The 144,179-nt window shown below is 40.3% G+C and overlaps 1 protein-coding gene across 6 annotated transcripts; it reads left to right on the top strand.

Moving 5' to 3' along the window:
- The first annotated feature begins 34,019 nt into the window (after positions 1 to 34,019).
- On the top strand, positions 34,020 to 103,209 carry SEPTIN11 (septin 11). Of its 6 annotated transcripts, none has more exons than XM_075204112.1 (11): positions 34,020 to 34,166; positions 67,569 to 67,689; positions 76,190 to 76,385; positions 80,314 to 80,500; positions 85,001 to 85,162; positions 85,989 to 86,085; positions 86,386 to 86,554; positions 89,032 to 89,164; positions 89,448 to 89,635; positions 97,482 to 97,548; positions 102,384 to 103,209. In XM_075204112.1, exons 1-10 carry the CDS (start codon positions 34,140 to 34,142, stop codon positions 97,501 to 97,503), a joined length of 1,302 nt encoding a protein of 433 aa, XP_075060213.1. In that variant the 5' UTR covers positions 34,020 to 34,139; the 3' UTR covers positions 97,504 to 97,548; positions 102,384 to 103,209. The 6 variants fall into 6 exon arrangements, with proteins under 6 accessions (XP_075060213.1, XP_075060198.1, XP_075060228.1 ...); XM_075204097.1 differs by having other exon boundaries at positions 97,479 to 97,548; XM_075204127.1 differs by lacking the exon at positions 97,482 to 97,548.
- Positions 103,210 to 144,179: the final 40,970 nt, after the last annotated feature.

Below are 144,179 nucleotides of genomic sequence, written 5' to 3'. Positions count from 1 at the left end.
ACATGATCGCAGGGGCGGAGCAATGATTCCCATTGCGATCATGATTGGCAGCTGCCTGGCTGTCACAGGAAGATCACATCATCGCAGGGGAATGATTCATCCACCCCTGCGATCGCATTCTGGTGCCTGACAGCCAGGCTGAAGACATCAGCGCAGAGTAGCGGAGACCAGCGGACTGCAAGACAGCGGGCCCCCAGGTAAGTTTGTGTTGTGCTGTTGTACCGGGCCCCCTGGTGAGCCCGGGCCCAGTACAACAGTACCCCCTGTACCCTCCTGATGGCGGCCCTGCTCACTATTGCAAATTCAGGTATCCCATTATGAACTAGAGCTATTCACTGACCCCCATGTTTTGGTTGTGGATCTGGATTAACTTCGTGTTTTGGTTTTGGTTCTGGCAAAACCGCCCTTGCGTGCTTTGGTTTTGGTTTTGGATCTGTATGTTTTAGAAAAAATAACTAAAATATGCTAAAATCACATAATGTTTCTTATCTGTTCCTACATTATTATTAACCTCAATAGCACTAATTTCCAGTCATTTCCAGTCAATTTTGAACAATATTATTTGCATCCAGTTTCAGACAAGGACTGCAGTAAGCTGGCTGCATGCTAAGCGAAAGAGCAACAACACAAACACAGGGCAGTTCATAGCACATCTAAGAAACATTGCCACACAGTAGTGGCATAAAAGAAAAGCGGTGCAAGATGGAACTGTCCTTGGGCCCTCCCACCAGTGTTCCCTCTAAGCTGAGCAATCTGGAAATGATAGAGTTAAACCTGTATCTTACTAGGAAACATCCTGCAGATTGTGAATGCAAACCTTTCGGGTGGAGCCCTCATTAGAGTGACTTTTTAACTCTTTCCTTTCCAGATTGCTCAGTTTAGAGAGAACACTGCCTCCCACCTACCCTTATGTAAGACATTGAAAAGGACATGTACAGTTTAACAAAGCAAGTGCTCTAGTGACAAGCAGTGCAACCTTTATTGCTGATGTGCTTGGTTTGTTAGGGCCCCCACAAAACAAGCTAACAATGGGCTTAAGGCACCTAAGCAAACAGTGCCGTTAATGAACTCTACAGTGGCAAGTCATGCACCAGTGGAAGCAGTTCTTGCCAGTAATAAGAAAAAGGCCATTGTCATGCCTGGGCATAAGACCAAAAAAATCCACCCTTTTATGTGTGAAATTATTTTTACACAAATCCTGACAACACTTGTCTAGCCATTTGTAGCATTGTAAAGCCACAGTCAGTAGAGGTAGGGACCTTAACCATCTTGGAAGTTGGAACCTCATCCATGTTACGCCATTTAAAGCGAGTTCATGGAAAGCTTTTGTGAAAATCAGAAACTTATGCTAAAAAATAACAACAAGCAGTCCAGCATCAGCTAGGTCCCTTCTCTCAGCTAGATCCCAGCACCTGCAATCTACACCCACAACACCTTCATTATCTATATATCCGCCAAAGGGATCAGAGTTAGTCCTGCATCCAAGTTGCTAAGGGGAGATGACTCCTCCCCTCTCCAGGACTCCTCAAAAGAATCCTTGAGCGGTAGGCCCACTGTTGCTGCTCCTGCTGTTGGGGGTGGATCTTCAACCAAGAAGCAGACCAAGAAGAAGGCTACTAGTAGTTTACAACAATTAACTGTTAAACAATCCTTTACAAGAGGAAGCAAGTATGGCAACTGTCCCTCAGTCACACAGCGGATCACAGGCGCCATGGCGGCTATACTAGTATTAGATCTGTGACCAATATCCACCATTAATAAAGCAGGAATAAGACAGTTAATTGAGGTTCTGTGTCCCCGTTACCAAATTCCATCTCAACACCATTTTACTAGACAAGCAATTCCTCAACTGTACCAGGAGGTTACAAAAAATAAATTATTATTAGGCTACAAAATGCCATTCTACCCACTGTACACTTAGCCACAGATATGGGGACAAGCGTAACTGGGAAAACTAAAGATTATATGACTGTGACAGTCCACTGGGTTGGTAAATCCTCTTGAGCAGCAGGAACAGCAGCAGCATCTAACAAACAACACCAGGGGGTAAATGTATCAACGTCCAGATTCTTCAACTCCGGCGAGATCGGCATCTTCAGCGCTTAAATTTAAAGCGGCGCTGCCTTGTAAAGGGAAACTTCCCTTTATAAGGCAGCGCCGCTTTAAATTTAAGCGCTGAAGACGCCGCTCTCGCTGGAGTTGAAGAATCCGGACATTGATACATTTACCCCCAGATCTTTCAGAGGTAGGCTACTCTGTGTATCATCTGTTTCAATAAGAGGCATACCGCTGACAACCTGTTTGAAAAACTAAGGGATATCATTGCAACATGGCTTATTCTGCTTGGACTCTCCTGAGGATATGTGATTTCTGATAATGCCACCAATATTGTTAGAGCATTACAGCAGTGGGAATTCCATCACATTCCCTGTTTTGCTCACTCAAACAACTTGGTGGTACAGAGCTTTTTAAAAAATGACAGTGACATGCAAGAGATGCTGTCTGTCCGAAATATTTAGGGTCATTTTTGGGATTCTGCAACAGCATGTAGGAGAATGCAGCAGCTGCAAGAAGAATAGAATTTAGTGGGAATGTACTTTTGTCCAGCACAGTGGAGAATACTTCCTGTGTTGTGCAAGGTTCTGAAACCATTCGAAGTAGTCTCCTGTGAAGAGAATGCAGACACTGTTAGCTTGAGTCAAGTGATTCACCTAATTAGACTTTTTGAAAAGCAGCTAGTGAAATTTAAGGAGGAAATGAGACAAAGCAATTCCGCTAACTATGTTGGACTTGTAGATTAAGTACTTTATTCACTTCGCCAGGATCCAAGAGTTATCAACATCTTGAAATCGGACCATTAGATTTTGGCAACTGTGCTTGATCCTAGGTTTAAGAGCTATGTCTTTTCTTTCTTTCCAACTGACCCAGATATCAAGAGATGCATTGAGCTCCTGGTCAGCAAGCTGATAGCTCAAGTGGTACATGGCACAACAACGTCTCCTCCTGAAGTTTCTCTGGCAACTGCTGCTAGGAAAAAAATTAGCTTTCCCAAGACACCCAGTGGTGATGCAGATGAGTCAGCACAACATTTTGACATTTGGTCTGGTCTAAAAGAATTGCCCTAAAATCGTGACAGCTCTGCCATAAAATGTACTACAAATTCCATGAGGAAGGCCATTACCAGCAATTACATCAAAGTACACAGACTTCTGTGATGGTGGATTGTTTGAGGATGATGTACACACTGATGAGGGTGAATATGATGACAGTGTAGATTGCAGGTACTGAGTTCTAGCTGAGAGAAGGAAGCTGGCTGATGGTGGTATGCTTGGTAATATTTTGGGTAGAATGGCGTGTTGGCAATGTTATATTTTTCTACAGTAAACTTTCACCTTTATTAGAGAGGTGTTTTTTCTTTAAAAAGGTACATGCTTTTTATTTACATTTTTGCTTCCCTGACTTAAAACCACTAAGCACTTGAATATAGGCTTTAGCACTTGAGTTAGACGGATTAGCACCATCATGACTGAGACTGGAGACTGACAAGAATAATGTGACTGAAGACTGGAGAATGATGAGGACACTGCCACCCCTCTTGTTTCTGTATGAGTTATGGCACAGTAGAATGTCCCTGGAGATGTTACAATTTCTGTTTCAGCACTGAACCCTGCCAGCTCTCCTGTTTCTGGCAGAGCTATGGCACAGGAAAAGGTGACTGGAGACTTTTAATAACACTGCCATCCCTATTATTTGAATTTCTGTTTCAGTACTAAACACTGCCATCTCTCCTATTTCTGGGTGAGCTACGGCACAGTACAATGTGCTTGCTGATTTAGAACAAGACTGCCAGCCCTATTATTTCTATTTCAGCAATAACAATTAGCAATGGAGCTCTCCTGTTTATGTGTTAGCCATATAACACAGTACAATATGACTGCAGATTTAGAACAAGACTACCAGCCCTATTATTTCTATTTCAGCAATGACAATTAGCAATGGAGCATTGGAGCTCTCCTGTTTGTGTGTGAGCTATAACTCAGTAGAATGTCACTGGAGACTTTGAAGGACACTGCTATCCCTCCTTTCTTTTCTAGCGATGACGCTGCCCAACTGCACTAAAGACTGTCAAGAACCGTGCTACCCCTTCTGTGTCTCTCTGTGAAATGGCGCTGGATCGCCGTGGAGGGCAGTACTTATAGAATCTAAAACTTGTGAGATCCGACTACTAAAGTGATAGCTGTCCCAGCTAATCAATTTCAATCAAATGCTATGTTAATTAATTTGTTATCATTGCGATAAGAAATGAAAATTGACATGAGCATTTTGCGATTGTTCATAAATAGACCCGAGTCTTATAAAACCTAGAACCCCTCCTTCTTTTAGGTAAACTCCACTCATAACATCAAAGAGGCTCCTGTCTATTCTGCAATGAAATCTAACAGCACCTCATACAGCAATGTAAAAAGAGATCTTGACCATGATTACTGTTACAATTGCCTGTCAACCTGCCACATGCAGTTCTTGTTATTAAAATTTGAATTGCATTATGAAACAGAGCATTTGATTTACACATGTAAGAGTAGTCACACTGATGAGGTATAACTGCTAGCTGCCTAATAACATTGGTTGTAATAATGGGGGAATTCTATTGGTAGAAATAAAAATGTCCCACTGTCCAGTCTGTACTGCTCCTTGCTCGATGCTGACATTAACCAGTTAGATGTATGAACTTTTTTCATATAGAGATACATTTAACACCCAAATCTCTCCTAATCAGTTTGACAGGATTATAGGATCACTAATCTTTGCTGTTGTAGCACTCTCCTCCTTCCACTCATTCTTAGACTCCCTTCCAATCCCTTTGTCATTTCTGGCTCTCGCCTACCAACACCGCAACTTATAAAAGCAACAGCATGTTTTCTGCCGGGAAAATAGATAATAATGTTTCAGTGTCATCCCCTGCCTTATAGCTCTTCCTGAAAGTGGTGCATATTCAATGCAGACAATGGGAGACAGAACTGCCTCCACAGCTACTACTGTTTTATCAGCCAAAACTGGATCCCCACATATCACAGCAGGTGCTTCTTCTGGTATAGGGGTTGATGCTGCAGCTAACACCAGATCTAATGGTGCAGACTTACCAGAAGTGAGCAGGCACTATGCAATTGGGGCTATGTTTAGCTGATTTGAATTTTGAGATGAATAGGCACATATATTTTGTTAGAATTTTTATACAAACTCCACAGCCATAGTTGAACTTTTGGTAAACCGAAACCATCTCTAATTGAGTAATCAATTGAAGGAGAGACTAAATGTTTGGTTTAATTAAACACTCTTCCTCTTCCTAATTTTCTCTTTTCTTTCCTCTGGTAATTGCCCCTTATGGCAGCCCGGTGTTATGATTTTGCTGCTCTGCGTTATGTTTTTTCTGCTCTGTTGTCACAGAAATCCATTCCAGATTTGGCTGAATATCAGACTTGTGTTTCTGTTGCTGAGCAACCATACTCATCACTGCTTACTACCTAGCAGCTGAACAGTGAACACTTTCAGTTCACATGACTTCTACCTAGCAGTCGATCAGTCAACACTTTCTGCTCAGATGATTTCTACCCAGCAGCTGATTGGCAAGGGCCTTCATAAATACACTCATTGCCATAACTGCCTTGCTGGTGTTAGGTTTCCCTAGGCTAGTTCCTGCATCTTTATCCTATAGATATTCAGGGCCGGTGCTAGGGTCCATGGCACCCTAGGCATTTTTACAAAATTGGCGCCCCCCCCCTGCAAAAATCGGCACCCTCCTCCCCCCTCACCCCGTCTTTCCTTACCTTGTCTCACCACCGCCGCCTCTCTGCTCCATCTCCTCCCCTCCACTCACTGACAGTGAGTGGAGGGGAGGAGACGGAGCAGAGAGGCGGCGATGGTGAGCAATAGCCTCTTCCCCCCTCCCCCTGCATCTGAATGCTGTGCGGCGGCCGTGACAGGTATGGTCAGCGGTCGCCGCACAGTTTTAAAGTCATTTACCATTCTGTGGCGCCCTCCAGGCGCCCTCCAGAGCCCGGCGCCCTAGGCAAGTGCCTAACCTTGCCTAATGGGAGCGCCGGGCCTGTAGATATTGCTATATCTTCTGGTACTGAATTCAGTGTGTTTGACCTTGGCTTTGTTTACTGGACTTTTCTGTTGGATCTCTGCCTGCCCTTGAACTCTTTGCCTGTTTATTGACCTTGTGTACCTCTCCTGCCCTCTGACCCAGCTTGTCAATTGAACATCCTCTTTTGTGACCTGTTTGTCTTGTTTTGTCTATGTGTTGCTCCATAGCTGCAAGTTTCCCTGACTCTGCCTCACTGATAACAACTATACATTACTGGGATCAAGTCCACGGGGCATCTGCGAACAAGTGAACAGTGTAGTTCCAAGAAAGGCAGCTGATAATGGAGAAAAAAACAAAACACATTCCACACAATAGGGTTATCAATCGCTGATTATAGGGTTCATAACACACTATATTTGAAGCAGGGAAAAAATATCTGACCAAACTCTGAACATTTCGATTTTAAGTGTTTCTTTTTTAGAAATGAAGGGGTCTAAACCAGCATCTTGCTTACAGCCCTATGGCATATTAATAAGGCTTTGGGATAAATCACCATAGTGAGATAGGTAATTTACCCCAATTATAAGTTATCTGTATTAAATGTTAGAACTATACTATTACAGAGAAATTGGACCACAAAATATATTCAATCATAATTCATTGTCATTCTCCTGTAAGTTAAAGTTTAGACAATATCTGTCATCTGTTAACATTAGTTAGTAATTAGACATCATTTTGATGTCAAAATCTGTTTAACAAGAATACGAAAACTGTGCAGTATTCTTCCTTCAGTTAGGTGGCAATAAAGAGCTTTATAGTCAACTGTGTATGCATAGTACGTGCTGTTTATGTTGTGCTCCATGGTAAAGGTCATGAACAAAAAAAACAGCAAACATCTAATCCATTAGTAAATATAATGTAAGTATGCACTATACAAAAATGTCTCTCATCCTGAAAGTGAGTTTCATAACTGTAACACTACTTTATAATGCAAAATTAGAATGTAGATAATTCTCAGACCTGTCAATTAAAATATGTAAACAGAAATAATACTGTAAGTCACATTTATTGTAATATCTAAAGAATTGTAATTTTAGTACTTAGTAGACACTGAGAATTTACGCACTATATATACATAACACACTTTGAGGCTCATGTAGAGTGGCACTCACACTAGTTTGTGCATTGTATTTTATATCTATGTCCATATGCAAACATGAGCAATTCTGACACTTATTTCAGCCTGCGCTCAGAAAGGCAGGATGGGGGAGGGCAGGGGTGTTCTAACGTTGGCCGAGTACAGTAAATGCGAGTTCACGCAAATGTGGCTCATGCAGACATGAAGAAACATGCATGTACGCCTGTTAGGAGGTGTTTTTTATCTTTTGGACTTGCTATAGGGCATATGCAAATACTTACTGATGATGATGACCTGCCATAAACTAGGTGCATATGTTGTTGATGCAGAGGCAGATGCATCTCAAGATGTGCACGGCTCTACATACATGCTCTTTTTTTTAAGAATAATTTACTCCCATTTTGCAGGCAACTCTGCATCAGCATCTTTGCGCTCATTAGTTCTCCTTTAGAATGTACGTTCTTGAGAACTGGGCCTGCCCATCTTCTGTTTTAATGTAATTATTATTATTATTTTTATTAATTTATATATTTACATATAGAGAGAGAAAGATTTCAGGTGAGGCGGCACTCAAGGATTTAAAACAAATTGCAAATTGTAGTTTGTATCAAAAGGATGTATTTAATCCACTCCAACATTTCAGTATATTACTTTCCTCGGGGACATATATATATATATATTATATATATAATATAATTACCTTATGCCTGACCTTTTGTCTGTTCCTGGATAGTCTCTGTCCCTTCTTGACCCATGGCTTGTTTTTGGACTATCCCTGCTTTCTGCCTGCCCCGACGTTTTAGTTTGTCTGGGGTCATCCCTGCTTGTTGCTGCCCTCGACCGTTTGCATTTTTACCAGTGTGCCTCCCGTATAACACCTTATATGTTTTATTATTGGTGTACTATATTCCCAATCTCTATACCTCATCGCTGCCTGGAACCTAAGATATACTTTTACTACACTGTGTAACTCTCCGGTCCCACAGATAGTACCTGTCTCGTTACCTGCAGTCCGTTCATCTGGAAACTGCCATGTCCCAGCATCAGACATTCTCCAGTTCATTCATTCAGCTATTTTCAGATCTGTGCAGGTGCAACCCTATTGCACTTCAGGACCTCCTCCCTCTTTTTCATTGGCTAAGCACTTCTGGCTCACTATTTAAACCTCCTGGATTCACCTGTCTGATGCCTGTTCTTCAAGCTCACTTCCTGCAGCCTGTGGTTCTGGTTCCTGTTCTCCTCGTGGTTTTCTTGTGTTCCAGTCTGTTCTCAGATCGTGGTCTGTGCTAAACCATCGCTGTTCCAGTACCTCTCTTACCATCTCCAGTGTACTTCATCGTGACAGATCCAGTTCTCTTATCGCTACCACTCAGAGCCACTATTACACCTGTGACTCCTCAGCTGCTATCATGAGTTACCTCCGCTACTCCAGCCTGCTCTCAGTCTCTGGTCGTGTTGAACCTTCGCTGCTCCAGTACCTCACTTACCATCTCCAGTGTACTTCATTGTGACAGCTCCGCTTCTCTCATCGCTACCACTCAGAGCCGCTACTACATCTGTGACTCATCAGCTGTTACCACGGGTTACCTCCACTACTCCAGCCTGCTCTCAGTCTCTGGCCGTGTTGAACTATCGCTGCTCCAGTACCTCTATTACCATCTCCAGTGTACTGCATCGTGACAGCTTCAGTTCTCTCATCAGTACCACTCAGAGCCGCTACTACATCTGTGACTCATCAGCTGTTACCACGGGTTACCTCCGTTACTCCAGTCTGCTCTCAGTCTCTGGCCGTGTTGAACTATCGCTGCTCCAGTACCTCTATTACCATCTCCAGTGTACTTCATTGTGACAGCTTCAGTTCTCTCATGGCTACCGCTCAGAGTCGCTACTCTCTCTGTGACTCATCAGCTGTTACTACGAGTTATCTCCACATTTCCAGTTTGCTCTCAGCCTGCAGCCGTGTTGAACTATCGCTGTTCCAGTACCTCTATTACCATCTCCAGTGTACTTCATCGTGACAGCTTCAGTTCTCATATCACTACCGTTCAGAGCTGCTATTTCATCTGGGACTCATCAGCTGTTACTACGAGTTACCTCCACCACTCCAGTCAGCCTTGAGCCTCTGTCTGTGTTGAACTATTGCTGCTCCAGTACTTCCATTACCATCTCCAGAGTACTTCATAGTGACAGCCTCTGTCCTCTCGTTGTATAACACAGAACACCTATTCTCCTAGTGACTCATTGGCTGCTGACCATCAGCCTATATTATTGTTGTGCCTGTATTTATACCACTCATCTGTGGACTCCATCGTCTCCATCCACTTCACCTGGCTCCCCCACATCGTTCTGCTGTACACTCACTCACGGGACCGCAACCTGCAGACTTGGTGCAGCTAAGACCATACCTCCTTGCGGGGGTTCCTGGTGAAAACCACCTGTCTGTTAGACTCCGCACCCGTGGGTGGGCTTAGCCATGTTCAGCAGAGCCTAGGGATCAATTTCCTGTAAGCCAACCGTGACACACTGAGTTTAAGTCCTGGGGCATCTGAGTACCTGTGAGAACATCACTCTCTCTGGGAAAGGTGGTTTGCTACAGGTTAAGATCTCATGTCTTGTTCTAAAAGTTCATCTAGGTTTCTAGCGGGAGCCGTAACATCTGTATTGTAAGGTGGTAACTAGGATGTTCTCTACAATCATGGCCAAAAGTTTTGAGAATGACACAAATATTATTTTTCACAAAGTCTGCTGCCTGTTTTTATAACTGCAATTTGCATATACTCCAGAATGTTATCAGATGAATTGCAACCTTTTTCAAAGCCCCTCTTTGCCGTGACAATGAACTTTATCCAAAAACAACATTTCTACTGTATTTTCAGCCCTGCCACAAAAAGATCAGTTAGTGATTCTCTCATTACCACAGGTGAGAACGTTGATGAGGACAAGGCTGGAGATCACTCTGTCCTGCTGACTGAGTTAGAATAACAGATGGAAGCTATAAAAGGAGGGTGGTGCCTGAAATCATTGTTCTTCCTCTGTTAACCATGGTTATCTGCAAGGAAACACATGCAGTCATCATTGCTTTGCACAAAAGGGCTTCACAGGCAAGGAAATTGCTACTAGTAAGATTGGATCTAAATCAACCATTTATCGAATCATCAAGAACTTCAAGGCGAGAGGTTCAATAGTTGCAAAGAAGGATTCAGGGTGCCCAAGAACGTCTAACAAGCTCCAGGACCGTGTCCTAAAGTTGATTCAGCTGCAGAATCGGGGCAGCACCAGTGCAGAGCTTGGTAAGGAATGGCAGCAGGCAGGTGTGAGTGCATCTGCATGCACAGTGAGGCAAATAATTTTGAAGGATGGTCTGGTGTCAAGAAGGTCAGCAAAGAAGCCACTTCTCTCCAGGAAAAACATCAGTGACAGACTGATATTCTGCAAAAGGTACAGGGATTGCACTCCTGAGGACTGGGGAAAAGTAATTTTCTCTGATGAATCCCCTTTCAGATTGTTTGGAAAAAAAAAGCATGTCCAGGGAAGGAAAGGTGAGCGTTACCATCAGTCGTGTGTCATGCCAACTGTGACGATTATGTAGTATATCTAATGACAGAATGAGCAAAGGTGGGAAATCAGGTTGTGTGAACATTCCGATCTAAGGACATCTCTAGCTCACTTCGAAAGCCCTGTGACATTTGGGAGATCAATCTGTCCTTATTGACAGCTAAACTCCAAAGGTGGGGGGTGGAAGCTATATGAAAAAAAGTTTAATATCTTCTGCCTTAGACAATAGCGTGTGCATTTTCATGAGGGGGTCTATCAAGACTGAAATGTCCCATTTTCTTAACCACCAGGTCTTAACCAGTAAGTAGTAATCCTATTTTGTTTCCTTTATATTTTCTGAAACTTATTTGTGCAAAATATATTGTATCTTGTTATTCATTTTTGTAACTAAGCCTTGGAAACATTTCTCAGATTAAATAAATTTAATCTAGTGTATTCTCCGTGATTCTCTGTGAATTTATGAAGCCCAGTGAGGCTCATGCTACATGTGTATGTGATTTAAGTGTGAAACATTAAGTGGTTCTGGTGAACGTAAGGACACCATAATAAATTGCTTGTGTTGGCAGAAAAGGTGTATTCATTGCTAAATGACTAAGGTGACACCCTTCACGGCCAGCTGTTTAGATTGCTGTATCTGGGACCGGCTGGACGTTCGTGACACTACCAGTAAAGCACCCTGAGACCATTCATGTGTGGGGTTGCTTCTCAGCCAAGGGCATGGGCTCACTCACAATTTTGCCTTGGAACACAGCCATGAATAAAGAGTGGTACCAAAACATTCTCCAATAGTAACTTCTCCCAACCATCCATGAACAGTTTGGTGACGAACAATGCCATTTCCCGCATGATGGAGCACCTTGCCATAAGGCAAAAGTGATAACTAAGTGGTTGGGGGATCCAAACATTGAAATTTTGGGTCCATGGCCAGGAAACTCCCCAGACCTTAATCCCATTGAGAACTTGTGGTCAATCCTCAAGAGGAGGGTGGACAAACAAAAAACCCACAAATTCTGACAAACTCCAAGGATTGATTAGGCAAGAATAGGCGGCCATCAGTCAGTATGTGGCCCAGAAGTTGATTGACGGCATGCCAGGGGGAATTGCAGAGGTCTTTAAAAAGAAGGGCCAACACTGCAAATATTGACTCTTTGCATAAACTTAATGTAATTGTCAATAAAAGCCACTTATGTCACTTATGTTACTTCGATGTCAGCCGTGGCACACTACAGCAACGCAAAATCTTCAGAAACTTTCCTGTAATGCAGAACATTACTGGCGTAATTCTCGCACCTCTAATGACTTTTTCACATATATTTCTATCTACCGCTCCTATTGAAATGCTCTGGACACTGCAAAACAAATATATTTCCAATCATTTATCTATGCTCAGGCTTCTAACCCCAAACGTCTTTTTAACACATTTAAATCTATTCTCAATCCTCCCACCCCAAATCCTCCCTCTACTATCAGTGCCCAGGAACTTGCCTCCTACTTCAAGGACAAGATTGATAAGATCAGACTAGAAATGGTATCCTCTTCCTCGACAAGCAATCAGCTCAATTCCTTCCCACTACCCTCTGACACCCTCTCTTCATTTGACCCCACAAATGAAGAGGAAATTTCTACTCTCTTCTTATCTTCCTACTCTACTTCCTGTCCTCTTGATCCTATTCCCTCGCAAATTGGTAGATCCCTGTCTCCGGTGCTCATTTCACCTCTAACTAAAATCTGTAATATCTCGCTCTCTACTGGCATCTTACCATCACTATACAAGCATGCAGTGGTTACTCCTATTCTAAATAAAACAAGATTCGGACCCAAACTCTCTCTCAAATTACCATACCATCTCTCAGCTCCCGTGCCCCTCGAAGCTTCTAGAGAGACTTGCCTACACTCGCCTCACACGCTTCCATTCCGCAAACAACCTTTTGGTTCAGTCTGGCTTTTGTTCTCAACACTCCACAGAGACTGCATTGACTAAGGTTGTCAATGATCTGATCACTGCTAAAACTAAACGCCAATACTCTCTTCTAATTCTCCTGGATCTCTCGGCAGCATTTGACACCGTTGACCACTCTCTTCTCATACAAACGCTGCAATCCCTAGGTCTTCAAGACACTGTTCTATACTGGTTCTCATACTACCTTTTTGTAATCGCTCTTTCACTGTTAATTTCTCTGGGGCCACCTCTGCTCCGCTTCCTTTATCAGTTGGAGTACCGCAAGGCTCAGTGCTAGGTCCTCTGCTGTTCTCTATCTATACTGCTTCTCTTGGAAATGTAATAAGTTCCTTTTGGATTTCAGTATCATCTCTATGTGGATGATACCCAAATTTATCTATCCTCTCCTGATCTCTCGACATCTGTGTTGTCCCGTGTAACTGACTGTCTTTCTGCCATTTCATCTTGGATGTCCTCTCCCCAACTCAAACTTAATCTTTCTAAAACAAAGTTAATATTCCCACCCACCAATAAGAGCATACCTGACATTTCTATCTCTGTTGATAACATGACCATAAATCCCACCACACAAGCTCGCTGCCTAGGTGTAATCCTTGACTCACACCTATCCTTCATTCCCCACATTGACTCTATATCTAAATCATGTTACATACATCTAAAATACATTTCCAGAATTCGCACATATCTCACGCAAGACACTGCAAAAACCTTAATTCATGCACTTATCTCCAGCATGGACTATTGCAATTCCCTCCTTACTGGTCTTCCCCAAAACAGACTCAAACCCCTACAATCTATTTTGCACGCTGCAGCAAGATTAATTTTCCTTGCAAATCGTTATTCCTCTTTTGAATCATTCTGTATGTCTCTACACTGGTTGCCTGTTTTCTACCGAATCCAATATAAAATACTTTTACTAACCTACAAGGCTATCAACAAGGCTGCTCCAACATATATCTCCTCTCTTGTCTCAAAAAATCTCCCAACTCGGCAACTCTGTTCTGCACAAGATCTGCGTCTCTCTTCCACACTCATTACATCCTCCCATTCCCAGTTACAGGACTTTTCTCGGGCTGCACCCACTCTATGGAATTCTCTCCCTCGCACAATAAGACTGTCACGGGCACTAGGAGTTTCTACCCAGGTTCCACCAGATGGTAATGCTGCCAGAGGGGCGGAGGTACACAACACCACGAACCTCTGAGCAGTGAGGTGAATGGTTGGAGTGTAAGGGACAGGAAGTAGATAGGAGATGAGTGAGGAAGTCAGCGACTTGCAGCTATAGATGGGATAAGTCAGTGACTTGCAGCTATAGATGTGACGAGTCAGTGACTTGCAGCTATAGATGAGATGAGTCAGTGACTTGCAGCTATAGATGTGATGAGTCAGTGACTTGCAGCTATAGATGTGATGAGTCAGTGACTTGCAGCTATAGATGTGATGAGTCAGTGACTTGCAGCTATAGATGAGATGAGTCAGTGACTTGGAAAGCAAGTTGTACCACTGTAGTCATGAGGAGACTTGTACTGGTGCTGGTAGGTAGCGGGGTAGTCGGTGGTCTGCGTGTAGCAAGTTGTACCACCGCTGTGGTGAGAAGGCTTGTCCAACACAGATATGCAGGCACAACGAATAGTCTGTAGCAACAATGTGTAACTCGAGAAAGCAGAGCAGGTAATCAGCTGGAGAACTGAAGACACGAGCTGGAGAGTATTCAGTCTGTAGCGGTATGGGAACCGTTTGAGGAGTAGAGCAGGGACTCAGCTGGAACTGAAGACATGAGCTAAACACAGGAACACCTTCAGAGACTCACAGGGAGTGAGAATCAAGATCAGGCAATGAACCTAAGGCCACAGGTGCCTTAAGTAGGGTGAGGTGATTGATCCACCAATTAGGTTTAAAAGCAAGGTGTTAGTAGTTCAGGGATCCTGCACATGCGCAATGCGACAGGATGGCGGGTGGCCGCGGTTCAGCACAGGTGCTGGCAGGAATGACAGGGAACCACGCACCAGAGCAGAGGCACTCACGGTCCGGTGAGTGACAGTACCCCCCCTTTTAAAGGTGGGCACAGAACACTTGGAACCGGGTTTGCCCGGAAATTTGGAATAGAATCTTTTTATCAGGGCTGGAGCGTTGAGGTCATCTGCACGGATCCAAGAACGCTCCTCTGGACCAAAGCCCTTCCAATGTATGAGGAAGCGAAGAATTCCTCGCAAAATTTTGGCATCTAGGATGTGGGTAATTTCAAACTTCTCCTCCTGATGAACCTGTACTGGTCGAGGTACTGAAGGAGGAACAGAGAAGCGGTTGAAAATAAGAGGTTTGAGCAATGAGACGTGTAAGGCATTGGAGATACGAAGGTTCTTCGGTAAAAGTAATTTGAAGCATACCGGATTTATCACCTGAGTGATCTTGTATGGACCGATGAAGCGTGGTGCGAACTTCATGGACGGAACCTTCAGGCGAATATTTTTGGTAGAAAGCCATACACGGTCTCCAATCTTGAGTGGTGGAATGGCTCGCCTTTTTTTGTCCGCAAAAAATTGGTATCTGGCAGATGCCTTTTTCAGGGAGGACTTCACCTGAGACCAGATGGTTTTGAAATTTTGACATAATCTCTCCACCGCAGGGACTTGGGTGGGGGGGAGGGCAGGAAACTCTGGGAGGGACGGATGATGACCGTATACCACGAAAAAAGGAGTCTTTGAAGAAGACTCGAGATACATATTATTGTGGGCAAACTCAGCCCACGGGAGTAAATCTACCCAGTTATCTTGGTTGGCTGAGGAGAACATTCTTATGAAGGTCTCAAGGTCTTGATTGACTCTCTCGGTCTGTCCGTTTGATTGAGGATGGTATGAGGATGATAGAGACAGTCGAATACCCAAGGTCTTGCAAAGGGCTCGCCAGAATCTGGAGACGAACTGCACTCCTCTATCAGACACAATCTCGGAAGGACAGCCATGAATCCGAAAGATCTCCTTGATAAAATGGTCAGCCAAAGTAGATGAAGAAGGTAATCCAGTTAAAGGAACGAAGTGAGCAATCTTGGAAAATCTATCCACCACTACCCAAATGGTATTGTGCATCTCTTGCTAGGAGGAAGTTCGGTGACAAAGTCCATACTAATATGGGTCCATGGTTTGGTAGGAATAGGTAGTGGTTGGAGTAATCCCGCCGGTGTTCTGCAGGGCGATTTGAATTGAGAGCAAATCTCACATGCGGCCACAAACTCTTTGACATCCTTTCTAATAGAGGGCCACCAGTAACTCCGAGAAAGGATCTCAAATGTCTTTCGTTCACCAGAATGTCCAGAAAAACGGGAAGAATGGTACCATGATAATATTTTCCTACGTAGAGATGGCGGAACAAGAGTTTTCCCAAAAGGTAGCGCGTTGGTGGAAGAAGTGGCCAGAGCCACACATTTGGGATCCAGTATGGGATGATCGGAACAATCCACAATGTCAGAGGGGGCCGCAAACGCCCGAGATAAGGCGTCTGCTTTTCTGTTCTTTGCAGCTGGTTTGAAGGTTATTATAAGCTCAAATCGGGAAAAGAAAAGTGACCATCTTGCCTGTCGAGGGTTTAAGCATTGAGCAGATTGCAGGTAGAGAAGATTCTTATGGTCGGTGAAGATGGTTACAGGGTGACGAGCCCCTTCCAGTAGATATCTCCATTCCTCCAATGCCACTTTTATAGCCAACAGTTCCTGGTCTCCGATGGTATAGTTTCTCTCAGCGGGTAGAAGACCACGGGAGTAGAAGGCACAAGGATGAAACTTCTGTTGTTCAGATCTTTGGGAAAGAATGGCCCCTAGTCCGACATTAGAGGCATCTACTTCGAGGAAGAAAGGAAGGTTCACGTCAGGCTGTTGAAGAACAGGAGCGGTAGAAAATGCTTCTTTCAGGGACTGAAAGGCTTGAAGAGTCTTGGAAGACCAATGTTTGGTATTAGCGCCCTTCTGGGTCAGGGCCACAATGGGAGAGGCAATAGAGGAAAAGTTTAAAATGAAACGTCTGTAATAATTTGCGAAGCCAAAAAAGCGTTGTATTGCCCTAAGGGTAGTTGGCTGGGGCCAAAGTAGCACGGCATTGACTTTTTCAGGATCCATCTCCAGGCCTACTCCGGACACGATATATCCCAAGAATGGAATTTGGAAAAGCTCAAAGGAGCACTTTTCTAACTTACAAAACAGTAAGTTTCTCCGGAGTCTGGAAAGGACTTCTGCCACATGTTGATGGTGAGAGGAGAGATCTGAGAGAATATTAAAATATCGTCCAGGTAGACAACGACACAGACGTACAATAGGTCCCGGAAGATCTCATTCACAAATCCCTGGAAGACAGCAGGGGCGTTACACAATCCGAAAGGCATAACTAGATATTCATAGTGACCATTCCTGGTATTAAATGCTGTCTTCCATTCGTCACCGGACTTGATTTGGATTAAGTTGTACGCGCCACGGAGATCAAGTTTGGTAAATATCCGGGCACCTTTAATACGGTCAAAGAGTTCGGCAATAAGCGGAATAGGGTACCGGTTTTTAACGGTTATGGCATTGAGCCCCCGATAGTCTATGCATGGTCTGAGAGAACCATCTTTCTTTTTCACGAAAGGGGGAGCTGGATGGTCGGATAAATCCGCGATGGAGATTCTCCTTGATATACTCAGACATTGCCTGAGTCTCTGGTAGTGAGAGGGGGTATACACGGCCCCTAGGGGGGTTCTTGCCAGGTTGTAGGTCTATGGGACAATCCCATGCCCGGTGGGGCGGCAGGCGTTCAGATTGGGCTTTATCGAACACATCTGCAAAGGAGGCATACTGAGGAGGAAGACCCGGTGGACAGGATGCTATAGAAGACTTGTTGATTTTGAGTGGAACCACTTGAGTCAGACATCTATGATGACAATCCAGACCCCAGGATGTGACTTGGGGAGTATTCCAGTCAATTTGTGGAGAATGAAGTTGAAGCCATGGGAGGCCAAGTACGATGGGACTAGTGGTAACAGGAAGAACCAACAAAGAAATTTGCTCTTGATGTAAGGCTCCAATTTGGAGGGTTAAAGGAGTCGTACATTGAGTGATAAGTCCATTAATTATTCGGGAGCCGTCTATAGCGGTGACAGCGATAGCTGTTCTTAAAGGGATCACTGGTAGGGACCACTGATTCACTAAAGAGCTAGAAATAAAATTTCCAGCAGCACCGGAGTCCAGAAGTGCTTGAGTCATAAAAGATTTGGTAGAGGTGAAAACAGTAACATCAAAAGCACAAACTTTAGAATCCATAGAAGATGGAGAGGATTCCAGAGACCTAACCTTACCTCTCCAGAACTGGTTAGGGTCTGGCATTTCCCGACTTTTTTGGGACATGAGTTCAACATATGAGTAGAGTCAGCGCAATAGATACAGAGTCTATTTCTTATTCATCGATCCCTCTCTTCAGATCTTAGTTTTGAGCGTCCTACCTCCATGGGTTCTACTGGAGGTGGAGGATGACGAAATTGAGGTGTTGGGCGAATGAACCCTTTTGAAGAGCTTGTTCTTTCGCACTCCCTCTCACGGAATCTCATGTCTACTCTGTGGCATAGAGAAATCAGATCGTCCAAGGAGGAGGGTGACTCAGTGCGTCTTTGATCTTGTCCGCCAGACCCTGCCAGAAGGCAGCTATCAGGGCCTCTGTGTTCCACTGAAGTTCAGAGGAGAGTATCCGAAATTGGATGACGTACTGCACCACAGAGCGTGATCCTTGGCGTAGTCGGAGAATACTAGAAGCCGCAGAAATGACACGGCCAGGTTCGTCAAAGATTTTTCGAAACGTAGAGATGAACAGGGCACTATCCTCCAACAGGGGGTCATTTCTTTTCCACAGAGGGGAGGCCCACGCAAGAGCCTGTCCGGAAAACAAAGAGATGAGATAGGCCACTTTGGAACGAGGAGTAGAAAAGTTGTGGGGTTGGAGCTCGAAATGGAGAGAGCACTGATTAAGGAAGCCCCTACAAGTTTTCGGGTCTCCGTCATATTTTGAGGGAGTAGGCAGGTGTAGCGTGGAAGCAGTAGACACCTGGGATGGCACTGGGGAAGAAGAAGATACTGGAGGTTCAACAGTAGCTGACACATTTTGCGCTGAGTCTCCTCGGGCGGCTAGAGTCTGAAGACACTGAAACAATTGTTGCTGCCGAACATCCTGTTGTTCCACCCGAGTGACCAGATGCTGCAGCATCTCCCTAGCTCTTGGTTCCAATCCTGGGTCTGTCATGGCCTGATCTTACTGTCACGGGCACTAGGAGTTTCTACCCAGGTTCCACCAGATGGTAATGCTGCCAGAGGGGCGGAGGTACACAACACCACGAACCTCTGAGCAGTGAGGTGAATGGTTGGAGTGTAAGGGACAGGAAGTAGATAGGAGATGAGTGAGGAAGTCAGCGACTTGCAGCTATAGATGGGATAAGTCAGTGACTTGCAGCTATAGATGTGATGAGTCAGTGACTTGCAGCTATAGATGAGATGAGTCAGTGACTTGCAGCTATAGATGTGATGAGTCAGTGACTTGCAGCTATAGATGTGATGAGTCAGTGACTTGCAGCTATAGATGTGATGAGTCAGTGACTTGCAGCTATAGATGAGATGAGTCAGTGACTTGGAAAGCAAGTTGTACCACTGTAGTCATGAGGAGACTTGTACTGGTGCTGGTAGGTAGCGGGGTAGCCGGTGGTCTGCGTGTAGCAAGTTGTACCACCGCTGTGGTGAGAAGGCTTGTCCAACACAGATATGCAGGCACAACGAATAGTCTGTAGCAACAATGTGTAACTCGAGAAAGCAGAGCAGGTAATCAGCTGGAGAACTGAAGACACGAGCTGGAGAGTATTCAGTCTGTAGCGGTATGGGAACCGTTTGAGGAGTAGAGCAGGGACTCAGCTGGAACTGAAGACATGAGCTAAACACAGGAACACCTTCAGAGACTCACAGGGAGTGAGAATCAAGATCAGGCAATGAACCTAAGGCCACAGGTGCCTTAAGTAGGGTGAGGTGATTGATCCACCAATTAGGTTTAAAAGCAAGGTGTTAGTAGTTCAGGGATCCTGCACATGCGCAATGCGACAGGATGGCGGGCGGCCGCGGTTCAGCACAGGTGCTGGCAGGAATGACAGGGAACCACGCACCAGAGCAGAGGCACTCACGGTCCGGTGAGTGACAGTACCCCCCCTTTTAAAGGTGGGCACAGAACACTTGGAACCGGGTTTGCCCGGAAATTTGGAATAGAATCTTTTTATCAGGGCTGGAGCGTTGAGGTCATCTGCACGGATCCAAGAACGCTCCTCTGGACCAAAGCCCTTCCAATGTATGAGGAAGCGAAGAATTCCTCGCGAAATTTTGGCATCTAGGATGTGGGTAATTTCAAACTCCTCCTCCTGATGAACCTGTACTGGTCGAGGTACTGAAGGAGGAACAGAGAAGCGGTTGAAAATAAGAGGTTTGAGCAATGAGACGTGTAAGGCATTGGAGAGACGAAGGTTCTTCGGTAAAAGTAATTTGAAGCATACCGGATTTATCACCTGAGTGATCTTGTATGGACCGATGAAGCGTGGTGCGAACTTCATGGACGGAACCTTCAGGCGAATATTTTTGGTAGAAAGCCATACACGGTCTCCAATCTTGAGTGGTGGAATGGCTCGCCTCTTTTTGTCCGCAAAAAATTGGTATCTGGCAGATGCCTTTTTCAGGGAGGACTTCACCTGAGACCAGATGGTTTTGAAATTTTGACATAATCTCTCCACCGCAGGGACTTGGGTGGGGGGGAGGGCAGGAAACTCTGGGAGGGACGGATGATGACCGTATACCACGAAAAAAGGAGTCTTTGAAGAAGACTCGAGATATATATTATTGTGGGCAAACTCAGCCCACGGGAGTAAATCTACCCAGTTATCTTGGTTGGCTGAGGAGAACATTCTTATGAAGGTCTCAAGGTCTTGATTGACTCTCTCGGTCTGTCCGTTTGATTGAGGATGGTATGAGGATGATAGAGACAGTCGAATACCCAAGGTCTTGCAAAGGGCTCGCCAGAATCTGGAGACGAACTGCACTCCTCTATCAGACACAATCTCGGAAGGACAGCCATGAATCCGAAAGATCTCCTTGATAAAATGGTCAGCCAAAGTAGATGAAGAAGGTAATCCAGTTAAAGGAACGAAGTGAGCAATCTTGGAAAATCTATCCACCACTACCCAAATGGTATTGTGCATCTCTTGCTAGGAGGAAGTTCGGTGACAAAGTCCATACTAATATGGGTCCATGGTTTGGTAGGAATAGGTAGTGGTTGGAGTAATCCCGCCGGTGTTCTGCAGGGCGATTTGAATTGAGAGCAAATCTCACATGCGGCCACAAACTCTTTGACATCCTTTCTAATAGAGGGCCACCAGTAACTCCGAGAAAGGATCTCAAATGTCTTTCGTTCACCAGAATGTCCAGAAAAACGGGAAGAATGGTACCATGATAATATTTTCCTACGTAGAGATGGCGGAACAAGAGTTTTCCCAAAAGGTAGCGCGTTGGTGGAAGAAGTGGCCAGAGCCACACATTTGGGATCCAGTATGGGATGATCGGAACAATCCACAATGTCAGAGGGGGCCGCAAACGCCCGAGATAAGGCGTCTGCTTTTCTGTTCTTTGCAGCTGGTTTGAAGGTTATTATAAGCTCAAATCGGGAAAAGAAAAGTGACCATCTTGCCTGTCGAGGGTTTAAGCATTGAGCAGATTGCAGGTAGAGAAGATTCTTATGGTCGGTGAAGATGGTTACAGGGTGACGAGCCCCTTCCAGTAGATATCTCCATTCCTCCAATGCCACTTTTATAGCCAACAGTTCCCTGTCTCCGATGGTATAGTTTCTCTCAGCGGGTAGAAGACCACGGGAGTAGAAGGCACAAGGATGAAACTTCTGTTGTTCAGATCTTTGGGAAAGAATGGCCCCTAGTCCGACATTAGAGGCATCTACTTCGAGGAAGAAAGGAAGGTTCACGTCAGGCTGTTGAAGAACAGGAGCGGTAGAAAATGCTTCTTTCAGGGACTGAAAGGCTTGAAGAGTCTTGGAAGACCAATGTTTGGTATTAGCGCCCTTCTGGGTCAGGGCCACAATGGGAGAGGCAATAGAGGAAAAGTTTAAAATGAAACGTCTGTAATAATTTGCGAAGCCAAAAAAGCGTTGTATTGCCCTAAGGGTAGATGGCTGGGGCCAAAGTAGCACGGCATTGACTTTTTCAGGATCCATCTCCAGGCCTACTCCGGACACGATATATCCCAAGAATGGAATTTGGAAAAGCTCAAAGGAGCACTTTTCTAACTTACAAAACAGTAAGTTTCTCCGGAGTCTGGAAAGGACTTCTGCCACATGTTGATGGTGAGAGGAGAGATCTGAGAGAATATTAAAATATCGTCCAGGTAGACAACGACACAGACGTACAATAGGTCCCGGAAGATCTCATTCACAAATCCCTGGAAGACAGCAGGGGCGTTACACAATCCGAAAGGCATAACTAGATATTCATAGTGACCATTCCTGGTATTAAATGCTGTCTTCCATTCGTCACCGGACTTGATTTGGATTAAGTTGTACGCGCCACGGAGATCAAGTTTGGTAAATATCCGGGCACCTTTAATACGGTCAAAGAGTTCGGCAATAAGCGGAATAGGGTACCGGTTTTTAACGGTTATGGCATTGAGCCCCCGATAGTCTATGCATGGTCTGAGAGAACCATCTTTCTTTTTCACGAAAGGGAGAGCTGGATGGTCGGATAAATCCGCGATGGAGATTCTCCTTGATATACTCAGACATTGCCTGAGTCTCTGGTAGTGAGAGGGGGTATACACGGCCCCTAGGGGGGTTCTTGCCAGGTTGTAGGTCTATGGGACAATCCCATGCCCGGTGGGGCGGCAGGCGTTCAGATTGGGCTTTATCGAACACATCTGCAAAGGAGGCATACTGAGGAGGAAGACCCGGTGGACAGGATGCTATAGAAGACTTGTTGATTTTGAGTGGAACCACTTGAGTCAGACATCTATGATGACAATCCAGACCCCAGGATGTGACTTGGGGAGTATTCCAGTCAATTTGTGGAGAATGAAGTTGAAGCCATGGGAGGCCAAGTACGATGGGACTAGTGGTAACAGGAAGAACCAACAAAGAAATTTGCTCTTGATGTAAGGCTCCAATTTGGAGGGTTAAAGGAGTCGTACATTGAGTGATAAGTCCATTAATTATTCGGGAGCCGTCTATAGCGGTGACAGCGATAGCTGTTCTTAAAGGGATCACTGGTAGGGACCACTGATTCACTAAAGAGCTAGAAATAAAATTTCCAGCAGCACCGGAGTCCAGAAGTGCTTGAGTCATAAAAGATTTGGTAGAGGTGAAAACAGTAACATCAAAAGCACAAACTTTAGAATCCATAGAAGATGGAGAGGATTCCAGAGACCTAACCTTACCTCTCCAGAACTGGTTAGGGTCTGGCATTTCCCGACTTTTTTGGGACATGAGTTCAACATATGAGTAGAGTCAGCGCAATAGATACAGAGTCTATTTCTTATTCATCGATCCCTCTCTTCAGATGTTAGTTTTGAGCGTCCTACCTCCATGGGTTCTACTGGAGGTGGAGGATGACGAAATTGAGGTGTTGGGCGAATGAACCCTTTTGAAGAGCTTGTTCTTTCGCACTCCCTCTCACGGAATCTCATGTCTACTCTGTGGCATAGAGAAATCAGATCGTCCAAGGAGGAGGGTGACTCAGTGCGTCTTTGATCTTGTCCGCCAGACCCTGCCAGAAGGCAGCTATCAGGGCCTCTGTGTTCCACTGAAGTTCAGAGGAGAGTATCCGAAATTGGATGACGTACTGCACCACAGAGCGTGATCCTTGGCGTAGTCGGAGAATACTAGAAGCCGCAGAAATGACACGGCCAGGTTCGTCAAAGATTTTTCGAAACGTAGAGATGAACAGGGCACTATCCTCCAACAGGGGGTCATTTCTTTCCCACAGAGGGGAGGCCCACGCAAGAGCCTGTCCGGAAAACAAAGAGATGAGATAGGCCACTTTGGAACGAGGAGTAGAAAAGTTGTGGGGTTGGAGCTCGAAATGGAGAGAGCACTGATTAAGGAAGCCCCTACAAGTTTTCGGGTCTCCATCATATTTTGAGGGAGTAGGCAGGTGTAGCGTGGAAGCAGTAGACACCTGGGATGGCACTGGGGAAGAAGAAGATACTGGAGGTTCAACAGTAGCTGACACATTTTGCGCTGAGTCTCCTCGGGCGGCTAGAGTCTGAAGACACTGGAACAATTGTTGCTGCCGAACATCCTGTTGTTCCACCCGAGTGACCAGATGCTGCAGCATCTCCCTAGCTGTTGGTTCCAATCCTGGGTCTGTCATGGCCTGATCTTACTGTCACGGGCACTAGGAGTTTCTACCTAGGTTCCACCAGATGGTAATGCTGCCAGAGGGGCGGAGGTACACCACGAACCTCTGAGCAGTGAGGTGAATGGTTGGAGTGTAAGGGACAGCAAGTAGATAGGAGATGAGTGAGGAAGACAGCGACTTGCAGCTATAGATGGGATGAGTCAGTGACTTGCAGCTATAGATGTGATGAGTCAGTGACTTGCAGCTATAGATGTGATGAGTCAGTGACTTGCAGCTATAGATGTGATGAGTCAGTGACTTGCAGCTATAGATGAGATGAGTCAGTGACTTGGAAAGCAAGTTGTACCACTGTAGTAATGAGGAGACTTGTACTGGTGCTGGTAGGTAGCGGGGTAGTCGGTGGTCTGCGTGTAGCAAGTTGTACCACCGCTGTGGTGAGAAGGCTTGACCAACACAGATATGCAGGCACAACGAATAGTCTGTAGCAACAATGTGTAACTCGAGAAAGCAGAGCAGGTAATCAGCTGGAGAACTGAAGACACGAGCTGGAGAGTATTCAGTCTGTAGCGGTATGGGAACCGTTTGAGGAGTAGAGCAGGGAATCAGCTGGAACTGAAGACATGAGCTAAACACAGGAACACCTTCAGAGACTCACAGGGAGTGAGAATCAAGATCAGACAATGAACCTAAGGCCACAGGTGCCTTAAGTAGGGTGAGGTGATTGATCCACCAATTAGGTTTAAAAGCAAGGTGTTAGTAGTTCAGGGATCCTGCACATGCGCAATGCGACAGGATGGCGGGCGGCCGCGGTTCAGCACAGGTGCTGGCAGGAATGACAGGGAACCACGCACCAGAGCAGAGGCACTCACGGTCTGGTGAGTGACAAAGACTCTCCTCTGGTCTACAAACTTTCAAGCGTTCTCGGAAAACCACCTCTTCAGACAAGCTTATAATATTCCTCAACCACCCTCTTAACCTCACTACATTACCCAACCCGTTACACAATTTCACACAAGACAACTACCCCTTGACCAACATTGTTGTGTGACAGGATCATTTAACTTATGAGTCACTTTTACCTTTGCAGTCTGGTTAGGGCAAAATGTAGACTTAACCTCATGTGTCAAACTCCCATTGTCCCATAGATTGTAAGCTTGCGAGCAGGGCCTTCTTGCCTCTTTGTATCTTTTACCCAGTTTGTTTATTAGTTTACTATGTTTGTCCCCAATTGTAAAGCACTACGGAATATGTTGGCGCTATATAAATAAATGATGATGATGATGCTTGTAATTTTACTTCAGTATACCATAGCAACATCTGACAAAAAGGTCTAAAAACACTGAAGCAGCAAACTTTGTGAAAACCATTACTTGTGTCATTCTCAAAACTTTTGTCCATGACTGTACATTATATATCAGCCACTAGGATGCTCTCTGTATTGTATATCGGTCAATAAAATGCTCTCTGTATTATATGGCGGTAACTAGGATGCTTTCTATTTTGCATATGGGTTACAAGGATGCTATCTGTATTGTACATTGGTCACTAGAATACTCTCTGCATTGTATACCGGTCACTAGGGTGCTCTCTGTATTGTATAGTGGGCACGAGGATACATTCTGTATTGCAAACTGGTCACTGGTATGACCTCTGTATTGTATATTGGGCATTAGTATGATCTCTGTATTGTATGGTGGTCACTAGGATGCTCTTTATATTGTATATAGTTCACTAAGATGCTCTCTGTATTGTTTGTCACTATGATCCTCTCTGTATTGAATATTGGTCACTAGTACTGGGCAAATTATTATGCATATAAGAATAATATTTTCTTTGTCAAAAATATGCAACACTGGGTTTACAGGCAGCGGAAAGTCAGAAAGCAGGAGTTCTGTGAGAAGTAACAGAAATATTCCTCCTAGGAGATATTGCAAAGAATTCCCCAATATAGCTTTCTGTGAACCACAGAATATCCAGGAAGCAAAATCAAGTAATGCTTGGAAAGAGTGGAAATCAGCAATAGATACAGAGCTGGAAGCTCTAAATGACATCCATACATGGACTGTAGTTGACAGGCCAAGTGACTGTAAAAGTGAATTGTTCATCATAGAGGTATATGGGGATGATCTATAATTTGAAAAACAAATTAAAAATGTAAAGGATCTGTTGCAGAACAAGTTCAAATTAAAAGATCTAGGCCCTGCAAATAAATTGTTAGGCATGAGGATTATACAAAATCTGAAAGCAGTTACAGTCGATCAACAGGCCTACATTGAGGCAATACTTGCAAAATTTGATATGTCTGATGAGAAACCAGTGAAATACTCCCATAAACAAAAGCTTAAAAATTACAAAAGAAATGTCACCAACAAACAGCGAGGAGAAGGAGGAGATGGAACAGGTCCCCTACCAAAGAGCTGTTGGCAGTTTAAAGTATGCTAGTGTTGGAATTCGTCCTGACATCACGCATGCTCTGAGTCGTGTGAGTCAGTGTGCTATAAATCCTGGGAGACCACACTGGATTGCAGCTAAAAGAACCCTGAGATTCCTGAAGGGCACAAGCCATTTAAAGTTGAAATTTACAAAATCTAAAAATTTTAACTTTAGAGACTTTCTGTGATGCTGATTAGGGATCAGATGAGGAGGACCGTCGTTCATACACGGGAAATCTGTTTGTACTGGCAGCTGCAGTCGTCAGCTGGACAACTAGAAAGCAACCCACTGTTGCCCTATCCAGCACCGAGGTAGATTACATGGCAGTTGCGGAAACAGCAAAGGCAGCATTATAGCTAAAAGAGACGTTATGTAAGTTAAGTCTTCTTTGTCAAGATGAGACAATCAACATAAAGTGTGATAATAGAGGGGCAATTGATCTGTCCTCCAGCACAAAGCACCATGGTCGTTCAAAACATATTGCCATAAGACATCACTTTATTTGTGAATTAGTGGAGAGAAAGTACATCAGTGTGAGTTACATGGCAAGCGAGGATAAAACTGCTGAAATGCTAACAAAAAGACTGGAATTACATTTGTTAAACGTGTTCCTGTCGAAATGTGGACTGGAATGTATAATTGATTATTGTTGATATATCTCGCTGATTACATGTTTTGCATAGCTAACCCACTTCTCTTGTTACAGGTTGGAGACTTTATTAGAAAATGTGTTTGGTAAAGTATTTGGTTTTTTTCTTGCAGCAGGAGACATTACTAGGCGAATACGGGGGATGTTAATGGGGAACACTACGCTCCGTCTCCTACTGTTGTGTAATTATCCCCCATTTATATACATAAACTGTATTACTGACTAACTGTTGTTCATATTAACATCTCTGAATACAGCTATTAGTATCTGTTACTACTGTTTATAATAAATCAAGAAATTTGGTTATGTTTAAAAGCGTCTTGTGGCTTAACATCACCACCAACGCCACTGACACCTATCACAGATATCAGCCAAAGGGCTCTGTTTATAGGTAGTTTCACCAACAGTTAGGAGGTATTTGTCACTCTTCACTTTCCTTAAATGCTTTGTGAACTATGCCCTCCATAATGCTAGCCACGCCCCCTCTGGCGGCACAGTGCTGCTCACAATAGGCCCTTCATAATTTTCAGCTCCAGTCCCATGTGGCCCTTAATCTGGCCCTGTGTATGGCACTAAGATCCTCTCTGTATTGTATAGTGAGGTTACATGGATGTTTTTTGTATTGTTTTGGGAGTCAAAAGGATGTTTTCTGCATTGTATAGTGTTTACTTGTATGCTCTCTGTATTGTATGGTGGTCGCAAGGGTGATCTCAGTATTGTATGCCAGTCACAAGCATGCTCTTTGTATTGTATGACAGTCACTATAATGCACTCTTTATTGTAAGGAGGTCACTAAGATGCTCTGACAATTACAAAACAAACAGAAGTGCCACAAATAGTGTAAAATGTTTCACAATAGGAAAGTGAACTTCACGTGGATGAGTGAATGGCCTCGTATCAAAAATATATAAATCAGAAGCTTATCTGTAAAAATGATGGAACTCCTCCACAGCGAGGAGTTTGTTAACTGTTTGTTATACAGCAGCAAGACAATCCAGAGGAGTACTGCAAACTCAGAATACAGGAAATCCCATAGTGTAATATGTTTAGACCAAACATAGCAAAGGACAGAACAGAAACATCAAAAAGTTTGTATTTAATATGTAAAAGACAATAAAATACCGTACATAGAGCACAATAATAAACAGCTTATCTGGTTTTGTATTTCTCAGGTTATTCATCTGCAAATAGATGATATAAGACGTGAAGCTCCCTACTGTATGTGTTTATTATTTTACATTGCGTATACTTTTTGTTCACTTTTGTCACCTTAGCGCCAATGTCTTCTTCACGTATTGTATATCTATTAATACTGACCAAATTAACATGCAAAACAGTATAATACCTGCTTTGTCTTATTTGCAATACAGTTTCCATGGGGCATTCATGGAGTATTTTTCATTTAATTTGAACAAAAAAAATCATCTTGTTTATGCTAGTGTTTCCAAGTAGTCACAGTTAATTTAAAAGTATGTGTCACGAAAGTGTTACCAGCGTCCCTGACTTGGAATGTTTACTGTATGGGTTACACACAATTCCAGCATTCAGTGTTTTACTCACCTATCATACAGGTTATAGATTTGCTGACTCGCCCCCAAACAGTGCTCTCACACCCATATACATGGATGATCTGCCACCACCTATTGAATCAGGGCAATACGACCCCAAATACTGTCACGCAAACCTACTGGCTGGTACACACTATGCTCTTTCTTATACACGGGTTTGCAATACACACAAAAGCAATCAATAAAAATGTTAACACACTGTTACACAAATGTACACGCTGGCACACACTAGTCTCGTTAGGCAAATGAATTAATAATTCACACACCGGCATTTAAAGGGTTAACATGATTAAGTAATATTCTTTCGTAAAAGGATAATGGATTCGTTAGAGTATCAAGGACAAAATTTGTTACATTTTAATTTAATATACAAAGGTACAGGACATTTGGATATAATAAAAAAGAACATATAATAAATGACATACAAAAATAAATATACTACAGTTATAAAAACAAACTGGATGAAATGACATAGAATAAAAGCTTACTTATCATAATCTGTATGACTGGGACAAGGCAGAATGAAGTGGACAGTCCGTCAACTAGATTAAGCCCCCAAGAGCTGACAATTTGTCCTCTCAAACACAGGGTGTTTAAGCAGGTTTCACTTGGAGGGCACTCAGAAGGCAGTGTGTATGCTAATGTCTGGAAGGAAATGTCCCCTGGATGTCAATTATAGTTTGTCCAAAAATAGGCCAAAATATTTGACCTTACATAATTTTTTTTAGACATATCACCAGGGCCGGATTAAGGGAATTGAGGCCCCTGGGCTAAGGGGGCCTCCATTACCCCGTGAGGGCCCCCCCCCCCCCCCCCGTGATCCGAGCGAGTGAGACTCACGAGATCTCCTCAGTAAGGAGACTACAGAGCGCGCCGGAAAAGGACCGCAGTGAAAGTGCTCAGCAGCACTGACCCCGACCGATCAATACTGCTGCTGAGCACTTTCAAGGGACCCCTGGATGCCATAGGCCCCTGGGATGTAGCCCAGTTAGCCCTATGGTTAATCCGGCCCTGCATATCACAGAGACATAACTCCCCCTTCACTACATTGGTCATAACCTCCCACACATTTACATGTAAAATATGATGGAATTACAACATTATCGAATATTATTCCAAATACACTACACAAACTTTGAATGTTTTTTGTCCCTAAGTACAGAGTGGCACACTGATATCCCAAAACATGAAATTTGAAGTTAATATTTTCAATAATGTGTACTGGCCTAAAAGGTTCTCTGGCTACCTAGCATATGGTTTTCCCTAACTTACACCTTTACAATGCCTTAATTACGCAGTCTACTCTAATACCCCTTTCACATAGAATCATGGACACGGAAATAACCCAGGTCGTGTGTCGGTGTGAATGGGTGTGACCCTTGCCTTGACCAGGGTTATTCCCAGGTTGGAGACGGATACGCTGCGGTCTGAAAGGTGTACCCGGGTTATTTGACCCTGGTTCAGATAAAAGCAGCTCATTGCAGGGGCTCAACGTAAAAATGCAGGGTAGACAAGGGTCCAGTATGAAAGGTGGAATTCCCGATTATACCAAAGTGCGGTGTGAAGGGTTGCAACATGGGTTGAAACCGTGTTCATTATCTCGTGTCAGACCTAGGATTTTGGTGAGAAAGGGGTATTAGTAGTAAATTACATGAATGATCAAAGGGAATCCATGGCTGTGATCTGCATATGTTAAGGGAGTTTCCTGAAAGAATGTCTGGGCTTTATGAGCTTAACCTAATTACCACACCCCCACCCCACCATGGGCTGACTGACAAAACATTTAAATACTTTTGTCTGAGGGGAAATCATGTACATTAATATTAATTAATTAATTGAATGTTCTATTTGGGCCTTCACATTGACAGTATGAGGTTTCTTTTTTAACTTTGAAAGCCACCCCTGCCAAAACAAAGAGGTACAGAGAGAATTGTGGAACCTCTTCTTGGGGGAGTAAGGGCATACCCAACACCATGGTTGGGACACCCTAATGTTTTGGGAACAGCTAGGCAGAAGTAATATGATGTATGTTCTTCTTTTATACTGCTAGGGAGACTTTAGAACCAGTGGTTGAGATTAACAGTGGGCGACACCCCAGTATCAGATGGTGGCCGGGCTTCATGCAACAGCTAGTACTTCCTAGACTCAACTATGTTTCTTCTATTTTTAACCATTTTTTTCAGTGTTATAAGCAAGTGCAACTGAAAGCTCTAGCATGGATAGGCATATCCCTGGATACTGTGAATTAAGTTTTAATGCTCCTGGCGATTATTGCCGGGCAGCCGAGTATCACAATGGTGCCCTGGCAATATTATTTTTTATAAATTATGGCATATAGGAGGTTTTCTATAGCTGTTATAAGCTGCAATAAAAGACCAGCTTATTGTTAATAAATAGGCCCTCTATTGTACCTCCATTTAATGAATTCAACAGCAAAATGACATGTAATGTCTGGCAAAGTCTCAAGAGTGTGTGCTTGTATGTATATATGTATTATATGTAGTGTGTGTGTATAAGGATCTTGGGGCGCACTAGACATCCCCCTCATCATCATCATCATTTATTTATATAGCGCCAGCAAATTTTGTAGTGCTTTACAATTGGGAACTAACATTAATAAAACAATACTGGGTAATACATACAGACAGAGAGGTAAGAGAACCCTGCTCGCAAGCTTACAATCTAAGGGACAATGGGAGTTTGAAAGACAAGGGCACGTGCTATATCATATTGCACAATGGACCAGCTAGAATCCAAAGGTAAAAGTATTGAGTGGGCTGTGTGATGAGTCACACAGCAATGTTGGTCCGAGGCTTGATGTCTTGTGTTAGCTGTGTAGAGTATATATATATAAAATCACTTTTTCTTTTTTTTACACACACATGCACACACACATATATAAAATCACTTTTTTTTTACACACACACACACACATATATATATATATATATATATATATATATATATATATATATATATATTTATATGTGTGTGTAAAAAAAGTTTAATATACATATATATATATATATATATATATATATATATAAAAAATAATATATATATAAAAATGTGTGTGTGTGGGAGGGAATATATATATATAATGTATACTGTGCGAGTAATGGGTGGATGTGATGAGAGTGAAATAGAGACGCAGATCTTGTGCAGAACGGAGATGTCGAGTTGGGAGATATTTTGAGATAAGTGAGGAGATGTATGTCGGTGCAATTTTTTTTGATGGCCTTGTATGTTAGTAGAAGAATTTTATAATGGATTTGTTGAAAAACAGGCAACCAATGTAGAGACTGACAGAGTGGCTCAGCAGAGGAAGAACGGTTTGCAAGGAAAATTAATCTATCTGCTGTGTGCAAAATAGATTGTAGGGGTTCAAGTCTGATTTTGGGAAGACCAGTAAAGAGGGAATTGCAATAGTAGATGTGGGAGATGACGAGTGCATGAATTAAGGTTTTTGCAGTGTCTTGTGTGAGATATGTCCGTATTCTGGAAATGTTCTTTAGCTATAATGTAACATGATTTAGATATAGAGTCGATGTGTGGAACAAAGGATATTTGTGAGTCAAGGATTACACCTAAGCAGCAAGCTTGTGGGGTGGGAATTATGGTCATGTTATCAGAAATAGAAATGTCAGGCAGGAAGTTTCTGTTTTTGGGTGGGAATATTATTAATTCAGTTTATGAAAGATTGAGTTTAGTTGGCGAGAAGACATCCAAGATGAAATGGCAAAAAGACAGTCAATAACGCGAGACAACACAGATGGTAAAAGATCAGGAGAGGATAGATAGATGTGTGTATCATCCGCATAGAGATGATACTGAAATCCAAAGGAGCTTATTAGTTTTCAAAGAGAAGTTATTATTCCTGCGGATGTGAGGTGGCTTGGAAGAGTTTGACATGGGATGGTGAAGAACTGGGGGTGAGCAAGTACCTAAGGTGATGATCTGATAGGGGGAAATGTGGGTTAAGGAAATGAGAAACTGAGCATAGTCTAGAGAAAACAAGATCAAGACAGTGGCCATCCTGATGAGTAGCGGCTTCAATCCACTGGGAGAGGTCAAGTGAGGAGGTTAGAGAGAGTAGTTTGGAAGCAGCATTGGAATGTGGATTAGCAATATGGATGTTGAAATTACCCATGAGGTTAAGAAATGAGGGAGCCATGCAGAGAAGTGTTCAAGAAATTGTTGGTGTGGTCCAGGGGGGTGATAGATGACAGCAACACTCAGAGAATGGGTTAAAAATCCTAACAGTATGTACTTCAAAAGATGTGAACGTAAGTGATTGGACATTTGCTAGAACTGTGAATGTGCACTGTGGGGAGAGAAGTAGTCCAAGCCCACCTCCTTGTCTGCATCCAGGTCTAGGTATGTGAGTGAAAGGGCTGCAGGTGAGGCAGTGTCTGATTTTGCTGCCATCTGCGGGTCCTCCCTGTCAGTGAGACACTGGTGAAATCACACTACAGTGACACATTGAAATCCTAGCATTGACAGCATCATAGCACCATGTAGTTAGCGCACAGAGGGCGCTCAATTTAATTTAAATCCCGAGGGCCACTTGGGTCAATGTGGTGGTGCCTCAAGAAAAATATGATGTCACACATTCAGTGTATTAATAAAGTGCCATTAAAATGTTGGCGCAATCTAGGTGTCTGCTTAAGTTCACCTACTGATAACGTTGGCTGCAAGAGTGTATGTGTGCGTGTGTGTGGTATTTTTCATACCACTATATCTACCTACGTACGTGTACGTGTACGTGTGTGTGTTAGATATATATATATATATATATATATATATATGTATATATGTATATATGTGTGTGTGTGTATATATATATATATATATATATATATATATATATATATATATATATATATATATATATATATGTGTATATATAATTAAATTACTGCATAGTTCTTCCTGTCTGTTGTAAACAACAAAATAGCCCTGTGCTAGAATGAACTAATAAAGACAAACCTACTCTCCAAACTACTCTTCAAGCACACGGCCTGTACCATTTTGTAAAGCGGGGGGATTGTGTACACAACCTATTAGTAGAACACTCAGTTAACATCATAGTCTATCAAACGTCCGGAAACGATCGGGATTAATGTTATTGCTTTAAACCTCACCTACTGAAGTGAATGTGTGGCTGTTTTTAGTCGCCGTGTGTTTTCCTGTATAGGATCCCCCCCCCTTCCCGAGTTGCAGGCACCCTCCCCTGTGGTGGCCATGTTCCTCCAGCGCTGGATGAGCAGCAGTCAGTGAGGCTGTGTGCAGCATCTGGCAGGGTCGCATGCTCTCTCAGCATTCTCCTACACTCACACCCCTAGGACAGCAGGATGGCAGTCGCAGTGGGCAGGCAGACTGTAAGTTAGCGCTCATGGTATTATTTGCATGAAATGTTTCTGTTTGGAGACTTTTGCAGCAATGTGGTGTAAGGTCTCATTGTATCAGACCTCGTGGACCTGAACAGGTCCATCTTCATGCTGAGAAAATGAGACTGAATTTGGCGATGCTACTCTGAAAGCTTCTAACCCCCAGCACTACAAAATTCCCCTCCATCAGGTCCCTCTTTACCTACCTTCCCTAATGCTTTCTGTGCTGGAAACCGCTAGGATCAGAGGATGATCAAATCATCTTTCCAAAAAAAAATAAAAAAGAGAAAAGCGTAGGAGGGGGTTATATAAGCAAAGTAACGGATCCATTCTAGCCAGCGCTGGGAGCAGCTGCCCAGAGTACACCTAGACAGGCAGGAGGACTAAGTGCTCCTGGACTTTTGTTTGCTGCTAAGATCCGTACAATAACATCCATGTATTTTTAGCCTTGCTCGTTTCTCCCTGCCATGAAAGACTGCCAGCAGCCAGCTTGATTTACACACTCTATGGCTTTTCCTGTGAAAATTGTGCGTGGGTTTTATGTATGTGGGTGAGGGAAAATGTGTTACGAGTTAATAGAGTTGCGCACAGGCGCTAAAGTGACGTATGGCTGAGCCCATGAGCTAGCAATCATTGTGCTTTTTGCTGTTCAATGTTTTGAATGAACTATCAAAATCTAATATTATTCTTGAAAGGGGTTAGAGATGAAGACATACGTTTATGCAGGCTAATCCTGACAAAGAAACCTGTTTTGGATAACAAAGCAACAAAGTTTTTGTGCAGTTTTGCAATGTTACTCGACATTTTAAATACACTATTGCAGAATAATAATGATTTAATAAAAATGAAATACAAATCATGCTGGTTTTATAGTAGTTTTCAGTGTGTGAGATATATATATATATATATATATATATATATATATATATATATATATATTTTAATTCATTTTTAAAGTTTAAAGTATTTATATGTAAGTGGGGTTTATAATGGGTTATATGCAATTAAATTGACAAGAAGAACTTGACTTCCAAATCACATAATTTGTGACCTGTTAAATATTTGTTCAACTATTCTGAGTTGACCTGACTTCATTGTGTATTGTAGGGGTTAATGATGTGATCAAATCCAGATTGTCTGCTCTACATTCTCTGGCTTCACAAAAGAAGCAGAGTACTTCATAATTTAAATATAAGGGCGTGGTTCTGTCTCCTATTCTCTGGTCCATTTCTTTACAAAGCTTTGGATTCTGCCTTGGGTTCCAGTAAGATAAGAAGCCAAGGCAACAAGGGGGCTCTTGTGTTTTTGGCATGTGTTAACCCACTTGCATGCTTCTAGTATTACAGGCAGAGGAGGTGTTAGAGGTTACAATATGAGATCTGAAGGCATCTCTTTGTTGGCTGCAATGGCCGGATGGAGAGGCCTCACCCCATCCCGCTCTCAGCTTCCCCCCTCATCCAGTCCTTGGACAAACAGTTATCATTTCCTCTCTGAATAAAGTCTGGCTATCTGCTGTGCGTGTATACCTTGTGTATAAAGCCAGCGTACTCTCCAGATGTTTTTGTGTTGTGATTTTATCAATGCATTACTTAATCTAAAATACTATTTATTAAAATGCCCCCGTCTACTGAATGTCTATTCAATCAAACAAGCATCTTCTGTCACTGTACTAGAGTGTGTAAAATCTCACAATCCTAAAAAAAAATAAACTATTTTCCTTGCTGAATCTTGTTATACATATTGTATGAGTCTTATACATATTGTTTCACCCATCTGGATTTTAATTGTACTGATGTGTGTTTTATTTCTCATGGTTGGGACAGTGTTACATGTAAGTCATCTGCTTTGTATAGTAGCTACAGGTAAAGTAGTTTACATAGCAAATTATCAGGGTAATCTGTGTTTCCTTGCTCTGAGACCAGTTTCCCACACTCTAATAATGCACAGCTGTTATTGGTACATTTCACTTTGAGAAATTACTTGTCAGCTTAATGTGGGAATGTAAAAAAAAAAAAAGCCATATTCTGATATCCTGTATAATTTGCTTCTATTGACTTTGATTTTACATTGTTGCTGCATAAAAACCAGGTTCAGCTTTAATATTCTCAATGTATGTGTAACTTTTAAACAAAGGTAAATGTGTGATCAATAATTGGTTTACCAGTCATGTGTTTAGGTTTTTCTAATGTGCACTTGTATGTGTGTTACAAGCATAAATGTAAAAAATGAAAGATGATGACATTATGGTAGTTTTTTTTTAATGTTTTGGCTACACCTTTTTTCCATGGTTGGTGAATGCTGTTTATAGCCTACCAACTACTGTGTACGGTGGCGTACATGCAGTAAGATGACAAAGCCAGATATTATTAAGAATTGTATATTTTTTTTGTAGTGGCAGGAAGAGGGACATAGGGCATGACTAGGATGTCACTACTGATGTCATGGGACACACCCGCAAACATTTATTTTTCCTTCCTTTTAAGGAATGGTAAATTTAAGCAGTTGGAATGTGTGCAGTGGTTTTATTGTTTTTTTGTATATTACTTCAGTGATTATCACATTGAGCGAATTACTAGAGCTGGGTTTATTAAACTGTGGATCAAAACAGTTAATTAGGTTTACACTATTCTGTTTTAGAGGGGCTGTATATTGCAGAACACCAAGCCTGCCTGTTTAGCTAGTGCTCATCCCCTTTAGCAAATTTTACTGGATCCCTTTCCTGAATCTCCCACTGTTTGCAAGTACGGTATTTGGCCAGAAGACAAATGTCCATACTGGAGTAACAGCGCCATCCTTGGAATTTACACTGCTTTGGACTTTGGGTGTGTAGTGAACAAGGCATCTGATTAAACGGAGGCAGCACCTGCCCAAACAGATGCCACATTCACTTACACATTCTTAATTAATATTTGAATTACCCACCCTGTCCTCTTCATAGATGTGAGTTGCCATAACCAGAGCTTATATTTTACATGACATCTTTCAGTCCTTCAGGGTGATGTTTAGCCCAGTCTTGCAAATTGCACTGGCTGGTGCCAACTATAAGAGGCTGGTATATTACATACAACAGCCACAATCTATAGTCTACAGTACCTTTTTTTTAAAAAAAAAATTTTTTTCTAAAATATGTAATTTCCTTTACATTTTAATATTCTCTTTAGCTTTTATTTTAACAAAAATGTTTTAACGTATGTGTATGCACATAGGTAGCCATGAGCAGTCCTCCATGGTCCCATCTCCCCACATAACCCCCACCACCCTTTCATTTAAATGGACATCTAATTAGAAATCAAAATACATTGACCTATACTTTGGAAGGGAAAAGTGCAGAAATAGGCGGGTACTTTTCTTGACTCACACGAACTCATACACACGGTAAGGTTTTTAATTTGGAAAGATGAAGAACCAATTGTGTTTAGATTGGCAGTCTAAATGTCTGTAGCAGGTATGGTCACAGAAAGTCTTACAAATGTTTATATAAATGTATTTAATTTTTTAAGACCTAGCAATACTTCTCACTTTTTGACAGTTAATCTTACTCCAAAAACTGGTATAGTTGCTAATCTCCCAATAATTAGTCAAATTAGATCATTAAGTTAATATATTCTGATAAGAACCTTTAGATGTTTGAATACAAATTAGTTCTGGGAATGAGTTTGCACATGAACACATGAATACATCTCAAGTGACCCACTTGTAGACCCCTCCTGTTCCCAAGTGACCCCCGCTTTGATCTTTTCTGTAAATGTTTATGCATGCTCCCCTCCACTGGCTCTTGGAAGCCTGTGACGTCTAGATCATGCATAATCTTTCCTATGCTACATAGTGTTTAGCTTGGTGCTTTGCCATGGTTGTAAGGATGCAACTGGTATTGTAAGGCTATAGCTTGAATTCTAAACTTTGTATCAGTGAGGATCTGTGGATTCACTTTGGTGTTCAGAATGTACAAGTTAGAATGGGTGCTCAACTCCGATCCTCAAGTACCTCCAACCAGTCATGTTTCCAGGAATTCTGTTTACAGAATCAGGGAGGGTAATTACTGACTCTGCAAAATAGATTAACTCACCTGTGCATAATTTAAGAAGTCCTGAAAACATGACCTATTGGTGGTACTTAAGGACTGGAGTTGAGCATATCTGGATTAGAAGCCAGCAGACTTATTTAGGAGCTAGCTGAAATGTGCTTCTTGTTAATTGATCCTTAAAGTATCCAAACCCAGGTTGATCCTGCCTCTCTGCTTCAAGCTTCATTTGGACCTTTCCTTGCAGTCTGACTGCATACATTTAAGCTAATACCAGTCATCTTCAATCTGCATTTAACAAAAATGTTCAATAATGATTTTAGTGATGGGAAAATTATTGGGCAACATGCTGACTTTGGGGTTACACACACCAATATCGCACATCAGAAACTGTGACTTGGTCCTTTTTATAAAATTTAGGTGGTTATTGAACTAGAATTGCTAATTTCTACTTGGCAACAAAAATAGTGAGATTTCATGGTAAGTGCATGCCCTGAACTTCTTTTTTTGTTCGTAATGCAGTTCTCTATGTAGCAAGCTATGACAGGTCAACAGTGAACTTCTAGATAGTATTCTTGGCTACATATAGATTCAAATCTGCAGAACATTCCTGAGAGATGACATCTCAGTGTAATCAAGATGTTGATAAATTCTACTACTTTATTTTGCATTTCATAGTTCTGTACCCTCAGCTGTACTTTATTGATGTATACATATTTAAACCAAGGGAATCCATTCACTAGGACCTCTGCAGACAACCATTTTCTCACCCCTGGCACAGTTCACTTGGTCTTGTCTTTGTGTAGCTACGTGGTGAGAATTACAACAATGAATGGGCTTGTAAAGGTTGTTAAGAAACTGCTGCGTGATCAGATTGAGTGGAGCTGCAGTGTCGGCCCAATGAACCCTTCTCCATCCAAGTAGAACAACAGCCAGCATCCCTGAGGTTCAGAAGGGGATTCCCTTCACCAGCTCATCTCATGATTCCGGAGATGATCAAATACAAACTGCTCACTGCAGGGCTGTCGATTGGACGTTAATTGATGGCTCCATCTTGTCCAATAAGCTTCCAACTAGTCCTTTTTACCGTTCCCTCTGGACTCAAACTATGTCTTGCTTATCTTAACTTCTCTATTCCATAATGCTTTTTATCTCTTCCCAAAGCTCTTCTGTCAGTCTTGAGTTGTAATAATTAGAGATGTTCAGGCTCGGTTCCCCGAGAACCGAACACACCCGAACTTAGCAGATCCGAGTACCGAGCCGACCTTGGAATTGAAAATGAGGCAAAACGTCATTGTTACATCGTTGGATCTTGTGAGCTTTGATCCTATAAGTACCGCCCTCCGCGGCGATCCAGCGCCATTTCGCAGAGGGACACAGAAGGGGTAGCACAGTTCTTGGCAGTCTCTAGAGCAGTTGGGCAGCGTCATAGCTAGAAAAGAAAGATGGGGTAGCAGTGTTCTTCAAAGTCTCCGGTGACATTCAGGAGAGCTCCATTGCTAATTGTTATTGCTGAAATAGAAATAATAAGTCTGGCAGGCTTGGTCTTCTAAATCTGCAGTCTTTTTTTGAAAGTGTATGAAAATAATATTGTGACCTGTGAGGTGGTCAAAATTGACTGCAAATGACTGGAAATTAGTGTTATTGAGGTTAATAATAATGTAGGGGGAACAAAAGCAAAAATGTGATTTTTAGCAAAAATTGGGATTTTAGAAAAAAATTGGGTACCCAAACACGCAAGGGTGGTTGTACCAAATTACGAAGATAATCCAGATCCAAATCCAGAACATGGGGGTCAGTGAACATCTCCAGTAATAATGCTTTTGCAATACAACAGGTTAGGAACATTGTTTACTGGCATTGGACATGTGTAAAAGCACTGGGGACAAGGTATGGAGTCATTGGGACGTGATTGGGTCCAGAAGTGTTCTTCCTCTGTGCAGGCTTGGCTTGGCATGTACATTTCCCTGTGCTAGTTTAATGCATCACAGACCATTTCTAAGGTTTAATGTTCCCTTTAATGTAGAGAGATGCACACAGCTGACTGGAAGCAGATGATCTTTGTGCAAATAGCAAGCCTGTAATTTGGATCTAAACAGGAAGCGTTTATTTAACCCTGGTGCTATCACATGTAGAATCGACATTGGAGCCTATCCCACAGTAAGAAGGCCACAGTCAGCACTTACTCCCAAAGCTTTCTTAGCTGTGGGCCTTAGCCATTGACTGGCATGTAAATGGCAATAAAGTGTCCTGGGAATCCAATCACTACTTGTACAAAATAGGTAAAGAGCACCAATAAAAATCACTATTTCATGCATTCTGATAGTGCCCCAGGGACAGGCAGGATATAAGTGATGTGATTGTCATAACCAAACATATGATTTTGCATGTTAATATATTCTTTACTAGGTAAAACTTGAGTTTAAGGACTTAATATAGAAAATTAAGAAATACTTACCTTGTATATGACATTTACAGGATCTCTGTACTCTGATCTCCTTTAATGTTCAACCTGTTTCAAGCTGGCCAAATGAGTGTCTGTGCTACTGCCCTAAATATTCATTTTGTAGTTTAACTCATGTTCTTTTATGCCACATCAAGCTTTTACAGATGCCCCTGCTATATGAATGTATACAATTTAAGCCAGAAAGAAACTCCAAAGACATTTATTTTAATTGTATTTTAATCAGCACAATTGTGCTTATTCCCAGTCTTAGCTATGATTTATTTCCACTTTTAATCAAGCTGGATGTAAACATGTTCTACAGAAATTCTAACTACAAGCATGTGTTCTCTTTAGCATCCTACGTTATTTAATTACATGTTTCCAGGAAGTCTGTTTATTAATGGTGAGATGCGCGATTATCAAAATACACTTCCCACGCATCTCATAATATTTAAGATTGCCAAAAAGGGACACTTAGTATATTTTTTAAGTCTAGATACAAATTCTCCTGATACAGCTATATACACTACTATACACAGGGACAAGTAATGAACCCATTTTTCTGAAGCCTTAAATTTGTACTCCCATGTCTCACAAATTGTTCTCACTATATAAATAACATCACATGCTTCATTTTTGCCAAATGTGGTTAAAGGGTCATATGTGTCTTTTCCCACTAATTGTTAATCCAGATACATCAGGAGTGTGGATTCTAGGGAAATAAACATTCTGTATTAAAACTCTACAACATAGTTGTGACCTGAATATCTGATTAAGTTTCCTTTTACATCTGTATGTCATCAAATTTTTAAAAAAAAGTGTTTGGAGAATGAAAATATGTTTCTGCTTTTTATGCTGCATTTTTTAGTTTTTATACATATGCATGTGAATTTTTTTTTTTAAAATATACGTAAATTTGTGTTTGTTTGCCACAATGTCCTGTCTGCATCCTAGACTCCTTCCCTTATTTTTTGAAAATGGCATTCCTTATTAGCAACTTCTGATACCGATAGTGGATAGTGCAATCATATAGATAGTGGATAGTATTAGGCTCTATTCCCATGACCGCAGTTATGTGAAATGTCCCTGCCTATGATATGTATGGGCACTGTCAGGGGATATATCTATAGAGCAGAGAAGGTGGAGGCGTCTAAGCAAAAATGTCAACGCGTGTTTTGCTCCTATAGCTTTCTCAAGGCAAAGTTTCTGTACAATGTTACTTAATAGAAAATGTTATTAAATTTTATGAATTCTTGCTTTGTCTTTTTAAGCACCTCTATTTAAATGTTTAAGAGTGTGATCATATCTAGATTAAGTTGTGTATCTAACATAAATTGCTTTGATAGCTGTAACAAGACAAATGGGGTTATTTTTGTTCTTTCGGGCTCATGCTGTTATTAATGGTTTACAGTTTGTTAAACATAGTGGTTACCATGTCAGCCACAGTCACATGATGCAGTGAGTCTGCAACATTCATAGCAGAAAGCACTGCTCTGCTTCCTTTCTATACCTTCACAGGACCACTGAGGAGCGTGTGTGTGTATGGGTATATATATATATGTGTGTGTGTGTGTGTGTATATGTATATGTATATGTGTATATATATATATATACATGTATATGTGTGTGTGTATATGTATGTATGTATGTGTATATATGTATATATATATGTGTGTGTGTATGTATATACGTATATATATATATATATATATATATATATATATATATATATATATATATATATATATATATATATATATATATATATATATATATATATTATGGATTGCACAGCTAAGTAGGCTTTATTTTAATCTATTTTTCTAGAAATAATGTACTACCATTCTCCTTTCTCTCTTTTATTAGAGCACATGATAGGGATCTGCTATTTTGCTAGCTTGACCAAGGTAAATGGTAAAGTATCAGCCAAAGATTTCTATGGAACAGTATTTTTTTTTTTTTATGTATATTTGTAGAATTCTGGCTTTCTTTACTTTACCATCAACTTTTGAAAAAAAACTTAATGAAATAAGGGAGAGCGACAAGAAAAGCTTTACAAACATGCTGGCTCAGGATTTATCTTCATGTGGATCAGTTGGCTGGTTGCATCTATTGTCTTCCTCCTTTTCCACATGACCATATTGAGTTTGCCTATTCCCAGACGGGTACAGCATTAAGGGGTTTAAATGAAAGCTTATGAGCAACTACATTGTTTGGGTTTTGCAGTTAAGAAACATGATTGTGTCTTACAACGTATTTCAAGCCTAGAAAAGTTTTACCTTCTGTTAAAATACACAAATATTGTGAAAGGGTTAAACACAGCTGTTTGGTTACCCAATCATCTGGCATTGGAGATGCCCAAATAGAAATACTTTGATTTCAAAATAGAAGCAAGTGCCTCCTATGAAATTTGGTAGGTATAGTATGTGCACTGTTCCCCTTTATGCGTCAATTTATCCCCCTTGCTCTGTTCTCAACTGTAGTGGTTTTCAAAGACATGTTTTCCTGTTTAGAAAAGTTCAGGGAAATGGGGAAGTGGCCTGTTGTGGGAATGCATCTGGATGCCCTTTCCTGACAAACACTGACATTTTACTGTGCAAATATACACATTATGCAGACTTGGACTACAAGCTAGGATTTTTTGTTTTGTTTTAATTTTCTTAGGCGTTAGTGGATGAAGTTGTCTCATTTCCAATTAGTTATGTGTTCCTTTGGATTACACAACAGACTGAGTATTTAGAAGATGTCAAGGTATATTGCAAAATGTGCTAACAAAAAACTCTATTTTTTTATTTTTTTTTAATTCAAGCTGAATACCAAAGTTTTAATGACAATTAATTACTATGTTATTATTTTTTTCATCATTGTACTTTATTTATACTTCGCCATCATGGAGCTAAATTTAACATAAATCAGTAAAATACATTGACGCATAAAAGGATCATGCTAATGAGCTTACAATCTAAAGGATATATACCGTCCTGCTTTCCTTCAGCATGCTTACATTGTTTATGCTCCTGATACAGGGGATACTGCAGAATGTGCACTCAATAGATTACCTGCTTATTTTAATACGAGTATCAAACATAGATCTAGATGTGACAAGTTACCTGGTTAGAAGTCTGGAACAATGAAGGCCAGGATTGAAATATTTGCTAGTGTGCCAAAAAGTCTAAAAGTTATGTGTTTCTTTCCATTTACACCAGCCACAACATAACCACTACCTGCCTAATATTGTATAGGTTCCCCTTGTACCATCAAAACCGCTCTGACCTGTAGTTGCATGGACTCCACAAACCCTCTGAAAGGTGTCCTGTGGTATCTGGCACAAAGACATTTGCAGCAGACCCTTTAAATCCTGTAAGTTGCGAGGTTGGATCTCCATGGCTCGGACTTACTTTTCCAGCACATCCCACAGATGCTCGATCAAATTGAGATCAGGGGAATTTGGAGGCTAAGTCCACACCTTGAACTTTTTGTCATGTTCCTCAAACCCTTCCTGAACAATTTTTTGCAGTATGACATGGTGCATTATCCTGCTACAAAAGGCCATAAGGGAATATCGTTGCTATAAAGGAGTGTACTTGTTCTGCAGTAATGTTGAGGTAGGTGGTGTGTGTCAAAGTAACATCCACATGAATGCCAGGTCCCAAGGTTACCCAGCAGAACATTGCTCAGAGCATCACACTGCATCCGACGACTTACCTTCTATTTATAGTGCATCCTGGTGCCATCTCTTTCCTAGGTAAACAACGCACGTGCACCCGGCAGTCCACATGATGTAAAACACAACGTGATTCATTGGACCAGGCCACTTACTTTTATTGCTCCATGGTCCAGTTCTGGTGCTCACATACCCACTGTAGACGTTATCTGTGGTGGACATGGCTCAGCATGGGCACTTTGACCGGACTGCGTCTACGCAACAAGCTGTGATACACTGTGTGTTCTGACACCTTTCTATCATAGCCAGCATTAACTTTTTCAACAATATATACTACAGTAGCTCTTCTGGGGGATTGGATCAGATGGGCTAGTATTTGCTCAACACGTGCATCAATGAGCCTTGGGTGCCCTGTTGGTTCACCAGTTGTCCTTCTTTGGACCACTTTTCGCAGGTGTTAACCACTGCGTACCGGGAACACCCAAAAAGACCTGCCGTTTTGGAGATGCTCTGACCCAGTCTTGCCATCACAATTTGGCCCTTGTCAAAGTTGCTCAGATCCTCACGCTTTTTTATTTATTTTTTGTTCTGCTTCCATCACGTCCACTTAAAGAACTGACTGTTCACTTGCTGCCTAATATATCCCACCCCACGACAGGTTCAATTCTGTCGAGATAATCAATGTTATTCACTTCATTTGGCAGTGGTTTTAATGTTGTGGTTGCTTGTTGTATATTGTTAATACAGATGCATTAGTGTATGGGTTCTGAGAAAATAAACAGTCTAAATATTCCAAGCTAAAGGCTTTAAATGACAAAAAGCCTCAAATGTAAGAGTGCAATTGTGTTAGTCACAATGTCTATTTAAGGTGACCTTTTGGGAAGTAAATAAATAACACATTTTTAAAGTGTACAGGGGAAATGTTTTATTTTACTGGCAACAAATGTGAATTTTCCAAAGTTTTCTATTCTCCTGTGGTTTTCTGTCCAAATATTTCTCTTGCATACATCTGAAACGGCCACCATTCAGCCTTTATTGCTCTAGCAGTTGGCAATCCTAGCAAGACATAATACATTTTCACTTAAAATAGTTTAGAGAAGCTCATATAGAAAATCATAGATCATGAATTAGGAGAAAAACCCGCATTTTTAAGCTGCTGTAGAAGGCACTTGATCATGTGTGTTTGTAACAATTGGCAGTTATTTGTTTTCTGGTTAATGGATTTCCAGATGTTTTTAAATGCAAACAATCTTAGAAGGTGTGTATGTGTGTATGTATATGTGTGTGTGTGTGTATATGTATATGTGTATATGTGTATATATATGCATTTTTAAGCTGCTATAGAAGGCACTTGATCATGTGTGTTTGTGACAATTGGCAGTTATTTGTTTTCTGGTTAATGGATTTCCAGATGTTTTTTAAATGCAAACAATCGTAGAAGGTGCGTGTATATAAAATTATTATTATATATATATATATATATAATTTATTTTTTTCCTTTGTAGTAATTGGTAGGACCCCCTTTTCTCCCAGAATAGCCTGATTTGGGGCTGGAAACATTCCTTAGAGATTCTGGTATATGTTGCCATGGTAGTATTACACAGTTGCTGCAGATTTGTTGTCTGAAAATCTCCCATTTCTCCACATCCCAAAGGTGCTCTATTGGATTGAGATTATGGGACTAGGGAGGCCATTGCAGTACACTTATCAGTCATATTCGTCGAACCAGCTTGAGTTGTACTTTGTGACATGGTGTGTGCACTGCACCCATAAAGGTATGCTTGTGGTCATCAAGCATTTGGGTTACTGTAACCTTCGTCTCGCCTTAAACCAGTCTGGCCATTCTCTTCTGACCTCTCATATCAACAAGATGATATTTGCTGTAAACTCGAGTGACATTTGTGTGTGAACATCCCAGGAGATCTGCAGTTTCTGAGATTCTCAAATCTCCTTGTCTAACACGAACAATTTTTTCCATGGACAAAGTTACTTCCCCATCATGGTGTTTGATCTGATCAACAACTGACCATGTCTGCATGCCTTTATGCATCGAGTTGCTGCCACACGATTGCCTGATTTAGATGTTTGCATTAACGAGCTCGTGTGCCACATAAAGTGGCCACTGAGTGTATATGAATGTGTATGCATTATCAAATAACTTTAATCACAATTTAGATATCCTCTACAGGTCTAAATGCGTCTACATTGACCTGTAGAGAATAGGTTTTCTAAAGGTCGATGAATTTTTAAAAAATGTAACATTTATAGCATAATATTGTTAGATACAGTCACTGACATTTAGAAAAGCCAGGTATTAAAATGAGTAAGTCTACTTAATTCAAATTTGACAACAGGGCTGATACCATAACTCCTATAGTAATTTTTAAAAATATACTAAAATACAGAGAATCTCACCATTGTAAGCATACAATTGAAGTACCTGTTTATAAAGATGCTTTAGTAAGTATTTACAAGATCCACTTATTTCACACAAGGATTTCAGCCTAAAATGCGGCATCCTATAATCCGTTCTAGCTAGCAGAAGCTTCAGCTGGATCCCATTGTATTGCTGTGAGGTCTTTGGGGATAGCAGGAAGCTCCAGTAATAGGGTTAAGGTCGGAGAAATATCTTATTTCTCCAGTGTTAACCCTTTGTTAAATTGCAAAAACTGGTGAAAGAGCCTCTTTTGCCTGTGTGGTGGTTCAGTGTTGTGGTGCTTAACAGTAATGCATCTTCTCCTTAATATCTCCTGTATCCTCCACTTTAGTGGTGGAACTACCATAGAGGCCCATGGAAATATTGGAGCCTGCTGCATGGCAAAATGCAGAGGGTTGGGTGGCCCGGGTCTCTCTTTCCCACCTCCCTGATCCAGAGCATACAGCTTACTAGTTCGGCCTCTGTTCCACTTGATTCAGTCTTTACACCGCTATATGGTATAGACATATAGTTTGCTTCTACTTTGTTGAGACTATGCAACATTTGCTCTAGTGTGACCTAGCCCTGCTGGAAAATGTCAAGGTTAGGAGAATTCCATCCTGGAAAGGGATGATGTGTTGTCTACACCATGTTCTCACGATTAGCAGAACGGGACAGTCTGCACAATCACACAGTGCCTTGCTTATTAGGTGTTTCTGTTCATTTTTTATTTTTTAAATTGTTCAAGCATATCAGCATTTCTAGTTTACATCAAACTAATCTGTGGCTAAAAATAACAACCATTATCCCATTTGGAAAATCATTTGCTCTCCTGCTGCAGTTCCTGAGCAGGAAATCTGATCATTTTGTTTCAGACACAACATGATATATACAATAATGGTAATTACACATGACACCAGTCTGACATGATTGAGAAGGAGAGCAATCAGTCATGTGTTTTGCCACTCTCCTTGTATTAGTATTGCTGTATGACTAGTCATGTGTCAAGGAAATACAACCATTCTAAATACCATTTTCTAAACTAATAGAGGAAATTCTTATGCCAGAAACAGAACAAGGCATATGAATTAATGTATAATAATAAAACTGTTTTTATAGGAATATAACAGGTCTTATGTGTAAGATGTATTTTGTCTTGCTCATTGTCTTTTAATCTCAAATCTATTTTCAGCAAAATAAATTGCAGCTCTGTGCTTCCTTAGAATTGTGTTCCTGCATTAAACAGAAATAAAATGAACTCCTAATCCAAGGCCTAATAATACATTTAGAGATAATAGATTGTTGTTGAAAAAATGATGCAACCGTGTAGATTTAGCAGTAGTGATCTCGGCCAAGGTTTCCTTGTTGATCAATCTTGCACCTCAGAGTGAAGGTATTTTTCTAAATATATATCCCATGTTTGTTTGCTGTCTATCTGTTATGAGCTGCTAGATTCAGGCCATACCAGTATATTTCTGTTTGGTCTTTTTCAAGACATCCCAAAATATTGTTTATTATTATTATTATTATTATTATTTTTGCTCAGCTGTTTTCGTGTTGAGGATTTACATTTGTGCAGCTCATGGGCAGATATCATAATATTGTTACTTACAACTTTCTGAACGAAAATTTGTTGTGAATTATAAGGCATAGGCTGCAAACTGTCCCGAGGCCATGACTCTCACAATCCACTTGTGACATTTTGGTTGTGGATGAGCGCTATTTGTATGTGTGTTTTGGCTTGTTCTCCATTTCAGCCAGGTGTACTGTTTTGTCAAACTTGAGATGGGCAACAGTGAAACAGTGGTGAGTTTTTTTTTTTTTTTTGTAGCGTTATGGTTTTTTCTTTGCTATACTTCCATGCACATCAACCTTTATACAGCTTTTTATATAATGGACTTCTGACCAGGAGATACCATAAAATCCTTGGCTATTACCTTCAATGTATGCCTTGATCTTGTAGTGAGTTTTTACATAATCACTACATGAAGAGTGACAATGGGGTTTAACTGTCTGCATTCTCCACTTGCCTTTACCAGGGATTCAAGAAGGCAAAAGTCTTAAGTTATGGTTTTATAACATTTTAAAATCTCATGAGCTTTAATAACTGGTTTCCTTAGGTCATCTAAAAAGTCTTGATCAGTAAGTGCTTCGCACTTCATTATTACTGGATGGAACATCGGACTCAAATTACTCTTATTAGTTGAGGTGCACATTTTTATGATATGGATTTGGACAAAAAGAAGACAGAACTTCTCTCTGTGACATGACAATTATCAAACAGACGTATCCCTTTCTCTTCACCAAGTCAGCCTCCGCATAGAACAAGTGCAATGTGCTATTAGGCGGACCTCTATAACGGTCATCAGTGTAGTAGTTATTTATTTAATGCTGTCCTATTTTTGTGTATGTTTTTTAGGTGAAGTTAATATAGTAATAAAAGTAGAGGGTACACTTACCACGGTGTGCGCCAAGGTATATCACAATTATAAATTAACTCTAAAGTTAAGATTTTAATTAGGCTTTGTGTCCTATCTTTCACTTATTCTATTACTAGCACCTCTTACATTTTTAAACATTTAGATTTTGTTTTATTTAGGTTTAAATAGAACATAGTATTAAGGTTTTTGTGGGTGGCAGAGGCAAACTGTCCATTTAAGCTGTTAAGACATAATGTTACTAGAACTAGATAGGGAATTTCTTCATGAAAACAGAGGAAGGAAAATACTTGACTAAATTATTAAATGTTACACATTTGTATGTTCCGTTCTGTTATGAAATATTCATAGTGATAGATGTATAATTATTTTTTGTTGAAGTCTGTTTTTCTTTTATGCAAGCATGCAAAACCTTATTAGATCACATTCACAGTGACCTTCTATGCCCACAGTGGTGGATCCAGGGTGTCTTGCTGAGCTCTATTAATACCTTTGCTACATTTAACTGGCTCTATCATATCACCTCTGTGTCTTCTCTCCTCCTAGTCTTCTCTCTCTTGAAGTATATAGTAATACATTTTGTCATGCAGCCCATACACCATTTTAGTAGCCGTTCTCTGAATGTTTTCTATTTTTATAAGTATTCTTCTGGAGATTGGGCATCCACAACTGTACACAGTACTCAAGATGAGGACTTACCAGTGACCTATAGAGTGGCGATATAATCTCCCTTTACCTGGTACTAATACATATTGCTAAACAACCAAATATTCTACTGGCATTTCCCAATGCTTGCTCTCCAGGGTGACTTTCCTCTCTTGCTGTATACATTATATCACCATTCGTTCTGTTCTCTGTAAAAGAGCGGAAATCAGGATTTTTTTTAAATCTGTAATGGACACTTTATCCCAGCAAGCAGGGTGTGCTGGTTCTACAGTATTTGGGGAGTCACAGATGGCTGAATCTTGTTCAAGTAGTCTGTGTTCAGTGGGATGGCATCTTTTGGCTTTACAGTTTGTTGAGCAGAAAGCGTGTTCTAAAATGTAACACTGGTAAAGTTGGTGAAGCCTTTTGTTTATGCATTTACACCTAATATTATTTATTTACTAGTTGAAGTACCTGGCATTGACCGGGTTTAAATCTTCGTTATGAAGTTATCAATGAGTTGAAAGTAACGGTCAACCTTTTAAAAATAATTAGCAGCTTAGCAGCTCTTCCAACACACCAATGATGTGGCTGCCAGTGTCATTTTCTTTTATATTAAATGTCATTCAAATCCATCCAGTGTAAGGCACAGAATAGACTCCCCAGGTCAAAGCTCTGCCCAGCATACACTAACTGGAGGTCCGACTGGGACCCCAACCCCCTTAAAACCTGCATTGGTTTCATCCCAATCGGTGCAGGGGGTGTGAGTGCTTAACCGGACACACAAACAGACCAATGAATTTTATATATTAGATAAGTGCTAGGTGTAAATTCAGCGGAAGGATTGACTGTAGATTTCACCTGTTCAACAGTAAAACTTTGTTGTTTTAGGATTATTTTGTCTTCCTCAAGAATGAGCTGCTATTCCAGAAATAATAATAATGTCAGTCTACCATGCATGCCCAAGCAATGACAAATATACGTTTTACGTCACATTGGTTTCTTCCCAAAGGATTGGATTCTATACTGATTTTAATATAGCGGCCTTTCACTTGTCTTACATTTGCAGTGCAATCTAAATAATAAAACTACCACCGATGATGAATTTAAAGAAAGTCTATATAATTATGGCCATTACTTCAGCTAACATCTATGTGAAGCTTTTTTCCTCTAACAATTTATTTACATTATTTTTGGCAGGCATATTTTGGAAAATGCCTGTGTTTTAGGATAATCAAACCTGCGATCTGTTTTGAGTTTATGTATGATTTTAGTGTTATTTCAGGACATGTAGTATTAGTAATACATGCTTTTTCTAGAGCTATTTATTACGTGCTGCTCTCAGATCAGCATATTATTTAGTGTGGGTGGAGCTGGCAAAAACATGCAGAATAAAAATGTTCTTTTCTTCTATATGTAATTGAAGCTTGGTGAGGTCTTGTTTTATATATTGCGGGCACACTTTTTTTTTTTTTTTTTCCTCAATTTAGCAAAATTGATACAGCCCCGTCAAGATATGAAAATCACACAAAAAACACGTGTATGCTTTTTTTACAGTTCTTATTTAGTTTTTCATGCACTTACGTACGGGCCATTATAAAATTTTAAGAGCAAATAAAAGCCAGAATGTGACATTACTATGTAACAAAGGCTGTGCTTTACTGTGTTGAACAATACTTAAGTACCTGGAATGTTCTTTTTAGTTAACTAAATGTTAATCAGGTTGCCATGTTAGCTGAAAGCTTTGTCGAGTTGCCTTGCACAAATGCACTGTGTGGATTGGTTTATTCATGCATAGGTGCAGAGCCAGTGATGTCACACCAGCAGCTCAAATGACTGCATACACTGCTTTTGATCCCATCAGGGCACTCCTGAAGATACTTCAGGGGCTTTATTTGTAATGGAGTCTTGAGGTAGTACTTACTGCAGAGCTACAGTGGAAAGTCATGTAAACATTGAGGGCTTCTCATCTGTCTGCATTTTTTGCACTTCTCTTGTTAGTAAATGCATGAAAGTGCATTAAACTAGGCCAAATTAGAGTCAATAGTGCTGTTCCCATCATTGTGTTATAAAAAGTTATACAACATTAAAACACAACACAACCTATTTGCAATCTATTAGCACAACATGCAAGTATAATAGATCATCATAGTCTCGCAGTCCTTAGATTTGATCACTAATACGTCTTTTACATTTGCTACATTGCCTATTGTATATATAAAGATTAATTTGTAATGTATAAAACGATTTACTAACTGAATTTAGTGAAGCGCTGCCATGCAGACATTTTGCTGCATGTCGCATCCAACAGAGACAGAGCTTAATATACCTGATTATGAATGCATGAAAAATACTGGTTTTCTTTTAGTTACAGTTTTCCTACATTGTTACAGGGCGCTAAAGTTATCCCCTGTGAAAATGCATTTTCAGAGTGTGATCAGCAAGGCTGTTTCCTCATATGAGAACTGCTATTTCTGATGTGTGGTGGTGGAAGCAGAGCAGGACTGTATTTTCCAGCCAATAAGTTTTGGCTTATGAATCTATATAGGACAAGAACTTTCTAGAGACCCTTGAGCAACATAAACATACTAGTCAGGACAGAGAAGCTTAACACTGATATACAAAGGTATAGTTTAAATATGAATGTTTCCCATGGTAGGGATACGGAGGTTTATGTTAATACCTTTTCAGAACACGTATAAACATTTAAATGCATATTCAGTATAAACATTTGCAAAAATTAATAATCATTTATTCAACAAGTCATAGTACAAATCAAGGTCAAATACTGAAACTTTTATAAAAAAATCTTGAGTCAAATGGACCAAATTGCTTTGTTTCTCCAGTTTTGTTGAAAATGAAACCAGAGGTCATTAATTGGTCAGCCAATAATCTGAAAGTTTCGGATTTTATTTTTTCATTTGGGGAAAAATGAAATCTGTTGGAATTAGAGTATACAAAGAAATCGCTATATTTAGAGGATGTTTGTGATATATAAAATGTATAGATACCGATATTCATATTTATTTAAGATGGCTGTAGATTATTTAATTCAGCAAGGAATGTTTTTTTTTTATTATTATTAAATATATGGAGAAACCTTTTCTTATATAATGTTGACCGGCATTTTGCTACATGCATCACGTACTGAACAGACATGGCCACGTACTGAACAGACATGGCCACGTACTGAACAGACATGGCCACGTACTGAACAGACATGGCCACGTCTTGCATTAAAATATTGACTCTGTCTTTTCTGCATTGCAAAGCCTAATGGTTCCATGCTGAAGCATCCTTCCTTTTCTCTGGGTTATATTTAGACAGACTGTCTACCATACTAGGTAAAATGTAGTAGATATTTGTTTCGAGTATTCAGCAAATTTTGTTTTGCTTCAGATCTGTGAGACTTGCAGATGTGGACACATACTTTAAGCATAGTTTCCTGGAAAAGTAGGGAAGTCCTGTAAAACTCCCAAATGAGGGTGAGTGGGACCACCTGGATTCCCAATACAGCTGGCAATTCTCGCACAATGATGCTTACTTACCTGCAAAGTAAACACACTGATTGGGCAGAGACGTGATGTTAAAATTCGCATAATCCTATGCTTTGTACTGCCCACTTAGTGATGTCATTGACATAATCCATCTCTAATATAATGTCCATCTCCTTTTAATGCCTCCCCTCTGAAGGGGTTTATGAAAAGTAGTCAAGAATGGATTAAAGATTTAATATTTGTGCTTACCTGATTCCTCTGCCAGTCGTATATATTCAGAAAGCAAACCCTGTCCACTTATGTCACGCCACATATTTTTAATATATACTGAGATGGAATAGATAAGTCGGTGAAAGCAAAACAAACCTAGATATGATCATCTTACAAGCAACTATCACCTGTATAAGAAATGCATATATTTTTCCAGTAATTTTAAAATAATTGATATACATGGTGACAGGCATACATAAGGAAAAAAAATCTGGTAAGATGATGAAATGAAGGGCAACCAGTGACAACTGCAAATTTGCCGCCCCAGGCCTAAGCCATGGTGTTCTTTCAACAAATCTGAGCCTGATCGAAGAGGAAGAATAGGTGATTGTGTCGCTGATGTTCTTCTTGCAATAAATGATTACAGTGCCAGGTGACCAGAACCACTTATAACATAAGAGGAGAGGGTGCCCAAAGACTGCTGCTTGGGAGCGTTAAGGTGTGGAATGTTCTTGTACTTCTACACAGCTAGACTAAAGTTAGCTTCTCTCACCAGATGATTATCGTGCTTATATGTTTTGCCAAAGGACAAGACAAGAAATGGCAGGTAAAAATATTTGTGGGCTATTTTCAGGGCTGACGGTGCTGATTCTTTCATTCAAAATCAAACATCTCAATATTAGAATTTTTTAATTGGGACACCTCTGGAAATGGGTCATATTCACATCATGTCATGAGCGCAAATGTGTATTGGAGATGTCTTTTAGCTCTCTCAAAGTGCTACATCTTAACCAACCAGTCAGAATGACCCTGGGACTTGTGCGAGTGTGGTGAGCGAGACAAACCTCCCGACAGCTGGGAAAAACCCTCATGTGGCTTTATAGTCTCCAAGAATCGAGACGGAAGGGAGGACGTGAATAGCAGGTAAATGCAGCAAACCACAAAACAAATTTAACTGCCTAATATATTTTATTACTGGTAAGTACCGCTAGGATATGTAGGGATCTAGGGCCTGATTCATTAAGGATCTTAACTTGAGAAACTTCTTATTTCAGTCTCCTGGACAAAACCATGTTACAATGCAAGGGGTGCAAATGAGTGTTCTGTTTTGCACATAAGTTAAATACTGGTTGTTTTTTCATGTAGCACAGAAATACTTGATAGCTTATTTGTACACAAAAATTTAAAGTTGATATTTGTGTGCTACATGAAAAAACAGTCAGTATTTAACTTGTGTAAACCAGAATACTAATTTGCACCCCTTGCATTGTAAAATGGTTTTGTCACCTTCACTTGGTGGCTCTGAAAGCCCGGGCCTGCCTCATACATGTACATATCCACCAATACTGGGCCTGTAAAGCTGTAAGTCTAACCACTCCCAGCCAGTATCAATTAGCTGCGCGTGTTTATTAATAAATTGTGGAGACAATTGATTTTCTATCACTGCGTTAAGTGATATTAAATGCGCAGAATCAATGCAGATTGATAAATAGGCATAGTATGCTATAATAACTCGCTGAGTATAAGGAGTTTGGCTGTAAACTTTATTGACACAATAATGGTTAAAGTGATGTATATGTTAAGGCACATTATTATATAGTTTGCTCACACAAATGGAGCACACGCTCTTCAATATAGGTACATAAGCAGGGAATTTTTTGAAGGATTTATAGGGGTGTTTTGCGTACAGTTAACAAAACATTCCCTATATTAAATTGTATTTCTGTTTTCAAGTGTAATGTTATTTCTTGGCAGTATTCACTAGTGTCTATCATATGTTTAACATATGTTAATGTGAAGGTTAAAAGATATCAAGCTGTTGAGCTCTTATTTAAGTTTAATAAATCCTAATGTTGGCAGTGACCTGAAATCAGGACTTGCTGGATCTGGAGGAATGAACGGTGCAATGTGTTATTTTTTTTATTTTTTTTATTTTTTTATGCACACATTGTGTTTTAAATTGTGATCACTTTTTGTTCTATAAAAGCTTGGCGGTTTGATTTGTATTTATATCCTGTTGTAAACATGCAGACTATGTTCACAGCACTATTAGCGAAAGGTATAGTTGATTAGAAAATACATACTTTTATGGAAATATGTCTCGCTGACAAAAATCTTTCATTCAAAACTTGGATATTTCTTACATGACAATACAGGATATTGAAAGCCATTTGACCACACTCATCTGACTGTTTTGGAAAAAGGTATAATGTGTGTTTAGTTTAATCTATCAATTCCACACACATAACTTGGTGGAATCTAAACAGTTCCTGTCCGGAATTGTAAGTCTGGTGTGCTGAGACCACACAAAAAAACACACCTCCCACCTTCTGTAGTTGAGGAAATGGGACCATTTGCGCAAAGCCTCTGTATGTGTACGAGAAGGGAGCACATCCACGTTGGCACTAGGCCATGGCTACATCTCCCCGGAGCTCGTACATTGCTTCCGAGCGCTGGCCCACCCCCAGCTCTGCTACCCTCCCTACAAAACATCCCTTCATTGCTAAATGGCACGCGTCACCACAGAGCAGCACTGCACTTGACATATCTACCAACTTTTCAAAGCTGTCCACGGAAGGGACAGTCCCCTGAAATCGGGATTTTTAGGATGTATGCATAGAATTATGTTCTTACATTTTGCTTGACCAAGTGTGTGTGTGTGTAAGATTGTAGTTTTGCTTTATTGCTTTACTGTTACTGAAAATGTTGAAAATATAAACCTTAAATATTTTTTTTAATCAAAATATTGACTAATAGTGTAATTGTGCTTCTTTGCTGAAACCACAGGACTGTTTTATGTTTTTTCCAATATAAATACATCATGAGAACTGTGCCTTAAGTAAGAAAGTCAATTGGCAGGATAATATCTCTTAAATACAGCACATCTTTTTGTCTCCACTGGACATGGTTAGTACAGATAGTTAAGCAATTATTGGCTTATATTACAGTGACTTTCCCAAGTTCCATTTTCTAAGCATTTGAATATTCTGCCCTGCACAGTTAATAGCCCATTTGCACACTTACACCCAAATATGTTTCTTGTCGCCTCTAGATATAGAAATTAAGTGCCCTGTTTGTGAATGTATGTGGACTTCTGTAGGTATCACAGTGTGTGTGTTATTTTGGTTTAAGTTAGAGTTGTCTTACTATTAGAAACTCTGTGTGTGTATAGAGGCCACTCCAATCGTTGAATGAGAGTAGTGAGGACATAGTGTGGAATGCAGTGCAGCTATCCTAGGAATATGCATCTGTCCTGTAGAAGGCAGCGATTGCATTTGGAGAAGAGTTCTAGCATGGGCTTGGCCGTGCATCAAAGTCTGACATATGTTTCCAGTTTCACTATGCATCTCAAAATTCTTCCCTGCCTGCCTGTCACATCCTTGTTGGTAGCGTTTGATGCTGAAGATGACACAAATGTTCCTTGCCATCTCTGTATACCGTGTTTCCAGTATGATATGCTGCTTACGAGCTTGAAATTAATATTCCAATACAAAGTGGGAAGAGTAGGAACTATATTTTTCCTTACAAGTCTGCAAAGAGTGGTCTGGAAATTTCCAGTTCACTAGTTTGTGACTAGTAAGCATTTTCAGCAGAAAAGTGATATGAAAATAACCTTGAGCTCTCTGTGAGTAGTAAGCTTCAATAATAATTTACAGGCTGTTGGCTAAGAAAAAGATAATGCTGTTATTGTCGGCAGCATTAATGTCATTGTTTTAATTACAGTTTCCAGGATAATTTCCCTAACAGTCAGGTTCATTTGTGTATATTGCCCACAAATCCCTGGCTTATCCTGCTGATAATGTATATGCCACAGACATTCATGATCTCAGTGTGTGGATTCGGTAGCCCTTTCACCATATATTTTTCTGTAAGTGCTTATCATGTGGCTCACCAGACAGCATGCAGGACGGGGAAGGCATGAAGTTCCACTGTGGTTTAAGCTCCTTACATACTGTATTTCTATGGGTTGGAAAGTCTCATTAGAGTTTAAATGTCAGTTTTATTAACAGCCCCCTCCATTTTCAGTTTGTAGATTAGTCTCTTCCTGTAAGTTTTACAAAACCTTTTTGTTTTATACATAGTTGCCTACTATCCCGGAATGTCTGGGGAACTCCCGGGAGAGCAGACTTATCTCCCGATTCCTAGAGACCCGAAGTAGTAAAGTGGTGGGGGGGCTTGTGGAGCGAATGGCGTGTCTCCATGGCCCAGCTCCTTGCTGTAATTGGTCAGAAGAGGTGGTTGCCGTTTAGGGAGCGGGGCCAAATGATGCAATATGCCCCCCCCCCACACACACACACATACACACGCACCCCCCGCCCCCCCAAAAGCCCCATATCCCGGGGCTGGCCTTGCTGATGGTTGGTTGGTAAGTATGGTTTTATATATTTTATGACACAAGGGCGCAGCACAATTTTTCCAGTTCTATATGTTTAATAAGCAAAATGTAGTGTGATCAAGTTTGTGAAATATAACTTTATTTATACAAGTGTGTACATGTAGAATTGAGATGGGTAACAGGCTGCACAACCATTCAGTTTAAATCTTCGATCTTGCGCTACATTGTAAATGGAAGGTGTAGGATCAACTGGACAACTCGCACTATTTTTTTTTTTTATTCATAAATAAATGGTGCTCAGTATTTTTAGAATAGTGTCTGATTTATAAAACAGTAATGGGCATCAAGAGTCCCTAGGGCATTTGCAGCCCTCTGGGAACCATAGTTGAAGTCTCGGCTACTTCCTGTTTGCCAAGCTTAACCCGCGCTTCTTGCTCTTATTGAATCATAGGTTATACTTTAAAAGAAAAAAAAAAAATACATCACTTAATCTCATTATTTCCCTGAAGCAGCCATGTGACCTCCTCCACATAACACATGGAGGGTAAGCAATGCTGTCAGCACACCTGAGATCCGTGTACAAGATGGTCTTGCTTAATCCTCTACAGGAAAGAACTGCTTGATTCCTGCTTGCTACATAGAGCAAGGTAAGGGATTTTTGGCAGGCCGTTATGTACAATGATGGTTTGGGAAGAGACTGCCTCGTCGTCTTATGTTTTATTTGGTCTGGTTTTTCTATGTCTTGCCTGACCATGCGGTATTTAATCTGCTATTGAAAGACTGCATACAAATCTATGGTTAGTTCCTTTTAACAAGCATCTTTGTATGTATTCATATTCTTGTATTGTATACTTCTTACCTCAAAATAAAACTGTAAAGTTAACTAATTTTGGTTCCTCTTACACATGAGAACAGACATTCTCTTTCATGGGATACATTAAAAACAACAAGCACAACAGTATGATAAACAGAAGTATCTCTGAATTGGGGCTTGCTTGTTCCAACCTTACACCTAATTTTCAAAAGTGGACGGACGTCGCACCCAATTTGTATGGTATAGCTTGTATTTATTTTATATTAAAATGCCTGCTGACATGTTATTACAGATTGATGGTCTTTCACTATGAGTTATAAGTTAAAAATTAACATTTAAAGATACTTATAACTAATTAAGTTTAAAGTGCAGCCTTTTGAGGGTTAGAAGACTGTACATGCAGCCCTGCAGGTGTATCAGGTTGCCCTTTACTGTTATCGATGTACCTGCCTGGCAGCATAGTATGCTTGTAATTTTATGCAAATGTTGACCGCTATGGCATGGCTTTTACTCCATGGCAGTGACAATAACAAAATCTAACACCTTGTGCAGGGGTCGGCAGATATGGCATGCTGACCACTTCTGGCACACACCGGAACTCCCCAGCTGCCTCACCAAAGCAGCCGATGATGGCATGCGCAGCAGCTCCGTTTCGGCCATCATCGGCTGCTTTAGCAAGACGGCAGCTCCCAGTTTCCGTTATGGAACAGAGCAGGGGTGCTGACTCCATAAATGAGAGGCATACTATGAATTGGGGGCACTGCTGAGCGGCATATTGTCTGTCCCATTACTGTTAATATTGTGATATTATCATCATACAGTAACACATAATTTAAAAAATATATATATATATATATATATATATATATATATATATATATATGTGTGTATATCTATATCTCTCTTCACACCTGGGCTTGACTAGATTTTAGCTGGCACACTGATGGAAAGCGGTTGCCAACCCCCATCCTAGTGGCTTATCCCCACCAGTAGGTTCCTCTTCAGGATCTATCTGCATTCCATCCAAGAGTGCCTCATTTCTCCTGTTTATAATGGTCATGCTGTATATTTGTTTCCATAACTTCGTTATCCTCAGCATTATTCTGTTGCGTTCCAAATCCTATTTGCCTGGTTTGATCTTAGGTATACATTTCATATGCCTCTGCACATCTGCTGCGTGCTTGTGGCTTCTGACAGTTCCTGGCATACCAGACATTTTCTTTTAAAGTATGTGGAAGCTAATGGAGGAGTGGCTAATGTAACATGCTGGTCAGTTACAGCAGCATAAACACTCCAATTACTATGTGCTATCACATTATATGTCTACACTACAAGTCTACAAAGAGTGTGTGTTCCATACACATGTCTTTATGGTGTAGCTTAGAATGCATTTTGGTTAATATGGATTAAAATATGAAAAATATAAATTTCTGTAGATTCATCATCATCATCATTTATTTATATAACGCCAGCAAATTCCGTAGCGCTTTACAATTGGGAACAAACATTGATAAGACAATACTGGGTAATACATACAGACAGAGAGGTAAGAGAACCCTGCTCGCAAGCTTACAATAGATTGAATTATTCTTTACATTCTTGCCTACACAGAAATGTTTGCTGGTTGAGCAGAGATGCACTCTCCTCTCTTAGTGGCACTTCAATCTTTTGAATAATTTGCTTAAATCAGCCATTACCGATATTCAGTAATGTTGACCACAAATTGCATCCTTGTTGAATTTTCCTTCTTCGAAAGGGAGATGCAACTACAGAGGGGGTGTGGGTGTTGCGAATCACACCATATTCCCCTCCCCGTTTTTATCATTTTACTGAAGTGTGCTGGGGCCAAAATTACACAAATCATGTCATGGAGGATCCCACCCTTGACTAGGAAGTTGGGAGAATGGCCTGCTCTCCCGGAAGTGCGGGAGACGCACCCGGAATTCGGGAGTCTGCCAGATATTCCAGGAGAGGTGGCACGTATAACAAATGGTCAGATCTGTACAATTTGTTCAGTCAACACAATACCAATCTATGGCCCGACAGCAGGTGTACCAATGTACAGATTTGGATGATCAGTGGTTGGGTTACACTTTATAATAAGTGTTTGACTGGCTTGCATTAAATAAGTTATTGCTTTATCTAGTGCTTTACATAGTCGTTACATACCTCTCAACATTTAGAAACACAAAATTCGGACCATGTAAGCACTGCCCTGTTCTGCCCAAACTCCGCTTACATATGGTCCAATTTGGATAAAACCACCAGCATTTTGATAAGCAACGCCCATTTTTGTGACTAGCAAATTGGGGCTTCCCATCAAAATTGGGACAGTTGGAGGTATGCAGTTCCACTTAAATCCAGACAGACATTTATCACATTCTGCTATTAATTTGCCAGATAATTCAGTTCACATTGCAAAATATTAAGTAACCTACATGCAACAGGCTGTTTTACTTTTACTGCAGATATGTATTTACATAGCCAAATTAGTTTATAGTGTTTTAAAACTGCTCGGGTTTCAGTTTTGGCTTTAGCTGCCTGCTTGTAGTCAATGAGATCTTGAGCCAAGTGTATAGTGCACGTGTAATGGCACTAGCTCTGGTTACTACAAAAATAGATGGAATGTTAAGAAACCAGAGGTGACAAATTTGATTTGTCATGTTCCTAGAACAGTGTGTTAAAGGTGTCTGTCTGTAAATCCTCAGACACCAAGTTTTTTTTTATGAAGTCTCGTTGATCTCTTACCCAGGACCAATTAAGTAACCTTACACAAAGAGATGATCTGGACTCCCGTTATATTCAACCATGAACATTTTTTTAAACAGCAGGTAAAGCCACTATTTTAACATTAATATATAGAAAATGATGTGTCACTGAGATGAAATAATTAAACATATGTATTTATAAAGTATTTTACCAGAAAGAAAAACCACTCTTATTGAAATATGTCCTGGATATATTGTATACAGATGAAATGTTGAGTATTACAATCACAAGCATGCTTATAGAGCAGGGTGCCAGAAATTTTGAAAGCTCTCAGACAAGTGGCAGATTTAAGTGACTCGGGTTGTCCCAGAAATGGGGGTGGGCGCCTGGAGATAGATTTTAGTTAAGAAGTGCTGTTAATTGCAGGGTCAGAACGCTGTTCATGTGTTTAGGTCCAGAAAGCTTTTTAAGGATTAAAAGGCAAATTGTACTCTGAGGGGATTTCTTATTTATCAAGAACCCCCTCTCTGAAGGAGATTTTCTATCACTTCTTATTACAGCGATAGAAAATCTATTTGGCAATTTAAAGAAAAAAAAAAGCGTAACTGGGGCAGCTCCTGGCAGCACTGACTTACAGCAGTTTGTAACAAATAAAATAACTTATTTTTTTTAAAAAATGCTTTATTTTAATAATTTTTACTTGTAATTTTCTTGTCCTGTTCCCTGACTATGGGGACTGTCTCCTGACATTATGTTAGCATTTGGAGGACAGTGATGGTACTTGTACGGCCGCTCTCCCTGTTAAATAGGCTTTCCCATGCAAAGCAGGAGGCCCCCTGAGAAGGCTGCTGCCAACGATGGTTTTAACTAGCCACGTGGGCTTTAAGAAGTAGGAAAAATCCCGAAATCCATCAAAATTTCCTGTTTTCGATGGCTCTAGTGGTTTTCTCCTATTGATAAATAGGCCTCGGAGTCTGGTATCCAGTGGCAGCCAACCTAGATCTGATAACCTGTCACAATGGTGGGTTTTATAGTTACACGGCAAAACACAACAGCAGAATGATTTGTAAAGTGTAACAAGTTGTACATTCCCATAACCTATAATGGGCATTGGCATCAGTTGTATGAGGCCCTTTCTGTGTGAAATAACAGTTTATAACTAAATGAATGTTTGTTTCTAACTGAAGATGTCCATCTTCCTCTCTCATGTGACAGGAGGCAATGTTAGAAGGGAGAAGTTTAACTAAACACATTGACTGACGGCTATGTGGATTTGATTTTCAGAAATGTACAGATTGGTTGATTCATACACAAGACAGGGACCAGTGATGTCACAGCAGCTCAGTCTTTTTTTTTTTTTTTTTTTTACCCTGTATAAGATCCCATCAGGATCTTGGTCCAAAGGGTGTAAAATGAATTTCCGCTATCTGTAACAGAGCTGCATGAAAATGTCAGGTTAACATGTAACAAAATATTCATGGTTCATTACTGGAAATTTAAATTCTCAGGTTTAGTGGATATTTCAGCAATACATAAGCAGTAACACTGATGGCTAGAAGTGAGAGGTTGAGGTGAAACTTTGCACGAACCAAGTTTCATGGCAGGCTGCTTTGCAAAGGTGCGACTATCTAGCGATACGATCCATCTATGAATAGAGCTGGGGACAACAACGGTCCATTCATTTTGCTCTATGCTGTGGGTGGGGTAGAACTGGGCACAGTTAAAGCTAATTACTGGTGGAGAAACATGCAAACCTTTTTTTAAAACTTATATGCTGCTGGCGCATAACAATTCACCATTTATACACCTGACCTCTGGTTGCACCAAGACTCGCCAAAACCTTCATTATATGCCTAATGCCTGAGTCTTTGATCTGCAAAAGGTGTCCTATCCTGTCACAACAGGGTACTGTTAGAACATGGGCCTTCAGCTAATACAGATAGAGCCAAATCACACTGGAATATGACTATTGCTAAACCAAATCTGCAAATTATTACTGCCATAAGTTATGTTTCTTTGTGTCACATTCTATTTACATTAGACGCGTAGCTGTCAGATCCTCCTAGTTCTGTGGGGTAAATTGAACATGTTTTTGCACCTATCATGTCTTCTACTTTTTCTGAAATGTTTGTTTCCTAAGCATATGATTCTTTGAGGTGTTTTGCCAGCTATCCGATTACTATGGTTAGATCCACACAAACCAGACAGCCTGCAGTAGGTGTTTTAAAGCAGTAAAAACACCATCTGGCATTAAATGTGAGGTTTCACTTGAATAATGGTCAAATGTTTCCTTTATCTGTGTTTATAAAAGGAAAACATGTAGAAAAACCTGGAACATTTCCTTTATTGCTTTATCTGCTATGTGAAGTCTGAGTACCAATTGAGTAAGTTTGGATACAATCTATTTAAAAGCTGATGTTTTTAAGATAGCTGTTGATTTAAGTGTATTTGGTTGCATGTATAAATAGAGTTGCATTTATTTGGGAATTGTCAAATATATTCCAAATACAATGTTGGCTTGTTTATATTTTGAGAGTTTCTTATAGTTCACCATCATTTCCAAGTTTGCTTTATAGAGTAAAAGGGTCTCTAAATATATTGTTAGTAATTACAATGATTGTGGATTATTACGCTGGCTGGCAGGTGTGCCCTTATATACCTGCAGTCCTATCCTCTGCAGAAGTTCATATAGGCCTAGAGATAAAGTAAGCAAGAAAGGAGCAAGCTGTATTACCCCAGCAATTCTACCAGGCTGTGTTGGGCTGGTGGCCACCATAGAAGTAGTGCTAATGGACTGCTCAGGTCTACTGTTCAGAATAGGAAAAGGAGGTGGATATGAAGCTTCTGACACAAGCAGATATGTTAAAACCAACATGCATATAAATCAATAATAAAAAAGCTAAAAATCAATAAAATCATTTCTAGTCCGATAGAGAAATTGAAATGTTTTGGAGTTTTCTTTTAAAATAGGAGCAAAAGTTAAAATGGCTTGGCTTAAATGCAGTTGGATTTAAGTATCATGTATCTTGCCAGGAAAATTCAGAAAAATGTATTTAATTTGTCCTGCCAATAAATATATATATATATTTTTTTTTAAAATACTTCAGAGTGTGTGTGTGTGTGTGTGTGTGTGTGTGTGTGCGTACGTACGTACGTACGCACTCGTACACTAAGGCACAATTATTAGTTTGGTTAAACTAAGTGACCAACATTTTTTTAACAGAAAACATTACACAAGTTCCCTTTTGCCAAGTATTTGCTAAAATATGTTTTTCTCTGCTTGGCTGACTGAAAATGGAAAAATACAGGATTTTGTTTGTGTGAAATGTCCACAACATGTCACTTAAAATCCAAGCACTTGTGTACACAAGCCAGAGTTAAAACAAAGACATTTACAGTTGTACAGTTGTGATATGCAATATCCTTATCAGTGTGGCTCCTCTTATCTACTTGTCATTATATAGCGGGCTACCTTGGGCCGGGTCACTGGGCTACCTGCATTTTTTTTTTCCCTCCGTTAAAATGTTCCTAGTAGACTGCCGAGCGAAGTCTCGTCCTAAAATTATCCAGCCAGTCCCTGACCACCACAATGCCAAATATGCTTAAAACAAGTCGCTCTATATATTGCAACCTCGTTTAAACTATTTGCTAATGGGGCATGTGTTTTGTATGCTTGTAAGCCTACTTGTCGGATATTGTAGTTCAGCAGATATAATCCTCAAACCTTAGCTAGCTAGCATGTCTGGTAAATACAGTTATGGAATGGAGATGTAGCTTGCTTAGATGCTAATGTTACCCGGGGAAATACCTGCCAGAAATCCTGGTAAGAAAACTTGCACTTGTAGGCCACACTCGTGTTGCCTGCCAAAATCCCTGGAAAGTTCTAGGAAAATCGGGACTATTATTGAGTGATGGTGATCTAAATAGTGGTGACAGCATAAGGTAGTTGCTTTTTAAGTAGAAAGCATTGCCAAATTTTAGAAACTCTCAATAGAGTGGGCAGCACGGTGGCGTAGTGGTTCATGAGTTCAATTCCCGACCATGCCATGGCTTTATCTGTGAGGAGTTTCTATGTTCTACCCGTGTTTGCGTGGGTTTCCTCCGGGTGCTCCGGTTTCCTCCCATACTCCAAAAACATACTGGTTGGTTAATTGGCTGCTAACAAAAATTGACCCTAGTCTGTGTGTATATGTGTGTGTTAGAGAATTCAGACTGTAAGCCCCAATCGGGCAGGGACTGATGTGAATGAGTTCTCTGTACAGCGCTGCGGAATTAGTGGCGCTATATAAATTGATGATGATGATGAATAATCAATTGCATCAAGCAATGTATGTAACAGTATGAACTATGGATGTCATGCAACACACTCTGATTACAGATAAATCCTGTGCGTTTGATCACTTGTGAGAGCTTTTCATGTGTTCTGTATAGGTTTTAAAATAGAACAAATGTACTTTTAGTGGTGTAGTTCATATGTTCACTTGTATATAACCTCAACACTGCCTTGCAGATTTTACTATGCAGCCCAACCAACTGATCAACACTGCCCAATGGATGGAAAAGCAACACAACATTAAGTACCTAAAAAATATACTGCCTTTATAAATGTGAACTTGGCTCAAGAATTTTCAGCAAGGTTTGGGTTCATCTGAATCCTTCAGATGTCAAATTCTGCCATCCTGATTTGGCATTTTAGGCAATTCCTTTAAGGTTTAAGACTCTTTTTACAATTGCAGCTAAATTGAATCTTAAAACCTGAACGCATTGCATCTTTTAAGCCTAACAGATTATCCTTACCACAGAGATGTGGCTGTTAGATGAAAACAACAGATAGACTTCCTGAACACCTGAATGGAACAAAGGCTGACATGCATGACTGCACTAAAGTTATGGAGCAATCTTCTGCTGGTTAGGTGGGGAATCTGACATTGCTGGGAGGTCAGGGCTGTATGGTTATGTCTATTTTCAGTGTCCCAGGAATCCCGTTATAATTGTAGCACTAGGAGTATAAATGCATTTTTATTTTTAAAAGGTTATCTATCTTTTTAATACAGAAGAATTAATTTGATGACAAGTTTTTTTTAGTAGAACATTTTCTATAAGACTCAACTGATTGTTGGGAGGCATGGTGTCTTATAACAATTTGACATACTCATTCTTATCATAATAACTCTGATGAACCTATAGGAATCTCTGTTTTTGGAAGGATGGCTTCTTCTGACTAACTCACTCCCCTCCCACTCACATTCTCTCCTATATATTTTTTTTTTTTTGTTTCTGCTTTTTACTCTGTTTGTCCCCTCTCTTTCCCTTCAAAATTGAAAATTGGGCCATTACATGATACCGAATAGTAAGCTGACGATTTATACTGCATATATTATGGCAACAACTTTTCATCAAATCAAAAACAAAAAATCAAATGGGTGAGTTTAATTGGCTTAAATGTTATAAATCTCTCTTCCTCAACTAATTTAATATATAAGTAAAGATGGAAATGGTAGGGTTTGTGTAACTTCAGTGGCCTTGGGATGAGCAGTAGTTTCTATCCTGTGTGAGCAGAAGTGATTAGATTTTCAGAATCTATTCAAACTCAACACAATAGGACACACAAGCTATTTTATTGTCTCCAGATGTCTGCAAGCTGTGATTGTTTATGTATGTGTAGAGGGGATGCAATCAAGTGTCTTTGGTCCTGGCCATTTTTTTAAATTTTTCTTTTTAAAATGTGAAATCTGAGGACTTTACTAGAGGTGTTTTGAAGAAAAACTGAGCCAAGATTAGGGATCAAGTCTGCAATAGCTGGATAAATATTTACTTTAATTGATAGTGTATTTCTAACAAAATACTGCAGGTTCGTATTTGGGACCCATTAGTAATTCTCTCCAGTGTTCCCCGTAGGTTTTTTACTTTTTCTCTGTCATGGAAGCTAGCTATGTTATGTTGTGTAAATATTTTTTTTTTATTCTTAATGTACAAGCTTTGTGAATTAAAATCACATGAACTAAAAGTTAAAATGAAACTGTATATTTCCATATTATCAGCCATATAGTGTGCACAACATGAGAAACCTTGACTAATTTTCTGTTGATCACTCTTTCACTATGCAATGATCATGCCAAAAAGTATTATTCATGTTTAGTGGCTTCAACATGAATCCATTATATTTTAGCTAATGTGTTACCTTTTTTGCTTTCCAGTCACCTAATGATGACCTTCGGAACCTGGCCCTGTCTGGTCATGTTGGGTTTGATAGTCTCCCTGACCAGCTGGTGAACAAATCCACCTCCCAGGGATTCTGCTTTAATATATTATGTGTTGGTGAGTTAACTGATTTTTTTGTTTTTTTAATGTATTGTATATTTATGGGTGGCCTATTTATATCTAGATAAGATTACATTTGCATGTTTATAAAGAATGGGGGATATTTAACGGTGTGTTTAAAGTGTAGCTATTTTTGTATTTGTATTACAGCGGCAGGGGTCCTAATATTAATATTAAGCAGTAACTTGCAAATAGAGGCAAAACCTGTATATGCCTGAACACTAAAACTGGCTCGCCAACCGAAGATTAGATCCCTGTTGCTAAGGGATAATATTGTTTGTTATTGCATGACAGGTGGGGAGTGGGTGAAAATGTGGATAGATTGTGTCTGGGAGGTGTTTAGTGGTCATTTGTAAACAGGGCCGGACTGGGACTAAAAATCAGCCCTGGCATTTAAAGTACACAGGCCCATCTCAGTCCCAGCATAAAATGAACCGTGCGCCGCCGCGCATCGGCGGTGCCGAAAAGGGCGTGCCCACATTGTGTTTTGGGTGTGGCCAACATGTGGCATTGATACATATATTATAATAAAACATTACATTTATCACGCCCTCCCAGCCACATCACGCCATCCCCAGCCCACTGGGGATGCTTCTGGTGCTGCTGACATCCATAAGGGTGGGAACTTCCTGTAGAGTGAGCAGGGAAGCTCTTTGTCTCACAAGATTACCAAATCTTGTGATACTTGGAGCTCCTCGGCTTCCTCTGCAGGCTGTGTCCTGTCCGGGAACTGAGAGCAGCTATCAGTTCCCTTCCCCTAACATGCTGCATTAAGGCTCAGGGGGCCCTGGGTATTTAAGACAGCTGGGCCCCTATTATGTAACATGGTTATCATTTTAGACAAATACACAGGCAATACTGTGTGTACTACTGTTAGAAGCACACAGCTCTGCCTTCACAAGCAGTACGTTGTGAAGTGGGACATACCTCCCAACTGTCCTTGCAGTCGGACCAAATCCTGACTAAGTGAGACAGTCACCCAAATTCAAGACTGCCCCACCAGATTCAGGACAGTTGGCAGACTGTCATGCTCTCTCCTACCTGTTTTGGTCCCTTTCACCGCTTGTAGCAGCTGGTTTCTTTAGCTCAGTTCTTTCTTGTCTTTATCCTGGAATATTGGATGCCCAATTCTGAAAAAAATGGGGTACATGAGATTTAGAAAACTCCAACTCACGTTTTATAATTAGGCCTCCCTCCAGTCCCCACAATAATAATATTCACATTTAATAAGTATACCTATTTCCCTTCAATCAGCCCCAACATTAAATTAACAATATACCCATTTACTCAAAACATATTTCCCTCCCTGCAGACAGTCTAAGTAATAAATTAAATAGCATTAAAGTTTAATAAATATAGCCATTTTCCACAACCATCGCCAGCAATAAATAATTCATATTCACATTTAATAAATAGCCCTCCACCCCAAAATCAGCACCATATTCAATTGATAGCCCTAAACCACCCAAGCATGAAATTAAAGATTCCTTCACCTCAACTTAGTTAGCCCCCACCTACACTCCACCATTAAATAGCCTACCTCCCACACTATATTAAGATCCTCCCTTCCCTCACATATTATATTAAAATACTGCGTGCACAAACACACTAATATATACATGGCCCCACACACACTAATATATACATGGCCCCACACACACACACACACACAAATATTTATATATATATATATATATATATATGTCCAGACTTCACACAATGTACTGATACACACATAATTGCCAGCCAGACACCCCCCCCCCCAGGGAGAGACACAGCCAGCCCCCCACCAGTGAGAGATGCAGCAACAGCCAGCCCCCCAGTCAGAGACTCAGTGACAGCGACAACCAACCCCCCCCCCTAAGTCAGAGACATAGTGACGGCGACAGCCACCCCCCCCCCCCCCCCAAGTCAGACAGTGACAGTGACAGCCAGCCCCCCCCCCCCAAGTCAGAGACATAGTGACAGTGACAGCCAGCCCCCTCCCCCAGTCAGAGACACACTTACCTTATCACCTCGCTGCTCGGCGGACAGTGTCAATGCGATGCGCGGCGCGCCAGTAATCACATGGGACGCGCATCATGTGACAGGTGCTGTCACATGATGCGCCTCCCATGTGATTACTGGCGCACTGCACATCGCATTGACACTGTCTGCTGAGCAGTGAGCTGCGCTGCTCGGACGGACATCTTGCCCCGTTGGACCGGCCCAACTAGCCATCGGCCCTTCTGGCATTTGCCAGAAGGGCCCGATGGCCAGTCCGGCCCTGTTTTGTAAAACTTTATTTCCTGAGCAGTTTAACTGACTGGAAAGTCTCACGAGACCTACAAATTATAATGCACAGCCAATTGCTTGACAGCATGTATTGAGGTTGGTTTATAAGGCTGCCTAGCAATTTCTATCTCCACGAATGTGTTTTGGTTTTACCCCTTCTCCATTATTTATACTAATTATAGGGCAGGTGCACTAAATCCTATTGAAACGCTCCTTAATAGAGTTTTCTGTTCAAAACAAACCCTTTAGCACTGACATCAGCGCAAATTCTACATCTAGCCCTGACCCTACGCTTAGAATGACGCAAATGTAGAATCTACACCCTCTGCCTCCCGCTCCCAGGTAACTGACTTACATTTGAGTTTGAGACATGGGAAACACAATCTCCCAACTATCGCTACCCCAAATTTCATAATGGTACCCCGCTGACTCCCAGAAGAGCAGATACTCTAAGCAGTGACGGACTGGGTCTAAATATATTGGTTGCCAGAAGACAACAACTCCAACAACTATAAGGCTATCATTTTAATTTTTATAAGAAATAAAATAAAATTTTAAAAAAATACATAAGTGGAAAGTATAAATACATTTTTTGCAAAATTAATGTATATTTTTTTTTAGTAATTACAGTGTACATATATGGCACATATAACTGGCAGTATACTGTATAGATACTAAATACAGATTTATAATTGAATTTTTAAATTATCATTTTTTTATTTTATTTTAAATGGTCTATATTTTTAAATAATATGCTTGTACTGAACATTTTACACATTAACAGGTAGTTCAAAAGTATATTTCATGCAATCCACTATATAAAGAGCAACTGTTTGAATTCACTAGGTGTGCAAATCTGTCAGTAATTGCCTCTGCATCCAGTTCATCTTACAGGGGTGGGCAACTAGTCAGAGACCAAGAGCTCAAAAAATATCTATAGGCACTGTAAAGAGCCAACTTTACCTTTTTTATATGTGTGTGCATATAAATATACCCAGTATAAACATGTGCATATATACCGTACACACATACATTGAAAATATAACCTAATTTACAATAACTTGCTAAGCAAACTATCCAACACATTGCCAAAATATTCAGAATAATCATGAAATCCTTCCCACATGCCTCTAGAACTCAGCACATGCCCCTTAAATACCATCAGACCTCCCCACATGCCAACAGATATACCCAAATTCCCCATACATGCCATCAGACCTTCCTATATACTCCATACATGCCAATCAACTCCCCGCCCCCCACATGCCTACAGATCTATGGACATTCCATCATATCTCCCCAAATGCCATCACATCTCCTTACATACCCATCAGCCTCTTCACATGCCAGCAGATCTCACATGCTCCTTACTTGCCTGCACGGAGGAAGAGCACAATACACACTCTCCTCCTACTTCCCCGATTGGATTGTCTGTGACACTGTGACATCCCGGCATTGCTCAGAGGATTTCACAAGACGCGGTTTCTCTCGGTCAGTCTAGCAGCAGAATGTTTTCCAATCTGTCGTTGACATTGCCTGGAACACTGTACTTCACTGATGCTCCTGGCCAGGAGCCACATTTCAAAGCTCAAAGAGCCACATGTGGATGGTGTGTCCAGAGGTAATTTGGAACCTGGTAGTGAGTGTTGCAGGTGAGAACAGGCAATTCTTATGTGCTACACATTTCAGCAGTCGGCGGTCCAGTTCTGTGAGCTTGTGAGTGACAGTTACAGCTCCTTTTGTGCTTATTCTTTTCCTGGCGACTAACAGCACAACATTTTATAATATGCATTTGAGCTGTAATGTGTGCAGAACCCTGCTTATCGGGCTTCTGATGCACTGGAACCTGGCTGTTGCTCTCAGCCAACTTCCTGTGCGGAGAGGAGGAAGGCAGCAGCGATTGAGGGCATGCTTCAGCTACCAGAACACATTTCTACATCAAGCTGGTGACCAGGATGTGTCCAGCACTGCTATAATGGATAAACGGGAACCATCTGTGTAGAAAGTCAGACATTGCTATGTTTGGTCTTGAAAATTAGACATGCAGCTTTTTTTTTTTAAAACAAATAAATGATCAGACATATTAGCTATGCGCTTACTTACACACAATTACTTTTATGAAACATTCAGCCATTTCATTTGCTCATTGTCTTCAGAAGATACTGAGAATACCTTTTTTTGTATTTTTTTTTATTTATTTTTGTAATGCTTTGTTTGTAATTGAAACAGTTGTGCACAATACAAGATAGTAAACCACCAGACAGTGCATTTCCTCGGCTTGTGTAAATTTGTAAGAGTGCAGGGAAGGGATGGAGGAGGGAAGGGAAGGAAGAGGGAATGGCAGGTACAAGAGAACAGTGGATCGGATTCTACAATCCTCTCTCTGAACCAGGACATCCAAATAAGGTCAAATTTATGCTGTTTATCGTGGAGATAAGATGTGATACGCTCCATGCTTGCGATGTGCCAGGCATAATTTTTGAGGGCTGGATAGTTGGAGGGTCAGGGCATTTCCAGTGTTAAGCTATTAAAGATTTAGCAGTGGCAAGAATGTGAGAGAACAGTTTGCTGGACTGCGCATTTCATTTGGCGTAGGAAGAAGAGGAAGAAAGTCCATCTTGGCGATCGGCTGGTCAGACAAGGAATTAAGAATAGACTGAACTTTTGTCTTCAAGGGGACAATGCGAGGACATGTCCACCAGATGTGGAGTTGCGTCCCTCTAGGCTACTGTTCCTCCAGCAACTCTAAGCAGTATTAGGAAACGTTTTGGAGAGCCGATCTGGCATATAGTACCATCAATAGTAAAGCTTATATGCCGTTTCTTTAATTTGGGTAGCAATGAAACTAGTGGCAATCCCATCCCAGACCTCTTCCCAACATGACTCATCTGGAGATGTGCCCATTCCCTCTCATGGTGGCCCTGAGAGACACAGGCAACATTTGTCAACAATCTCAAAAGGAATGGAGGGTTGTGTGTGTGTGTGTGTGTGTGTGTGTGTGTGTGTGTGTTTATTTTTTTTGTTTGTTTTTTTTAAAACATAGCCACTCTTTTTGAAAAAATAACCTTGGTTTGAATGACAAAAATGTGTTTTAGCTACATATGTTTTGTACAGCTATTTGTAATTTGCAAATTTGTTTATAATACTATACACTTCACATCTGGCTGACAAACTCTTACAGTTTCCATCTGGTAGTGCTTGTCATCAGGAACTTAATTTTCAAGGGAACAGCAGAAAGGTCATGTGACAGCTGTTCTAACGTAAAAGATGTGGGATGAACCATTTGCTCTAGATTCACATTGCATTCTCTTGTAGAGATTTATGGGATACTGGTTAAGTGTTTTTAATAGTATCTTAAGTGACTTGAAAGCAGATGATTACTTTTAATATGTTCAATATTAACACTTGCATGTGTACTAGAGTGAAAGCAGTTGTGCTCTGCACACTAATTATTTTTATTCACATGGGTACCAAGAAAAAAAAGAGTGTTACAGATAAAATAAGAGGTCTGGATTGCAAACAATGTTATAAAATATAAACAATAAGACCGATGTTTTAGCCTCTGATATGTGTCCCGAATAGAATTAACACAGAAACAAATATGGAAGCAGTTGATCATGCATAGCTTAAATGAATGCTCTGTACTTCGTACTATTACAGTTCATCCTTGGCATTCTAACTAAAATTGAGCACAAATACTGAAGCCTTTTTTACTTTGCTGTTTGAATTTTTTTTTAACACCTCTTACAGTAATTAAGGGCTCAACTATAAAATTATTTTGCTAATAGTTTTTCATCCTCTTAGACTTTTGGTTGCCCTGCTTGGTTTTCAGAGTTCTCTGTTGGGCTTTAGTGATTTTCAAATCTGCCTACATTTAGTCCAGAAGTAAAGTAAAATTACTTTCTACAAATGCACAAGGGAAAGAAAATAATGGAGGACAGCATCCTAAACAATTGAATAGAAGAATAAAAAATATAAAACTACAATTGTGTTACGATTCACATAATAATTGGTGGACCTCTCCTTATATTTTTTGGTTTTCACCTCTGCAACTCTAGCCAGCATGTGGCTTTTCTCATTAGGAAATACTGATGCAGTTGTTATGACCCCATATTTTTGTGTTGCGATTGGTTGTTATGTATAGATGAACTTTGTTTCTCAAGCAGTGCCACACTCAGACATAGCTGGATGGAAGTGAAGCTAATTTTGCACATTCCAGCCACATTTGGTTCATGCCTGCCAAAACTGCTCTATCTGTAGAGCATATGTGATAATTTGATCAGCACAGACTTTGTATAATTAGATTAGATGTTTTTTTTCTATAAGAAAGCACCTTATGGTGGCCACACACGAGAGCCAGTCCTGTTGCTCCAGCACAGAGATTTAGGATCACTGTATAGTTAGGCACACAAGTGGATGATCTGGCTGTACTGCACTCACCCTGAGTGGTTGGATCACTTGTTTCACTGGAACAGCTTGGTGCATACAGGCCAACAACAGCACCTCTCACTGCCACTCATGCATCAGTCACCAGTAGTCTTGTACATAAATGAGGGTGTCAGTGCATCATTGCCAGTCTATGATGGTGCTATTGCTGAATCTGCATTGTTTAGGAACATATTGTAAAGTATAGATTAGCTCTGGTAGTAGAATTACAGTTGCAGTATGTAATATGTTCGAAGCCTTGTCGTATCTTGCAAACTTGTGATTTAAACTTCAGTTAGCTGCTGCCTCTTGCATCTAAAGAGCATATGCTTTTAGAGCTGTTTTTCTTGCATTTATATTTGTTCCAGTTCTTTGTGTATTAGAAACCTTGCACTGTTCCCTGAAGAGCGCAACTTGCTCATTATGGTAAAAAGCAATATGCCATGTAGACATAGTGATGAAAACGGGTTTATTATGGAATCTGTTTAATCTTTTAAACAAGTGATATAATGCCCTCTAAACATGTTAATGTGCTCAGAAGCAATAACACATGGGCAGTTAGGAATATCTATTGTGTATCTATAGTGGAATATTTCTTCCTTTCATAAATGCATTTTAAATTATTTATCCATTTTACAGGTGCTGTCATGGAGATACCTTACCTTTTTTATTTTAGTGCTTGTGTACCTGTGCATGTTCCTTCCTGCTTGTAATAGGACTTCCTTCACTGAAGTATTATTCTTGCTGATTGTAGTTGGTGCATTGTAACATGTGCACCATATTTATTGATGGGCAGGTTTATGATGTTTAAAATCCCAGATGGCTGTGTGGTTGTGAATGATTCATTTACAAGTTTACTCTGTGTGGCCATGAATGGGAACGTTCCCTTTTAAGTATGCTTATGGGACAGTTTTACTGCTTATTTCTTAGATCTGTTGAAATACAAGAAGTGGTAACTGGGGAAAGGTTTATATTAATGTTTGCTTTTCTGATGTTATGGCTTAGAGACCTTTTGATTATTATGATTACAGTCTTGGCATTCCTCATAGAATCACATTGCTAATCTTCCAACAGTGTGGTGTGCAGGCACCTGCTCATTTAGATGGCATAAATTTCTAACCCTAAGATGGGCAAAATGATTAATTCAAGATCCAGTCAGACCAATCTAGAAGCCAAATTATGTTTTATTTGTACCATGGAAGCTGTGTACTTTTAAGATATTCTGAAATGACATCCAAAGAGGTTTTAAAAATGAATTGCCAGGTCCCCTTCGCAGGATGGTGGTGTCCATTCCCTAAGACCTACTTTATTCTGTTTTTGGGAGGGGAACTGTAAAGAAATCTTGCCTCCTAAAGTTTGCTGAAGCAAAGCGTAATGTTTAGTTCCTCTCCACAATGGCAGTTTGAATGTAATCATATCGGCATGCTGAACCGGCAGAAAAAGGCAATGATGGGCCTCCCTTGTGGGGCCCGATTTCCTCAAATCTCCATGGTACAAAGGAAGAGGGTCTCAAGAGAGGAACAAGAACCATTCCATAAGTTAGGCATTTGCAGTATACATTTAAACACCGTGGCTACTTGGCTATGCTAACTCCTTTTTTTTTTTTTTTTACTTTTTTAAAGCACCAACCATGGACAACCATTAGCTACCCACGTTAATGGGTTCCTTTTCCAGAAAGATTTTTTTTGGACCTTTTGCTGGGCTAAAAGGAGGAAAATGTAGTTAATACATCTACCTATTTCTATTACAATTACATAGGCTCAAAGTTTACATCTAATGTTTGTCTGTTTATTTTCAGGTGAAACTGGTATTGGAAAGTCAACTTTAATGGACACTATATTCAACACGAAGTTTGAAAGTGAACCGGTGTCTCACAGTGAGCCTGGTGTGCGGTTAAAAGCAAGAAGCTATGAACTTCAGGAGAGTAATGTGCGTCTGAAGCTAACTATAGTTGATACCGTAGGATTTGGGGACCAAATAAATAAAGATGATAGGTACGTATATCGGGAGTAATGTCTGACTATTTTGGGATAGCAAAGAAAAATTCCTTTATGGAGCTTGTTACGGTAGTGGTCGTGAGTTACCAATGCACAAGGTCTGCGTCCTCAAAAAACACATAAAGTAAAAGAGATTAATAGCAATGGTTACTCACGCCACCAAACCAATCAAATGTGCACTGCGGATAGTGAAAAATATATATATAATTTTTTTTATTTACTCTATGAAAGCATAACTATAAAAAGTCACAATTGCTGTGGACCCACAACTAAGACTATACAGCATACCAGTATAACACTTATAACTATATAATGTGACCTCTGTGGATCCACAGCAATTGTGAGTTTTTTTTATTGTTATGCTTTTATAGAGTAAATAAAAAATGTTATATATATTTTTCACTTTCTGCAGTGCACATTTGATTGGCGGGGCGGCATGATTGTAACCATTGCTACTAATCTTTTATTTTGGGATGGCGTCTCACTATTTATGGATGTGTTTTGTGTTGATTTGCTTTTATCTGGTCATTTTAAGGGCATGTGCTAAAAATAACATCTGTATAATTTAAATACTACTAGATACCTAAGCGAATGTAAATAATATCTGTATGAATGGTGAAATCAAATGTCTCCACATTTAATGTTCATTAGGAAAACTTGTGCATCGGTCATGTAAATGTTTGTGGAACACCTCCGTAATATAATTTACCCTAGTGGTACATTATCTCATATTTATTTGGTGAGTTTTTATGGCATTACCCTTTTATTATTCATTAGGACATGTATAACACATTCTCTCTACTGTAGATCATAATGGTACTATTGGTCATCTGTTAAGATTCTGCCATATGGAACTTGTTTAATACTCTTCATGATTTACATTAAGGGATACATTGATAAATAAACAAACATACGGTAGCTTATATACCATTGGAAAAATAACTTGAATAAAGTAAAGGTTACTGATGCATATTCAGAATATGTAGACACAGTCTTCCTAGGTCACAATACTGTTTACAACACTTTACAAACACTTTTTTTATTTTACAGTCCTTCATTATCTATCATAAACACTTGGGCTATTCATAAAAGCTGGTGGCGACTAGCACCAAGAAGAAACAGGTCAAAGTTCCTCTTTAACTGGCTGTGCAGAATAGACCAAATTAGTAATCTGGGTAGTCCTTTTTGGAGTTCAGCTATTGATTATGAGAATAGTCTCACACAGGTTTTAAGGCAAAATAGACTTACATGTTAATAAGAATGTGACTGAATAGAAAACTCATCACTCTTGATGCAAATAAAGAAAATCTCATTACGGTTCATGCAGCACAACTGATTTTAGGTCCTAAAACTACAAATCCATGATCTCAATATTTTGAATGCTATCACAATGTTTTTTTTTATGAGCACAGTATGTATGGCAGTACATGAAAAGCAGGAATACAGCATTCGTAATGATTAGTTAGTTGAGGCTAGAGGTGCTTCAAACTCTGGACAAAATTGACATAAAAAATAACCGTACAGCTATTTTATGCAATGTTGAATGGCTAGTTTTTCAAATTCTTTCCAGACTGTGTACACAGTTAGCCAAAATTATTTAGGGAAGAGCACACAATAGCAGATTGTACTTTGGGATTCCTGGGTTAGACAAGGATGTGCATCAGTGAAATAAGCTATCTATTGAAGGTCACAATAAGCAGACAATTATTGAATAGGTTTTAGTGATTAAATTAACACAATTAACATTAATTTGTGGGACCCCATAATTTTTTAAATCATTCAATGGGCGTATATGTATAGCTATATCTATCATCTGTAATCTGTTTTTCTGCCTGCGTGCCCATGTCGGGCACCTTCTACCTGATCACGCTAGTACGCTCCATATTTTGTCCCCATTCCTGCTCTGAGCGTACCTCTCTACTAGGATCCTTTTGGTACCCCTTCTAAATAAATTATTTTTATTTTATATTTTTATAATATCTATGCATATTTATTTTTTAGTCAAAGTGGGCTGGTATATGGTGGTGTACTGATTTCATCTATTGCTTTCATTGTAAAGCTATCAAATGTAATTTACTTTTTCCGTACCGCCACTTCTAATCTTCACTTTGACCTGTGTGTGTGTGTGTAAAACATACTAGATGCATTAGAGGTGGTAAATATGTACTACAACATTATGCTGTAGTGCGCTGAATTCATGTCTTGCTGTTCTGAATGGGAACTTGAATTAGGTGCATACAGTGCCCGAGATTCTTTGATCGGAGAGTAATATTTAGTTCCAGAAACAAAACAAAAACTGCATCACAATAGATTATTTATTTCTATATTTGTTCAATATTTATGTAGCTCATTTAGACCTTATATAAATATTGGTATCTCGTATACCTTTTCTCCCCAAGTTTCTCAATTTTCATGAACCCATATTACCTTCTTACAGGTATTCTAAGTATTAATAGAAAGGGGTTAGGGGTGATGTTAAATCAACTATTCAGATAGCTCTGGTGTTTATCCATGTTTGGATTGTGTAATTGTCATTAGAGGTGACATCCACATACAGCAATGCCTTTTAAAATTCAGAGATATCCTACCTATGAATTGTTAGTTATGAATTAAATATTTCCCCAGGTTTTTATTATGCAGGTTAAATAGCAGAAAAGACTTGATGCTGCATCTCTCGGGATAATTGCTGAAATGAGTGCTGACACATTTACCAATAGCTAAAAATTCACAGTTATAGTTGGTCAATTTCAGTTCCAGGTTATTGACATGATGGAAAATTAAGAGATTGTAGGGTTGCCCTATGTGGTGAATGCTGGAAGAGCACCAAAGTGCAGTTTTACATGCCTCTGACAGCCATATTTCACACCTCCTTGTCTGCACTCCAGTTTGAGAGGAGACGCATTGCTGCACTAAGTAGTGACACTTACTGACTGTGTGCCTTGTTAAATTAGCATAACGAAGCATTTCTGAATGGAAAAGAATGACAAATTAGGCCCTACAACCTTCATTTGCAGAGGACCTCACCCCTTTCAGCCACCATAACTAGTGTCTGTCCCTCTAAAATCTGGACATTGACTTGTATTAGTGGACTTTTAAACAGAAGCTGTATGTATCATTATCCAATGCATTTTTATCTATGCTGACTTACATTCCAATATCCATCTAACACAACTAATCAAAAATTAAATATTATATTATATTAGAACATGAAACAAGTTTTAACCTTGGGCGACCCCTTATCTCCCTGCTGTTTCCATGTATGGGCAAAATAAGAGTACACAGTAGACTGTATCAATCAAAAGTTGTGCTTTCACTGTCCTCTCCCATGGGTCTCTGCCTGTTGAAATAAAGAGCCCATAAGGAAGTCTGGACAGGAAAAGACAAATATTTCACAGCTCTCCAATGTGACGAAATGCATTTTTTTTGTTATCATTGTTAAATTTAGCTTTGTGGTTTTGCAAGTTTTTTTGAAAAATATTGGTGATTATTCAAGCATAGTTTTCTGGATGCTAGCACTGTAAATCTTGCTGATTGAATGAGTTTGAAGTTGATTTTTGATAATTACACAGGTTTCTTATATTTTAGGTTCATGAGGAGAAAATTCTTCCTGTAAAGGGTCTAAACAGTTTCCTTCAAATTGAATACTATAACTGTAATAAAATGGGGGGAGTACTAAAGATGTATCAATATGACTGCAGTGTCTTGCTAATCCTGTGATATATTGATAGAACTTTCCTTGCAGAGATTTTGTTTTTCAGTCATTCAGAATTTTGTTTGTCAGACTGTGTGGTTGTGATTTTCTGCAGTGTGTTAGAACTTTGCTTATTGTGTTTTATGTTAATGTGTTTAACTTAAACTGTGTTGTAAGTAATGCTAATAAGGAAATCAGACTATTTAAATCCACTTGTAATATGTGTCTCTGTAGCTACCGACCTATTGTGGAGTACATTGATGCACAGTTTGAGGCCTATCTCCAAGAAGAGCTGAAAATCAAAAGGTCGCTTTTTAACTACCACGACACAAGGATTCACGCCTGCCTATACTTCATTGCCCCCACTGGCCATTCACTGAAGTCTCTAGACCTGGTCACAATGAAGAAGCTTGACAGTAAGGTACTTGCTGATATTTTTACCAGTACAGATACTCTGTTATATTTACATACACTTTTTTTTTTTATTTTATTTTTTCTAGTTTTGTATTATTTATTGAGCATATGCCTGACATTATCTATTTATTTGTATGGTAGACGATACGTAGGAAACCTTAATTTCACTTGTTAAATTACATCTCCCCGATTTATATATCATAATTGTATTTGTAATCCTTGTTTGGATTGTAATCTATGTAGCAGACCTGGCCAACGTGTGGCTCTCCAGGTGTTGTGAAACTACACGTCCCAGCATGCTTTATCAGTAGATACCCTGCCAGCTATTGGCTGGCTATCTACGGTTTCACAACACCTGGAGAGCCACAGGATGGCCAGGCCTGAATTGTATAGCATTTATTAGCCATTTAATGTGTGTGCATTTTTTTATTATGTTGTACTCGGTGGTTGAAGCAGAAATTTTGAGCTGGTGGTATGGGAAATGTAATAGTTTTACAATGAAAGCAGTTGGAGAAGTGTTGGTGTGATATACCAAGGTAAACCAGCCCACTCCCTAAACTAGTTGTACTAAAAAATCCTCCATCTGTACAGTGATCCAAATACACTGTTCTGTAGCTTTTGAGGAAGACAGTGACATAGCCTCATCTAATGGAAGCAAGAGAAATTACAATCTCACCGTTGTGAATGAATAAACATTCTTTAGTTCAGCGATGCCTAATAACTTGGTGGCATATAAATAGAGAGTGATAGTGATCCAGTCAGTTAAAAACAAAAATTGGTCAATTTCCTTTCTACCACTTTTTGAATGGTGAGATGATGGAAGAAAAACTTGCGCATAGCCTTTATGCCCTTAATAGTGCGGTATTTAGTGTTGCTTGGAGTATATTTTTTATTTTGTTTTTGTATGTTGTGTACATATATTATAAATGCAGTGAATGTAATGAAAATATAGTGTTCTCCCCTAACATGCTGCCATTACTGTATATTAGTGGTTTCAGCATCTGCTTCATATATGCCGGTAAAATAACCCTTTCTGTACCATATCCAGTCTACTCCTAGGGCTGGAAAATTCCCCTTCTCTGACAGCAGATGTCTTATCTCAGTAAACATTAATCCAACAAAGTTGTTATTTTAAGCCCAGTGACACTACATAAAAACATTATTAGTTTAGGGAGGATAAGAGTTAGATGCTGGTTTCCTGCTTATGTTAATGACGTCACCATATTTCCTGTTACAATTCTGCTTGTACTCACTGTGCTTAGGGGGACAAGAGAATATCATTTTATCTTGCATGTATTTCTATTTAGCCTTTTGTAAATCTGTTATCCAGTCGTCAAAAATAAAATTATGTTTTATATATGGTTTTTAGCATATACGTTATGGGATTGATGTGCAATAACAGCAGAGATGAGGCAACTTGTTCTGATGTGATACAAATATTTATAACTTTTTTTGTGGGGCCCTGGGCAAAAAATGGAAAGGTGCTCCCACCTAACAATCAGCCACAGAGCCATAACTTTAGTTATGTTTCCTAGGAGACAGTTGGCTTTTGCACCAACTGATCCTTATCGTTTTGTTTCCCTCTTTTTTTTTTGTGCTCCATAATTATACTTCCTATTCCTGTTCCGATCTGTACCACACATTTGAATTACAATTGTATTACAGTGGTCGAAGTATGTGTGTGCCATTTAAAGTATAAGCTTGAGGCCTGCGCAACTTTTAAGTGTATTGTTATCAGTAAAGGTGATGGGGGCTATTGTTCTCCAGCAGCTGACTGGTCAAAGTTGCCCACATAGGTAAGGATTGCTATTGTTTGAAAGCAAGCAATTGGGCAGCTGCCTACTATATTAATAAATGTTGGCTGTATGTTTCCAGTCTTAGTCTTGCTGATCCCAGGAGTTCAGGGGTGTATTGGCCATAGGCATTACCGGGAAGTTCCCCTTTAGGCCGATGGCTAACGAGGCTGCCTGGAGGCCACCTCATTTCTCACCTTTAGAAAAATATATATATATTTTTTTTGTCGGGCGCGACCACTGGACGGTGGTGGGTGGCTTGGTAGCAGGGGGGGGGGGGAGCGGCGTGTATAGGGGAGCCATCTAAAATATTGGTGGTCAGTGGGCAGTAGCTGGCAGCCAATCGCTAAGTTGCCTGTTGCTGTATGGGCTCCCACACAGCTGTGCGACAGGCGGCAGACAGAAAGTCCGACTTCCCTTCCTGTCTGCCTGATGTGAGGAGCGATGCCGGCCAGAGCAACTGAAGGTAAGTGAATGGGGGGCTGCCTATAGTATGCTATATTTAGAGGTCTGCCTATACTGTACTATACTAAGGGGGGGTGGGGCTGCCTATACTATACTAAGGGGGGGTGGGGCTGCCTATACTAAGGGGGGGGGGCGGCGGCTCCCTATACTATACTAAGGGGGGTTGGGCCTGCCTATACTATACTAAGGGGGGTTGGGCCTGCCTATACTATACTAAGGGGGGTTGGGCCTGCCTATACTATACTAAGGGGGGGGTGGGGCTGCCTATACTATACTAAGGGGGGGGTGGGGCTGCCTATACTATACTAAGGGGGGGGTGGGGCTGCCTATACTATACTAAGGGGGGGGTGGGGCTGCCTATACTATACTAAGGGGGGGGTGGGGCTGCCTATACTATACTAAGGGGGGGGTGGGGCTGCCTATACTATACTAAGGGGGGGTGGGGCTGCCTATACTATACTAAGGGGGGGGTGGGGCTGCCTATACTATACTAAGGGGGGGGTGGGGCTGCCTATACTATACTAAGGGGGGGGGGAGGGGCTGCCTATACTATACTAAGGGGGGGGGGGGTGGGGCTGCCTATACTATACTAAGGGGGGGGTGGGGCTGCCTATACTATACTAAGGGGGTTGGGGCTGCCTATACTATACTAAGGGGGTGTGGGGCTGCCTATACTATACTATATTAGAGGGGGTGGCTGACTATGCTATACTATAGGAAGGGGAGGGGGGCTGACTATGCTATACTATAGGAAGGGGAGGGGGGCTGACTATGCTATACTATAGGAAGGGGAGGGGGGCTGACTATGCTATACTATAGGAAGGGGTGGGAGGCTGACTATGCTATACTATAGGAAGGGGAGGGGGGCTGACTATGCTATACTATAGGAAGGGGAGGGGGGCTGACTATGCTATACTATAGGAAGGGGAGGGGGGCTGACTATGCTATACTATAGGAAGGAGGGATTGCATATATACTATAGTGCTATAGTGAGTGCATAAACTATAGTGAGTGTGAAGGGCAGGAGGGGGGGGGTTACTATAATTTGTAAAGGAAAGGGGGGGTATGTTGCTATAATGTGTGATATGAGGGAAGGGAGGGGGGCTGTCTTAACACATTGGTAGGAGGTAGGCTGTTTAGGTGAGGGCTAATTATTTAATGTGTGCTATTTGTGGGGTGATGGTGGGGCAATATAATTTATTTGTGGGCTATTTCAATAAATAGTGGGCCTATTAAATTAAGATGGGGTGATATTTATAGCTGGTGTGATATGGGGCTATTGTATGTGGGGCTGATTTTGGGGAGGAGAGTTATTTACTAAATGTGAATATGAATTATTTAATGCTGGGGATGGTTGCGGGAAATGGTAATATTAAACATAAATGCTATTAATTTTTTGCTGGAGGGAAGTAGGTCAACTTATTAAATATGTATACTATTTATTGTTGGGGCTGGTTGGAGGGAAATATATCTATTTATCAAATGTGAGTACTTTTATTTTAATGTTGGGGCTGGAGGGATGCCTAATTATTAAATGTGGGTGCTATTGATTTAATGCTGGGGCTGGTTGGCGGTTTCTAAATTTCATGTACCCATTATTTTTTCCAAGTAGAGCCTCCAGCATTCCAGGATCCAGACAAGCAGCAACTGATGTAAAGAAACCAGCAGCCACAGATGGTGAAAGTGACGAGAACAGGTAGGAGAGAGCAGGACAGACTGCCAACTGTCCTGAATCTGATGGGGCAGTCCCGAATTTGGGAGACTGTCTCGCTTAGTCAGGATTTGGTCAGACAGCAAGGACAGTTGGGAAGTATGTCCTGCTTCACATTATACTGTTCGTGAAGGCAGAGCTGCGTGTATCTAACAATAGAGCACACAGTTTTACCTGTGTATTCATCCAAAATGTATCTAAAATGATAACCCCCCCCTTTCTTAAGTGCCCCCCTCCCCCCAGAGCCTTATTCCAGCCCTGGTGATACTTTAGTGGTTCTTACATTGATTCCATTGCCTCCTTCTATCTTGCACTGGTCCCATTCTCAGATCACTATGTTGAACATATGGCCAGCCCCCATTGCACTGACAATATCATTAATCCTGCCTCCTTTTGGAGTTGTTTACATTTTAGTTTTGTTAAGGAAGTTTCAAATCCATTTTAAAAATTTGATTGACTTGATGCACTTGGTGCAATGTGTGACGTGTCCATCCCAAAAAATCAATTCAGCTACTAAAAAACATTGTTTGCACTTTAGGTGAATATCATCCCGATTATTGCAAAAGCAGACACTATTGCCAAAAACGAGCTGCACAAATTCAAAAGTAAAATTATGAGTGAGCTGGTCAGCAACGGAGTTCAAATCTACCAATTTCCTACAGATGAAGAGACTGTTGCAGAGATCAATGCGACAATGAGTGTAAGTTTTACAGACTTGTGTTTAGTGCTGATTATGCTGATCCTGAGTACCTCTACTCTTTACCTTAATAAAAATAAAAAAAAATCTCCTTTTGAGCATACAGATGTAGGTAGTATGTGTATTGAGCATACAGATGTAGATAGTTTGTGTATTGAGCACACAGATGTAGATAGTTTGTGTATTGAGCATACAGATGTAGTGAGATGGAAAGTAGGAGGGCTTTAGAAAATGTGAACATAATACTAAAACTAGTGTTTCATGCTGTACTTTTCTCAATAAATAACATCATTCTACATATATATTGTATTTTGTATAGAAATATAACCATAATGATTGTGGCTGTATGAGTTACCTGGTTGTTCATAAATGCTTCCATGCACTCACTTTTCTCTATGAACATCCCTAATTTGTAATATGTCAAGTGTCTGACCCACATGTGAGTTTATAATCTAGACTGGTCTCCATAATAGTTTTATAGTGACCTATAAGTAAATAATGAAGTTGGTGACTAGCCTATAAAGAGAGGTATGTTTTATTTATGCATGGAATAACTTTACTCTTAAATTACTGTTAATCCTTTGAAAATTCAGTTTTAAAGTCTGATTTTATATGAAGTAATAATTTTACGTATTATAAAATAGAGAATTTTTTACGTTTTTTTTCACTTTCCTTAATTTGCTTTTCCTTACATAAGAAAACGTCGCTATAATTTGTCACAAAAATGTCACTATAATTTGGCACACTGTACAACGTCTTAATAAAAGAAAATTCTTGCTGAGCTTTTAGACACAGACTGTAATATATTTAATATATTGCTTTATTTTAGGTGCACCTTCCATTTGCAGTTGTTGGCAGTACAGAAGAAGTGAAAATTGGCAACAAAATGGCTAAAGCAAGGCAGTATCCCTGGGGTATTGTTCAGGGTAGGTTTCCGGGCTATGACAGAATATCACTTTTATATTTGCAGGAAAAGATTTATAAATCATAGCCATTTTTTAATACTGTATGCTCCTAAACTGAAGATGGTATTCTAACATATCTGAACAGTTCAGTTTGTCATGCAATCCACTCATATTAGGCAAAATAACTGAGGCAGTCATGCAGGAACAGCTATATTGCTTGACTTTAGATTACTGTCCTGCTGAGGTAGCGTGCTACTTTTCAAGTGTTCTCATGGACTCGGCTTGATTATGTTTATAGTATAACTTTTTCTTGTCCCTCAGTTGAGAACGAGAATCACTGTGACTTTGTGAAACTCAGAGAAATGTTGATACGAGTAAACATGGAGGACCTAAGAGAGCAGACTCATGCTCGCCACTATGAACTGTACAGACGCTGCAAGCTGGAAGAAATGGGATTCAAAGACACTGATCCAGATAGCAAACCTTTCAGGTAAATCATGGTGTATGTATATTGCACGCTTGGGCACCTCCAGAAAGGAGTGGTCTTCATGATTGTCTCAGATATTACTGAATTTTGCTCATCTTAATCTGTTTCTAGTACTTGTATCTAAATATCAGTGTGGGAAATAAATCTTTCTGCTACCTCCTCTCTTTAACCTCATGTGCACTTGTGTACTGGCCAATTGAAGTTGCCGTTAAGTCTCCAAGCCTAACTGGGGAACTTAGGTTCTTTTGGCATGCCTAATACAATGCTAACATGGGAAACGTGGACCCTTACTTAGCACTAGTCAGACACTGCATATCAGACATTCTGATATGAAATTGACACTGTAAATTAAATAACATTTTGTGCTCTTCAGCTTGCTTAACAGTTTGACTTCTTGGCCTAACAAACCAACATGCCAACTATTTTCACAAAGTTGTATATCCAGAGGGATGTTTTCCATGTTAAATCATATGTGTCATACAATATTATCATTTGAGCTAGTAGCAGATCTAATGATTTGCTTATACGCTTACACAAACAGCAGATTATATGTTTTACCACAACAGTATTCAAATATGTCTTTCAAGTATTTAAGGAATTTCTGACTGACTTCCTGCCTGCCTGCCTGAGGCCCCATCTGGCCATATTAGGCTTGGAAAGGAGATATAGGCCCAGCTTGTAAAGTCACATATGGGAAACCGTAAGGTTAAACAGTCTCTCGTTTTAATAGTACTATGTGAAGAAGGATGTATTTAATTTTTATGCGTTTTTAAACACAGACACATTTTGATGCTTCAGATGTTCAGTAATCACACAAACTTTTTTTTTTGAAGATAATAATTTGTACAGTCGTGTGTGGTAGCAAGATAAGCACTCCCTTAATTTGACATTCTTGTATCTTTATTTGCAAACCGAGTAACACACACAATTTAAGTATGCAAATGAATAAGAATGCTTATATTAGTGTTTTTTTCTGTGAATGTTTTCAAAGTAATGCCATCCAAAACTGAAAATGTTTTGGTGAGGTTAGATGAGGGCAGTTGGGGGAGGGTCTGGCATTTTATTACCTCACATAACTGCACCCAAAACTTTTCCTATTGGTGGATATGAGATATGAAATTGTCCTAACTGTCAGCTTACATCTAGTACACTTTCTACGACCTATGTGTGTGGAGCCCAAATCCATTGTAACCTTTCCCTTGTGGTGTACATTGCTATGGTTGTTTAATACAGCACCAATCTAGGAGCAGAGCCTTGAGAATGCAAATTGGGCGGGGGATCGCGGTGATTTCCACACTTGGAATGTAGTGGTAAATTAATTAAAATTGTTAGCTAATTGCAAATGAACAAATGTTTTGACAGCTGGAATCGTACATTTTTTTTTTTTATTAGATGTTTTACAATTTTTTGGATTATGAAAAACTAAATACTTGGGTCCATTCATTAAAGATAGGGACGGTTATATGGTTATGGTCAATTCACTTTTATCTATTTATAAGTGCAAGGTATGCAATTTAAAGCAAATATATTATTGGTTGTTATTTTTTAGTAGGAAGTTTAAAATGTGCTGGTAAAGTCTCTCTTTAGAATGCATTGTTGATCCTGTCACCCTCTATTATACATACAGCTATCCTGGAATGGTGTGGGGGTATTAGGATGTAAGATGAGGTATCTCCTTGTTTACCTAATATAGTTGTTAGAGGTATGGATCATATAAATGGAATGAAGTCATAGCATATATTATACTCCCTTTTGTATTTTTTCATGTCATATACTAAATAAAAAAGAAGGGCAAATCTAAGGTTAAGTATATTTGTTCACTTGTACTCTGAATTTCCACTGCCGTTTTATTTAAATAAAAAAAAAAAAGCTTAATTTTGCCTTAACCTACACCCATAATTTCAAGTTTTGGCTTTTTTACTTGCCCCAGAGTGATGAAAGAAAAGCATCCTTGTCCTAAGTATGTGTGTGTTGTAATGGTCTGCCATCTGTAAATAATATAACAGATAGCATGCTGGACAGATATAGTTAAATACAAACGCACCAGTTTTTTCAGATTTAGTATTTAGCTCAGCAATACTCAGGCTTTGACTTATATTAATATCCAAAGCCGGCTTTACTCGCTCTTTAAAACGATGAAAGATTTCTACAGACTTTTATCTGGGATTGCGTCTTTAAGGTGCCTGAATGTATCGGTGATATTTCTTTACCCACTTCTCATCGCTTTCATCTTACTAGTTGAGTTGAGTTTATCGGTGATTTGTTAGCTGTCTACAGATAAGCCTCTATTCTCGTGTTATTTTACGAAGTCCTGACACTGTCATGGTGTCTGTTTATTCTTCTGTCATACATATCCATTTTTATTTTTTTTTTGTTTTTAATATAAGATTTTTAAAAACTGAGGTGTCTCGCTCCATACTTGGAACAATATAAATTTTGAAGAAGACGATTTGTGAAATGTCTTTTGTTTCTTTTACCAGCCTCCAGGAAACCTATGAGGCAAAAAGGAATGAGTTCCTTGGAGAACTACAGAGGAAGGAGGAAGAAATGAGGCAAATGTTTGTCATGAGAGTCAAAGAGAAGGAAGCGGAACTTAAAGAGGCTGAAAAAGATGTAAGGACATTTTTAGGTTTTATGGTCTGTTAACTATATGTTTCACAATATTATTTTACTGCTATAGTTTATCAGTAATATCCCCCTATTAAAACAGTTTATGCACATATTTCAAAAACTTTAGTCGAAAAACAGGGCATTGGTGTCAAGAAAAGCAGTTGTGGTCAAAATCCTTTACGTGTATGGTGACACAGATTGCCACAAAGCACATCAGTCCATCTTTATAGGAGTTGCTTGCTCTTCTGCATTGTCCTTAAAATTCATCTCCATACCAAATCAACAGCTCCACGAAAAGTTTGACCACCTCAAGAGGACTCACCAAGAGGAAAAAAAGAAGCTGGAAGACAAGAAGAAAGAGATCGAGGATGAAGTGAACATGTTCCAGAAAAAGAAGGCAGCCACACAGCTTCTGCAGTCCCAAGCCCAACAAGCTGGATCCCAAACCACCAAGAAAGACAAGGACAAGAAAAAGTAAGCAGCCTTGTGTGACTTCTCCCCATCTCAACCATTGGCTTTGGTATGAATGTGGCTACCTGCCATCTTCTCATCTTCATAAAGGGAAACTGGTCTTTTTAAAAAAAAAAATGTCCTAGTTTTTTCTTATACTTTTATAAAAATATGGGATATTCTGAACATCTTGGATGTGATATAAGCAGAAAAGGGCAACGTCATATCTAGAAGCACACATTATTCCATTGTGACTCTATAGATAAAAATGAATCAATGGTCAAAGTGGGTCGGTGTACTATGGCATTCCATACCACTACTTCTCCTACAGTTTTGATTGTAAAACTATTAAATTCCATTCACTTATTATTTTCCATACCACCAATTCTAAATTTCCACTTAGACCACTGATGTGAATCCTTTAAAATAAGTGTTTGAAATGTCTTGCTTCTCACAGTGCTGTTACCCACGAGCATCCAGGTTTTCTACTTAATCCAAATCCACATGGTTGAGTGAGCTTCATTAGAGAAGTATAACTTAGGAATTTGCAAAGCATTCTAATAGTAGACAGAATTGGTAGCCAAAGTGTTCCAAGGCAATTATTTTACTAGTGGGTGCAAATACCGTTTTGCAAAACATGTGGGGTAATTTGCAGCTGTACACACAGAAAACAAACACTCTCTCCATTTCCACTGGTAATGCTATTTGAAGGTTTCATACATTTTACAGTTTCAGATCAGAGCTTTGTTAGAATTTAAGCTAGGTTTAGATTTAAGATTTCAGGTCTAGAAATACAATTGTTGTAGGTTATTAGGACTAGTAATAAGTGGCCCCAATATTTTAGGTAGCATCCCTACTTTCAGTATTCCTGGGCTCCCTGGTGTGACTGAGGAATCCGCATCCTCATAATAGCACATAGAACCTGCACCATAAATGTGTCATGCAGGAGCAATATTTTGTCCCTGAGTAGTGTCCATTGGTGGATCGCTGTGTGGCGTTTGAGGTGGTATCCCTAAGCCATGACTGGTGGGGGGGGAGGGGGGTACAAAATTGCTCCCTGCATGTTCCTAAAAGAACTGAAGTCTACTGTGGGGTCATAGAGGTGTAATGCGCAGTAATGAGATTGGCTGTTGGTCAGCAACTCCTCGATCAATGCTAATTACTGACAGGTTGCTAGAGCTATGTATTACTGCCCTCAAGTACGGTTATCCCCCAGGGTCTAAATAATGCTTGGTGAAATATGTGTCACTAGGTTATCAAGAAAATAGATTGATAACAGGTAGGTACTGAAAGAGGAGGAAGACACATTTCTAGAGTACCACCCAGGGCCATGTGGGTGTAATCTGGCAGTGCAAGTTTCTATAAAGTTACAAGAGAAGACCATTCACCTCTACGTATTATAGTGTCAGAGATCTTCTAAAGCTGGACAAAAAAGTCAACATATTTATATTATAATGTATTTATACATTATTTTATAAATAAAGTATCTGTCCCTTTTTAAATTACTTTTTGCATTATAGCTCTTGCAATATTCACATTGTGTTAAAACGTAATATCTGCCGTAGAGACGCAGCATCTATTCATGCAGTTCATGGCACACCCCTATAAGAAAAAAAAAAAAAAATTGTAGGAGGGGCGATGCACAATGTGCCTCATTTTCATTAGTTTCTTCCCTGATCACCAGCTAGTTCTGCACTACTACTTCTACCACTATAACGAGACTTCAACATGCACCTTTGATACTACAAGAAAGTGTATCCCTCTATATTTTTGTATATAAATACATAGGCGCACATTTCTCATTAAAAAGGAATAGCCTATGTCTAAAATCCCAGACAAAACCGTAGAGCTGTTTTTTTTTGTTTTTTTTTTGTTTTTCTTTTTAAATGTAGGCTCTTGGTGTGTCAATTCTTTCCCATAGTGATGTAGTCTTTGTTGTATGTAGTGGATATGGGGACAGATGAAATGGCGGCCTCCGCCTCGGTACCTGTTCCTTGTACAGTTGTCTTCTAACCCTTACACATATTTGGCAGCATTAAAAGGGAACACTTTTACTCTTCCACTTTGTTCTTTATTTGTATCACAGAATAAATACCTATTGAGTGTGGTACACATTGTATACGTGTTCTGCTCTAGTGCAAAGAGCGTATATTTGTGCAGTTGATAGTAGATCTATTATCTACTTAGACAGTGAGAAGACCATTTTATCTCATCCATATTGACTATAGTTTTGTGGAAACCATGTGTAACTTGTGCAATATAGTTGCTATTGTACCATTATTTTATTCCTGTGCGTGTGTCATGTTAATGTCTTAATATGTGTCAGTCAGTAATTATCCCTCACCTGGTGTATACAGAGTATAATATTTAAACCCACTCTTTATAGTGCTCTATAATGCCTGTCCGTGGCTTCTTTTTGAGTGGGACATGTGGCTTCTCATCTTCTGCATGTGTAGTGGCATGTCCATCCAGAATGTGGGGCCAACTTTATTTTTTTTACTTTAGAAAGCAGATTTTAAAATGACCAAATAATCATTGTTGGTAATGCCTCCTAAACACTTCCTAATTCTTAGTGAGGGATCTTTCTTCTAGACCTCCTTATAACTCCCTGATATGTTTCTTAATTTCTCTATCCAGTTTTGTTTTTTTTTTTTGTTTTTTTTTTAATTTGTTTAATTTAACTAAACTTTTTAGCCATTGCTTTACTATACAGTAATGTTCACTGAACAGATGTAGCCTGCACTTTAATTAAATATATTAAGATTAAGTGCAGGGCGCTCTCCATAAAACACACGCATTCCTCTTACCAGGAAACACTTGAGAATCTCCACTTGCAAGCGGGCAGTTTCATTTCTTATTTTATGCACAATAGGAAGTGAGCAATAGGAATATTTAATTGCCAAAAGTATGGCATAGTAATGAACATTATGAACAACGGATAGAGGCCATTATGTTGTACTACTTGTTTTCGTACATTGCAGTAATCCCCTGCCGGATATCATTAGTGTAAACATAAAAAAAAAAAAACGGGACATCATTTCTTTTTTGGCATTGAGAGCTCAGTCTACTATCTTAATTCCTATGGAGCTGTACTCACGTTGCAGAGCATGGTACTTGGACAAGTGCTTGAGTTACAATAATGGTTGTGGAAATGGCCTGCTTCCTAACAATTATTAATAGCCGGAAATACAACCAGCATAATATAGAATAATACTAATTAGGCTTGGCTAGCTTTTGTACAGTCATTATACTGACAGTGTTTACCATCAAATAGTTGGTGTAGTGTGTATATATAGTATCATTATGTTACATTTATTATCCTAAATTGGTTAATGTTGACATCTATGATTGCCTTTAGGTTTGGAATTGAATTCCAATCAGTCTGGAAAAGGTTGAATGGAGTTAAAACACATGTCCCTTTTAAGCAGTGTACATGTGGTTTATTGCCCCTGGTCCCCATTGTGCACCTCCCATGGAGTGCGTGCTCAGATTTTCTCCAACACAGAGGTTCTGAAACAAGGTACTTTAGAGGCAGGTTGTGTGGGAAAGGTAGAGTGTCATCCTATAGTGTGACACCTTGTATCTAATTCATAGCCAAAAGACAGCTCTGTTTATCACACACAATAACCACATAATTCCACCTTCACTCTCATCCCTATTGCAGGTCTTGTAGAATTCAAGCTACCTGCAACTCCTCACTATATATTCCATTTCAGACTAGCCAAATATTCATGGCTGATCTTAGATTATCCAGATAGATTTGACATTATTAATATGTAACTATCCATAACATGTATTTTTTTTATATAAACTCAGCTGCTTTCAGAGCCTGTGAGTAATTACCTATTTGTGGACAGTTTATCTGAATTCAGGTGTTTACTGTGTTTTTTTTCCAGCCATCTACTTTGCATTTAACCTGTTGCAAGTGCTAGCCCCTTTTGTATAGCCCAGTTTGCCAACTCTTCTAAAGACAATTTCATATTTTTTTGTAATGGATCTTTTTCCCCAGGTATGTGGTTGAAAAATCTAGTGGGAGGCAAAAGGCAGATATTCCCAAAGAGTTCAGACACCATCTAGTGGCTATTTAGGGGAAGGTACAATTAGGACCCAGACTGATAAAAAGGCCAGATACGCCAAATCTATGGCAGCTCTTATGCAAGGAATGCATTTTTATAATTTGCATATTAGAAACATTAGCTGTGGACTGAGCTAGGTATTCTGCAAGCTCTAGTGTTGGTGGTATGAGATAGGGCAGAAAGTGGCTTTGGAGAGGGACAAAAAATATAGGGATCTAGGGTTGAATATAGTTAATTTGCTTAGTTAGAAATACTGCTATTTTTAAACAGGGTAGTTGGCAATGTTAGATGGGGAAAAAGGCATGTTCAATGAGAACTCAGACTAGTTCCTAGCTACTTGCTTGGGACTTATGACCACATGTTTATAGTAGTATTTTATATAGAATTGGAATATAAAGTCTATAGTCCTTTCTAAATAGACATTCAGTTATTCAGTAATAACATGAATGTTTGTGCCCGTATAAAAACTAATCTACTAGATGCTATATAGTACACACTCCTGCTTTGTTGGCTATTTAAAATGTCAGTGTAAAATATGACACTTAATCCACATACCATGTATTCATTCATCTTCTTGGTCTAGGAATCCTTAATGTATTCTGGAGAGTGACATGTATCCAAGTAGCATTTAAATCAAATAATATTTTTTTTTTTTTTTTGTTGGCTGAAATTTATATTAAATCTAGGAGCAGCTTTGGGATTAATTGGTCAGTCTTACATTAATTATATCATTCAGTGTATAAGGTACGTGTATAAAATGTAAGCAATAGCAATAATTTCAGAAAACCAGGATCACTGCAACCCATCCTTAAGAGTCGAATATTTTTAAAAAACTAATGCTTTAAAATAAATAGTAAATTTTAGATCATGTGTTTCATCTATTGTTTCAATGTAAACCAACCGTTTTGTTTTTTTCTTTTTACATGCATCATTATTGTAAAGTAATTATTTCACATGACAGTGTTTTGAAACTACCAAGGGGAAAGTGAAATAATGTTCTATACAGTACTAACAAGATGTGTTCAGTACCCCTGCAGTAGTATATATGTCTGTAACTTCAGTTTAAGTGTCAAGCTCAGAAATGTAATAGGCTGATGGGCACCACATTTATTGGTCGATCTATAGATCAATCAATCTTTCCATCTTCTACAGTTTTTTTCAACAACATTACTCCTGTTTTTTGTGTTTAATGATTACAATTTCTGAAGTGTTGAAGACACTAAGTTTGCAGTATGGAATTGTAAATAATAATTTTACTATTTTAATGAGCTTGACGCATAAACCATAGGTTTTATTGGTTTTACATGTATGCATTTTGTCCAGTCTACATTTTGGTTAACCATGATTATGTCAAGATCCTTTACTCCAAAGACAATGTTGCTCCTCTGGTTATTTTATTGTTTGTTTGGTTGTTTTTTTTTCAACTTCGCCTTTAATTTGCTGTTTTCCATTTCTAATGTGAGTGTCTTGTATATTTTCTCCCCCCCCTTGTGTGTTTTTTGTGTGTTTTTGTTTGTTTTTTTTTCTTTTAACTTACAGTGCAAGCTTCACATAAAGTGTGCCAAGCCAAGGATGTCCCAGCATTCACCTGCTTTTTGCAGTAATGTGTCCCCGCCATTTCCTCGACACCGATCACTAATCATTCACTTAACGCATCATGTTTGGCTGCCCGTGGGGAGACTGCGTGCACTCGGACTATTTGTTTTGTTGCTGGAAAGCGAATGTTGCTGAGCCTGGCCTGCTGCGAATTGCAGGGACGTGTGCCTATCGCAATCATTATTGTGCTCCTGCTGACTAAAATCTGTCTAATCCTTGAAGATCTTACCTGCATGTATTTTAGAATGGACCAGTCACTGAACAGAACCATTACTTGGACATCAAACAAATGTGAATGGTCTCTTAGTCAGCTAACTAAAGAGCAGTGTGCACATGACTACCGTTTATAGCACATTATTTAACCTTTTAAAAGGAAAACAATTTAAGTGACCATATGTGAATTCATGTCTCATTTTACTCCTGAAATTTCAATTGAAGCCCTGTGTATTCTTGCAAATCAAGTTTTGATAATTCCCTTCAAAAACCAGTGTGAACCATTCCACTCCGCTTTGCACATGTTGTTTTCTGAAATTCTTTGACATCTCCACATTGGAAAATGTTTCACACTGGTTAAGAGGCTAGAATTAACAAAGCAGTCACGTAATAAAGAAACTTGCTCTTTTAGAGGTGCTGCTAACTTGAGAGCAAATACAAATAAGAAAATAAAACCACCGTTGTAAATTAAGGAGTTTTTTTTTCCAGTTTGTTTTAACCTATACTGGAGATGCTGAAGCGGTAGTAAAGTCCTTGCTCTAATCCAGCAGCTTTATGCCTTTTTGGTTGCTCTTGACCTCCTCAAAAACGTGTTCTGAGCCTATGTTTTTAATCGGTGGCACTAGGGTTTGGCAAGGCAACTGGCTTACAAAGCAACAAGAACCTTCTGTTTTATACAAGTGTTAGAATTATAGTAAATGTTCTAAGTATAACTCCCTTCTGTACATGCAATTCAGAGAGTAGGAGATTTATATATGTATGTGTGTTAGGGAATTCCCATGTCCATTACTGTTCTTTTTCAAGTGTATAAGAAAGCTTTCAACCTTGACATCCCAAGCATGTTTTGTATTGGCATACATGGTAAGAAAACTGACTAAACTGTCTCTTGTATTCTTTTTCTATGCGGTTCCTTCCTGGACAGCTCCTTTCCCTTTATGATACATTCCAAGAAGTGGCGACCCATGTTTACCTTTTGACTTCTGGGATTTCTTTCTCTTCTGATGCTGTTTTGCCTGATCCCCCTCCCCTCTGCTCATAGCTAGGTAGCCTCTCTTTACTTGTTTGCAAGATCGCCTGGGTCACTTTTCAGCTGAAACTGCACATCCCACTCTGCCTGCACCTGACCCCTCACTTGCAAGTGTGCTGCAATGCATCCACTATGCATCTTTTATGCTTGATATTGCCTGGATGGAGGCTGGTATTTTTCATTTACTCACTGCCTAAACATGGCTCTGGGTGGTATTCATTATAGGAAAGACCACTATGCAACCAACACAGAACAGGGACACTGGAGCCTACAGGTTTAGCAGTGGCAGCAGCTTTAGAGAACAAATCAGAAACCAGTTTCCTTACCATGAGTTGTGTTTGATCACTCATTACACCCAAGCATTGATAAGTCTTGCTCTGGATGTCTTTGTGTGATGTTGTTGTTTTATTTTTAACTCATTGCACAGGTTAACTGCCATTATTGTATGCGTTCTCCTGATAGTGTGAGTCTATGGCCACAGATTATTTTCTAATCTATATTTCACCTTGTAGCGCTTTTTAATTGAATAAAATGTGCCTAATATCCGGAATCTGAACATTAACTACATTTTGTGGCTCGTATTCAGATGTTTTGGAATTGTGTGGAAAGTGGCAGTTACTTTGTTGCAAGGCTGGATCCCCTCCTAGAATAGATGGATCCAGTGGTTTATATAGCATGCAGGTGCTTGAGAAAATATCTCTTTACAGCAACAAGCTTTCTAAAAGCTTACACACGTTTTTAATGATTAACTTTGTACTATTTATACGTTTTGTAATTGGAAGTAGAATTTTATTTAAAGAAATACAAAAAAGAAAACCTGGTTTGATCCAAGCATTCAATTAATAGGTGTCTTCTACAAGCCTTAATTCCTTTACATACCCCTGGGCCATGTTTAGCACAATACCACTGCACATGTATGTTTTTCTTTCTTTCTGTGTCTATACTTTTTCCGCAGTAGTCCTTGGCTGTGCACGGAGTAAGTGGCTTCCCTCCTATCTATTTGGATGTGCTTCCCCTGCACGCATGTAAGTAAATCAAAAGTCTGGATTTTTGCTCCTAGCCACATTGATTACTGAATGCTGTAGAATGTTTGAACAAGTATAAAGTAGTGTACGTTTTCTTAGAGGTGTTGGACATGCTGCCGTCCCACAGAATGCAGTCATGGAGTTAAGGATCAAATGTGTTTCTCCCGTTGTGCACATTTTTTCCCTTTTACTGTTCAGAAGTTATAGCTACATTTACAAATATAACATATTTCAATTACAGACTAATAATTCATGCCCACAAATGACTGCCTAATTAGAATCACTTCAAGTATGAAGACTCCCTGATAGTCATTATATCTTAATGAGTTCTGCAAGCATAGATGGCCGGTAAAATTAAATATATCTCCACCTTTCATGGAGAAGAAGCTGTTGAAAAATGTAATCTTTTGCACATTTAAAAATCCTGAGTTTAATCATGAACATACAAAGCCATCATTACATAATACCAAATTGGGGGTATATATATAATTTTGGGATCTCTCCTACTTAAAAAGGGTTTATCAACCAGAGTGATAAGGGTTGGCATGTTTTCCATATCACCTGTAAGGAGTACAATTTTATTTGTTTGTGATGGACTCATTCTAAAAGATCCAAATATGCTATTATTTAATGTCTGATAGGCTATAGAAAACATGCACAGTTAAGCTAGGCACATGTAGGCCGATCTAGCCACTTGGTTTGAGTGACTGGTCACATAAGTTTGTGGCCAAATTGGTCATCTTTGGTGTCATGGGACCTGTGGTTGTGTTAAGATGTTTTCACACACAAGCCGATAGTGGTCACTGTCAAACCACATTTACCAACGTGTCCAATAATGCTCCTATTCATGTCGACTGGATCATTATCTGGTTCCAATAATAGCATGCGGCAGTTCGCGACCCCTGGATAAAATGTGTGTAATGAGACAGACCTAATGGCACACAAGCACTTATTTGATTTAAATAATCCAACTAGTCTGATCCAAATGATTAATATAGCCTATAGTACATGTGTGTTCTTTAGCTGCATGGCAATTGTTGGTTTAGTGTAAGGTAAATACAGCACTCTTTGCTTCCTTATGCTTTGTCTTGGCTGCAGCATTCACAGCTCCGCTTCTGTTTGCCTCATTTCTCATCCCTTTTTCCTGTAGCGAAGGGAGTCTCGTGGGTCATCACGTCTCCTCATTGTCAAGCTTTGTCCATTGTGCTCACTGCTTCCTGTTCATGTGCAGTGCATTGGTATTAATACGGTGTATGCCATCTGGAAAGCTTGTGGATGCAATTTAACACTTACTGTCATTTTTCTATTTTTTTTCCTGAACATAAAGCTGTGAACAGCACTAGGAATAATTAAATGTTACACTTTTAATGTTTATAAATATATAAAATATACCATTTGCCTTAAATTGTATCTTTAGTAGTTTGAATACCAATGTTCATGAAAATATGTCCTGATATTCGTTTTTTGTTTTTTTTTACCTTGCATCCAGTGTTAATGCAGTATTATATAATTGATGCATATAGTAGGCACTTGTTGTGTATTTGAATTTTATTCTGGTGTTTAAACATTTTTGTCTTTTGAAATATAAAACTATACAACATATTTTGAATACCATTTTGTATGTTAGACAGAGGACATGAAATACTGCCAGCACTCAACAAAAATATACTTTTACCCCAACTTGTGTGTTATATTTTTTTTTTCCTTTTTATGTGTGCTTGTCCACATTGTTTATACATTACTTCTAAATAAAATGGGCAAACAGTGTCCTATAATGATTAATAATCAAGGTTTTTACTCACAGAAATACCTCCACAAATCCTTTGTTCATATCAGTTTCTCAGAACTGTAGATTGTACAAATATTTTGTCTTTCTATGGGGCCATTTAGTAGATGATTGCAGAGTGGTACTTACACTATGGGGCATATTCAATTAGCTTTCCGGTCCACGGGATCGCGCCGGAACAGCCGCGAAACTTAATACACGGTACCGTAATAACGTGGATTTTCGTTCGCAGCCCATAGGGTTGTGTATGAAAATCCGCGTTAATGCGGTACCGTAATACTGGCAAGAACGCTACCGCGAAACGGAAAGCTAATTGAATATGTCCCTATAAGTACGCCATAGAGCATTATTTTACTCTTTGAGATAACCCTCTCCATGCACATACACGCGAACACACACCCCTCCTTGCTTTCCCTTGCCTGAATGATGGGGGTCCCTTCCCTGCCAAACCCTCCGATGCACATCTGGGGTCCTAAATGATGATTCAGACCACACAATTTGTGCGTAGGCCACAAGCAGTGCACAAGTCCAGCCTCTTGCCTCTGTCGTTACTTCTCTTCAAACTGACAATGCAACAGTCCCAGTATCATAACAATGGGCTCTGAAATTTTGGGTGGTGAGAACAGGAGCTGGAGTGAACATTGAACTCTGTTGCGGCCTCCTCGCTAATCCACAGAAGCACAGAGTAGGGGGTTGGGGTCCAAGGAATGGGATATCCATAGTTAATATAAGGGGGAGCAAATTGGCTGGGGGGAATTCAAAATGTAATAATAAAGGACTAAATATTATTTATTGCATTAAGAACTGCTGCCTTACCACTTTGTCAGCAGGCGGTACTGTATAATCTAACTATTTGCAGACATTGGACAGGAATTCCAGAATTTGCACCCAGTCTTGGGCTGTTTTAGTTTCATTTTCTGGGGGGTTTATGTTAAGTGATATTGTAAGTTTCTTAAAGTATATATGCCAGTAAAAGATGCTTATTTATGCATTATATATTTATCTTCAAAATTACAATTGTTCTCCAGATTTTTAAATGGCAAATTTCAATACCATACCTGTATTTTAATGCACTGTATGTTTGCTTTGTATATCATGCATATTACCTTTGTTTGCATGTATATCATAAAATATTATGTTTACATATACTATATTTACATAAGAATTTGGAATAGCAGAAATAATCCACCCTTTAAAATTACATTTTAGGACCCTACACAAATAAAACAAATTATTTTAAAACTTCCTGTAGGAAACATTTTAATAGATGTCAGTGTAAAAAAAATAAATCTATCACTTTTCTGTCACTTGTACGATCTCACATTTAAGTGCCTTGGGCCTGCTATGGGATATGGAGGATGTATAAAGCATTTGCTGCAGCATATAATGCAAACAAGATTTTTTGGAATGTGTGGCAGATCTTCAAATAAATATGGCAGCTTTCATTGAGGAAACTTATTTTTTTCTGAGTAATCGAAACCAAGTAAGCATGTACACTAGAAGGTGAACCTGTTTTTTTTTTTGTTTTTTTTTTCTCCTTCCAAACAGAGATCCCTTAACTGTCCTCAACTGCCTGCTGCTAGCATTTACCATCTTGAATATAGTAGTGGCTGGATGGGTATCAACTTTGCATGATTGGATATGCACTCAGCCTCCAAGTTTCCTTGCATGTGCTGTAGTCCTGAGTGTCGCCTACACCTAGGTACAGGATAAACTTAAAGTACGCCAGTTATTTGTTGCCATACAAGTTGTCAAATCACCAGTTGGCAGCGTCTTAATATATTAAAGGTGCAATGATATCACTAAGGTAAATTAATCCTACATTAAAATACACTTCTCAGGCTACATAAACACTGGTATCAAAATTCTGTTGAAAATGTGTTTTTAATGCAAATTCAACACATGTAAATGTGAAAATAAAAATCACCGAACCTGAGACTGTACATATTTGCAGTTTCATTGCAACAGTACATTTTTTATTGTTCTTGACACGTATAAATTGAAAACTTACATTTATCTCAATGAGAGCAGATTGTAAACACAATTAGATGCACGTAAGAGGCGTTTCAACATGTGTTGGACTTCAGCATAACTGTTTTGTCACAGATGGGTGTTAAACAAGAGAAGAATGAACACACCTGTAAATGCAATGTGGTTTATATGCACTTTTTACTTTCGCTTTAACATGATTACAAATAAAATCTTCTATAGTTTGATGGAGCACAAAAGTCTCACTCAGTTTATTTTACTCGCACCTTCTCAAGGCAGTGCTGAAAGCCAATGATTAGATATCAATCTTTCCATTAAACCTAAGTGTTTAGATGTCATTTTGTGAACATAGGTGAAATTATCCAGTAAATTAACTTTCACATTGTTCTGGTGGTACCAACATGTACTATAAACAGCACAATAAACCACACAGAGATTTACCTATATGAATGCACCATACTGGTGCTCTCTTAAAACTGGACGATAGTGTACACAGTTGTGGAAATATCATTTAAGGCTATTTAATATAATATACTGTATATTTTTATTCTGCATATCCTGTTTGCCTCTACTCGCATAACAGCACAGAACAGAGCCGTGCAATTTTCACAAGCACAAATATTGTGATGGCTGTTTCTGTTACTGCACTTATTTTGCTTTTATTAACATACACTCATATAATGGTTAGCATAATGAGTATTTGTTTCATTAAAAAAACAAATGTAAACTTTATAAAATTGACCTAATCACCATGTGTTAAATGAAACCTATGTACTTAGTATTTTGAGAAAGTAATGAGAGGGGCAACATGCTGTCCTTTGTTTATACCTCTTTGCCATGCAGGGCCTAGTAGTTCACACCAGAGCTTTTTGGTGAAGGGAAGGGGTAACTGTTCATTCTCCAGCTGCTGCTGAACTACATGTTCTAACATGAGCACTCTGACCATGATTGACGTTCCAGTTCAGCAGCTGAAGAGCCATGGATTGGCTTACACAGCTCTGTATTGGTTGTAACCGTAATCCTAATGCTTTAATTTTCTCCTTTTTCCTCTCTTCTGTAGCTTCTTCTTTCTATAACCAACCTGTTGAGAGTCCTCCTCCTTCCCCATAATGGATAGTAAGGTACCAGAAGATCAGCCGTCTAAGGGTACACCTATTGGAAGATTTGTCTCATGACTTCTGTCATTCTTCCTTTTATCTTGTGTGGGTTACGTATTGCTGTGTGTTGTGAGTGCATTTGCTTGCTCACTACTGACGTATTTCCTGATTCTAAGTGGCTGGCAAAGTGATGGCACTGTAGCAGTACCAGTGCACAAGATATCTTCAGAAACATTATGCAGGTGGTGTCCATGAGCCCAAAGATCCCTCTAACCAACATCTGGCCTCTGAATATTGAAGGATGCCTCTGATCTGATTGGTAGCGGCAATGTCAAAGTGGGGAGTAGCTCTGGTAATAACGGAACACGTGCCTGCAAATTATCTGGAAAAACTTAATATACTTTGTTTATTGATGTTTAAGTGACATGTTAACTGTGCTCTTGTCACCAAGTGGCATAGTGTTGGTGCGTTCAAATCCATTCTACTTCTTTATCTCCCTCTCATAAAAAAAAAATATTTACTGTCATTACTTAAACTAGTGCATATATGCACTAAAATCAACCAATCAAACTTTTACTTTCATTGTATACCTTCCACTACACAGACAAAGGGTGATTGGTTTCTATTTTCCTGTGTTTTTCCTGTTTTTATTTCCACCCAAAAATATTTTAAGGTTTTCAACTAAACCAAGGACACAATCTTTGATTTTCCTAGCTGATGTCTAGGTAGGAGTTTGTTCTAAAAAAAATGTTAGCATTCCACAAATGAGTGACCTTTTTTTTCCCTTTTTCACATTATTTCAAATTGCTAAAAATCATCAAAAAAATATATGCAATGTTTGGTGTTCAAAGATTGCCATATTATTATGTATTTTTAATATTTTATTTAATGGGCCAATTCATTTAACAAACATTTTAAAAAGTGAAATTGTATTATGACTTTTAACACAACTTGTTTCTATATTTTGAACTCTGCAACATGAGACAAATGTAATAAAATGCTAATGCCTTTTCCTTGTGTTTATATTATAAGTAAATGTTCGTTAAGCCCAATAAGAAATTCTACATTTTTGCTACAAAATATAAAATTGCTTAAAAAAATTAAAATAAGCATGAAATATTTTTTATCCGTTTCCTAGCCAATCTTATGATTTCACAATTGATTTTTTTTTCTGTTTCAATAGTCCTAAATTATAGCACCACATATGATCTAGACTCAAACTTGAAGGGTTGGCAGCTAAAGTATTGAAATAAAGACAAAAATATTTTTTTATCCCTTTAAGCTAATGTAATGTTTATATGTAACCAAAGGTTTCCTATTCACTGAGTAAATAGTTTGTTTTCTTATCATCATGACTTAATTTTCTTGGATTGCATGTTAACAGTTCAAAGCCAAATATATACATTTTATTAAAAAATGCATTGTAAAATAAAATATACATTGGCATTATATAAGCTTTATTCTCCAGATTCAGAGACCAGCTAAGTCTGTGAATAAACCTTATGAGTAAGTCAACTAAGATTGAGTGATGCCCATAACTGTTTGATTTGAGTTTTGATATAAAGTTGGGAAGTGTAAGTGCCAAGTTAATGTTTTAATATTTTATAGTCATTAGATGCAATTTAATGCCACTATGTACTAAAGTTGGGAGATGTAATGGAAAATAATGCTGTTTTTTATTAATACGTCTGAATGTTTTTTGTTTTATTAATATCCATTACAGTTTATTTAAATTAAACACTCAATATTGTTGAGAAGGCAGGAGTGGCCATCTAAGAAGGTTTATAATGATGAATGCTGGGTAGACGGGCATAATAGCTGATCAATGTCAATGCAACCTTTGTTTGCAAAATGACTTGGGTAGCAGATTTAGAGTCCTTGTTAGACAAGTGCTTTATTTGCTCACTTTAAATTCATTCCACATTAGTAGAACTCTTGGGAGGATATTCTATAAAAAGGAGGAAATTAATATTTTTGGCTTAACTTGAATTGTTCTTTCTAATGCATGCACCCTGTTCTCATGTGTATAAGTAGTCATTCTTATAAAATATCCCCGATTCCAGGTTTTCACTATTTGTCGATGGACGTGTCTTGACCAATTACACAAGAATCTTTTTATTTTTTATTTTTTAATGTTCGATACAATTCTTCCTATCTAGTCTTGTTTTCTGGGTTTTTTTTGGAAGAGGGGCACTACAGATATGTTTTAATGAAACCTGACATGATGAGTATTATAGGGCGTAAAAACAATGCCACAGATGATGTACTTAGATGCAGCAGGTTGATAGCGGGGTCTCTGGAAATTATCTTGAAAACTACTATAAAAAGTATTTTTCTAAGAAAACACTTCAAATACAACTTTTTTTTTTCTTTTATAGAAAGCCAAATATATTTTAAAAGGATAATGTGTAAACGGTTGTAGTCCTTCTATTTGCAGATTCCTTCACTTAGAATATCCTCCCAACAATTGTGTTACTATTAGTCCACCCACCATGCAACATGCTTATAATCTGTATCGGTAATAGTCACATTCCAGTCATACTACCTCCAATTTGCATACAAGAGCCACTGACATTAGGCAGGAAGTGCAAACAGGTAAAGGAGACAAAATATACCTAATGTTAAACATTTATAGCAAATAAAAGAACCAGGTTAAGACTAAATAAGACTCTAGTAAAGAATAGCAGTTTTTGGACTTCACCTCTCTGTTCCTGCCCATAATAATATTCCATTATTGTGACAGACACCCCATTGCACCAATCACACTACATAAAACCCATATTTCACAGATGGTCTGTCCAATAGACCCCTTACTGCACTGACCGCCTCCTACCTCTAAATTGCTCGTGTATGGTCTGACGGGGTCACTGCAGGCACAATCTTGGTAATGTGCGGCCTTGCTGCCCCAGATTCTTCAAGTGACGTGGGTGCTATTTGTACGTTCCAAGCAAAAGTCTAAATCTGTTAGTGTCTGTTTTAGACGGAAATTATCATAGTGCCAGTCTTCTACATGTGACATCCTCAGAATTCTTCCACATGGAGGGCATAGACACCACATCACTTGGACTCTACATGAGGGTGTTTGATTGCGGAGGGGAAGGAAGGTGGGTCTGCGACCTACTCTTGTCACAAGATGGGGTTGGGTAACTTTAGCACCCTAGGTTGACTTGCTGGTAATCCATTTGTAGTCATTTTTTTTTATATACTATTGAACCAGAAAATGTTATTTCATTGGCAAAAGTGGAATTTATACTTTTGCTTCAATTAAATTTACTTTGTATAGCAGGAATTATAGGATACAAGGACATAGACAGATTCTGATGAACACATTGACACTAGGGATGAAGCAGTCAATCATTATAGGGCAATATGGTGGTATATTTTTATAATGAATGTGTATTAATATGTTCATAATTTAGTCTGTATGCATTAGTGTTACTTTTATCTACTTTATGTGCTTTTGTGTTACAAAATGAAACACCTGAAATCTATGGCTCAAAAAAGTATTGTACATCTCTGGTACATGATTCTTATAATAAAACTATTATCTTAAGAATGTTTTCTCTTTATTTATATAATCACATTTTTATTTTACCTTTTATTTTTTGAAAATGTAATTTACAATATTGCAATAAATGCAGTCTCGCAGTGCAAAAGTAACATAAACAGGCAATGATGCATCAAACTGCCACAGGCTGTTGTATGTTAAATTCCAAGTGAAGCTCTCCATAGAACTTATATATTACATATATAATAAATTTTATTTAACCATTTCTGGCAGCTGATAAATAGCTACTGTAGTTTACCCCCAAGGGAATATTTTAAGTTCCTCCCTAGTAGTGAATAAATGCAAATAAACATTTCCATGGCAGTAGTTGTGACTTATAAAATTACCCTTTACATGGCAGCTCTTTTGGTATTAGAAACGATTCTTACGTCCATATAATATTATAGATGTTAACATTTTAAAACTTGATAGGGGCTTGTGGCCCTTCCATAGAATATATATATTGCGTTGTGTAACTAGTAGTCCACCCACCACGCAACAGGCTTATAATCTGTATCTGTAATAGTCACAATAGTCTTCATAAGTCAACTCTATCAGCAGTAAATGTCCGTGTCTGAATTCCACAATATTGAAGGTACAGTTCAAATCAAGTTAACCATCAAAACATGCATATCTTCATACTAGGTAAATAAAGATTATATTCAGTTTAAAATTAATCGTCAGACTTGGAAAACAAAGATTTTCAGAATTTATGGTGTATCTAAGCATATTTTGTGCAATAAAGTGTTGCAGTCGCCTTTGGAGCTCTACAACCCCTCATGTTTACTGAATTTGATCGTAATGTACTTTTTATTTTAAATACTTTTCAATAACTAAACTTGCAACGTTCAGAAAAGAAGGGTAGATGGTAAGCACTACATCTTGCATGCAAAATAACAGTAATTTTTGTGCAGTTTGTCAATATTGAATAATAGAGGTAAATATTTAAAACCAGTGATTGGCCTTGAAAATGAGTGTTAACAGCATAGCAATATTTACTGACCACCAAAAATAATTATAAAGCATAGACAAAAGTTTGTGGACACCTGAACTTCTCATTCCAAAACCATGGCCATTATATGAAGTTGGTCCTCCCTTTGCTGCTATAACAGGCTCCACTCTTCTGGGAAGACTTTTCTCTAAAATATGGCTGCTCGGATTTGCATCTAGTCAGTCACAAGAGCTGGTTGTGAGGTTTGGCACTGATGTTTAGTGAGAAGGCCTGAGTCACGTTCCAAAGGTGCTCGATGGGGTTAATGTCTGGGTGCTGTTCAGGCCAGGCCAAGTTCTTCCACACCAATCTTGGGGAAACCATTTTTTTTCTTGACTTTTCTTAGTGCATGGTCTTTTTTTTTTTTTTTTTTTTTTTTTTTAATTGACCTTGCTTTGCGTATGGGAAAACTAATTTTGATTGACCTCGCTTTGTGCATGGGACCATTGTCCTGCTGAAACAAAAAAGGGCTTTCCCTGAACTGTTATCACAAAGTATGAAGCACACAATTCTATAGAATGTTAATGTATGCATTAAGTTTTCTCTTCATTGGAACTTAGAGGCCCTGGCTGTTTTTTTCCTCTTACACCAAACTTTACAGTTGGCAGTACACATTCTGGCAGGAAGCATTCTCTTGGCTTCTGCCAAACACAGAATAATCAGACTGAGAGGGTGAAACAGGATTCATCACTCCATGAAACATTTCAGTGCTCCAGAGTCTAATGGACGTGTGCTTTACAAAACTCCAGCCAATGTTTGGCATTGCACATGGTTATCTGAGGCTTTTGTATGGCTGCTCAGCCATGGAAACAACACATGAAGCTTCTGGCTAACAGTTATTGTGTTGACTTTTTTTTCCAGACGCTGTTAGGAACTTTGTAGTTGGGGTTTCAATGGAGGAAAGGTGATATTTATGCTCTACGTGCTTCAGCATTCAGTGGCCCCTTCCTGAGCTTGTGTGGCCTAATGCTTCACGGCTCAGCAGGTGCTGCTCCTGATGATTCCTTTTCACAATAGCGGAACTTTTCTGGTCAACTAAGTGCTAATAGGGCAGAAATTTGATGAACTGTCTTGTTGGAAAGGTGGCATCCTATGACGTTGAAAGTTGCTGATGTCTTCAGTACCATTCTACTGCTAATGTTTGACTATGGAGAATTTGTTTGCACCTGTTAACTATGGGTGTGTATAAAATGGCTACTTCGAAAAGGAGTCCACATACTTTTAACGATGTAGATTGTGTGTGTGTATCTTTGTAGCCTTGCGTAACAACTTTATTTTTATATATTGTCTTATAGTTCCGTTGACAATTCAACAAAACATTATGCAGTGTTCGAAATTAAAATGTAACATGTTTACCTTGGAGGATGGAAACTGCACTAAAAGACTCTGGAACCTTAGGATGCATGTCTGTACTATAGAACCTTTTAGCTCTTCTGGGCCGCATATAGAAGTTAATATTTATTGATGACGACAATGTAACCCATATTACCAATGAATATAATAATGTAATAAAGTATAATAAAACATTTACTTTTTGAACAAGCAAAAAAAAATAAAATAAGAACACAACATTTTTATTGTGAACACTGAACCTGCTTTTTCTATACCAGTGCATCTATATCTGGTTTGAGGTTGTAGCGATGCATAGAGTATTTTCACGATGCGAGTCTGAAATTTTTGTTCTATTTTTACTTTTGTATGCTTCATACTGTAAAAAAAGTTGTTCACAGATATACATACTCCCCAAAAGAGACGTCATGAACAGGGCAAGTTCGTGAAATGACGGATATTTTTCTTTACGCAGATACGACTTCTAAAAGTCCAATAAAGACACTTTGAATAAATTTGTCTGTAAGTTGCATATTGAATGTATAGAGTTGCAATATGAAAGTGAGAAGTAGCAAATATATTGAAATGCAGTTGGTTTCTTCTAAAATCTTGCAATCTATTCTCAAAGTCCTGTGACAAAATGGCAATTAATGCTGCATATTTTTCTTGTAATCTTTATTGAGTTGATAACAAGCAAATGTAACCAGTACATTAAGCCAATCATTGACAAAAATGTTTAACAATCAACCTCACAATTTTCCTTTATAGGAGTGAAAAAAAGAATAGGGAAGCCAGACAAAGAGGAGAAAGTGGAAGGGGAGGATGAAAGGTGCATGAGGGGTCTTCAGGACTTCCCATGATTAACTAGATGCTCCCTGATCGTGAAGTGGGTGGATGTTTGGGGAGGATTGCCATCAGAGTGGCCCTCTCCAGGGCCACTCTGACTGGGTTCAGTAGGCAGGATGGCAATCCTCCCCAAACCACCACCCACTTAAGTTAAAATTAAGTATCTGTCTTGACTGACCTGTAGGTGAGCGTTTCCTTGAATTCCAACCACTGGAGCCACATGACCGTGAACTCTGTAAATCAATTTGGGCTCAATCAACAGATCATCCATAGCCATGTAAAGGTCAAGTCACCGGAACCACGCAACTATACTGGGGGGGGTGGGGCAGCTGACCTCCAGTGGACTGGAATTGCAGCCAATTCTGCATTGCTCAAATGCCTAATTATTATTTTTTATATTGAGATATCGAGACGTCAGAGATATTTAATAACCGAAACTCAGGGCCGTCCGGTACCGGACTCCCTAGTATTTTTGCTGAGATCTGGTGGACCTGATTTCAGAAGGGGGTCAGCACAGGCAGTTCCACCAAGCATGCAGGGGAGTAACCAGCCCTGAACCGCACCTCCAGCAGGATCCCGAGACACCTGGGAACATTTTACTTAGCTGGGACGGGCAGCGGTACCACCTCGAAAGGACTTTGAACTGTGTTTCCACCAGTGTTTGGCTAGTGGAACTGCCCATGGTGAATATGAAGGCATTTGTCCATGATTGATCGTCATCAGTCCTTCCCAGGTCCTTGTCCCAAGATCTGGCATACCTCTGGAGGTAGTCCAATAAATTGACAGAGTGTTGTAAATGGTAGAAATCGTGTATTCTGGTGGCTGGGCCCGCATCATAGCCCCTCAAAGCTGGTTAAAGGTCTTCCCACCCCAGCCCGGTTAGCAGCAGTGTGCAAGTATTGCCCAATTTTTCCTGCAGAACCGAAAATGCACAAATATGACCATCTGACATTAGCTGACTGCTCATGACCACTGCTCAGTCAGACCATGATCTGAAGGTGTGAGGAGGATAGAACCAGAGGGAAGTCCAGGTTGTAGAACAGAGGTGGGAATGAGATAGATTTTAGTTTGCGTAGTCTCGCCCAACACTGGAGAGTGACCCAATGGTAGGATGGGAAGAGTGAGGGAGTTTGGGCAGCCAGGGGAATACAGTGGGGATGAGTCTCGTTGAGTAGCTTTCAATCCCAACCCACTGTTTAGATTCCAAGGGTCCACTCCAGCACCCGGTTAAGAAGTATGGCTAATGGTATTTGGAGAATAAGGGCAGCTGCAGGCACCCCTGCTCTTTCCATCTGTATAGAACATTGTGTTTAAATCTAGGGGGATGCTGCATATTTTTCTCTGTTAACGTTGCTTTGTTCAATGTTTCAAAGTGAGTTAAGTTATTGTTTTTAATCTGAGACTTAGTTGATTTTCACCTTGGAGACACGTGTTCAGCTCATTTAAATAAGCAGTGATATCCACTAAAAATTATAAATCAGTCAACCAGTCCTCATTTTTAAATTCAGTTGCAGGTTTTCCTTTCAAGACCATAAAACACTTTATTTCATTTCTCAAAACAGAAACGTTTTAGCATTTTACCACCCATTAACCACCTTACTGCAGTAAAGTATATTATGTCTTCATAGCTGGTTTCCAAACTATTTAGAAGCTCTTGAAAAATTGGCGGTGGTTTAATCCTTTCGATCTTATAAAATGTATTGTTTTAATGGCAAAGTTCATTATATTGTCCATTTTTTTTAAAGACGTTGCACACAAATTTTCTTGATGTATGATGCAGTGATACTTCATGAAATGCAAATTATTTATCTTTTTTGCATTGTCTTCTATTAGTCTTGTTAGTCCTTCCTTTGCAACCATAGCTGGTGCACCATCAGTGACTAGAACGGATAAGTTGTTGAATGGTCAAAGAAAATCTTGGTAATGTTGTTTTAACTGCTTGATACAAATCAAGAGACTTAGTCATGTGCTTCAGTCATTCATAACTTGTCATATTTATTCAATACCTTGAATAAATATGGCAAGTTAAGCCGTATACATAGCATCAGTGCTTTCATCTAAAGCTGTGGAATAAAATGTAAAAGTAGCACACTGAGGGGCATATTCAATTAGCTTTTGGATTCGCGGCAACGCGCGTTACCGCGAAAAGTGCGCGTTCTTGCGGGTATTACGGTACCGCATTAACGCGGATTTTCGTTCGCAACCCTATGGGCTGCGAACGAAAATCCACGTTATTGCGGTACCGTGTATTAAGTTTCGCGGCTGTTCCGGCGCGTTGCCGCGAATCCAAAAGCTAATTGAATATGCCCCTGAGATTCCAAACATTTTTAAATGAATTTCGCTATATATTCAATATGCCTAGTGATTGTTGGTGTGATAAACTTATTTTACAAAGATCAGATTTTTTTTCAGGACAAATTATGTTCGCTACACTTTAAAGACATTCTTTAATAAATTCAGTAAATAGATTTGATGAGGTATATAATGTTTAAAATGTGTATTAATTCTCTCTCCCTCAGAGAATGCATAAAGTACAATATATACAATTCTGGCCAGAATATATCCTATATTTTCACACATGAGTTAAGGTTGCAAATATCGATCATACAAACCTCTCTATTGCTATGGTTCAATAAAATTCAAAATACTTACTTTTTCCAGTATTTGATTATATTTAAGTTATGTAAATGGAACAGTGGTAATTTACTATAATATTCTGTTCCTATAAAGTGGATAATAATTCCATAAAAGTGCTCTTTTAAGATCCCTTCGTCTCTTAGGTTGTGGCGATATGCACAAATCTCCAGGAAACAGTTCAGTAATGCGCACTTCTTGTTAGATGTTGGGTCAATTATTGTTCCCTTCTGCATTTTAAGCATACAAAACATAGAAGTCTGATACCATAAGCATGAATTAGATTGTTAGGCGCAAATACATTGTTAAGTATGAATACATTTTTCCATTTCTTCAGTAGGCTGACGATGCTCTTGTTGGCTATTAGAATAAGTCCTTGATGTTTTATATAAACAAGTGATGTGTTCTAATTCAAAAGTAATATAATAACAGAATTAGTAACTAAGTTTTGGTATAGCCACTGTGTCCCCATGATAAGTCTGGACATTAAGAACATCCATGTGTCCATTATTCATGATAATACTTCATTCTAGTTTTCTTCTTTCTCTTTTTCTGATGTTCTATTTAGCCTGTTTGGCACAATTTTTGTTTCTTAGCCCTTTACGGATTGTATAGTAGGGTCTATGTTTTATAAACAGGTAACATCTTGTTTAAATGATAGTGATGGTACCATTTATTGTGTGGGGTATATTTTACAGATCTTGGTGATCAGACAATAGTGTTGACAAGATAGTGATTGTGATTCCTTTGGTTCAATGCTAGCAGCAGTGATGTTTTGTATTTAAGTACTCATGATGATTGCATTTGTGAACTATAAAAATGTCCTCAAATCAAAGTCTATATTTAGACGATTGGGGGTTTGTTTTTAAAGTGTAGATTCACTTAGTTTCTTCTTTTGACATCTGTTTTACATGATCCCCTACTCTCCATGATTTCTTAACTTTGCTCATCAATATGATTTTTTATAGTTGAGGGGTTCATGATGTGAGGAATAGTGTTCCAAGACACTGTGGGCCTCTAACTTCTCCTTTTAATTTTTCTTATGTGTTCGGCAATCTTCATTTGGAGTTTGCGGATTGTTAGCCCCACATATTGTCTGCCACACAGGCACTCAAGGAGCTAAATAACTGCAATTGATGCTCTCTCATTGATGTTATATGTTAAAATGGTTATGTTGGACTTACTTTTTTCGACAGGATTTGCTTTACTTTTACTTTGCTTTTGCTGTTTGTTCTCCAAGTATAAAATCGGTTGCAGTAATTTGTCTTCCCTTAGCCAAGTTTCGGCAGGCTTCTCCGTCTCAACAGGTATACAACTCTTCACCAATGTATTTCTAAGATTGTCTGCCTATGATTTCTCTTTATTTCTCATCCAGAATTTTCCAGTGTTTTTTGACTCTCCTTTTTATAGAGTTTGAGTTGAAGGTATACCTTGTCATAAAGGCAATCTCTACTTGGTTTACTGTGTGTCATTTTTATTGTTTGGCACAAGAAAGTCGTCTCTAGAGGCGTTCCTTAAACATTGGGAAGCTTTCTCTACTCTTTTATTTATATTTATATTTATATTTATATATATATATATATATATATATATATATTTCCTCTAGGAATTTTTTTTTTTTAATTTTTGACTAAGTTGTACTGTTTTATGCTAGACCAATTACTTCTAAGCCTCATGAATTGGCCTTTGGGATTATTTGAAAGCCACTGTGTGTGATGGCTGCTCTCTTCTGGAATATATGAATAGTTGTCGACAGGTTTTAAAACATTATACCTCACAAACTCAAAATATAAACACATGTGCCAGGGAAAACAACACAACTTTCCTTGAGTACTGAATCAGTTTTGAGAATTAATTTTTTTAAATAATTGTTGATGTAGGATTTTTTTTTCAGATCTAATATTTTTTTGGTTTACGGCACACTCCTTGCAATTCATAAAATTTTGAATGTATTTGAACATCTTGCTTTTTCAAATTATAGCCTTTGAAAACGGATACAAATTCTCTGCATATCAAACACAGCGCTTTATTAGCTTCAACAAAAAAATAGTCAGTTAATTTTTCGTGAAATGCGTTATTTTTGTCTAATTTTCTTTTTCCTTTTACTAGTTTCATTTTGAGATGCTGAAGAAGCCATGCTGAAAAATGAATGAGAAATTTTAATTTATTGGATCAGTGTTACTTATTACTTACATATTACTATAGTTTTACTGCATTTTTTTATTTTAAAATTATTACTAACGATGTAAATTACAAATAGATTTTTAAAAGGTAAATAAAAGATAAGAAACACAAATATCTCAATGTAGATATGGCAAAGTATAATACAAATAAATATATAGTTTGATGGAGCTTTTTTAAACATTTTTAAATATATTTTTGAAGCATGTGTAATGATAAGCGCCATGCGCAGAAGTGAAGTGTCGCCAAAGTGGCGAAAAAATCATTTATTTTTGCCAGACCTGTACTCAAAAGAAACGCACTAGGCAAGCCACTTCTAAATTTCATGAACTCGCACAAACCAATTTATTTGTTTATAAAATAAAACAAATACTTGTTAACACAAGGAAGTAGCAAACCATAATTGGGTGCTGTCCTTCATTGCAATCGGCAATTGCATAACACAAACTGTTGTCAAGAGCACACGAGTTATGCATGTATTTGATACAGAATGACTGCCATGTACTACATGCCACGTCGCAAGCATTTCTTACTATGTGTTGCTATCTCTTACAAATTTATTATACTTCAAATATATAATACCAAATATTATTTAGATTATATCTCAATCTCCTATTATTATGTGATATATATTTGTGTTTTGGCAAAACTGCCCTCGTATATTTTGGTTTTGGATCTGTATTCTTTTGGGAAAATTGCTAAAATCACATAATTTGGCCCTTTTTTGTTCCTACATTATTATTATTAACCTCAATAACACTCATTTCCAGACATTTCTTGTTCTTTTGAACACCTCACAGGTCACAATATTATTTTCATCCTCTTTCGGCCAAAGACACCAATAAGCTGGCTGGGTACTAAGCGACAGAGCAATGGCACAAACACACGGCAGTTCACAGCACATGTAGGAAACATTGCCACACAGCAGTGGCAGAAAAGAAAAGTGGTGCAAGCTGGAATTGTCCTTGGGACATTCCACCCATCCATATGTTAAAAGATTTAACAAACTCACACAGAAACAGTAGCGGTAGCAGGTACAGTTTAACAAACTAAGCACTTCAGCAACAAGGAATGCCACTTTTGAGGCTGAAATGATTGGTTTATTTGAGCCCCCACAAAGCAAGCTACCAATGGGCTTAAGGCAGCTAAGCTAACAGTGCTGTCAATGACCTGTAAGACTGCAGCGAGCTGGCTGGTTACTAATCGCCAGAGCAACGCCACAAACACACGGCAGTTCAAAGCACATGTAGGAAAATTGTCACACAGTGGCAGAAAAGAAAAGTGGTGCAAGATGGAGTTGTCCTTGGGCTCTCCCACCCACCCTTATGTTAGTACAATGTCACTGGAGATTGCCAAGAACACTGCCACCCCAACTCTCTGTTTTAGCTTGTGATTTATAAACCCCAGTAAAGTAATCGCAGAATAATTCCACTGATCTAATGTCTGACATTAGATGCTGGTTTTTCCCCCTACCATCAAAAATAACTGGAACTGCAGCACCTGCTTTCTCCTCTCTCGCAAGATCTGCCAATAGTTTACCATTTCTATCGCCTTGAGCATAATACACGTGTAGAAAAGAAACTTGCGTATAGACTTATCAAAAACCCATTCCTTCTATACGAACTGCCACGCTCTTCGAGTAGCCTGAAACTTATTCTTTATATATTTTTCCACTTAAGGTTTGTCCGAGTCCCCTTTAAAAAGCTTTGAATGCATCCCATACTACAAAAGGTGGGGCCAACTTCACATTTTCCCAAAATAATTCTTCCCTTTTGTGTTACTAAATCCTCTTCTGTATTCATTAAAGCAATCCAAAAGGGGTTTAGTTTCTAAAAACATTGTCCACTAGTAATAGAAAAATCAACAGATAAGAGAAAAGGAGAAGGATCTAATATACTGGCTTTATACTCCACCTCTCGCCCTGCAGGTAGAAAAGACATGGACAACAATGCTAAGTCTATCCTAGAAAAGCATTATAGGGTGTAGAAAAACAATAAAATTGAACAATTTCTGGGTGTCTTAACTACCAAACATCTATTAAGCCTAATTCATCTGTCAAAAAACTAAAGACTGACACAGACTGTATATGGACATCCTCTTTTTACCTTCATCTGTCTATAGATTTATTCATTACATTATTAAAAACTCCTAGACAGGCCGCTGGTATATCTGAGCACAATGCCAAAAATTCACCATATTTTAATACTTCACTACTATAAGGTGGAGGGATGTAGATTGCCAGCAGAAGCAAAGGAGCTTAATTTAAAATAGCCTTTATAAAGATATATCTTTCTCCATTATCTATTTGAATTTTTTCTAATTGGCATGACAACAACTTATGGACTAAAACGTAACCCCACGAGAATTACACTTATATGTAGCATGGTATGTCTTACCCACCCAAGACTTTTTCAATGAAAAAACCCTCTCTCCTTTTAAATGTGTTTCAAGAAGGCATACTATATCAAAATCACTTTATTTCAATTTGACCCCTAATCAACGAAAGTTTTATGTTATTATTCAAGCTCCTAATATTTCAAGACAAAAAAAAGTAGATTAGTTACAGACATATCTTTTACTACAATTCAACCTTAACATTAAAGCCCTCGAGTGCCCATTCTCATTAAACATCCTTCCTTTAAACCATTCAATATTTTGCATCACAGTGTAAACATATATTAAAAAACAGAAAATCATATTGTGAGCTTACGATCTCTGAGGTTCACTAGAATAACTCCTATCCCACCCTGTATACTCTACTAAAACTAAAGTATACCTATACTCCTGTCTATTCTGACTTATAACATTTAGTCATCCAACAACATGTGGTCAGTAGCAAGATCCGGACCTCATTAATGTAGCCCAAATTTGGCAGGGGCCACATCGGTTGGACATCCAAGAAATGAAAGAGAAGAAAATAAAATTGAAGATGAAATGCCGATTCGACCTTAAAGCCATTGGCTCCCCAGTAAACAACATCATGTAGTATGCAACAAAGATTTATACACATTAATTAAAATGATCTATCTAGACAATTCTAGCTCTTATTATTTTGATCTCAGCATCAACATAATGAGTAATAATGCCCATAAACCACTTCTATCAAACTTCACCAGCAGCTTGCCGATCAATCCAAAAAGCCTCACGAGAAGAATCAAAGAGGATTGTTAGGCCCTCCGCTACCATGCAGTGTCTAGCAGGAAATATCATAGCATCTGTAGTTCTGGAAGACGTCTCTTAACTTGAAGAAATTGAGCCCTGCTTTTTTGAACCTCTAATCGAAAATCAAGCTATGCTGCCACTCGTTGACCATTGTATTCCAGAGGACCCTTTAAGCGAGCCATCTGTAGCACCATATCTTGCTCTCTATGATGCAGAATTTTAGCTATAAAAGTGAGAGGTAGTGCCCCAGGCATAGGTGCTTGATAAGGAATGCAGTGCGCACATTCGACCACAAATTGGGCCATGAATGGTTCTTTCCCAAATAATTGAATGAACCATTTTTCCAAAAAAGCCTCTGGAGCTGTGCCTTTTACTTTTACAGGTAATCCGACAAAGCAGACATCGTTGTGACGTAACTGAACCTCAATATCATAAAGTGTTTGCTTACAAATAGTAACATGTAATTCTAAACTTATAATTTGGCCCATCCCTGGGTCAAAGGAATCTTCAAGCAGTGATACTCAAGTCTCCATCTCTCAAACTCACCTAAATTCTTGCATATCATGACAAAGCAGGGAGAGGTCCGCTTGTACCTCTCCTATTTTTCTCACCAGATGTTTTTTGGTAGTCCCAATTGCCTGCATCACTTGCTGTAGAGTAGCCTCAGTATCTAACAATGAACTTGGTGGGGCATATGCAACAGGAGGAGAGAGACCCAACAGGTGGCACCTGATTTTAACTACCAGCAGCAGTAGCTGAACGGGCAAAAATTTGTCCAATTGCCCAGCCGGAGTAGTATTACTTTTTTTACCCATATTGTCTAGTTTTCAGCAGTAGCCTACTGGTGGCTAAATACACAACTTCTAGGGGAAATGCAGTAGGTCACGACTTTTTTACCAGTTGGAAAGTACTATGATGTTATTTTAGAATATATTGAAAAGGAAAATCTTCCCAGTAGTTGAATTTAAAAAAAGCCACACATTCACATCAGGAGATGCTTCCATATCAGTTCCAGGCACTTCCACACTGATAGAAAAGTCAGGTACTCAGCTGTTCTCACAGCCAGCTGTATAGGAGTTCTGAAGCAGCGAACATTTATATACCTTGTAGTGCTTGATATTTTAATTCTTTGAATCTGTGCTGTTCTATATTTTTATATGGCTTAAATTTTAGCATTTCCAGTATAGTTTAAAGTGCCAGAACAGAACATATAATTAATTCAAGGTATTCCACACATATATCACTGTGTACAAAAGATATTCCAGTAGGTTAAGACCAGTCTACATTAATATAGCAGTTCATATTGGTGGATAATTCAGTGAAAGGCTTTGTAGATTTGTAGTATTATATTTTCATGCCACCACATAGCATGTACTTAATATTTTGATTCTTTGAATCTATTACACTATATTTTTATATTGCTTAGCTTTTCACCTTTCAATGTAGTTCAAATTGCCACACATACATCACTGTATCCAAAAGATGTTAAAGTAGGTCAAAATGTATCCATATTAATCCATATTGATATGATAGTTCACATAAATTAATCAGAGGGGGGCTTTATAGGTTTATACTGTTCTATATATTATATAACTCAGGGTTCAGCCTGTTCATGGTAGTTTTTAATGCCTCCACATTACATATGCTTGCTACAGAGAAATTCCACAAAGGTAACAATATATTGATGGGCAGCACGGTGGCGAAGTGGTTAGCACTTCTGCCTCACAGCACTGGGGTCATGAGTTCAAATCCCGTCCATGGCCTTATCTGTGTGGAGTTTGTATGTTCTCCCTGTGTTTGCGTGGGTTTCCTCCGGGTGCTCCGCTTTCCTCCCACACTCCAAAAACATACTAGTAGGTTAATTGGCTGCTATCAAATATTGACCCTAGTCTCTCTTTGTTTCTATGTGTGTGTATGTTAGAGAATTTAGACTGTAAGCTCCAATGGGGCAGGGACTGATGTGAATGAGTTCTCTGTACAGCGCTGCGGAATCAGTGGCGCTATATAAATAAATGGTGGTGATGATGATGATGATGATGATATTGATAAAAATCAGACAGATTTAGCAGGGGAGTGCAATATCCAGCAGCCAACAGGTTTAGTTACAGTCTGAAATTATACTTGCTTTTGGGCGGGTACCAATATATAAGGAACCAGATCAGGAGATAAATAATATTGATTCCACGATAACTATGAAGCAATGCCATCTCCACAGAGCTTTAGTTGGATTTGCAGCCACAGCAACATAAAATAAAGGCACTCAGTCACCGGCCACAAACAGACCCTTTTATTCCAGCCCAACCAGTCTTATTCTCCACAGCACCAGAGTCTCGATAGCAAAAAATCAGGAGCATCAGTCTCAACACAGTCGTACATGCATTTACAGCGACAGCTGGCTCGGGATAGCCTTCTCCCGACTCACAAACGACCCTGGAAGCATAAACCCCATGAACAGAATGAAAACTGCAGCAGCCACATCCACACCAGGTCAGTAGTCTCTTTAACCCCACTATGGAAATCAGTCCTCTCTGGAAATTCATTGTACAGAGATATACCCCCTTGAATCTCCGGAAGCACGGCAGTCCTCTCCAAAACCTCTGGACTGCTCTGCCTGAGATCTCTGAGAGGACTGCATCTGGAACTTCATTACTCAGGTCAACTCTCTCTGGAACCGCATGACGCAGTGAAATCCACCCTGGAATCTTAGGATGGAAGGCAGTCATTTCAGTAACCTCAATGTGCAGGGCCATACTTGCTGGAACCTCAAGATGCAGGGCTAGACTCCTTGGAAACTCAGGGTGCAGGGCTGTCCTTTATGGAACATCAAGATGCAGGCAACCTAAAGATGCTGGGCAAGCCTTTCTGGAGAGCCACTGTAATGGGCATACCCTTGACCCCAAGAAGAGGTTCCACCCTCCCAATGCCTTCTGTACATCTTTTTTGGGGCAGGGGAGGCTTTCAAGCAAAAAAACACCTGCTACTGAATTATATTATTGATTAATGAACTGAATATAGTAGCATCAACAATACAAAATTACTTTTACAATGTTTTAATCTAAAATGTAGCATATATTCCCTGGTGGATGGAAATGACACTAATGGACTCTGAGTCATAAGGGCTCAGGACTGTACTGTCTGAAACAAAGGAGACAAGCAGACTAATCTGGACCGTAGGATATAGTGTGGTCCACTTTGGAATCTAAGCACTGCCATGTCAGAGGTCTCTGAGAAGACTGACTTTTGAATGTCATGATGCCGGAAAGTTCTCTCTTTACCCTCGGGATGCACATCAATCCTCACTGTAATCTCAGGGTGTAATGTGTTCGTCTCTGGAAACTCAGAGCACAAGCCCTCTTTTGAAACTCAAGACACAGTTTAGTCCTCGCTTACACCTGAAAACTGCTCTGTCCTAGGTCTCTGAGAGGACTCACTCTTCAACGACAGGACGTAGGTCAGTATTCTCTTTAACCTCGCGATGCATATTAGTCCTCTCTGGAAAGTTATGGCATAGGGCAGTACTCCTTAGAAACTCCAGGTGCAGGGCAATTCTCTCTGGAACCTCTGGACTGGTCTGCCCGAGATCTCTGAGAGGACTGCCTTTTGAACATCATGCTGCCAGAAAGTCTTCACTTCAATCTCAAGAAATGCATCTCTACTCTCCTGAATCTTAGGGTACAGGGCATGGCTCTCTGGAAACTCAGGGCACAGGACAGTCCTCTCAAAAACATCTGGGCACAGGGCAGGCCTCTCAAAAACCTCTGGGCACAGGACAGTCCTTTCTGCAATCTAAGGGTAGATCTGTGTTCTTTTTAACCTCAGGAGGAAGGACAGCCATATCTATAACTTAAGAGCACAGGTTGGTCCTCTCTGGAACTTCAGAGGGCATGACTATACCATCTAGAAACGCACAAGGCAAAGCAGTGCTCTCATGATCCTCAAAGTGGAAAACCTTCGTCTCTGGAAAATCAGCGCACAGGCAGTCCTCTGTGTAATTTAAGGGTAAATCTGTGTTCTCTTGAACCTCAGGAGACAGGGAAGTTGCATCTTGAACTTCAGAGTGCAGGTTGGTCCTCTCTGGACCTTCAAAGGGCAGGGCACTCCTATCTGCACATGGCAGTACACCCTGGCGAAGTCAGCAAATTGGATAAAGTAATTTCAACTAATATTGGGCAAACAAATATGCGTAGAGCACGCTACGGCGTGGAAGGGCGTATCCAGCCACAACACGTGGCAATAACAGTTTTTACACTTTTACACGTTTTCACAAACACACACATTTGTAATTCGTACACATTAATTGTAGTTGCAACACATAGTTATTTATGTCAAAATATAGTAGTATTTATGTTTAATATTATAAGTTATATGCATGTTAGTAAAACATAAGGTTCAGGTTACAGGAAATGTGTCATGTCCGGTATCGTTTTAATCCCCTATTCATCAGCAGCTGTCCGCCGAAGAGATCGCACATTGCATACTCTAGTTATTGATGTTGGGGAATAAATGTTTAAAGTAATACTGACTATAAAATGCTAATAGACTAGTTGAAACTGGAGTCTTGGCGGGAAAGTTGGAACACATCCCCTGGAGAGATGACCCCCACCTTTTGAATATTTTGGTTTGAACTAGCCTATGACCTGCAGTACACTGGACCTTCCTGAAACCTGGACCAATAGAAACAAGCCACACCATCTGCTTTGTTTTACTGTATTTCTGACTGCATATAAGCAGGAGCTTTGGGCTTAGTGACCAGTCTTCTTCGACCACAGACTTCAGACCTGAATGACTGTTCACTGGATCCAGGGCGCCTGCGATAAGTAACGGCTGTACTTATTTTATTTCGCTTGAATTATTCTGCTATTTTTGGATAATAAATATCTTTGTGTGTTGGAAACACAAATCGAGGTTCGACAATCGTTATTGAATAGCGACAAAACGTGCATAACAACCCTGCAACCTAAGGGCACATATCTGTGCTCACTGGAACCTCTGGACTGGTCTGACCGAGTTATCTGAGAGGAATTCAGGGTGCAGGGCATTCCTCTCTGGAAACTCAGGGCACAAGTCAGTCCTCTCTAGAACCTAAGACTGTTCTGTTTTAAGTCTCTGATAGGACTGACTTTTGAATGTCATGATGCCGGGAAGTCCTCTCTTTACCATCAGGATGCACATCAGTACTCTCTGGAATCTCAGGGTACAAGGTGTTCCTCTCTGGAAACTCAGGGCACAGAACAGTTCTCTCTCGAACCTCAAGACACAGGTTAGTCCTCTCTGAAACCTCAAAACTGCTGTGTCCTAGGTCTCTGAGAGGATTACCTCTTCAACCATAGGACTTACGTCAGTATTCTCTTTAACCTCACAATGCACATCAGTCCTCTCTGGAAACTCGTGGCACAAGGCAGTACTTTACTGAATCCTTAGGTGCATGTCAGTGCTCTCTGGAACCTCTGGACTGGTCTTCCCGAGGTCTCTGAGAGGCCTGCTGTCTTACATTGCACCAGCTAAACCTGCATTATGGTCAATGTTCTCACCTGTTTCTCTCTTTCTGCATTCACTTGCTGGGCTGAACTGAGCAGGCACACACCTGATCTGCTCAATACTTCCTGCATTCTCTTGATTGGCTTATTGCCTGTCAGCTTTGTCTATTTAAAGCACCTGCTTCTCTACCAAGTTGCCAGATCTTCAGGTCTACTCTCCTGTTCAGGGGGTAAATGTATCAAGCTGATAGTTTTCCAGCGGGTTTGACAAACCAATCAGATTCTAGCTATCATTTATTTAGTACATTCTACAAAATTATAGATAGAATCTGATTGGTTGCTATAGGCAACATCTCCACTTTTCAAACCCGCCGGAAAACTCTCGGCTTGATACATTTACCCCCAGAAGTCTTGTTCCCTGGCTCCTGTTTGCTACCTGTTCTCTGAAGTCTCCTGTACAGGTATCCGCAGATCATCACAGCCTTTGTGACTACTCTACCACCCTGTAGTAACGCTCTGCAGATTATTGCTACCTGTTCTCTGAAGTCTTCAGCACATCTATCCGCAGATCATCACAGCCTCTGTGACTACTCTACTATCCTCGTGGTAAACACTCTGCTGGTTATTGCTACCATCGATACCAGCCTCCTCTGTTAATCAGTACAGTGCTCTACTGTCTCCTAATCTCTCAGACATCCTGGTAATCCTCATCCGAAGCATCTTCAGTTATAGTCCTGGTTCTCTTTACAGTTTCGCTCATCACCTAGGAGAACCAAGACCTGCGGTCAGGGAGCTGCGAAGACCAAGAGCCCTTGCGAGAGCCTCTGGCAAAAACCTCCCACTCTGTTAGACTCTGCGCCTTCTAGGAGGTAGTGCCAACGTGAGCAGACTGTACAGGTACTCCTCTGAACCTACTGGCTGTGACAGTAAGATCTGGCCACAAAATGGATCCCGATCGAGAACCATACACTAAGAACATGCTGCAGCACATGGTTTGAAGATTTGAGCAGCATTATCCTGCTCAGGATCAGCTACTTCAATGTCTTGAAGTGTTAATTGCCCGTGTGGATAACTTGCAAGTCGCTCCTCCCTCTCCTCCGCAAGCTACGGCTCCCAATCCTGAGGCCCAACCACCGGTTGTGACACCTGCCTCTGGAACTTCATGATGCAGTGAAATCCTCTTTGGAATCTCAGGATGCAAGGCAGTCCTTTCTATAACATGAGCCTTCAGGCCCATCCTTGCTGGAACCTCAACATGCAGGGCAAGCCTCTCTGGAAATCCATTGTAAAGGTCACGCCCTTGACCCCAAGAAGATGGTCCACCCTCCCAATGCCCTCTGTACCTCTTCTTGGGGGCAGGGAGGCTTTCAAATAAAAAAACACCTACTGCTGAATATAATATTGATTAATGAATTGCATATAGTAGCATCAACAATTCAAAAATACTTTTACAATATTTTAATCTAAAATGTAGCATACCTTCCCTGGTGGATAGAAAGGGCACTAATGGACTCTGGGTCATCAGGGCTCAGGCCTGTACTTTCTGGAACAAAAGAGGTAAAGCAGACCTTTCTGGAACCTCAGGATGTAGTGTGGTCCACTTTGGAACCTAAGCACTGCCATGCCAGAGGTCTCTGAAGGACTGCCTCTGGAAATTGAAGACGCAGGCCAGCTGAGTAAATGCCTCCCTGGAAACTCAGGATGCAGGGCTGATCTCTCTGGAACCTCAGGATACAGGCAACCTCAAGATGCAGTGCAAGTGTCTCTGGAGAACCATTTAATGGGCATGACCATGCCACCAAGAAGAGGTTCCACCCCCCCAATGCCCTCTATACCTCTTCTTGGGTACAGGGGAAGCTTTCAAACATTTAAAACACGTATTTTTTAAATAGAACGTTGACAACTACATGCAAATAATATCGTTGACAATTCAACAAATGCTTGAATAATGTTTAAAATTAAAATGTAACTTGTTTACCTTTGAGGATGCCCTAAAAATCGCTGGAACCTTAGGATGCATGAGTGTACCGACTAGAAATTCAGGAGGCAAAGCAGTGTTCTCAGGTTCCTCAAAGTGGAAATCCTTCGTCTCTGGAACCTCAGGACGCAGGGCAGTCACATCTTGAACTTCAGAGCGCAGGTTGATCCTCTCTGGAACTATAGAGGGCAGGGCACTCCTATCTGCAACTTCTGAGCACATGGCAGAACACCCTGCAACCTAAGGGCAAATGTTAGTCCTCTCTGGAACCTCTGGACTGGTCTGCCCGAGGTCTCTGAGAGGATCTCAGGGTGCAGGGCATTCTTCTCTGGAAACTCAGGGCACAAGTCAATCCTCTCTATAACCTAAGACTGTTCTGTTTTAAGTATCTGAGAGGACTGACTTTTGAATGTCATGATGCCGGGAAGTCCTCTCTTTACCCTCACATCAGTACATCAGTCCTCTCTGGAATCTGAGGGTGCAAGGTGTTACTCTCTGGAAACTCAGGACACAGGACAGTTCTCTCTCGAACCTCAAGACACAGGTGAGTCTTCTCTGAAACCTCAAAACTGCTCTGTCCTAAGTCTCTGAGAGGAATGCCTCCTCAACTATAGGACGTACGTCAGTATTGTCTTTAACCTCGCAATGCATATTAGTGCTCTGTGGAAACCAATGGCATAGGGCAGTACGCCTTTGAAACTCCGGGTGCAGATCAGATTTCTCTGGAACCTCTGGACTGGTCTGCCCGAGGTCTCTGAGAGGACTGCCTCTTCAACCTCAGGATGTAGATCAGTATTCGCTTTAACCTCGCAATGCACATCAGTCCTCTCTGGAAACTCATTGCACAAGGCAGTACTCCCTTGAATCCACAGGTGCATGGCAGTCCTCTCTGGAACCTCTAGACTGGTCTGTCCGAGGTCTCATGGAGGCCTGCCTCTGGAACTTCATGACTCAGGTCTACTCTCTCTGGAACTTTGGGTATCCGAGTACCGAGCCGAGTAGCTCGGTACTCTCCCGCCCGCTCCGAATCCAAATCGAGGCCGAACGTCATTGTGACGTCGTCGGATCTCGGGGCTCGGTTCTCGCGATACGTCAAGATTATAAATACACACCTCCACAGCAATCCATCGCCATTTGACAGAGGGAGAGAGCAGGGTGTAGTCACAGGCTGATTAGAGCAGGGACAGAGAATCCAATATTCTGATTCCAATTGTTGTAACAAAAATCGCTAGACAAAAGAGGAGGATAGAGGTTTGTTTGTTTTTTTCCAATTTTTGGCACTCCCCAGTGCTTTTGGGGTTTCCCCCATAATTGTGCATACATATTTCTGGCTGTCAAAATTACTATCTCTCAGCAGTATCTACCAAATAATTTTTAGCACTACAAGTAATTTGGGCTGAGAATGGATTCAAAGCAGTCCACATATGAGCAAAATTAGCAACCAGGTTCTGTCACCAGTCCTGATGTTAGTGTTCCCAGTACGTCATCTGGGCAAGGCGATGTCAAACTACACAGTGTTTCGAAATCAGTCCAAAAACCAAAAAAAAAAAAAAAAGTAATGTGTTGAAGCGAAAAAGAAGTGTTACTGAGCAAAAGTTAGCTACCGATAAAAAAAAAAATTCCCAACATGCCATTCTACACACGCAGTGGCAAAGAGAGAATGAGGCCTTCACCTTTGGCTATTAGTGGCAGATCCCAAAAAGTTACCGAGCCTACAATTGGTGCACAACTACTGTTGCGCGTCAAAGCCGAGCTGTAAGATAACAGTAAGGCATTAGAGGATAATGTTTGCTCTGAATCACAAATGACACCAATCCCTGTGGAGAGTCCATCCAACAGTGGTATGTCTAATCGTGAGCATTCTGTTAGTGTACCCATAAAGAAGGGCCCTTTCAGCAGTTCTGCTGATGTGTACCTGAACAGCCCGAGTGTAGCCGGTGATACACAAATTGAGGATGCCACTTTGGAAATAGAAGAGGATGAGGGGGAGATTTGTGGAGGTGACGAGGGCGCTAATGAGGATGTTGATGATTATGATGCAGACAGATACCAAATTGTCTTTCTCCATTTCTATTTATATTCTAGATTTTATAAAGGCTGAATAGTTTTCTATTTTACTCCTAGTGGAGAGGGGATCTGATGCAGACAGATACCAAACTGCCTGTGTCCATTTCTTTGTATATTTGAATTTCTAGTTCTACAGTCTATGCAGGCTTTTTTTTTTTCTATTTTACTACAAGTGGATGGGTTCTGATGCAGACAGATACCAAACTGCCTTTGTCCATTTCTTTGTATATTCGAATTTCTAGTTCCACAGTCTGTGCAGGCTGCTTTTTTTTTTTATATTCAACTACAAGTGGAGGGCGGGGGGCATAGATAGCTACCAAACTACCGTGGTCCAATTAATTTTACTTTCTAGTTCCACAGTGTGTGCAGGCTGCTTTTTTTATATTCAACTACAAGTGGAGGGTGTAATATACACCCAAAGACGATCGCTACATTGCCAATAATCAAAGATGGAGGAGGTAGACAACCAGGTTTGACTGTATAATTTGCAGACAAGTGTTCAAATTAAGGATGGCCTACCAGGGATTAAACTGTTTTTTTCATAATTTATTAGCTTTAGAATTACCTCACTTATCTAAGAAACTGGTGGAGCACTAAATTAGGTTATTTTGGACCCAATTTGTTTTTAAAAAATAGCAAAACAAAACCCAAACCAAAACATGCAAGGGCGGTTTTGCAAAACCAAAACACGAAGGTAATCCAGATCCAAAACACGGGGGTCAGTGACCATCTCTACTCAGGATGTAGTGCGGTCCACTCTGGAACCTAAGCACTGCCATGCCAGAGGTCTCTGAAGGACTGCTTCTGGAAATTCAAGACGCAGGCCAGCTCTTTCAAGAACCTTATTATGCAGTAAACGCCTCCCTGGAAACTCCGGGTGCAGATCAGATTTCTCTGGAACCTCTGGACTGGTCTGCCCGAGGTCTCTGAGAGGATTTCAGGGTGCAGGGCATTCCTCTCTATAACCTAAGACTGTTCTGTTTTAAGTCTCTGAGAGGACTGAATTTTGAATGTCATGATGCAGGGAAGGCCTCTCTTTACCCTCAGTATGCACATTATTCCTCTTTGGAATCTCAGGGTGCAAGGTGTTACTCTCTGGAAACTCAGGGCACAGGTCAGTTCTCTCTCGAACCTCAAGACACAGGTGAGTCTTCTCTGAAACCTCAAAACTGCTCTGTCCTAAGTCTCTGAGAGGACTGCCTCCTCAACCAAAGGACGTACGTCAGTATTCTCTTTAACCTCGCAATGCATATTAGTGCTCTGAGGAAACCAATAGCATAGGAGAGTACGCCTTTGAAAGTCCGGGTGCAGAGCACATCTCTCTGGAACCTCTGTACTTTTCTGCCCGAGGTCTCTGAGAGAACTGCCTCTTCAACCTCAGGATGTAGATCAGTATTCGCTTTAAACTCGCAATGCACATCAGTCCGCTCTGGAAACTCATTGCACAAGGCAGTACTCCCTTGAATCCACAGGTGCATGGCAGTCCTGTCTGGAACCTCTGGACTGGTCTGTCCAAGGTCTCCTGGAGGCCTGCCTCTGGAACTTCATGACTCAGGTCAACTCTCTCTGGAACCTCATGATGCAGTGAAATCCTCTCTGGAATCTCAGGATGCAAGATAGTCATCTCTATAACATGGGGGTGCAGGCCCATCCTTGCTGGAAACTCAACATGCAGGGCAAGCCTCTCTGGAAATCCATTGTAATGGGCATGCCCTTGACCCCAAGAAGAGGTCCCACCCTCCCAATGCCCTCTGTACCTCTTTTTGGGGGCAGGGGAGGCTTTCAAAGAAAAAACACCTACTGCTAAATATAATATTGATTAATGAATTGCATATAGTAGCATCAACAATTCAAAAATACTTTTACAATATTTTAATCTATAATGTAACATACCTTCCCTGGTGGATAGAAATGGCACTAATGTACTCTGGGTCATCAGGGCTCAGGCCTGTACTTTCTTGAACAAAAGAGGTAAGTCAGACCTTTCTGGAACCTCAGGATGTAGTGCGGTCCACTTTGGAACCTAAGCACTGCCATGCCAGAGGTCTCTGAAGGACTGCCTCTGGAAATTGAAGACGCAGGCCAGCTGAGTAAATGCCTCCCTGGAAACTCAGGATGCAGGGCTGATCTCTCTGGAACCTCAGGATACAGGCAACCTCAAGATGCAGTGCAAGCGTCTCTGGAGAACCGTTTAATGGGCAGGACCATGCCACCAAGAAGAGGTTCCACCCACCCAATGCCCTCTATACCTCTTCTTGGGGGTAGGGAAAGCTTTCAATCATTTAAAACACGTATTTTTAAATAGAACATTGACAACTACATGCAAATAATAGCGTTGACAATTCAACAAATGCTTAAATAATGTTTAAAATTAAAATGTAACTTGTTTACCTTTGAGGATACACTAAAAAACGCTGGAACCTTAGGATGCATGAGTGTACCGACTATAAACTCAGGAGGCAAAGTAGTGTTCTCAGGGTCCTCAAAGCAGAAAACCTTTGTCTCTGGAAAATCAGGGCACAGGGCAGTTCTCTCTGCAATCTAAGGGTAAATCTGTGTTCTCTTGAACCTCAGGACGCAGGGCAATCACATCTTGAACTTTAGAGCGCAGGTTGATCCTCTCTGACACTTCAGAGGGCACTCCTATCTGCAACTTCTGAGCACATGCCCGTACACCCTGCAACCTTAGGGCAAATGTCAGTTCTCTCTGGACTGGTCTGCCGTGGTCTGTTTTGAAAATCATAATGTCAAAAAGTCCTTTCTTTAATCTCAGGACATGCCTCTCTCCTCTTTTGAATCTCAGGGTGCAGGGTATTCCTCTGTGGATCCACTGGGCACAGGTCAGTCCTCTCTGGAACCTCATACTGCTCTGTCTTATGTCTCTGAGAGGGCTGACTTTTGAATGTCATGATGCCCGGAAGACCTCTCTTTACCCTCAGGATGCACATCAGTCCTCTCTGGAATCTCGGGGCACAGGACAGTCTTTTCTCGAACCTCAAGACACAGGTTAGTCCTCTCTGAAACCTCAAATCTCCTCTGTCCTAGGTCTCTGAGAGGACTGCCTTCTCAACCAAAGGACGTACGTCAGTATTCTCTTTAACCTCACGATGCATATTAGTCCTCTGTGGAAACCAATGGCATAGGGCAGAACTCCTTTGAAACTCCGGGTGCAGGGCAGTTCTCTCTGGAACCTCTCGACTGGTTTGTCTGTGGTCTCCAAGAGGACTGCTTCTGGAACTTTATCAGTCAAGTCAACTCACTCTGGAGCCTCATGATGAAATGCTCTCTGGAATCTCAGGATGCAAGGCAGTCATTTCTGCAACTTCAGGGTGCAGGGCCATCCTCGCTGGAACCTTGAGATGCAGGGGAAGCCTCTCTGGAAATCCATTGTAATGGGCATGCCCTTGACCCCAAGAGGAGGTTCCACCCTCATAATTCCTTCTGTACCTCTTCTTTGGGGCAGGGGAGTCTTCTTTCAAACAAAATAACACCTACTTCTGAATATGATAAGATAAATAAACTGCATATAGTAGCATCAAAAATTGAAATGATACTTATGCTACATTTTGGATTCAAATATTGTAAACCTACCTAGGTGGATAGAAATTGCACCATTGGACTTTGGGTCACCAGGGCTCAAGCCTGTCTTCTCATGACACAGTGAAATTCTAATTGGATGCTCAGCATGCAGGACAGTCATTTCTGAACCTTAGGACTGCTCTGTCCTAAGTATCTGAGAGGACTGCTTCTTCAACCTCAAGGCTCAGCGCAGACTTCTCTTTAATTTCTGAATGCACATCAGTCTTCTCTGGAATCTCAGGGACCCATGTTATTCCTCTCTTGAATATTAGGGTGCAGAGCATTCCTCTCTGGAAAATCATGGCACAGGGCAGTCTTCTCCCCTATCTCAGGGTGAAGGCCAGCCCTCTGGAATCTGAAGGATGCAGATTTGTTGAAGCTCATGCACCTCAGTGTGTAGGGCAGTTTTCACTGAAACATCAGAGCACAGGTCAGTCCACTCTGGAACCTCTCTCCAACCTCCGGACTGCTCTTACCGAGGTCTCTTAGCGGCCTGCCTCTGGAACTTCAAGGCCCGGGATAGCTCCCTCTGGAACTTCAGAACAAAGGTAAGTCCTCCATGGAACCTCAGGTCGCAGGCATCTCATCTCTCGTACCTGAGAACATAGACCATTCTTCACTGGAAGCATAGGATATAGGGCAGTCCACTGTAGAACATCAGGGCACCAGAGAGCCCTCTAGAACCTCAGGTTAAAGGGCAGTTTTGTTGGAAATGTACTTAATAAATGATAACTAGAATTTGATTTGTTGCTGTGAACCCTCAGTTTAATAAATATACCCCCAAGTCATTTGTGTAAGACATCCCAGCTAGGACAGTTCCCTAATATCTCTTTAGGTGCCAAAAACCACTCCGATACAAGTACATACCTTAACCCATGAGGTCACCCGTAAAGGTGACAATGTTATCTTGTAGTTCTTGGGTCTACAGGGCCACAAAATAAACACATTCCAGAATTTCTGGGCTCGCATTTTACACATTGAGTTATATCATTAACCCAGTTAGATCAGAACTTTGCTTTGAAGTCTTCTGTGTTCCACTCTAGGGGGTAAATGTATCAAATAGAGATTTTTTGCAAATCGCTAGGTATAAACTTTGAAATATTATACAAAAATCTAAGGCAAGGTGCAAAATGCACAACACACTAAGGGGTAAATTTAACAGTGCTTTTTTTTTTAGTGCTTTGCAAATCACCACACATCACCAGCGGTTTTCAATCCCACACTGCATGTTTTTTAAAAATTCAAGATGAAAATACTAACCTTTAACTTAATTAGTCCAAGTCTTAATCTATCTCAAGCTTTAACCGCAGATCAAACATTATCCCAAGCCCCAATCTTAAACTGTACTCAAGGTCTTAGCCATAACTGAGGTCTCTTACTGCTTTAGTCTAGTAACCATAGTACCAGTGGAAATGTAAAAAAAACATTATTTTTAAAAACATATCCAAAAACATTTTGTAGTGGTAAATCACATACATTACAACTTTTTTTATGAAAATGACTGTGGAAATAAAGTACAAATAGAGTTCATTTCCTTGACGACATTTCTTGGGAGCCGCAGTAAAATATTGTTTACACCAGAGGGCGAACTGAACTGAGAGCCAGCAGTTTATATAACTTTTAATATATCGACCACTATAGTTTTATATAAAAAAAAAAAATTGTTTTTGAAAGTTTTATTTATTTTGTTTGGTTTAGTAATATTAGTGAAACTGGAAACGGAAACTGCACTTCAATTCTCACGCATTTGCTGTAAAGCAGAATGAGAACCTCTAGAGTGATAACGCATCTTTTTAGACAGCTTTTGTAATAGCATCTAGTACAGCATATATTACATTGTTCAGCTGTCAAAACGATTACATTTTATATTGCACAATAACAAGAATTTAGAAAATGGGGACTTTAGCTACATTTTACCTCAGACAATTTGATGTCAATTCCAGTAGATATGTCCATAGTAATGAACAGTGACTATATGCAGCCTACACTCAGTCACATAACTGTCCAGTACTAACCTCTATACCCAGGCAGATCACAAAAGGCTCTTTATGATGTAAGTCAGTGAGATAATCAGCTTAGTCAAAGTTTTTATTTCTTAACCTGCCTGCTTATTGTGGCTGAATGGAGGTAATATTTTTTTCAGGGACTTTGTACAAGTACATTGATGTTTAATAAAAAGAAAAAAAAAATTGACATACATTGTAAGTTACTGCAAATATAAATAGCAGCCCAATAGTGTGAGCTTTGTGTTGGGTACATAAATATGTATAAATTACATTTGCCTACTCTCCTGGAATGCCCAGGAGACTCCCGGGGTGGGGGCCTTAATTGCGCAATTTGCTGTGAATCGTGTCAAAACTACACAATTTGCAACACCACATTTCCCTCAGCACTTGACCTTCTCTTAGGGAGATTTTAAAAGTTGGCAAGTATGGTTTAAATCACCTTGAATTACTGGGGCCCAATGATTACGCCTCAGTGTTGGTTCACCATTTATTCAGCAGGAACAAGCACCATCATAGGGGCACGGTGATGGTGCCTAAGTGATGCCTCCAATTCCTATTGAATTGATAGGCTGCATTTTGATTAAATATTAACATTCAATATTACATTATGGTATTAAATTATATTATATTGTATTGCATTATTGGTTCAGCCTGAAAAATGGCCGCCTCCACAATGGGTTAGAGACACATCCTTGTTAATAATGTTAATAATTGCCAATTGTTTTAGGAGCAGGGATTTTTTATACATTTAGTGGGCCTGTGTACAAGACTAGAGCTTGGGCCCCAAGTCAAATCTGTCAGGCTTGGTAGCAAAAGTGCTGTGGCCCTTAGACATTGGTTGCTGGAAGGTGAAGTGACACAAACCACCTGCAGTACCGTTTCCCCCAGGAACATACGCGCTGTGATTTGTAGCCAGTTAGGTCTAAAATTATCTAATTAATTGTCAAAATCACAGAGTGCTGCAATACATGTTCTGTTATCGCCATCTCAGAAGACAATTACTGAAAAATGCTGTATTCTTTGAATGAAATATTCTTTAACTGTAACTATATATATATATATAATTATATTTGACATAATAATCAGTCTGGGCTTTCAGTTCTACTGTGCATGCATCATTCCACTAGCCAAGGCTGGAGTGGCAAATTGGTAAGTTAACCCTTACTGCTCTGGACCAGTATGATAGACCACTTTCAGTTATTACAAAATTTCAGGATAAAGGTTAAAATTGGAGAAAGAAAACTGAAAAAATAACATAGGTGGATGTTTCAATGTAAAAGATCTGTGCTGGCAAAAAAGCATTTTGTATACGTTATTTAGACAAATTGAGACTGTCTCTGAACTAGTCAATAATATAAAGGTAAAAATTGCAATTTACAGCATACCCCCAAACATTTACAATCTTGAAAGTGGGACAAAATAAGTCACGCCCCTGTTCCACCCAAACTCTGCCCACAAATTGACACATTTCTGTAAAACCCTGTCGACTTTTCTGTTATGTCCCGCCCCTTTTTTGTGGGCCGCAAAGCAGGTTGGGACAGGTGGGAGGTATGTCACAGCAGCCATACCTCCCCAAGAAAGTGAAAGGATATTTGTTCTACAAACTATATATGAAAGTCATACAGGATTTTGGCTCTCACCCTGAAACATTACTCACACTCTGGGGAGCCCCTTTCATTCCCTAAAATCTTAACACCAAGCCTCCCCTGCTTGTAATGAATCATGTTATATAACCTTTAACCAAGCAACTGTCAGATTAATCTGCCAAAATGCACACTGTACCTCTCACACACTGTACCTCTCACACACTGTACCTCTCATACACTGTACCCCTCACACACTGTACCCCTCACACACTGTACCTCTCACACACTGTACCCCTCACACACTGTACTCACACACTGTACCTCTCACACACTGTACCTCTCACACACTGTACCTCTCACACACTGTACCTCTTACACACTGTACCTCTCACACACTGTACCTTTCATACACTATACCTCTTACACACTTTACCCCTCACACACTTTACCCCTCACACACTTTACCCCTCACACACTGTACCTCTTACACACTGTACCCCTCACACACTGTACCTCTCACACATTGTACTCACACACTGTACCTCTTACACACTGTACCTCTCACACACTGTACCTCTCACACACTGTACCTTTCATACACTGTACCTCTTACACACTGTACCTCTCACACACTTTACCCCTCACACACTGTACCTCTTACACACTTTACCCCTCACACACTGTGCCTCTTACACACTGTACCTCTCACACATTGTACTCACACACTGTACCTCTTACACACTGTACCTCTCACACACTGTACCTCTCACACACTGTACCTTTCATACACTGTACCTCTTACACACTGTACCTCTCACACACTTTACCCCTCACACACTGTACCTCTTACACACTTTACCCCTCACACACTGTGCCTCTTACACACTGTACCTCACACACTGTACCCCTCACACACTGTACCTCTTACACACTGTACCTCTCACACACTGTACCTCTTACACACTGTACCTTTCATACACTATACCTCTTACACACTGTACCTCTCACACACTGTACCTTTCATACACTATACCTCTTACACACTGTACCTCTCACACACTGTACCCCTCACACACTGTACCTCTTACACACTGTACCTCTCACACACTTTACCCCTCACACACTGTACCTCTTACACACTGTACCTCTCACACACTGTACCTTTCATACACACTGTACCTCTCACACACTTTACCCCTCACACACTGTACCTCTTACACACTTTACCCCTCACACACTGTACCTCTTACACACTGTACCTCTCACACACTGTACCCCTCACACACTGTACCCCTCACACACTGTACCCCTCACACACTGTACCTCTCACACACTGTACCTCTCACACACTGTACCCCTCACACACTGTACCTCTTACACACTGTACCTCTCACACACTGTACCTTATAGGAGGGATGGCTTAGACATCAGAAAGCAGGAGCCAGGGGAGGAGGATCAGGACTCAGCATCAGCATCAAGTGTTGCTAGGTAACGGGATGCTGGGGGCGGGGCTCAGACATCACAATGCAGGAGCCAGGAGGGGAGGGGCAGAGCTCAGCATGTGCAATGGATGTTGCTAAGTAATGAGATGCTGGGGGCGTGGTCAGCAGTTAAAGTAACAGGAAATCCTGCTTTCCTGAACGGATGCCCTGAATAGTGATGGGAAATTTAGTTAATTTTGGAGAATAGTTCAATATGATCTAGTTCATTCAAAAGTTAAGTTAAAAAGATTTGTTAATTGAATTAGTTATTACACTGGCCCTGGAATACTAGTGAGTGATTGGAAACATAGATCTAGTCCAGGCCTGGCCAATCTGTGGCTCTCCAGCAAGCCCCAGCATGCTTTGCCAATTGATAGCCAGACAATAGCTGACAGGGCATGCTGGGACTTGTAGTTTTACAACACCTGGAGAGCCACAGGTTGGGCAGGACTGATCTAGTCTATTACACATAGGCATTACTGCTAACTCACTGGATGAGTTATAGTCCTGGTAAAATGATCAGATATGTTGTTTAATATGTCTGATCATTATTCATGTTTTAAAAGGGTAATCACTTACACAGCAAACTATTAGTGTCATGTTGAACTCTCCAAAGTTACTAGAGTATTTAGAGTGTCACTTTATTTTTGCTTTTAAAACATATAGTAATTTAAAAAAAATAAAAACTTACTTTTGTCTTGATCTTATTTTCTAATTGCACCCATTAATGTCACTGATTGCCCACCCATTTCACCCTGCATACTGGGCCTAATTCATTAAGGAAATTTAAGCAAAAAATTGAGTAAGCTTTCTAACTCAAGTTTTCTGGACAAAAAAACCATGTTGCAATGCAAGGGGTACAAATTAGTTTATTATTTTGCACATAAGGAAAATACTGTCTGTTTTTTCATGTAGGACACAAATATTTGATTTGTGCGCTACATTGTGTGATTTGAAAGCTTATTTGTACACTTAAATTTAAAGTTGATCTAGGACATGCCCTACCCCAAATATAAATCTGTCCCCACATTTTAAATTTACCTCCCCTCCAATGCAACATGGTTTTGCCTTGCTTACTTACGTTTGCGTAACTTTCCTTAATAAATCAGGCCCAATTAATGTTTGTTTGTTTTTTTTTGTTTTTAATGCACATGAAACGGGTATATGCACATCCGTATTCCACAAGGAGTGTTAGGATTCACTAGGATGAGTTGGATCCTTCTGTTCTGCCTGGGATTGGTGGTACTTTACCCAGAGGCACGGAATCTAACAAAGTGGAAGGTTTTCACCAGAGGTTCCCGCAAGGGAATTTGGGCTTGGCAGCTTCCACCCTGCAGGTCGCGGCCCTCTAGCGGAGTTCCCAGTGAGCAGTGATAGAGAACCGAGTACAGAGAAGAATGTAGGCACTAGATAGTTACAAATGAGGAGTACTGACGGATGCTCAGTGATAGTCCACAGAGAGATAATAGGTGATTAGCAGCAGCACACTTGGAGAGATGATAGCGATGATCTGCAGTAGTGACCACTAACGAGTGGAGCAGGTAATAGGTGATTTGCAGCAGTACACTTGGAGAGATGGTAGCGATGATCTGCAGTAGTTACCACTAACGAGTTTAGCAGGTAGTAGGTGATTGCACAGCAGAGTGCATGAGCTGCTTTCAGGCCAGGAGTCTGATGAGAAGAACCAGCACTAAGAGGAGCTGGGAGGAGCCTTATAAACGAGAGGTAACCAATGGATGAGCGGGACAGGTGAACACAGGTGAGATGATCACCTGCGCATGAGTCGATTGGCGGCCTGACAACCAGGGAACAAGCAGGGAATGAGGAATGAATGATACTTAGGTTACCGGGTTACCGGATGTAAGTCTGTTCTGCTCTAGTAGATCGGACACTGCAGGATACGTTCAATACACATGGGGAATATATACTCACAAAAGAGCACAAAGAACTATTCCATTAATGTCACCTGTTAATAATATAGGGCCTGATTCATTAAGGAAAGTTAAGCAAAAGAAAGCAAGTAAGGCAAAACCATGTTGCATTGGAGGGGGAGGTAAATTTAAAATTTGATGGCAGATTTATAGTTGGGGTAGGGCATGTCCTAGATCAACTTTAAATTTCAGTGTAATGGGCCTGATTTCCTTAATGAATCAGGCCCATGGTCATTATTGACAAAACATTAAAAATAAAAATGTTTTTATTTTTTTCCCATGAAAAACATCTATTAGGGTGTAATTAATGTCTACTATACATAAAAATAAAAACATTTTTACAGTTGCTCCTAATTGCAACACATGTTTTAGCACACATACTCAGCTGTCATCACTAGTAATCGTCACTTAGGCTAGTGTAGACTTGTGTAGGGTCATAGAAACGGACATTCAGTAGCATCACAAACATTACATACAGGAATAGCAGCAATAAAGGGTTATTACTTAACGTTGTTGTAATTATTTCAAGTTGTAATAAAGATAATTGTTGTAGCAGGCTGAAAAAAAACACAAAAAAGGGGTTGTGTAACATCTCCTCTCTCTTTATATATATATATATATATATATATATATATATATATACACTGTATATCTCACACATAACAAAGTACTTTAAATTGAAAAGTAAGTACTGAATCTCCTTTAGTGTTGTCACAATTGATTGCATTTCTTCTGGAATTTATTGTTCCTTCAGCAATTACTCCATTTTCTTGTTCTTTATTTTAACAAACAGGATCACTTTTGAGCTGGGCACAGAACTAACTTCTATTGTGACTTGTGTTGCTTTTTCAGCAACTGTCCATACATGGCATGTCAAGGTATTCAGTGTGTAGCAGGACTAAGGTGGTAACTACTGCATCCTTTACGTTGACCATTCTGGATATCATGCCCAAAGCAGAGTTCCATCTAGTAGAAACATCATGGGTGAGTGACAGCTCAGGTAGTTCCATCTGTTTATGTGTGTCATACAATCAGGGGCGGGCTGGGCAGGGGGGCACCGCCCCCCCCCGGGCCGGTCAGTCTGATGGCTTTTCGGGCCGGCCGCCCACCCCCGGAGATACTATATTTTCCAAATATTACAGGCGGCCGCATCTCTATATATACGTGAGACGGCCGCGTCAGCGCACAGGCGGCCGCATCACGTGACACGCAATGCGGCCGCATCATCAATGAAGCGGCCGTGTCACGTGATGCGCCGCCTGTCTGCCCCCCCGGGCTGAACATTGCCAGCCCGCATGTCATGATCTGCCTGCAGCATACTGCTTTGCCTGGCAGCTCCTAACCTGGACTATCAGACTTTACTGTTTTGTGTTCATTTTGTGTCTCAGCAGCAGTACCTCTGCTCACCAGAGGTGCTGCTATTGTGCCTGTTGTGCTCCTAGTACCTTAGGAGTTAACACTGTTCACTAATTATTCCTTGCACCTGGGTGTGTTCTCATTTCCCTTTATATACCTGTCACTCCCAACACACATTGCTGGTTGATGATGTCATATCCTGTGGTTTCACCCTGTGATTCTTCCTCCTGCGTTGTTCCTGTGATTATACTGCATTAGGATCTCATCATTCATTCTGCTGACCTGTTTCATATGTGAACCTGGGACTTACCTGTGCATTTCCCTGTATATGCTGCCTGGAATCTTTCCTCACCTTCCATTTACCTGCAACTGCTGAATATCTGGTATTTTTGCAAACTTATGATTTCATCACCTGTTATACTCTCCAGCAATAAACATTGTTTGTTTTTTCACCTATCCATGGCTCCTTAGCTGTATTTCTACGTTGTTCCGTGACAGTATAACCAGCCCATTAAAACAGCTTAGGAGTCAGGTGAAAGTTTTGTTTTATTTCTGGGACCTTTTCTCTGCAATCAATTTTTCATTTGTTTTCTGCAACATGTCTGTTTCACCAAACTTGGAATTGCCACTGCTACAAACTTTACAGATGGACATTATCTTGCTACGCTCCCAGCTGGCTAAATTTTCTACGTTGCTTTTGGACCCACTCAGGAGACTGACAGATTCTGTCTCTCCTAATTCAGAAGCTGCTGATCTGTCTCAATCCAACTTCTCTGCTGATGAACCTGTGCAAACAGCACCTCTTAAAAGTGCTTCTACAAATTTGCTGTTTTCTAAGAACTATGGGGTAACAAATTCCCAGTTCACAGGTGGTCCACGCCCCCATCTGACCGAAGAGGAACGGCGTCGTAGAATAACAAACAAGTTGTGTCTCTACTGTGCCAGCAATGTACATTTCTTGCAGGACTGTCCCATCCGTAGACCACGTCAGCTTACTGAACCATCCTCTGTTGTTTCCTCTCGGCATTCCAAATTTGTTTATGCTCCACCATTTCTGTTCTCTGGGAAGAGACCCAATCTGCCAGCTCCAGCCGCCTGTCCTGAGGCGCCAGCTCCAGCCGCCTGTCCTGAGGCGCCAGCTCCAGCCTCCTGTCCTGAGGCGCCAGCTCCAACCGCCTGTCCTGAGGCGCCAGCTCCAGCCGCCTGTCCTGAGGCGTCAGCTCCATCTGTCTCCTGTTGCGAGGTGCCAGCCTCTGCCTCCTGTTGCGAGGTGCCAGCCTCTGCCTCCTGTTGCGAGGTGCCAGCCTCTGCCTCCTGTTGTGAGGTGCCAGCCTCTGCCTCCTGTTGCGAGGTGCCAGCCTCTGCCTCCTGCTCACAGTCTCCTGCCACGGTGTCCGGTCCCGAGTCTCCTGCCACGGTGTCCGGTCCCAAATCTCCTGCCACGGTGTCCGGTCCCGAGTCTCCTGCCACGGTGTCCGGTCCCGAGTCTCCTGCCACGGTGTCCGGTCCCGAGTCTCCTGCCACGGTGTCCGGTCCCGAGTCTCCTGCCACGGTGTCCGGTCCCGAGTCTCCTGCCACGGTGTCCGGTCCCGAGTCTCCTGCCACGGTGTCCGGTCCCGAGTCTCCTGCCACGGTGTCCGGTCCCGAGTCTCCTGCCACGGTGTCCGGTCCCGAGTCTCCTGCCACTGTGTCCGGTTCCGAGTCTTCAGCCTCTGTTCCTGAGCTACTGTCTGCTCCAGAGGGGGCGCTGCCCTTCCAGTCTGCTCCAGAGGGGGCGCTGCCCTTCCAGTCTGCTCCAGAGGGGGCGCTGCCCTTCCAGTCTGCTCCAGAGGGGGCGCTGCCCTTCCAGTCTGCTCCAGAGGGGGCGCTGCCCTTCCAGTCTGCTCCAGAGGGGGCGCTGCCCTTCCAGTCTGCTCCAGAGGGGGCGCTGCCCTTCCAGTCTGCTCCAGAGGGGGCGCTGCCCTTCCAGTCTGCTCCAGAGGGGGCGCTGCCCTTCCAGTCTGCTCCAGAGGGGGCGCTGCCCTTCCAGTCTGCTCCAGAGGGGGCGCTGCCCTTCCAGTCTGCTCCAGAGGGGGCGCTGCCCTTACAGTCTGCTCCAAAGGGGGCGCTGCCCTTACAGTCCGCTCAAGAGGGGGCGCTGTCCATGCGGTTCAGCCCGAGTTGCCTGTCCATGCGGTTCAGCCCGAGTTGCCTGTCCATGCGGTTCAGCCCGAGTTGCCTGTCCATGCGGTTCAGCCCGAGTTGCCTGTCCATGCGGTTCAGCCCGAGTTGCCTGTCCATGCGGTTCAGCCCGAGTTGCCTGTCCATGCGGTTCAGCCCGAGTTGCCTGTCCATGCTTCTCACAGCGCTGTCTGCTCTGAGGCTTCTCACAGCGCTGCCTGCTCTGAGGCTTCTCACAGCGCTGCCTGCTCTGAGGCTTCTCACAGCGCTGCCTGCTCTGAGGCTTCTCACAGCGCTGCCTGCTCTGAGGCTTCTCACAGCGCTGCCTGCTCTGAGGCTTCTCACAGCGCTGCCTGCTCTGAGGCTTCTCACAGCGCTGCCTGCTCTGAGGCTTCTCACAGCGCTGTCTACCCTGAGGCTTCTCACAGCACTGCCCGCTGACAAGTCTGCCGCCCAGTCCGGGCCCGCTGACAAGTCTGCCGCCCAGTCCGGGCCCGCTGACAAGTCTGCCGCCCAGTCCGGGCCCGCTGCCAAGCCCGCCGCCCAGTCCGGGTCCCCTGTCAAGTCTGTTGCCAAGTCCGAGTCATCTTGTGCTGAGGGTGCCAAGTCTGAGCCATTGCCTTTCTTTGAGGGGCACATTTCCCAACTTTGTGCCCTTCTGAAAATTGCTGCCTCCTATATTCCCTCTGTACCAGAGCTTGTTAACAATCCTAAGGGACGGGTACTGTTCCTTATTTCGTATTTTAAAGGAGAAGCTTTGGAATGGGCAAATCCATTTATTGAAACTGATCATTTCATACTATGGGACTTACAACTGTTTATTGAGGCAGTAATCGAAAAGTTTTCTCCAACCCCTGCAGTGCCATCTTGTGGGTCACCTGTGCTTTTGTCAACACTACCCAGCACAACAGTCTGAGAACTACCTTTGTGTTCCACCCACTTGGTTCAGGTACCAACTCCAAGGAAGTCCCGTAAAAGGGGAGGACGTAAAAAGAAAGGAGGTTCTACAGTGCTTCAACTTCCATCTGGCATGGTCTCCTTTGCCTCTCCACCCATGGACGAGGACTTTTCTGCCGGGCCCCCAATTCTGGACTATGATTCCGATGAACTCAGACATTTCTAGTAATTGGGCGTCTGGAATCCGCCCTTAAGGGATGGGGTACTGTCACGATCTGCCTGCAGCATACTGCTTTGCCTGGCAGCTCCTAACCTGGACTATCAGACTTTACTGTTTTGTGTTCATTTTGTGTCTTAGCAGCAGTACCTCTGCTCACCAGAGGTGCTGCTATTGTGCCTGTTGTGCTCCTAGAACCTTAGGAGTTAACACTGTTCACTAATTATTCCATGCACCTGGGTGTGTTCTCATTTCCCTTTATATACCTGTCACTCCCAACACACATTGCTGGTTATTGATGTCATATCCTGTGGTTTCACCCTGTGATTCTTCCTCCTGCCTTGTTCCTGTGATTATACTGCATTAGGATCTCATCATTCATTCTGCTGACCTGTTTCATATATGAACCTGGGACTTACCTGTGCATTTCCCTGTATATGCTGCCTGGAATCTTTCCTCACCTTCCATTTACCTGCAACTGCTGAATATCTGGTATTTTTGCAAACTTATGATTTCATCACCTGTTATACTCTCCAGCAATAAACATTGTTTGTTTTTTTCACCTATCCATGGCTCCTTAGCTGTATTTCTACGTTGTTCCGTGACACCGCATCTGCATACAATTTTGTAAGACAATGGAAACTTTTTTGAAAAATTTGACAATGCGTTTAATCTTGTATATAATGATATGAATGTCAGAAACAGTAATTCCAGCCTGAACTTCTAACTTAAAATGTGCAAAACAGGGTACATGTCGCTAGATGCACACGCTGACACCTGTCACTATGTTAGCCATGAGTCTGTAGTTAAGCAAACTGTGTCAGCTTCTTGCAAGATAAAGATCACTTTCTGTAAAGTGTTATTGTAGAGTTGTGATAGCAAACTGCTAGGGCTAAATTTACTAAAGGGCGGTTTGGTGAAACCGACGATTTTCAGCGATTTATTTCTGGTTTTAAAACCACTGGAATTACTAAAGCCCAAACCGCCATTAGAATGACCAGAATTTTTCAAAACCACCCCTTTACAAATCACCATCCCGATTTTAACAATGATGAACGTGCAAACCACCCGATTTACTAAGCTGGGTTTTGCAAAACCGTCATCCAAATGCCCAAAATAAAAAAGAGGTGGTTTTGAGTAGCGAGATTGCTCAACCTGCATGCTGTTTGAGCTATTTTGCCATTCAGAGCAAAAGAGAAAGCACCATTGACATTTAAATTATTTGAGCAATCATATTTATTGATTAAGAAGCAAAATTAATTTAATAGTAACTTATGTTGGAAATGTTTATTTTTTTTAAAGGGAACACTATTATAGCATTATATTATTTGGGAAATGTGAATATATAATAGTATTAACTGATTGCTAATGGCTAATATAATTATGTATGTTGTACAATTTAGCATTACAGAGTGCCTGAGTAATATAATAATTAAATAATTTTGTCCCCATAGTATAATGGGGGCAAAAAAATCCCCCTTAAGTTAATATTAAATTAACTTTACCCCTTAATCAATAAGTAATGATTGCCTAAACAATTTAAATGTCAATGATGCTTTCTCTTATGTTCTGAATGGCAAAACAGCTCAAACAGCATGCTTAAGCTATCAAGCCATTCAGAAGCAGGTATTAAAACTTTCCTGTCTTTTGGATGGCAGTTTTGATGGCGATTTTAACCAAAACGCTACTGGTTTAGCTTTTTCAATCCGCCACACATCGCCATCCATTTGAAATTGCAGCCTCAAACCACCCTATAGTAAATGCTGTGATTTGGACCACTATACCGCCCACAATAAGTAGCGGTTTCAAACCACCACCACACTCTATTCTTAATAAATCAAGCCCCTAGACTCAGTTTTCCTTGTGGGAGGATTGTATCCTTGGCAAAGTGTATGGACAAGCTTTATGAACTCTTTTTTTCTCCACAATCCCATAATAATACACTTTAGCAGTTGCTCATCCAACTCTTTTGATCGCTTAACAGACAATGGTCTCTTGTTGATGAAATATCTTTGTTACTAGTTTGTTACTTAGTTTGGACAGTTGAGGAAAACTGTAGCAAGTTTATTTCAATTTGTAGTTCTGCTTGTACTTGTACCTTGTGATGGTTCCGGTGGATTGTCTTGAACTTCTACTTCACACCTTGTATGAGACACATTGTTGGATGTTTAGTTTTTAAATGGTGTGACAACTGAATGGCAAGCTACAGGCTTCAATTGAGCTATAGGAACACCAAGCTACATCTACCTCCCAAACATCCTGATTTAGACTGGACAATCATGATTTGAAAGCTTTATCATACAGATGGGAAATTTAGAAAACAGAGAAACGCAG

This window comes from Mixophyes fleayi, chromosome 1 (assembly GCF_038048845.1).
Source record: "Mixophyes fleayi isolate aMixFle1 chromosome 1, aMixFle1.hap1, whole genome shotgun sequence".
Classification (NCBI taxonomy): Eukaryota; Metazoa; Chordata; class Amphibia; order Anura; family Limnodynastidae; genus Mixophyes; species Mixophyes fleayi.
Note: the sequence above shows the minus strand (reverse complement) of the source record. Positions and strands in the feature narration are given on the sequence as shown.

Excerpts from the sequence above, each read along its gene's own strand:
- SEPTIN11 (XM_075204097.1), top strand. The coding sequence starts at position 34,140 with ATGGCAGTCGCAGTGGGCAGGCAGACT. Across the intron at positions 76,386-80,313 it reads CAAATAAATAAAGATGATAG|CTACCGACCTATTGTGGAGT; the intron begins GTACGTATATCG and ends GTGTCTCTGTAG. Across the intron at positions 86,555-89,031 it reads CCAGATAGCAAACCTTTCAG|CCTCCAGGAAACCTATGAGG; the intron begins GTAAATCATGGT and ends TTCTTTTACCAG.